Genomic DNA, 141,580 nt, shown 5'->3' on the forward strand with positions numbered 1-141,580 from the left:
TATATATAAAGAGAACACAAAAGGTGAATAGTGATTTTGGTATCATCACCCTTCAACAAAAATATTTGGACAAAAATACCCCCAAAACAAAAAATTTCAAAGACATCCCAAAATAAGGCTAGCAATAATGTGATTGAACTTCTCTATTTTTAAACACGTTCAAATCATCTTAAGAGACGTGTAATGTTAGTTATAAAAAAAGTCTTTCGCATACTAATAATAATGAGATTAAATTAGTCATCAAATTATTATTATTATTTTTTAACAAACGACATTATCTACACTAAAGGGGGTGAGTTTAGTCTCACAATGGGTTAGGAATAATATGATTTAAATCAATTGTTCATTAAATATTATTTTCTCTATTCTTACTGTAAATTCTACCAAGACCAATTTTATTATGGAATTCAGCTGCTTTAATTGGTTTATGAGGGGCTTTTTCTAGCATGATCTAAGATTATTCATTTACTTCAAATATTTGACTTTCCTTTTGTCAATTTACTCATATAAATACATTTACATGTGTAAGTCATGCGTAGCATTCCGTGATTCAAAAAATATCTTCTACGCATGCACGAAGGCTAGTATTTAAAGAAGGGTTGTGATTTTCACACACCCTTAACTACCTTTCCCACACCCCTCCCTATTTTTTAATAATTAATTGGTATCCTACTATTTAATATTTCATATATACCCTTCCTACTTTTTTTATGGTAATTAATGAAAGATTAAATAGGAAGGGGTATTTATGGAAGATTAAATAGTAGGATACCAATTAAGTACTAAAAAATAGAGAAAAGTGTGAAAAAAGTAGTTAATAGTGTGTGAAAATCACAACCCTTTAAAGAATTGAGAGTACAACAGCAATTATGAACTGAGATGCATTATCGAAGCACATACATTATATATTCCAAATGTAGTATATAAAAAAGGATATGTACAATTATACAAATCATTGTAACGAATATATAATTTGGGAAAGTTATCATCTATGTATATATCAAGCACATATGTCATCCTTTTTTTTTCTTCTCTGTTTTTTAATACATTGATATTTTTACATTAAGAAGAGGGAGAGTTCAGCTAAGCCACATAGTGGGTAACCTAATTTGTTATCGAATTCATCATCTACGATATTCGAACCTAAGACTTTTCACTTCTGAGTGAAGAAGAATATCACTAGACCGTAGTACTAAGTAGCATGTAATCCTCTTATTTGAAAAGACAAAAGCATACTTTAAGAACCTATGAAATTGCCAAAACGTTGCTGAGGTTTCATCTCTTTCCATTAAAAAACTAGCTAGCTTATGGTTGTGGGAATCCGATTCTATTTCTCATGGTGCACATCAACTTGCAAACATTCAGTATCTGCACAAAATTTTAAGGATATAAAGCTCAACTTTAACCGTCAAAAGAATGATCTTGTATTCTTCACCAAATTTTTATAATCCCTTGTGCTCTGATGAAGCATTTGTCAAGATTGGAGAGTCATCAGGACGATCGTCCATTATTAATCATATTTATGTTGTCCTAACTTGATCACCTGCACTGTTTACTTTTATCACCAAAAAAAATAATAATAATAATAATCTTATACAATTAAGAGTAGAACCATACAATATAAGTTATAATTTATTATGTCAAGTATCCGATGTAGGATTGTTTAAGCTTATAGGTTAATCTACTAGAAAACTTCATTTTAATCCTTGGCAAAGATGACTTTTTGATTAAAACCATGAGTAAGATCAAAATCTAATTTTAGTCCCTTGATGCATTAATAAACTCATTTATTAATAATATTTTGATTTTTTTAATTATTATCTTTTTCTTTCTAATTTTTAATGTATTAATTTTATTTCATTATAATTTTTATTTTTATTTCATTCATCGTAATATATTTTGTTGTGAACATTTAGATAAACTAATTTTTGTTATACAATATATTTCGATGTACTTTATCTTCTTCATTTAGGTATATTAAATTCATTATAATACATTTCAGTACATACATTTAGTTACACACATTTCGGTCATACATTTTGATACAAACATTTAGGTACATTAATTCAATATAATACATTTTCAGTACTAACATTTCGGTGCATACATTTTGGTACACATATTTAGGTACATTAATTTAATATTAATACATTTCGGTGCATATATTTAGGTACATACATTTCAGTACTAACATTTAGGTACATTAATTGAATCTTTCAAGTTTGAAGAATGTTAAATAAAATTAATAAATTAAAAAACTCTTTTTTGGTCAAAAAATAAATTAAAATTTGTGTATTAATAAATTTAAATATTTAATGGGAGACATTAAATGAAATGCACATTAATTATTTTGAATTAAGGACACATTAGGGACTAAAATCAATATTTAATCTAACACCAGGTTTTTTTTTAATTTTAATCTTCTTGAATGATTAAAGTTCAAAAACGCCACTGTTAGATTAATATGATGATTGTTATTAGAGAAGACCTCACATGTCCTCAAAATGAGGACGACCTTTGGTGAACAGCACTGCATGTCAAGTATCCAATTTCTCTTGGTGCATACATCAAATTTCATTTGGATGTAAATTAATACTTGTGAGCTAACGGAAAACAAATTGATCACTAACACATTTTTACTAGAGTCTATTTGCTAACATTTTTGTTTTTAGTTTTAATTCGTAATTTTAGTGAAAATGGAGAATATTTAAAGAAGAGTGGGAAGGGACGATAAATTTTCACTTTCTCCTTCATTTCTCCCTTATTTTTTCTTCTCCTCCTTTCATCCCTCATGCCTTCATATTGTTGGAGAATGAGAAAATAGAGAAGCATTTGAGATTGTGTTTTATTTCCTACCTTTAGGAGGAAGTAATATACATTTAGGTTTACTTGTCTAATTAATTAGGATTTTTTGCTATAATATGTTTTTGAGTTAACCTTTGTATCTTGAACTCTTATAAATAACTCCTTATCGAGAAGAATAAAGGTTTGTGAGTGTGTAGGAGATTTACTGAGAAAATTCTCACATACTTTGAACTCTGCTGTGCTTGCTTCCCGGTGGGTGTACAAAGGAATATAGTTGCATGAAACCTGTAGATCATGAAAATGCTTCCCGCCTACTTGTACCTTTGTTTCGTCTTTACACTAAATAATTTTTAGGGTTTTGCTTTGCACTTGCCTTTGCGGCATTCCTTTGCTTTGCCTTTGCCTTTGTCTAGTCCTAAAATTTTAATTTTTCAAGATTTGTTGTACTTTTGCCCTTGCCATAGAATTTGTTGGGGCTTTGTGTGTTTGCCTTGCCATGCTTGCTTTGCCGTGTTGTTGTCTTGATGTAACCGTGTCTAGCCGTGACCATCCTGTCCTGATCGTGCCTCGATCTTGTGTTCTTATCATGATCTTGTCGTTCTATTGCCCTGCTGTCGTTTGTTGATCATAAACTCTACTTCCTATATGATTTCTCTCCAAACTACGCTACTTGTCTTGTGGTTGTGACCATGTTCGTTGTATCTTTGAGACCTCTTCCCCTTCTTCTCTTCAGGGGGAGAAGGAGAACGAAGGCATGAATCTCTTTGGAAGAAAAATTGAAGTTTCTTGACCATCGATCGTTTGAGTGCTTCAACTGAGGACCAGTTGAGTTGCATGGACTTGTCATGTTTGAATCAAGTTTGTGTTGATAAACTTCGGTTTTCTTCTCGGCATCGTGAGTGTGAGGGGTAAGCAAATTAAGAAAGAATTGATAAAACAAATCAAAGTTTAATATTATAAAAGAGTTACCATACTAAAAGAACTTAAAGATGAAAATATACGAAGAGATTGATTGACCAAATGTACAATGATAGTTTTCGGCTACCAGACAAATTAATATGTTTATTTTGTATGAAAGAACAAATACTTAATGTGTCATCGATGATGTATAAATGTAGCCATATTCATAAGTTTTATGCAACGTGTATATCACAAGTCCTAATTTTATGACAAACAACGACATTAAGGGGCATATTTGAGCTATTGCATAATGAACAAATGTCATACCCGAATGATTACTGTATATAAAGACTTTATTTTTATCCTTAGTGAGTTAGCTTTGCTACTTGTTTTGTTTTGCCATTTCTCTATTTAGGAATTGATCCACTTCCCATTTTGTGTAAACCATCCATCAATGGTCTGTATTAGGAGCTTACATCAACATTATTTTAATAGCTCGGAGACTGGAAAAATAGACGATAAATGAACGATGGATATTGTCCAATTTTGCAGACATGAAATATTCATGCTTAGGCCGGAAACTGTCCAAGTCCCACCTAGCATGAAATACTGTCCCGTCTAAAAATTGCCCGCAGGAGTTTGAAATTTAGAAGTTCGATGGATTGCTTATTCTTAAAACTTAAAATTGTCGCTACAAAATTTACTTGAGGCACTTTAAAGATGAGCGCATTTTTTCTCACCACCATTTAATATGGTGTATGCTCACCGTCTTATTTATCACCGTTAAATGAGTTTGAATTTTGAGATTTGTTCCTATTCACTACACGAATCTCTAAATTCAAACTTATATAACAATGATAAATAGAATGATGAGCATACGCTACACTAAATGGTGGTGAGCAAAAATACTCTCCTCTAAGGATATGTCGGACTTCTAAATAATATCATTGCTTATTCCCAACTGTATGTATCATTCAGTTATACTAATTTTAGAATTTAACCATTGCACAAATTCATTAATCTCTGTATCAATATCTGACTGTTAATTTTTTGAACTATTCAGCAATATGTATTATGGAAAGACACTTTCCACATGCTTCTCCCCACTCCCAAGATCACTTGTAAAGTGATTGTATGAAAATTGGTATGAGAAGCAGAGGCATGAACTGTTTGGTCGCCGTGTCATTTTATGGACGAAAGTCTGAAATGATTATTCATATTTAAGAATTGGATCATGCTAGATAGGTCACCTTTTAAGGCATATTTTGTAGATTATACGGAGCAATGGTTGGATTTCTTCTTTAAAATATTGAAAAAAAATAATTTAAGCATCAACTGTTATATTACGTAATTTACAAAAAAATGGTTTTCCAAGCATTTTTTTTAGGATGATGTTATTTACATATTCATTTTTATCCAACACGCATCTCTTAATTTTTTGCCGTCTTGATAGAATGAATTGAAAAAATCAATAGACAAAAATTAACAATGGTGTGAATAGCACTTCTCTTTTCTTAAGAATTTAAAAAGATTTCCCCCACTATTCGCCACGCCATGCTCAAGTGTTCTCTTCATTTTTGAAGAGAGAGAGAGAAAGGGAGAGAGTGGTAATCCAACGTAAGAAAGCAGAGAGCCACCACAACAAACAGACACTGCAACTTTACAACAAAACAGACTCTGCACAAACAAACTCTGCTCAACTTCTCATATATTCTGCTCTCATCTCACCTCCTGCTTATAATCTCTCTCTCTCTCTCTCTCTCTCACCATGTTTTTATGAGAAGTCTTTTAATTACTCTGCCCCCAATCCTGGAATTTTATGAAATTTCTGAAATCAAAGGTAATTCTAACAGAGCTTCAATTTCTTTAGTTACCCTCTTTTTTCCTTCTTCAATTTTATGTTTATTTCTTGAGAATTCAAGGACTAATCTAATTCGAATGCATGGATACTCTGTCTTTTTTTGTTCTTTCTGTAGTTTCCAAATATATTCCAATTAAAAGAGTTTAATATAAAAATAGAGATGGTTAATCAAATGAGTTCTTTCTATTTACTCATTCAAAAACAAAATGAGTTCTTTCTATTTATGTATATTTTTTGTTGTTTAATTTTAATTTGCAGGTTTTGGCTCAAAATCTGAGGGCCGTTTCTGCTGAAGTTGGAAGGGTGAATACAAATGTATATTTCCGGTACGATTTCTTTTTTTTAATTGCAGTTTTAACTTTAGAGTTTAGATTGACAAGTTACACTCTCACAGCCTGACAGCTTGTTGAAAGGAATAAGCCCCTTTGTTATTGTTTTTTTTTTTAATAAAAGCTGTTCCACTTTAAAATTAAGCATCACAAAATTGTTTGATAAAAATAAAATATCTGTTTATTTTAAAAGCACTAGTAGGTTCTTTTAAAAAGTTGTTTTTGTAAAAAAAAATTGAACCTTTAATGAATATTTTCAATTCCAATAATATCTTCATTAGTTTTTAAAAAAGATATTATTTATTTTTTAGTCACATGTTATCATTTGGAGAACAAAGTGATTATCATAACCTACCGCTTCAACTAACGACTTTACACCACTACCGCCATTGGCACTACCATTGGTGCTGCCACCACCACAATCGTTAGTGCCGCCGCCATGACAACCACCATCATTGCAGCCACTGCCACCACCACCACTATAACCATAACCGTCACTACAATCACAACCACAATCGCCACACTATCGATGTCGTTGCTCTTACCACCATTGGTACCCTTGCAGGCTTGCACCCTAAACACAACCCACTATTGACACAACAACCAAACCCCACCGCCACCACTGCCCCTGCCACGATTGTCGTCATTATAATGTCTATTTTTGTCCTTATATATAATTATACAATTTTTATATTAAAATTTATCAAACGCTTTTACACTGCTTTTTATGTTGACAGCACTTTCAAAAATACAGTGTATCAAACCTTCAACTGCTTAATTTTACCGTTGATTACTCTTAAAAACACAGCAGAAACAATTCTTTTAAAAAACACAAAAATCCCAAACTGACCTAAGAGCTAGTGCAATTTGTCATTTTGTTACTCTATGCCTCTCTCTTGTCCTTGGTTCTAAATTTTCCTAGAATAATTAATGACTTTTTTATTATTAAAAATATGGAATGGACGGTCTTGATCCATTGACATGTTCATGGGTGGATTGATAGTCTTGGACGGTGGGGATTCGTATGACGGTGCATAAACTTTGGAATCAAGTCTTTATGTCACCTCAATGTGTTTTGGGTAGAACCAATATTTTGAGGGCTCTCTCTTTTCCTTTTTTATTTTAGAGAGAATGTTTCATTTTATGTTCTACCCCATTAATACTACTATCAGGTTGCATATTTTTTAGTTGTAAGTGAGAAAAAAGTTTTAGGTTCGCTTTTAGTAGATGGTGAAGTTGATATCACATTATTATGATAGGATCATTGTGTGACAAATTATCACTATTGAGGTGGCTTTCAAAGTGAGCTAAAAGTTCCATTTCTCTCCCATTCCATCACAAGATTTAGAATTGTAATAGTTAACACTTTTTGTTTGTTTAAACGTCTAATTCTCCATTAAACTACACGTAAGCTAGAATACGATTTTTAGGCTCACTATGTCATCAATTTAATGAAGAATCAAACATTCAGTTAGATTGATGGTACAATATCAATATGTTATGGTAATATGGTGCAACATGAGAAATTGAAATTCTGCGTGCCCATTTTAAAAATTACCCAAAACCTATAAAGAGAAATGTAGTTAACCTTAATTTTTACTTGAAATTATGTTCAATTGAGTTTTGGTTGTTCAAGAAAAAATTTCTGGTTGTTGCGACAATCATATGGCAATACTGATACATGTACCATTAAACTTAGGGTGAAATATTAATATACAAATGTTACACATAAAAAATTACATCTAAAGAAAGTTGAATTTCCATCATAAAATCAATTGGCAATATGGGGAATTGTCCAACTTCTTATAACCCCTTGCAATGTTTCTCCTTTCACCTATATGGTATGGTACTTTGTTACCTTTACATTCTCACACGCCTCTTCACATGTTCACGTTCTCACGTGTCCCTTCACGTGTGATCAATTTTGAAGCCAAACACTTGGAAAATACAAATTAGGTGATGTGGAGCATATGCGACTGTTTGGCTTCAGATGTGGGCTAACCTAACTCTGACACCATGAAGAGAATTGATGTTCCCCTATAATATCAATTTGCAATATGAGGAATAACCAAGCTTTTATAAGCCTTTACAAGGTTTTTCCTTTCACCATGTGAGACTCTTTTACTCTCGCATCCTCACAACATCATGTAGCAATATGACAATCTCGTACAATAGTATCTCACAATTCAGATGTATTTGAACATTAATGCAATGCATTTCTTGTTTTGTTATGTGGTACGTTGACAAAGATTTTTCCAAGTGGAAAACTAAATGAATGATGTGAAAGGCTTATTAATGTGACTTTTCATGGGTTTGTTAGGTAAGTGTGTAGTGTCGCAATTCTACATTTTCTGGCCAGGTGGTAGTTCTCAGGCTGCAGAATTGATTCTGTCATTTTGTATGCAGAATTTGGTACCACCATGTGAAAGTAGTTATCAACAATTTGGAATCACCTGCACTTCTTGGGGTGATTTGATTGTTTCCGACCAACATCCCTAGATCTCTTCTGCACATTAAGGTACTCGCTTTCTCTCCCTGTAATATATCAAGTGCTCTTTGGTAATTTAGGTCTTTTGTTTGGGTAAATAATTGGTCAAATATGGGCCTACAACAAGTACAACGAACAAAACAACACAACCTAATAAGAGCCCACAGCAAAAAATCAGGCCTAACCCTAAAATACGAGATATTTTATATACTGATTGTGCTGCTATGTGGTGTACCATTCCACATGTTACTAGTGATTGTAAAACAAATGCATTTGTTTTATTAATGTATTTGGACGACAAGACTGATATATATCCCCACTCCTAGCCATACTAATGAAAAACAAATGCATGTATTACAGCTTGAGTGAAATCATAAAATTCCGTGACGGTGTTTCAGATACACAAAAAAATTACTCCTAAAACAAATACTACATTGGGGTGTTGTTGCCACTTCCACAGTTCCACCACTATGATAGGACTAAGGGCTGGTTTGGTATTGCTGTGCTTTGAAAAAAAGCTGATGTGAGAATAAGCGGCTGTGCTGTGAGAATAAGCGGCTGTGAAATAAATCAGCAGAGTGTTTGGTAAAATTTTTTGTAAAAGTGCTTTTGGAAAAAAAAGCAGTCTGATAGTGGATCTTTTCATTAAAGGAGCACTGTAGTTCTATGTGCTTTAAAAAAAGCCAGTTTTCCAAAGCTACAAATTGCAGCTTCAGCTTTTTCCTTTGATTTCAGCTTATTCTCACAGCAGCTTCCAAAATAAGCCATTTTTTTTAAGTTTACCAAACACCAAAAACACTCCCAGCTTTTTTTCATATGAGCTTTTTTTAAAATCACCTCAACCCCAAACTGGGGCTAAGCATCAACAGCATATTCGACCATACAACAATGGAGACTCCCTAAAAGGGAAACCCCATACAGGCATACACCGTGGAAAGCTTTTCACCTAAGGAATCTTTTTATTAGATCATCTTTAAAAGAGATGTCAAATTTCAAAAATAAAATTTAAAATTAGGAATTTATGTGGCGCTTTGATCTGTTTTAAAGTCTTGTGCCCATATGTCAAATTAATCTATTATTTATTACATTATTTCCTTTTCATATTTGTAATAAATATTTCTAGAACAAAAAGCAACAATAAAAATGATAAAAAAATTATTAATCAATTAAAAATAGATTTGAAGTTGCTCTCAAATTTAACAGCAACCACCTTTGCTGCCAATCCACAGCATGCCGCTTAAATATTGGCATTTCGGTTGGAAAACACTAATGTTGTCTATTTCAATATTATTGCTAGTGTAAACTTTTTAACATCTCTTTTGAAGATGCTCTAAGTAATAAATGAATTAGTGTGACAGTCAAGTTGCCGAAATGAAAAAAGATCTTGATAAATTTATATCGGCTTGAAAGTATCTAACATACTTACATAAAAAAATATCTAATATAATCTCCCCTGTCATGAAAAATTGGAAAACTTTAAAAAATACAAGTAATTAGAAGAGGATTAACCATAGAAAAATAATAAAGCTCACCATTAATGACGAATTAACGATCGAATTAATTGCTTTCTAATAAAAACAAAGAAAACTAGGCTTGCTTCACTAATCTCCCAACAGAGAAACTCTTATTCAACAAAGCAAGCATTATTAGTATAAAGTTAATATGAAGGGGCATCATTTCAGGGATAGCACTCGTCCACCAACTCAGGCCTTCCTTCAACTAGTCTGCTGCATGCACCATTCGGTGTTATGAGCCACTCACAATACTTGACGCACTTAGGTTTGTCTCTCAGTTGTACGTATATGTCAAACCAGTAAGATCCGCCTTTCCCATCAGGGTTATCACATGAACATGAACATCAACGCTATCGTCCTTGGACTTACAATGAACTGTAAGGTTACGACCATTACGCAAATAGTTAATCATTGTGCCATGGGTTACGGGATTGACAATTTCCCGTAACATGTAGTTCTTAGCATCAGAATAAATGTGAGAACCACTGCGCTTCTCATATGCACAGCTATGCTTGCTTGGTTGATCTACTGATCTTATAGAGGATGAATGAAAGGGGAAATGTTGTTAGTGGGTGAATAATGGGTATATCGGGTTTCTTATATACTAAAATAAATTCATGTATGTTTAATTGTGTACTTTATGGAAAGAGGCTCCTTTTCTTTTCTTCTCTTCTCCCTATTTTCTCTTTAAGAAAGGAAAAGGATATGAGAAATTTATGGAGGATCTGCTGTGAGGCCGAATACAAATTGATGATTAAATCTTTTATAATATTAATTCACGCATGTCCAATTACCTTTTTTTAGTGCGAACGATGATCTGCAGTAATCCTTACTAAAAGCCCAAAGGTGAAAGAATAGGTTTGAACTCGGGACGTAGTGGGTTGAAGAAGATGGTTCTAAATATCGGGACAATCTATCAGTTGCCACAAGTCCAATCACTAAAGTTTAAACTCTAAATAAGGGTTTTTATCGCCACTTAGTATTACGGTCTGATAGTATTCTTCTTCACTTATAAGTGAGAGGTCTTAAGTTCGGTTCTTGCTACAGGCGAACTTGAACCACATTATTGCTAACTCATTATGAGGCTTAACCCATTTCCCACCTCCTTAGTGTAGATAATATTGTATGCTAAAAAAAAAAAGGGGTTTCTATCACAAATAGTCCTTGAAAATAACCCAACCCATTAGGATGATCCCTGAAATTGAAAATCGATCAATGTTGTCCCTGGAAATGGGTGTCGTAGAGCAATGTGTTCTTTGTATCACATTTTCGTCATAAAAAAAAGTGACGAAAGAACCACATTGTTCTGTGACACCCATTTTAAAAAACTACATTAATTGATTTTCAATTTCATAGACTTTTTTGATAAGATGGGTCAATTTCAAGACCATCTGCCATAAAAATGGTGACTTGTTGAATCACCAATTCGGCAGATGCTTGCCAAAAATATAAATTTTGGCAGATCTTTAATAAAAATTCACGTTGCTTGGTTTAAAGCTACTAATTTTTAAAATCATTTCAGCCAATCCCTACTATACATCGGGAGGAGTCCTCCTTTCCTAAAGTCATCATTATGAGGATTTGAAAGGATCAAATGAATATTAGTCACAAGATATGAGCTCGTTTGGATGTGTTTTTAAAATGATTAAAAGCGATTTTGATAAAAATATTTTTGAAAACAATCCTTAGTAAAAATGCAAGTAAATCTTGAAAAAACACTTACAGTTCTTCCTGGAAGAAGCGCATAACTGGTGTTTCTTGTACAAAACACTTCAAGTGCTTTTGGAATCCAAAAATATTTTCTCCAAAAGCGCTTTCAACCATTTTAAAAACACATCCAAACGAGTCCTATATTAGTCTAGATCTAAATGCGTAAAATATTTGACAACTTAATAAACCAAAACCAACTTAAAATCCATGAACCAATGAAAATTCAATTTTTTTGTTTTGGTTTATTAAATTGTCAAATATTTTAAGTTTTTGAATCTAAACTAATATAATTTTGTGGTTAACATGCATTTAGTAATCATGGATCCCAAAATGAGAACCTTAGGAGAGCAGGCCTGATGTCGGAAGAGCGTGGGGTATGCGGATGGTTTGGGCAAGTAAAAGGGGTGTAATTTTTTTTTCGTAACAGTACATGTGGATGTTTAACAATTAAGAATTGGTTTTCAGTGCTACCAAATTTCAGCTTATTTACGAAATTCTGGAGCCTTTTTTTCAACTTCCACTTATTTATGATTGCCAGCAAATTTCAACTTATGTTACCACACCCAAACTTCAACTTATTCATAAAAATGTCACCACACCCAAACTTCAATTTATTTGCGAAAATGTCACCGCCTCTTTTTTTTTTTTTTTATCTTTAATATTAATAAAAGTCCATTAAGTGCTTTTCATTAAATTTTTGGCATTTTAAGCCATTTTCATTAAAAATCCAATAAACTATGGGTGTTGACACTCCAATTCCAAAAAGGTCTTCTGCACTCATTCAAGTGCTTATTCTCTCATATTTTTACATGTTTTGAGTGGATGACGACTTTGTATTAGAGTGTTAATTACAACTCTTTGAATTAGGTGTTGTCTATCATAAGGGCTTCCTTTACCTCGGGATAAGGCTTGGTTGTTATTGTTAACTGTTTCCCAGTTTTGGAAAAAATAGATTCATTGTAGACTTTTAAGTAGATGAGAGAGTTGAATCATAATCCCATACCGTGTTGTGCTAAGCTCGTGTCTCTTATTAACCTTTGTTACTCCGTGGATATTGTTAAAAGTTTTGTTTCGTGATTAAGATAAAGTAGTTACTATTGTGCCAACCCTTTTCGTTTTCTTGGTGTATGCATTAGTGTCGGCATTGAGTTCAAAACAAGTGTTTGTAACCAATTTATAATTCGTTAAACACAGCAGTCTGAGCTGTTCTATGTCACAGGACACAACTTGAGGTTGATTGAAGAAGTGGTGACTTAAATGGCTAGAGTTTGTTCGCCATACTTTGATCCTGAGTATGAGAACCTGAGCACAAGAATCAATCCCCCAAGGTATTCTCCCTCTGTGCGTATGAACTATTTAATCAAAATTCTATTTGGGTTTCACCGTTTCATTCAGCGGGACTGTCATTGTATTTGTATTATCTTCTAGTTGTTTTACATCGTTGTACGTTTTGTTTGCAGGGTCTCCGTAGACAACTCTAGCTGCAGTGACTGTACTCTAGTCAAGGTGATTTTTCCTTTTAACCGTTATAATTACGCTCCGTTGACACCAGATTCTTGCAATCATGTATGAAAATTGTTTTCTCCTTTGAATTAATAGGTGATTATAGAATGAAATTCATAGGTTAATTTACCTCTAAACGGAAGACATGTCTTTCCAACTCCTGCTGGAAAACCACCCAAAGACGGGATTTAATTTGCTTCGTTCTTATCTTACACTCAGTGAACATGTATTCCAGCCATCATGTTGAAATTGGTGTGGGGGGTATGAAATTATGTGTAGGTTGACAGTGTCAACAAACCGGGAATTCTGCTTGAAGTTGTGCAAATCTTGACAGACCTTGACCTCATAATCACCAAAGCCTATATCTCCTCCGATGGTGGATGGTTCATGGATGGTATGTATATTCTTCGGCTGATCTTTCCCTAATGCTTTGTCTGTTTAGTTGATTTCTTACACTATTGGATAGGCCTAGTCCTGTTGGCTCCGAATCCTCTTTTGAATTGATAAATTTTTGCTTTCTGTTAGTTAATACCCTCCATGGAAAAAATGCCATGTTGAATTCACAGTTCTTGATTTGAACTCTTTACACATAAGAATTTGATTGTCCACCCGTATCAAAGTCTTTGACCCTAGCTTGGCTGCACCTAAAATGAGATTAACAAATATATAGGTAATAAACTTTCGGAAAACCTTATTTCGAAGAATAATGCATTGTGAGCATCACATTCCCTGCAATTGAGTACAAACATCATATTATAACTTATTGAGGGAGATAAGTTTGTCATACTAAGAGGGCAGAACAAGAGTACGCAGCAACTCGTTGTGTCTGTGTGCCTGCGCGCATGTGTATACAATTTCTTGACATTTTGTGTTCTTTAATGGACAGTATTTCACGTCACCGATCAGCAAGGAAAAAAAGTTACAGACAGTAAGACCATTGACTACATAGAGAAGGTAATCCCCTTGGTTCTTTTTTACTGCCACATGCTTTCCTGTGTTTTTGCAACCATCATCTGGGTCAAGATTCTCTTCATTCTAAATTGGACTTAATAATTTGCTTTACTAGAAACTGCAGGCACATGAACTATCATCTTGCATAAAGGGTTTCCTCTTTTTATCATTTCGTTGTTACAAAGGATTTCTTTTATGTGATCGATGACATTAAGAGTGATCTTGTCTGTGATTTGTGTCATGCATAGGCTTTAGGACCAAAGGGCCATATCACAGACCTGCTGAATGCTTGGCCAGGAAAAGGGGTTGGAGTGCACTCTATCGGGGATCATACGGCCATTGAGCTAATTGGCAGAGACCGACCAGGTCTCTTATCTGAGATCTCTGCTGTCCTTGCCAACCTTCACTTTAATGTAATTGCTGCCGACGTATGGACACACAATGGACGAATAGCTTGCGTTGTGTATGTCAATGATGATACTACATGCCAACCTGTGGAGGATCAAGCCAGGTTATCTACTATGGAGGAGCAGCTCAAGAACATCCTGCGTGGGTGTGAGGACGATGAGAAAGTTGGTCGCACTAGCTTCTCTATGGGGTTCACCCATGTTGATAGGCGGCTCCACCAGATGTTGTTTGCTGATAGGGATTATGAGGGTGGTGGACTGGCGCATGAAGTTGATCACTTTCCTCCCTGCTTCCAACCAAAGATCACCATTGAGCGTTGTGAAGAAAAGGGGTACTCGGTGGTTAGTGTGCGGTGCAAGGACCGTGCAAAGCTTATGTTTGACATCGTATGCACACTCACAGATATGCAGTATGTTGTTTTCCATGCCACCATCTCATCTGATGGCCCATACGCATCACAGGTACATACTTCTCATGCTCATCTATTGGCCAATTTTCAAGTTTTTAAAACTATTCCTCTAACGGATGAATTTTTTAGGTGGTTGCTTTTCTGTTTCTTGATTAAAATTCCGTAAACTGATGCTTATAGTTAACTGCAGGAGTATTTTATTCGTCACATGGATGGTTGCACCCTCGATACTGAAGGAGAAAAGGAAAGAGCCATCAAATGTATTGATGCTGCAATTCGAAGAAGAGTAAGCGAGGTTAGTGAAAAATCTATCCAACTTTTAACGCTCGTTTTAAAAGCTTGTTTTGCTTCGAGTTAGTGCACATTTGAACTCAAGAATATATTATAAACTAATCCTGGTCCATGGACTTGCAGCTACACAGCATAAAAGGTTGTTGAGCATTTTCAACATAATATATATGCATTTAACTTGTAGTATGTATTCCAGCAATAGTATACAGGAGATCAAGTACATAATTTCCTCTTAACTAAATTGTTTCCTCCGATTAATATATAAAACATCCGAATGGAATTCCTTTTTAATTGAATCCCTGACGAAAATCTTTAAGAAGAAATATAGTGCATGGAAAAGTTGTTACATAATTTATAAATTCATCTGTTAAACCGTGCAAGTGATTGCAATAGAAGTGACCATTTTCTGATTTAAAGTTGAAAGCAATAGCATATCTTTCATAAGCCACTACATCTAATTCACATGAACTTGTATTTGTAAACTGTACTTTATGTTGGAAACAATGAGGACGTGAGTTCTTGGTCCGTGTAGACGATTAAATTGCCATGAAATTCAGGGTCTAAGGCTGGAGCTGTGTGCAAAGGATAGAGTAGGCTTGCTTTCTGAAGTAACAAGGATCCTGAGAGAGAATGGATTGTCAGTTACAAGAGCAGGCGTCACAACAATTGGGGATCAAGGAATTAATATCTTTTATGTTAGAGATTCTTCAGGGAATTCTGTGGACATAAAGACAATCGAAGCACTTCGTAAAGAAATCGGACACACAATGATGTTCAATGTGAAGAAAGTCCCAACAAGTTCTGCTGAGGTGCCTGAGACTAAAGGATGGGCCAAGACAAGCTTCTTCTTTGGGAACTTGCTAGAGAGGTTCTTGGCTTGACAAGAGGTCCATATGAATATTGTAAGGTACATTGAAAATGTACAGAAGAATAAATCTGTTCAGGAAGTTATCTGGACAGACTTTCTGCTTTTGTACTCTTTGTATAATATGTATGCATGTAAGTTTGTAACTTTTGGACTTTGCACAACACTCTCTTTTTACTTCTTTTTGACATTTGATCCTTATCTTGATTAGTCTTATGATTACGCTTCCCAAATGCCTCTTTGATATGTCAATCCAACTCTACTTTCATTATACATTGTGCAACTTTGTATTTTTTATTTTTTCACAAGCGATATTCTACACTAATTTACATCAAGGAGCGGACGAATGACGTAGTGGTTTCAAGAGGAAAGTCGTAGCCGCCAGAGCAATCTACCGCTTACAAAATTTGACTTTGCTTAATTTATTGTGTTAGCCAAGTACTATTATCGGCCAAAAAAATATGTGTAGTTTAAGTTGCTATCACCATCGTTATCACCCTTCTCCTTATATGAGTAGTTCCCGAGATTCTATTGTAGGCTTCGAAAAGACCATGTCGTTTTAGTTCTAGCATTTTATTACATATATAAAAGAGATGATTGAATACATGTGTGGGTCAATCAAGTAAAGTCGATTGAATGCCAGTGCGGATTCAATCGAGATTTTGAGTGACTTTTAATCACATATGTCATATTATTGTCACTCATACAAGATTTGTAGCTTACTTGGATTTTTGTTTTGATTTTGTGGTCAGTTTCAAAGTGTAGGGTTGTTTTTTAAGAGTAGCAAAGATAACAGTTAGAGATGAGGATTTCAAGTGGTGTAGCTGATGTGGGTAGGGCACTCGAGAGTAATTGTATTCTGCTGAATATATGATAATATTTAGATGTGAGTTTCAAAGGATTTTATATATTTGTTTTAGAGCTTCATTCTTTTACCATGTGTCAATTTTGAACGTATTTCAAAATCATTTCAAGACATGATAATCATAGACCGGGCCAAAAACATAGTGGTGGCCACATCATGCACCTTACAGGAAGGGTTTGAATGCAAGACCTCTTATAATTAGAGGCCTAAAAAAGTTTTAAAATGTTAATGGATGAACCAAAAATGCCTGTTAAGCTAAAATTGTGGACAAATATGACTAAAGTTTTAAAATGTTAATGGATGAACCAAAAATGCCTGTTAAGCTAAAATTGTGGACAAATATGACTAAATTTGACCAAAGAATATGATTAGCTTGTAGTTAGGGTATGCTGAAAATAATCCATTCAGGGCAAGGAAGATTTTAGTTGCTTGCAACGGAAATTATTCTTTATTTTTTATCATTTATGTGTCAATATCCGCACATATGTGAATATTATATTGAATTCAGCCCATGCACTCAACTCTGGACGATCTAGTTTGCGGAAAGGATTTCGGATCCCTTCCACCTAATTTTTCTTATCAAACAATTTAGGCCCTTGAAATTTGATTCAATGACTAAAACACGGGCCCAATTTAAAGGTTATAATAATTTTAACCAAATTTCAAGGATCCAAATTGTTTAATGAGGAGGATTATGTATAAGCTAGTTTGCAATGCAAGCAAGCAGCCATGCACGGCTCTCTAGCTGGCCTCGAGTTGGCAGCAGACATGCGCCCTCAAGAAACCAACAGGATCCTTTTGGTGAGGATCTTAGGGATTCAAGAATCGTGTTCGTTTATCGTACATCGTGTGATCAATTTTTATCAAGTACTGTTTGTGTTTAATTTTAAATAAAAATATTTAAAATAATTTTTAACCGCACAATATATGATGAATGGACACGATTCACAAATCTTCTGAATCCTCACAAAAAGGATCCGACGAGGATCCGGAGAAAAATGCACATTAACACATAAGAAAGTAACATTAAAATAAGCAAAATGCTACCAAAATACACAAAGTAGTGCACTTGACTAAATAAGAGTAATGTTACTTATACCAACTTTTTTATTAAATTTGCAAAACTTGTGATGTGTTATCGATACAAAATAAGCATGTTAATAAACATTTTAACAGTAATTTAATCTTCAACAACAACCATGCTATATAATTTGCAAAATATAATTTACATATATGGTTTTTTTAGCATTACCATATTAAATTATCATTTGTTAATTCTTAGTTGTTCTTTGAATTCTTAGTTGTTAATTCTTAGTTTTTTTAGCGTTATAACCGGAACATGATGATTAATTTATTCCTGTCAAAGGGGACTGCAAAGAGTACAGTAACACTAATCAAACTCTCACAAGCAAACGATTCTTATAAATTATTGTTTATTTTTAGAGTTTAGGGCTCAGGGTCTAACATAAAAAAAATATAATTTTTATATGTCAATCATGCAAACTTTTTCATATGTAAAGAAAGACGAGAAGGTGTGCAGAATTCATGATCAAGATTATAAAGAAAATGAGTTCCCCTATATGAAGAAGAAACAAACAAAAGATATGATGGAAAAATGTATCTCTTTAAAATTATTATCAAGGAGAGGAGAAGGGTTCTAAATTTTTACAATAATTATGAAAAAAAATTTATATTTAAATTAAAAAAGATACGTATGTGATATGCACCCACAAAAGATAAAACCAAAATTTGATTTCTGACGTCCACTAGCAAGCAAACATGAAATTACACCACTCATGCATTTCTGAAAGGTGAAGTGAAAGGAGATAAGAATGCTGATTCAATCACTTTCCTTTTGTCCAGGGAAAGGTATTATGGGATTTAATTGGTTACAGTGTGAGACCTAATGATGAAGCATAATATTCGACGTCGTTTTCTCGCGTCTACATGCACCCATTTGCATGTAAAGCCTCACTCTGGAATTTGGCAGAGATTTGTCCATCAAATACTACAGTTTCACGCCCTACAGTTTATAACCGAAACACGTTAAGATCATCTTCAGTAACGAAGAGCTAAATGTAACATTTGGCAATATTTTAGTCCTTTAAAACTTAAATCTCTTGTACCTGAGATTTGTTAATAAGTAGAATGATAACGCTTTCTTCATTTTCAGTAAATAACATATTCTTTATTTCACGCTAACATAACATTATTTGACCGTATAAACGTCATAATCATATCATTTTATATACTATGCAATCTATTGCAATCTGATCCTTATCACTCTTAATCTTATGCAATTCTAGGTAACCAAACGTGCTCTCAAGGATAAAAACGACTTGGCCCCAACTTCTAACTATATTTTGAAATCTATATCAAAAAAAACTTAAATGAGTTGTTCAAATTAATTATTCCTTTAAACTATGTATTTCTTTTATAGGCTAATTGTTATATGATCCACCTAAATTATTTAAGGTGCCTAGCTAAATTGCTATTAAGGATTAAGGTCTCTTTTATCTGCCAAAATATTAACATCAGTATGTATCTAATAGTTGCCTTCTTAACTGAAATTAGACGGTATGGCTGATTCATACTTTGGTTTTGACAGAAGGTATATATCGCTTGCTTTGCTTTGCTTCCCAATTTTGCACGTTACATAGTGTCATCTAAAACCCAAAAGTTAAGCTATTATGTTACAAGGATCCGACCTCCCAAGTTGGCCATTTGCTTTTGGTTTCTGCCAACTGCATAATGGAAGGAAGACTTGGCCATTTTCCCCTCAACTTTCACTCAACTACTGATTTTTCTGCTATTGTCAATTTCCTCTATGAACTATATTAATCGTCATTTTCCGCTATTGTTATGCTTACCATTATTTCATCTAATTTTCCTTCCAAAAAAATGTCGCTCTTGTAATTAAATGTGACCCTCATATTTCTACTTTTTCATTTCTTGAAATTTGACATTTTTGATGAAGTTAAGTAGATGAAATGTTGGAAAACATGATTGTACGTCGGAAATCAGGAGAAATTTTTCAGTATGACAGGTACACGGAGTAGTACATCACATATCACTATACAAATGATGGGATATTTGTTTTAAAAAATTAATAACTTAAAGAATAAAATTTCCCACCATTTATATAAAAACACGTGGTGTACTCTCGGTGTTCTGATCACAACGAAAAATTTCTCCGAAATCAGCCATTAATAATAGTTTGGGAGATTTGAGAAATCAGCAGTGAAGTACAAGATAAAATAAGCAGTATACTCATATGTAAATTAAAATTAACGATACGTTAAAAAATTATAAAGATTTTGTCAGACGGAATTGAAATTGAAATTAAAGAAATGTTGGACCACATGAATTAGTTTGAAGATATAAGGTTTTCCTATTATTATAGGTTGTTCAAATGTTTTCTCTTTCTTTTACTTCTCAAAGTTTTTTTTTTATCAACAAAGAAATATATTAAACATGAAAGCCTCTGGTACAACTAAAGTTTTTTTTCTTCTCAAAGTTGAAAACGTGATTTCATTAATTGTATTAGAAAAAAAATGGTGGGATACCTTTCACTTACGAACTCACTACAAGATTTAAACATAAAACCTCTAATTTAACATCAAAGCAAAAACAGGTCTCATTTGTGCAACATAAACAGTTTTAAAGGATTTAATAAACAATTTTGACAACAAGAATAACGTGAGACAGAAATTCAATTTAGAGGTTATGTGACAAAATATTAGTTCAAGAAGTATTAGGGTTTGGGAAGAGTCTAGATGTAATCAAAGTTGTTTTCAATGATAACAGGCTGGATAAGGATAATGGCAACAAGAAGGTCAATTGCCCTCATCGGCCTTTACTCTTTTTAAATTGTTTTTCTTTTTCCGTGTGCCTTTGGGTAATGGTTTCTATCAACAAAAATGCTGTACTCGATAAACAAAATGCCCTTTGGGTAATTACAAACTATTTTTCTTTCTTTGCTTTGTATAATCTTATTTTGTTATTTTATTTATTTTAGTGCGACGATTAAAAATAAAGAGAAGTATATAAGGGAGAAACATGGCACAGCAAAGGGCATTTTGTTGAACATGAAGAATTCAGGGGTGAGATTGCTTTTAGGTGGGGAGCATTTTGCTCACCCTCATAAATTATGGTTATGATCCATATACACATAATTATGTGTCACGTGTTCTTTCACTTAATCTTAGTTTTTTTTTTTAAATTTAAAAAGTAACGTTAAATGTGAAAGTTAATTAAAATTAGATAAAATGACACATAGCAGATAATTAAGTGTAATGAATATGCATTATAATTGTGTGGCGAGCAAAAATGTTTTAACTTTTAGGTGCGCTTACGGTTCTAAACAATTGGAATTTGGAATCTTCAAGTTCCACTCCACCTCTTTCCCATTTGCCCTCTGGAAAACTCCATCCTTTTCATTTTTCTCATATTCTTTCCTTCTTTTCGCACAATTCTTTTTCCCTTTTAAAAGGCTTGTTGACCGAAAAATAAATAAATAAAATTGTTAAAGGCTTAGTTATAGGAAAAAAGAAAAAGAAATTATTTTCATTAGAAACACTTTTGCCGTTTCAAATTGAGTAATGTTAATTGAAAATTAAATTATTACTTAAATTGATTAACATGTTTATTTCTTATTAATAATATTTTATTTATTTTTCAGACTTAACTTACTTAATTCTCAACTGTCACCATCACCATCTCTTCTTCTCGAATATGTTCTTTTTGTTATACTCATTTACAATGACATTTTTATGACACATAAATAAAAGTGCTTATTTATTTTTTGATTAATATAGTTTGAAAATGTGACACATAAATTATGTACAATTTAGTACTACAATTTATTGTTATTCTTCTTTATTTTTAAGTAAGAGATCTTAGGTTCGATTCTCGCTAAAACAAATTTGAACTACATTATCATAGCTAACTCAATATGAGATTTGGTCCACTCTCTCATCTTCTTAATATAAATACTATTGTTTGTTAAAAAAACAAGAAAAAAAATAAAATTCGTATGTATGTAATAGTTTCTCCCTGCTCCAAACTTCCAAAGGATTCTGACAAATCAAGACCACACGTTTTGGGTCCCACCATTATATCAAATCAGTTCATCTTTTGGTCAAACATTAATATTCATTTGCAATGCCACGGGTCACATACACATACACGTCGCTGGTTCTCATCCCAGACGCTTCTCCCTCTCCCTCCCTGACTCCCTCCTCTCTCTCTCTGATTAATCTGTCTTTTTCTTACCATCTAAAATTTATAAAAGTTAATTAAAAGCTCTATCTCTCACGCTATTTGTGGATTTCATTTCACTGCCCCTCGAATACCGTCGCAGAGAGACTAAGAAAACGAAAACAAAGCCGCATGCAGATCATCAGCAACAATCTTGTACGGTTCTGGTACTTTCTCAAAACATCAGTCTTCTCCTTTTTTCCTCATATAACTGTTGTAAGCTGCCCTGTTTTCTTAGAAATGTTTGTTCTTCCTGGTATTGGTCAGTTTAATCTTTCTAAATATTGCTGCAAATTGGTGTCATTTTTCAGAGCTTAAGTTTTTTATTTCTCTCAAAGTTGGCACCTTTCATGTTTTGAGTCCAAAATTAAATCTTCAACAGTGTCAAAATTGTTCCTTTCTTAATTTTAATTTGAGCTTTCATTGTTTCTAAATTGGGTTTGTTACAAAATTTTGGAAACAAAATTGAAAGGGGTCTTTTTGATTGGTGAACTTGCAGAGGCTGATCACAAGGTGAAAAAGAATAATATAATTTTATTTGGAATTTTTTCTTTTAAAAAAATTGATGGGTGGGATTTACTGTACTATATATATATTTGATTCTGCTATGTCTCTGCAAGTTTCTTAAGGTGTTGACACATGGCATGGGTTTGTGTTGGTACTCAAGTTTCTTGTCGTTTTACCCCTTCTGGTTTTTTTTTTTTTTTTTTGGTTTGTTTATTTGTTTTTTTTTATGTAAATATTGAGGTGTGTTGGTATTTGTAAATGCTTATCCTTGTTTCTCTCTCTTGATTGAGGTGGTGGCAGAAACGAGGAACTTTTTCCGTTGGTTCGTGAAGACGGTGGTGGTGGTGGGATTTTTGGGGTGAGAGCTTTTTGAAATGGTGGGGCAAGGAAACATCAAGACTGAGGACTTGAACTTGTGCTTTGAGAAGCTGATGATGTTTGCAAGTGCTTCTGGTGGAAGCGCTTCTGTTGGTGGGAAAATGAAGATGGAAGGAAGGGTGATGATCACCGATTGGAAGGATATTCCGATTGAGCTGCTTCTGCAAATCCTGGCGCTTGTCGATGATCAGACGGTGATCACGGCGTCTGGAGTCTGCAGTGGCTGGAGAGATGCTGTTTGCTTAGGCCTTACTCGTCTCTCCCTCTCATGGTACATATATTTTTTGCCTTCTCTATGTTATGTTTTTTATTGTTCAAAGAAAGGAACCAATATATTAACATCACCTGGTGGCATATGACCTTCGAAAATTCGATTTTTCGTTCGTGTGTGTGTGTGTTACTGTTGGGATTAAGTCCCTGGTTCTAGTAACTTCCAAAAGTATCCGCTGTGTGTATAAATATTGCTTTGCCAGGCCGTTCTCTGTTTTCGTGTTATCCCTATAGTGGTGGTGTTGCTCTTTGGGACACAATATGATTCCTTCGGTTGTTTTTATGAATTTAAGTTCATCTGAACGACAGTTTTTAGTTTTAAGATTATAAGAAATTGATGCCAATCTGCAAGAGTATGCAGGGTTATGTGACAATGATTCTGTCATTAGGTGATTAGACTGATTGTATTGCTTACCCCTGCTGCGTACTTGTAAAGATTACAAAAGATTAACTTCTCGGAGTTGGTGATTGGCCTGTCTAAGGCTCTTTTCGAATTTCACGTTAATCTAGTGTGGGAGTAGATTTAGTTTGTAATTTGTAGAATGCTTATGCTTATTCGTTCGGTTTTATATCAAGCTGGATTTTCTTTTGTGAACTCACAGGTATTTTGAATCCAAGGTAGTGGCAATTTTTGAGGCTTACCCTATATTAATTTGTGTTGGGTGGTTGTAAATTAATGTTGCTAGGGTCTAGATACGTTTGCTTATGTTAAGAGCTCGATTCCTTAGATGGAAGGAATCAAAGGGAAACCCTCGTGTAGGATGCTGAATCAAACACGGTTCAAAAAGGAACTAAAAATCTTATTAAATTTTAGGACTATCAAAAGCGTAGGAACTTAAAATGTTTGTAGAAAGTAGATAAGTGATGTGAATGTTTGTAGAAACTTTATGAATTGATTTAAGTCGTTCTTTTTAAAATGTTTTAAATGCCAACTTGATTTGTCAACTATGTTATCAGGTGCACCAAGAACATGAACAGCTTGGTCCTATCTCTAGCTCCTAAGTTTACGAGATTGCAGACTCTAATACTGCGGCAAGATCATAAACCCCAACTTCAGGATAATGCTGTTGAGAGCATTGCAAACTTCTGTCATGACCTGCAGGTCCTGGACCTCAGCAAAAGCTTCAAGCTCAGTGACCGATCTCTATATGCCTTGGCTCACGGGTGCCCAAATCTTACAAAACTAAACATTAGTGGGTGCTCGGCATTCAGTGACATTGCTCTTGAATATCTTGCTGGATTTTGCCGAAAATTGGAAGTCTTGAATCTTTGTGGTTGCGTCAGGAGTGCATCAGACAGGGCATTGCAGGTAAAGCAAAGAGTAGATATTGATTTATTTATTTTGTGTATTAACTGAGTTGGCTCTATTAATACTATTAAGATCGCGTGCAGGCTATTGGGCATTACTGTAGTCAGTTGCAGTCTCTGAATCTTGGTTGGTGTGAGGATGTAAGTGATGTTGGAGTTATGTGTTTGGCACATGGATGCCCTGATCTCAGAACTGTTGATTTGTGCGGCTGTGTCCTAATATCAGGTATTTGTTTTACAGTACTCGCTGCCTGTTACAGTTGGTTTTGGTAGTCATATTTCGTTAATGTTTTCCACATGCATGTGTTGATGAGCGCATTGCAAAGGTGTACATGTTGCTATTATGAAAAGTTGCATAGCCTTGACCGTGCTGCTTCAGAGTCGGTTATCACAGTCCATTGTTAACCTTATGGTAGCCATTTCATGATGTCTCAGTCAAATCCCTAATGTTTTGCTGGAAATTTTAGGATATGCTCAGTTGACCCGAAAATATTATTGAACCGAAAGGGGAGACCCTAGAATTGAAGGTCTGATGCCTTTATTCTTTGATTGCAGATGATAGTGTGATTGCTTTGGCAAACAGGTGTCCTCATTTGCAATCGCTTGACCTTTACTACTGTAAGAACATTACAGACAGAGCAATGTATTCCTTGGCCCAGAGTGTAGTGAAGAACAAGCCTGCGGCAATGTGGGAATCCCGGAAAGCCAGGAATGACGAGGAAGGGCTTAGGACCCTCAACATCAGCCAATGCACAGCACTCACCCCTTCTGCTGTTCAGGCGGTGTGCGACTCGTTCCCTGCACTTCACACCTGCTCTGGAAGGCATTCCCTCATCATTAGCGGCTGTTTGAACTTGACGTCAGTGCATTGTGCCTGCGCTGTCCAAGCTCACCGCACTGCCAACGCCTTTCCTCATTCAGCTCATGGAACCAATGAACGGGGATTAGGGTAACGATCTGGTAAAGTGTTGAAAGGACCGAGAACCCTTAACCACTGTACATATGTTTGTATTGAGAGGTAAGATATTGGTCGCAAATGGGCAGCAGCCATTTGTTGGAACCTACGGACTTTATCTTGACTTATGTTATCGGCTTTCGAATATTGAATTGTGCAGCATTTTTGGATGCTCGAAAACAAATTTAGTTACTCAAAGCCGCTATGGTGGCCGTTCGCTTCTTAGAGCGCTTACCCGTCGACTCGTAAGTCATGGCTGTTGATGCGCCTCCCGTATACAAAACATCTAGCGTACGCAAAACCAAAAATCACTCAAATCTGAAGCCGTTGGATTAAGAGTTTACGGTTTCATAGAACCGTATCACAAGTACAACATGAGTGATTAAACTTGAACTTCCTTATTGGAAGATTGACCACATGTTTCTATACCAGTTATACGCCAGGCATAGGGAACCGGGTGGTAAGAGCTTCAACTCTTGTCTGCAGATCGGACACTCGATCCTTTAGAGAGAACTCCGGGGAAGCTACAAACTTCATAAAGTCTTGGAGCTTTGGTCCTAGAACCGTGCGTTTGGCATCTATTGTTATCTGCACGCCCTCATGAATGTAGTCGGCAACTGCTACGAATTCTCTCTCTGTGAACCCTCTCGTCGTCATGGCAGGCGATCCAATGCGAATGCCGCCCGGCACTACAGCACTCTTATCACCTGTTTCATCAAATAACAAGAACACCAATCAAATTCACTAATTTAGCCTAATCCTCAAATCCGCTGTCCTTCGTAATCATTTGATCCAAATGGGGACTTAAGACTCACCGGGTACTGAATTCTTGTTAAGGGTGATAGAAGCCATGTCAAGAATTTTCTCTACTCGAGCTCCATCAATACCCTGTTGATAAAGGAAGCGTCAAGCAACATTGGTAAATTAGATAGGTTATGAACCAATGCAAAAATCCAATCGTAACTTCAATGCTTAATCAAATTCGATAACTTGCAATTAGAGAATAATTATCCTCCATTATGCTGTAATCTTATATTTCATCTACACATGAAGAAAACAAAAACAAAAAGGCCTAAGCTCCGGCAGTGAAGGAATAGTCAAGTCATTAATTCGTCTAACTCGTAACCTCTGAATACTAACCTTTCAAGAAAAAGATTTAAAATAACAAACAATAGCTAAACGTCCACATTTCAGAACAAGCTCTTACATGAGAAGCAATAAGAATTCCATATTGAAGTTAAAACAAATAAATTACTTTAACAATCTAGGAACTTACTAAAGGCCGCAGATCCACAAGAACCAGATGGTTATCGCTTCCACCAGAAACTAGTTTGTATCCAAGTTCAGTCAATCGACTTGCAAGAGCCCTACAATTAGAGACCACCTACAAGGTAGAGTAGCCCCACAAACTTAGGACATGCCTCGGACACTATTTGCATGACGAAAGTATGATTGCAGTACCTGGTTCTGGTAAGCCTTAAATTCTGGGGACTGTGCATACTTCAGGCAAACTGCAAGGCCCCCGATAGTGTGGTTATGAGGACCACCCTACAAAAAGAACTCAAGCCTTTTATCGTTTTATCCTTTTATTTCTAAATTCAGAATATAAATGATGAACTCTTACAGAAACACACAACTGATTATATATAGTTCCAGTTTTTTATCATGCAACAAATACAACTAACCTGTAAACCTGGAAAAACAGCATTGTTGATGGCAGATTCTAAATCGACCCCAAGAACCGGATCTTTCTTGAAGAAGATCATTCCACCTCTTGGGCCTCTTAAAGACTGAAGAGAAATGTCTTAAATTTGTCAGATCATCCAATTGTGGATCACAACAAAGAGATCACATGCAAAGATGAAGCATACAAAAGCGGCACTTTGACATGTTTACAAGTCCATAACTTTTTTGAATTTGAAAAAATTTGGTGAAGTATAAATACATGAGTGAAGAATACCTTGTGTGTTGTTGTGGTCACAATATCGCAGTAGTCAAAAGGATTTGCAAGCACAGAAGCAGCAACAAGCCCACTTATGTGAGCCATGTCCATCATAAGAAAAGCACCAACAGCATCCGCGATCTTCCCATAAAAATAGATGTAATTCATCAGTTGCCAAAGAAACTGGAGTGCTTATAAACGATAATAAATTTCGTATTATTATGCACATGAAAATTATATATGGAATCAGACATAAAATACTAACCTTCCTCATGTGAGGATAGTCAAAATCTCGAGGATAAGCACTAGCCCCAGCAATAATGAGTTTTGGTTTAAATCGGTCAGCCATTTCCTCAAGCTTGTCATAATCAACCAGACCTGGGTTTCGATTTTGTTTTATTTTGGGAGAAAAAAACCAACATCATTTCAAAAGAAAATAAATTCATATTTAGTACATCTGAAAGACAACATCTTTCTTATTAAAAAAATGAAAAGAATTACCTGTGGATTCATTGAGTCGATAAGACATGGACTCAAAATATATGGATGTGCCTGATACCCGCCGTTTAGGAGTCATGAAACCATGAGACAAATGTCCCCCATGAGACAAGTCCAAACCCTAAGTTACATCCACATATTAGTAGCCACCAATAGGAAAGAGTAAAACAAAGCCAAGAGGACAACTCACCATGAGACGGTCATGAGGTTTAAGAATTGCTGTATAAACTTCGAAATTAGCAGGAGAACCAGATAATGGTTGAACATTAACACCCCACTTCTTTCCGTCTAAGTGAAATGCATCCAAAGCCCTTTTTTGGCATAGTGTTTCAAGCTCATCAATGTGCTCATTGCCACCGTAGTACCTGAATGTACAACCAAACGATGAGATACTAATAATTTTAATAAAAGGTGCTTGTTGGACTCGCACTACACTGAGTCTGAGAATATGTACCTTTTACCTGGTAATCCTTCTGAATACTTGTTTGTGAGACATGAGCCGACTGCCTCCATCACTGCCCGGTAAGTAAAATTTTCAGAGGCAATAAGCTCAAGGCTCTTGAGCTGACGCTCCTTCTCCTTTGTAATAATTGCACGTACCTCAGGGTCAGCCTCACTTAACCCATTGTCCACAAAACTGCTTCCACTACCTGTAAATCAAATAATAGAATTCATGAACAAGTCATACATAATTCATGCCGCCAACCAATGATTTGATACTTCATCAGATGCTGGGAAATTCAAGGCTGAACATATTGTTCTTTTGAAGATTTCTTTCTTTTAACAAAGATTGGTTCTTCTTTCAAAGAATTAACTAATGAAATTCTGCAGTTCTACTGAAAGTAGTGATTACGAAACCTCTAAATATTGTGACATATGAGGAAAAAGATTTTTTGTTGTTTTTACAGTGCAAATTGACATTAAAAGTTCTATTACAACAGCACCATAACACTAGCAATACCAAAACCTAAGAAATTCCGAATGAAAACCTTAAAAAATACATATCAATACAATCCACTAACGAAACCACAAATAAACAAACAGAAGTAATTGACATCGGTTCAACGGTTGGAGTATAACTACCTCCGATTTCAGTCAAGGGCACGGAGACAGAAGAAGATGGCCTTCCAGCAGTCAAGCTTCCTTCAATGTAAGAAGAATATCTAGCAGTACCGGCAGTGGCGGATTCAGGATTTTAAACTCGGGGGGTCCCAATAATAAATTTCAAAAAAATTATAGACAAAAATAACATTAAAAAGTTAAATATAATACATTTCATTCAAAATCATACGCAAAACAACATTACAAGCTATAAAATCACAAAACAACAAATCGTCGTTTTTTCTTTGCATGCAAAGTGTATGGGAACTCATGCTTTGTAGGCCTACAAGGTCCCATTTGCAAATATGTTCTTTGAACCTCATCTTGAATATTAGAAGAATAGTCCTTCATTCGAATTCTTTTTCTTGGGTCTCTCTCAAGATTATTAAAATCAACGTCACACTCATTTTGTCTTGAGCTCGAACTACCAGAACAAATAAATGGTGCTATTGGCTTTGGAAGGAAAAATCTTTCCATATTTCTTATTTGTAAACTACATATTTAAGCAAAAACACAAAACATATACCGATTAACCAATAAACAAAAATTCCATCTAAATTCCAATGATAAAATGAGTATACAAACATAAAACATATCAACAATCATATCAATAATAGACTAAAAATCTCCATCAATATCTAATATAATTTAATTGAGATTAGATTAGAATTCTAAAAAACTTAATTGAATTTTGAACCAAATAGTGGTGGAGTGGAGAATTAAAACAAGTGGATGTATGATATTGGACTTACGTAATTATAATATGGGATTGGGTCATGGGTGAGATTAGAAATTTAGGGTTTTGAAATGGGGGGAAAGAGGGAACCAAATAATAGGGAATTGGGGGAAAAGCAGCAGGGAAAGAGAGAACTTTGGGGAAGGGCTCAGGGGGGCTGGGCTTTAAAATTAAAGCAATATTGAGTCATCATGCATGGCAAACGACAACGTTTGTCTACCTTTTTGTTTTTTTATACTTAAAACAATGGGCCAAAACACAGCCGTTTTGGACCAATTGGTAAAAAGCCCTATTTTCTTTCTTCTTCCCGCAGCGTCTTCTTCTTCACTGCTACCTGCAACTGCAACCTGCAACCTGCACAGCAGCTCAAACCTTGTGTTCGAGGGGTCCCCCGGAAATTTTCTAACAGGGATTTAGGGTCGCCGAAGGGTCCTAGGACCTCCCAGGTCCCTCTGTAGATCCGCCACTGAGTACCGGTACCGGGCTTCACACGATTGAGCTTCAGCTGATGTGAATATCCGGTAAAGCTAAGCCCTTTGTTGGGAAAAGCTATTCCCTTTGTCCAAGTGGGTTGTTGAAGAGAACCCATCACTGCAGCTCCACCACAAGCCTGCATCTTGGCTTCCAAATACAATAATACCTCACAAGCGTCCTGCAAACTCCACAGAAAACCCTGATACCAATATATATACACACATATATGTATATGTATTCAGAAACAGAAATTATATACAAGAATTCACTCCTTAAACTTGTTTTACATATGATGGGGGTCTATCTGCAATTTAAAAGGGAAATATTTTGCCAAGCTAATGAATGAATGAAATTACACAGATAATTTGTAGATCATTTATGCTTTTGGACTGGAAGAAAGTATAATATAAAGGGGGATTAATAGTAAATTACCCAATAATCAGGTATGGCGGCGAGAGAGCTTCCTTTGCAATCGGGCGTAAGGGAATGAAACACAAAAGGGAAAACGGTGGCAGTGGAGAGGAGAGGGTTTAGTGCCTCAGGGTTTTTGTTCTCAAAACACCCGGTTGGCCAACTTTTATATTTTAATTAAACAATTCAAATGTGAAGAAAAATTGTGGGGACGGAGTTAACTGGTACGGAATCGACTTTACCCTCCCACTTGTTAACTTTTGTGGAGATAACGGACGGAATCCGTTGATCATTAGCGGTATGGAATGCAAGTTTGAGATGTAAAAATTATATTCACGTTATAAATTTAAATATATACTAACACGTATTAATAGAATTATTAACTGGACAATCTCATCTTGACCATCAGATAACAATGGTATTAAATGCACAGAAGTATTGTTGTCAATTCCCTAAATTACACTCCTTTTTTTAAGACAAAAATCTGATATTTCCTTTAAAAAAAACTGTAAATTTATAATGGACGGAATATGTTAGAGTTAATAGAGTATGTTTATTTACAAAACAACCAAATGAATGAATAAAAATACCAGGGACCTTTAGGTTTTTGGATAGCTAAAAAATAGGAAGTTTTAACGAAACATTCTTCGGTATTATTCACTTTTAACGAAAATAACACTTCTACTCTAAAAAGTCACTCCTGGTACTATTCACTTATAATATTTTTTTGTCCTTTTCATTAGTTTTTTTTTTTAATAAAGCTTATTTCTTACAAATCTTCATGTAGAACTAAGGTCAAGAGACTCACGCTTTTGATATTACATTGTTACATACTCACTTCATAATGTATTTAAAAAACTCAACCGTCTATTTAAGACTACTCTTATAGATGATATTAATAAAAATTCATCTAAATTGAAAATCATATTGACCGGTCAGACTAAATATAGTATTTATGTACTCGTTTATTTTCTTCACTACTAGCGTATATATTGACGATTATGAATGAATTTTTGCAAAAATAATTACAAACTAAAAATGGTATTTCTGTACTAGTTCATTCTCTTCACTACTATACTGACAGTTTTAGTTTTAATATTTTCAAAAATAATTTATAAATAGTATTAATATTTAATATACATATATATTAATTTATCTAATGACACAGTTACGAACAAATTTTTCCAAATAATTTATAAATAATGCATTAATATTTAATATAATAATTTATATAAAATTTTAAACGATTACAAGGAGTAAAAATAAAAGTTCGCCCGCATACGTTTAACCTTTTGCGTTAGCTAACGTAGATAAAGCTTTTTTACTTGAATTGTTAGGGGCACCCACAGAGGTGCGCCCCTCCAAAAATAGGCGTATGCCACTTATAGCGACGAGCACACGGTATTCTTTAGTAAAAGGCGAAAGAATAGTTCGCTTTGTGCTCAACGCATGGCTCCGTGAGTTTACAGGTTCACAGGCTGCTTTATTTTATATTACCCACTCCGCCTCTTTCTCGCTTCTCCTCGTCGATGTGGGACTAAAACCCATACAACTTCTTGTTTTAGTTCAACCGTTCAACTTGATTAAACCAAACAGCGATTAATTTTGTCTTGCTGCATTGGGGTTGTAGCAGTAGCTAGTAAGATTACGATTCTATTTTCTCCAATTTTCCGAGAGGTATCAGCAAATCACAGAGAAAATTTCACATATAATGTTGGTGATTAACAATATATCACTGTACTTTGAAAATATTTTTGAAAAATGGAGTTGTTCCTCAGAAGTATAAAGGCATTGGGTAAATACATTTACACACAACACTGGCTTGCACCATTCAACATCGTATATTTTCATTTGCTTTTGTACACAATCTCTTCGTCGTCGTCGACGTCATATGCTGGATTACAAAGGCATCTGAACAGTCTGCCAATACCCTGCTAGGGAAGAAAGAAAAATGAACCATCAGCCACCGCTTCTCTCTAGCTGTTATTTCTTTGTTCGTCGATATATTTATATTTGTTTTTAAACACATGTGTAGATTAGTGTATACATGCTTTCGGTATATTGCGTTAGGTGTATAGGATCTTATAACATACCTGAGTGAGAAAGGGAGTTCTATATGAAAGCGGTCGGGGTGAATCCTCTTCAGAACTGCTATCTGAACTGCTTCCATCATCATCCTTGTCAACAGAACTTTTCCTTCTTGACGTTCCACCATTTCGCGTCTGCTTTTCCTCCTTAGGCCAGAAAACAAAGGAAAATTGTAGTGTCAGCAGATCATCGGTGACTAGACGTTACATAATATCTAAGTTCGATCATTGATTAACATTACTCACATGTTAGCATCCTTTTCTAATTACTTGATAATGGGCATGTATCTACAAACATACAAGGGAATTATAGGCATGAACAACCATTGCACTCAGGTTTATTTCTTAGGTAGATGATCGATCAAGATGACGATATCAAATGCATCATACATAAAGAATGTTCCTGTATAAGGATTTTGCAGAAAATTGTAATCAACTGAACCTGAAATATCCTTCCCAGATGTTTTAACGCCAGAGCACGAGCTTTAAGTTCCTCCTTCCTAACATTATTTTCCCGTAAAACCTGAAGTCAAATTTCGAATCATGAGAAGGATCTGCACCAATCTTTTGAATATAATTCTTGCCAACACACAATAAGGAACTCAGCCCCAAAGACACTGTGATTTCTTGGCTTCCAGTCACAAAAATTGTAAAACCGTTGCTTTGTGAGTTCAGCAGGGAGACGTTATAAACTGACAGGGGCAAGAAACAATGTGGGAGATGGAAAAGAGAATCGAGTTCCATGAAAACTTATACTTGATGAAAGAAACAAGTGCCCCCATTGACTGAAATAAACCACTAACCATTTGGCAAACATGCAAGAGCGTTACTTCGATGTCCACCACATTGAGTTTCCACAATGAGTTCAATAGTGTGTCTTTGTTTAAGCGTATATGCGATTCAGCATCATTTTCAGGGCCACTACCATCCATTTTAAATTGCCGACGGATTTCTTCCTGAAGCTGTAGCAACTGAAAAGCACCTGAACTCAATTTTATTCAACTAAATTAGTTGAAAAAATTAATTAAAGTTCCTAGTAGAATGTATGAAAAGCAGTGATTGAGGGGCAAACCCTTTGCAGCAGTCATCTGTGACTTCCAGAAATGTCCCTTATTACGGACCCACTCAGCCACGAATGGTACCCCTAGGAATATGGTTTTCTTTCCAAGCTCTTGTGCTGCTTGTCTCGAATATATGTAGCCAATAGTGTGCAGCATATCAACTCCAAAGGCTGCAAGTGTGACAAAGCATTAGTAATCTTCTCTATGCAACTTACAACTTCCACACTATGATATAATCACTATTCTATAAACTCATGACGCGAAAAGACAGATGGGGTGTCAAATGAGCAAAATACAAGAATCAAAGTCAGTTGCTTTGACAAAGCATACAAAAGTTTTCGTAGAGTCAGCTTCAGAAACTTATCCCACAATCATTCTCCTGAAACACTTGCAGGTTCAATAATGTGGATAATACGGGCTCAGAAATTAGTAGCTACATCGAGCCAGAGTAATAGGAAGAAAGACAGAGAAAGCAGGTATATAAAATCAAAGCAAATAAAGATGCAACAGCAAATTTCAAGAAATGCATGACTACTTTCATTTGAAGCAGTATAATCCGAGTTATGCATAAAAATGGTCACTGGATTTGAAGTGATATATAAAGTTCTTGTGCAGAACTTAAAACACCAAATAAAATTTGTTCTAATTGTAACATTATGCCATATCTTCATTAATCAAATAAGAAATAAAATGAAACTTAGTTGACCTGCATCAGAAAGTCGTTTAGCTTCGGATTCAGCATGCTCTAAGAATCCCTTTTTGTCACCTAGAACATATTGGTTAAGAAAACCTTTCAGCGAGTTAGCGAGCTTTTCTTCTCTTTCTTTCTGAACAGCCTGCGTTTTGTAGAGGAACAGTGGCATAAAAGGATTGAGAGTTAAGGAATTTAATGATAATTTCAAAGTGAAAGTTACGCCTAGCTATAAGATAGCCTGAAGATACTGAAACTATTGCAAACAGATATGAAATCGTCAAAGAGTGGTAATTAATGGATTCAGGAGGAACACCTTATGGGAATCGAAGTTTTCAACCTACCACGGCGCCACCCCATAAAATTTTACATATAGCCAGACATCAATTATGCATTTCAGTCACTTGCATGAGAAGAATGAACAGATTCCTTTCTAAGGAGAAAAATACTAGTATTTAGTTAATTCTCGAATTTACTTGCCTTCAATTTATCGTGCACCTTCTCGGTGCTGTCACCTTCACCAGCTAATTGAGAGGAAGCCATTGATGCTACTGCTACATGTCCTATGTAGTCCTCAAATAATTCACTTCCGAAAAGAAAAGCAAAAACAGCTGTGGGATCAAGCATGGTTTCCCTTGAGAGAGACATCGAAGTATTAATTATCAGGAAAAGATCAATGCACAGGAGATTAAGAATTAATAACGTTCTACCATAATACTCTCAAATTGTGTCAAGAATGTCTTAGATGAATAACCGCAAGAACAAGTAACAAAGGCTGTAAACGATCAATTAGCATGTGTGCGCGCGCGCACATGAGTGTCTACGAGCATAAGCAAATGTAAGTATTCTACCTAGATATGCAATGCTTTCCATTTCGATCATAAGCATCTCTTTGCACCGGATCACTCAAAACTTGATAAGCTTCGCCTAGTACCTGGTAACAATAAGATTTATTAGATAAATGAAGAGAACAATCACTCAAAATGTGCGAAATTCAACATATATGTTGTCACTGAAATTTACTTGCAGCAGAGAAAAGTAATGACAGAGCAAGGCTGCCGTAAAAATTAGAGTTGATTGTCTTGAGGGTGGAAACCAATAATTCTTTAGACACCATTTGATTCATAAGGGTGTAGAATTTGGTTAAAAGAAGGATTAAAAAGCAGTGGACTTGCCTGAAATCTTTCGGCAGCCTGAGGATCATTCAGATTTTTATCCGGGTGAACTTGCTTTGCCTGCACAAATATTAGCTTCTCCCTATTAAATACTTGAACTTCTGATAAAAGTTTACTTGAATATGAAGATATAAGCTGCATTATTTCGCCAAGATTTGAACAAAATAAAGCATAATCCTCAAACAAACATCACTGTAAGGCGATTTATGAATGAATCAGCTAGATATAACCGAAAAATAATAAAATCAAAGCAAACAACACTGATCAACATTGAAAATAAATTATGTAAATAAAATGCAAAATTATATATCATTAAATATACTAACATGCTTATCGAATTAAGGCCTCGTTTGGTGTCCAAGATCGGATTGGATTAGATTTGATAACTCAGTAGATTCAATGTACGTTGAAAAGCTAGCAAGAGATGCATGTCGCTGAATCTAGTGAGTTATCGAATTCAATCCAATCCAACTCCATACACCAAACGAGGGCTAAGCTGATAAAAGGAGGAGAAGAACCTTAAGATAATAAGCTTTGCGAATTTCCTCCTCAGAAGCGGAGGGAGTGACGCTGAGGACATCGTAGTACTCAGTTTCTTTCACCATTTCCTGCTTCAGCTGATCAGCTGATCAATCTGGAAACAACCACTAAGCTCAGACAAGGAAAGCTAGAGAGAGAAAAAAAGTATAGAGAGAGCGTTGGCATTGCAGTGAGTGACTTTTGCAGGCTTGGCTTTCCAGTTCCACAGAAAAGAAAAAAAAAGAATAAAATAAACAAACTGCTTTTTCGCGGGAGCGGAAGGCAACAGTTGTTTTTAACTGTCTGTGTCCCCATGGAGTCATGGACAATGGTGGCCCTTATGATTACCATGGATTGACAGCAGCAACTGCCATCTTACTTTCCACGATTTCTAGCGTGTTCCAGTGTATAATATACCGAATGTTTTAGTTCTTAGATCCATAAGGTTTAACGACCAAAACTTGTATTGTATAATATACCGAACTACGCGCTGTTATTCATGTTGTATCTTTAATTAGCTTCGGATAAAGGTTGGCATTCCTTATGAATTGAATGTGACTCCTCACTGATTGTTCATCTTCTTTCTTCATCCTCACCTTCCTTGACATTTATCCCTTGGAGGCTTTTGGTCAGTGGGCATAATTGTCGAGTTTTACTATCCTCCATGCAGGTTCAGATTTCTCATATTTTTAAAGAGGGTAATCAAGAAGTTGATTGTTTGGTCAATTATGATGTTGATCACTCCGGTGTCCATTGGCGGGATTCATGCCCTCCTTGTGCTGCAACTGCTTATTCTCACAACCTTTTTAAGCTTCCTTGTTATAGGTTTTACTGAAAGAGGTTTTGAATTGTTGTTATGAATTCTTTAATGGTCTGGGTTTGGCCTCATGTCCCCCTTGACATATTGTATATTTCTTGTTTATCAATAAATTCTCCTTAAAGTCTCTTCCAATGATAACAATGCTGGAGTGAGACGGACTTTGCGGTCAAATTTATTAAAAAAAATAAATATATATATATATATATACACACACACACCGGAAACATATTAGAAGTTTTGTTTACTTTACAGTTTTACTTTTATCATTTTTTTAGTATGTTTTGATGCATAATATTCTTTTTTTAACTCTTAGATATTCTTGATCAGAAATTTAATGATTGAGATTTAACGACGTTGTATATAATACACAGGACATGTACCAGAATTTTTGTTTACTTTATGTTTATTTTATCTTCTTTTTTATCGACTTTCCAAGGTTTTCATAGCAGTCATTGAGTCACTGAGTTGGGTTCTTCGCTGTTGTGGGACTCTTGCCTTTTTTTCCATGTGCAGGTCCATGTAATGTGGCTTTTGCATGGGCATTTTTCAAATAGACGACCCAGGTGGGGATTTCATTCGGAGGCTGGAACTCCACTTCTTTCTTTTCAAATGGATATTTGAGATCATATCCCCATCAAAGTGGAGATTTTATTATCTAACAATTTTTTCTTTCCAATAATGATATTTTATTTCACATTAAGGGGGGAGGGTTAAGATTAAGTTATATGTTGGACTCGCCATAATAATGAAGTATCTAATTTGTTAATTATGAGAGTCGAATATAAAACTTTTCGAATACCAATAAAGAAAAATGATATTGGATTGTAATTATAGTGACCATGATTCTAAAAGACACTAGACGTTAGTTGAGCACAGGTAAACAGGCTTGAGAAGGCGTTCGAGCTTGAGAATGCGATATTTGGGAAGGCATTCGAACTTGAGAAGATGAAACCGATGAATGAGAAGTCATTGAACCCTATAAACTAGAAGCTTGAGATTGCCTTGGAGCTGCTTGTTGTGGTTGTGAATTAAGAGTGAGAGAGGCAATGCTTGAATTCAAATTGGTCAACTCTACTCAATACAAAAAGATAAACAATATAAATTACATTAGTTGTTATAAACTTTAAAAAGCCTAAAAATATTTTTTTATAATTTGTTGTTCGTTTACCATAAAAGCCAAACCGTGCGGTGCAGTTCGATTTCATCGGTGTTTTAGTTATGATTTTGGATTTCAAATGCCCAACCCTAGAGAATTATGAGATGAGATGACATAAAAAAAATTAAAAAAAATCTAATTCAGATCATATTTATTCAACCTGAATTTAGATTTAACCCGGCCTAATAATAAAGAGTCGATCCATTCCAGCCAACATAGTTTGGGCCTCCATTTGTGTGCAGCTTCCTAGTTTGTGGTTTGCGTCGCTTGCTCAGCTCAACTCCGTCTCCCAGTCCGCTGCATCTCTTACTCACACACATTTCTTCTCTTTCTCTCTCTCTCTCTCTCTCTCTCTCTCTACCCACCGGCCACTGGCTTGCGAAAAGAGAAGGCAGGAGTTTGAAGCACATACAGGGTTTCCGCGCTCTTCCAGGTAATGACATCTTCCACTTTCAGACTTTAGGGCTGTGAGATTAGAGTAGAAAATTTCATCAGGGTTTAGTGCGGGTTTTTCAATTTCATCTTGAAATTCTTGATATCCGCCATTGAAATGGAAACTAATACCTTTGAATTGTGCGTCCCAAACTATACACTGGGTTTCTTTCAATATATGGGTATTTGAGTGATAGCGATGAAAAAATCAATCTTTCTGTGCTGTTTTGATGGAAATGCTTTTGCTCACACCACCGCATTGATTGCCGTCAATTGAGTTTAAATTTCGAGATTTGTGCTGTAGATAGATTGAATCACACTCGTCTAACGGCAATCAATGTGGCATTGAGCAAAATACAGTATGGTTTGATTTGCGGTCCACATTTTGTTGTTTTATATTCGATTTTGTTTGAGCTCATTGCAAGTTATGGGTAATTTGATTTCAGACTGGGACTGTTTAAGGACATTCATCAACACTTGAAATAAAAAATCCATCTTTCTGTGATTGAAAAGATGGGATTCGGAGCCCTAAGGTCCATTGTGCGACCTCTATCGCGAACCATAATATCCCGAACCTCAACTTCCTCCATGACGTCCTTAGCTGCCAGCTGTGTGTGCCCCAAACCTGAACTCCCCTTCATTTCTGGTCGCCAAGCCCCATGGTTTTTTCCTGTCTCCAACTATTTTCACAGCTTGACAGATACTCGTTTTCCCAAACGTCGACCAGTCGACAAGCCACGTCGAAAAAGGGCCAGCGTAAGACCTCCAGGTTTGTTCGTCATCCTCAACCTAATACTCCTAATTTTAGTCGAACTCTTACTGAAGAATTACCTCTTGGATATTATATGATTGAACTGTTGGAAATTTTGTGTTTGGTTTCTGAGGAAAGAAAGACACTTTCTTACCCTAGTGTTGGCAATGCTTGGCTTGTTGATTTACATTTAGGGTTTGGGAAGTGCTTTAGTTGGGTTTTTGAATTAATTGTAAGTCGATTATATTATTATTTACTTGCAGAACCATTTGCTGCGGTTCAGTATGTTCCTGGTGAGCCAATAGTTCCTAATAGACCCAATGAAGGAAGTGTGAAGAGGAGGAATGAGAAGAAGCGCATGAGGCAACGCCGTGCATTCATATTGGTGTGTGTTTCATGAATCTTATTATGTCTTAGGCTTTTGTTGTCTATTATTGTATAGAAATACAAGTGCGTTCAAAGAAACTAGAAAAGGAATCACATTATTACAGTGTGTTTCGGAACTTCTTACTTGATGGTTTTCTGAACTGTAATCACTTATTCACAAACCTCCCCAAGCAATCTATTTAGTGTGAAACTTTTTAACAAAAGACTTTGATACAATAAAAAGTAAAACCATTTAATATAAGTTGTAGTTTATTTTATAAGAAGTTGTAACGTATTTATATAAGATGGCTGATTGTTCAACATAACGCTTATGTATGCCAAATTTTCTAACGTTAATGTACAAAGAAAGGTTATGCTTGATCACTCTCAATAAGCTAATTGGTGAAATCTCTAATCTGAAATTGTTTCAAGTAGAAAACTGCGAAGGATTGGCCTTGTCCTTTTTGTTTTTTGTTTCAGATTACAGAGTTTGCGATTGTCATACTCAGAAATGCTTAGTTTTCCAGTGAAAGCTGAAAGAAAGGACATCATTTGTTTCACAGTAATAATATAGACAACTCTTCTAGTTTCTTGTGGATAGTGGAATACTAATTTCATAGATGGGTTAGGAGATCGGATGCAGTACAATGAACTATGCGATTTAATGCCATATAGCTCAGTAACGCATATCTAGAGCCATTTTCGTGAAGCAGCATTCGTATACTTGAAATGGTTTTGCTTTCATAAATAAATAGAAGCTGTTCAATCTCCAAATCCTGCTGTTGTCTTGACGGGGCAGCATAAAATTTTTTTCTGGCTAACTGATTACTTTGTTTTGGTAGCGCCTACACTGGTTAGGAAGTTAGTGAATATAGAATGTTATACCGAGGTATATGAAACAATCTTGGGTAGTTTGGCATTTCTGTTGGGAACATGAGAAACCATCATCACAATGGAGTCACTTTGGCCTGGGATAATCCTTTAGGTTGGGATGGGATTTCAGTTTCTTCCGACTTTCATAACATACAAGATCATGACTTGACCTTCAGTGTTTGTTGACCCCTTTCGCAGAAATGTCTCGCCTTTTAATATGCACTGCGTTTGAATTTGTGCAGACAGAAAAAAAGAAAAGGAAAGCTCTGGTGCAGGAAGCTAAAAGGAAGAAAGTTATAAAGCGAGTTGAGAGAAAAATGGCTGCTGTTGCAAGGGAAAGAGCGTGGACTCAAAGACTCGCCGAGCTGCAGAAACTGGAAGAAGAGAAGAAAAATTCCATGGCTTAGCGTCACTACAGAACCCCGTTGCAGATTGCAGTTTGCTGAAAGTTTTCTCTATTACCAACGAGCACTTGACTTAGTCTCACCATGTCATTACTTCCATAGTATCTGTCAATTAGCAAACCTCTATCCGATTTTGTGTTTTCCCGGCTGTTTGGCGGGCAGTCTCTGTATTTTGGAGATATGCAAACATTGGTGTTCTGTAGGCCATCTTGCTTGTTACAGTTTGAGTATTCGTTTCGTTTAAATAAGATACAGATGGAGAGTTCCTTGACCCTCTCGTTCAACGCGATGCGGAGCATGTAAAACTCACACGAAACATAAACCCCAAAACGTTAAACATTTCGATTCATCAGTCATACAGTTCACTTCTGTCGGATGGCGTTTTGTGAGGAAGAAAACAAAGGGAAACTATGCGAACAAATATTCAATCTTGATCTTGAACTCCAGTTACCATCAGCAGCAGCCACTTGATGCATCAGATTCTGGAGGTTTTTGCTTGAAGATGTTCTTTTTCACACCTGCTGAGCCCTCAGCTACGAGACTTGGTGTTTCCAATATCTGCCGCATAGCATGGTACTATCACATCAGTACAAGAGCACACATCCAACTAAACCCATAATCTTTACCATCGGCCAGACAATCATATTGCTACGAACAATCGTTTATGTTCATGCTAATATATAAATTGCAAACTATAGAATGAAAAAACAGCTTGTAAACCAAAAACCAACCAGATTTGACACTATCAGGGCACTATGAGAAAACGATGCATGATGCCATTATGAAACAGAAGCGATTTCTACACACCTTTTTCGCCCCCTACACACCCCTATTTATTTGACCATTGGATCCAAAGGAGAATCAAGGAACATAACTGAATAGGGGTGTGCAGAAGGAGAAAGTAGGTGTGTGAAAATCATTCCGCTGAAATTACAGTACCAACAACCATTTCCAATGTATCAATGTCGTAAGGGCTAAGCATGCAGCTACGAGGCAATCCAATAATCTTAAGTAGTACGTAGAGTAAAGGCGGAAGCCATAATCTTGCATACCTTTAAGACAAGCTCCTCAAAGCACTGCTCTACATTTACTCGTGTTTTGGCACTGCACTCAAGAAAAAGGCATCCATATTCTCTCGCAAATTCCATCCCCTCTTTTTTACTTACAGTCCTTTCACTTTCCTGGAAAATAAGATAACCTCAACATGGATTCTTGTGGATGGAATGCAAGAATAAAATTCGTATTTCGCATAGGCATAACGACAAGCGATGTAATTTGGGGTTTGATTGTAGTATTGGCGTATTGATTATGAATTCAAAATCTAAATTTCTCCATTCCCTTCTATTTAATCTAACTTTCCTTCTTTTGAAACTCTCTTATTTTGTCCCATCAACAGTTTTACAAGTCTAGTAAGCGGAAGAGATTTTACGAGTCTAGTAAGCGGAAGAGACATGGACATCAGTGTTTACACACTCAACCAACACCAACTTGGCCCGAGACCCTAAGTGAAGTACTAAAAGAAACAACTAAAAATACAATGTCCAAGATGACATACCTTATCGACTTTGTTTCCGACAAGCATCTTGATGCAATCTTGACTTGTGGAGTACAGATCGATTTCTTTAGCCCATATATCAGACAAATTCGTAAACGTTTCTCTTCGTGTTACATCATACACTGCACCACACAAATACGTAAATAACTACAAAATCCCATTGATTCCAAAACAAACAGTACCTACAATAATAAACCCGAAAGAAAGAAACATACATACCCATTATTATCCCTTGAGCTCCTCTGTAATATGAACTAGTAAGAGTTCTAAATCTTTCCTGTCCAGCTGCATTATGCACAACAATTCATCTTTATTTCAGTGGATTTATAGCTTGCAAACAAAGTCAAATCAAATCGAGAAACTTCATACAAAACCAAATTAGTACAATTTCATTATCTACATATACAATGGTTTAGGAAAGAGACTATAAGACTACTAGGAACTAATTGAAGACTTGGCGCAAAACTCAGCGCACTGGTGTTCTAGGATTTATCGAGCCAACCCCACTTAGACCATCTCCAATGGTTGGGCTAAAAGCCAAATATTTTAGCCTGGAAAATTTAGCTTTTAGCCCAGAAACAGTTTTTCTGCTCCAACCGTTCTAGCCTAAAATTTTAGCCCGGGATTATTAAAGAATGAACTTAGGCTATATTTTTTGTTAAATTAAATTTTTTTTTTTAAATGTGGACTATCGTAAATTAATTTTAAGAACACTTTAATCTAAAAAAAATTAAATTCCGATAAATATTGAAAAATTTAAATTCTGATTTCCGGGCTAAATTTTGGGGGGAATCTGACCTTGTTTTAGCATTTAGCATTTAGCCCAAAATTTTCCCTTGGGTTGGATTGGGTTTGGGGGGAAATTTTGGGGGATAATTTGGCTTTTAGCCCACCATTGGAGTTGGTCTTAGTGGATAAGGCTTGGCTGTTGTTTACATGGACAATGATATATATAATCAAGCAATTCAAAATCTTAACTGAAGAACACCACAATGTTGCACAACAAATATTTGAATTAAACTCCATAAATTAATACAAAATATAATATAACAATTAACAAGTAATTACCTGTGTCCCAAATTGCAAGCTTTAATTTTTTACCCCCAAGAGTGACATGCTTTATCTTAAAATCCACACCTACAAAAATTATTAAAATTACTAATTAGAAAAATGGAAACTTTGTGCTTTCTTTTTTCCACAAGTAATTAGTAAAAATAATTTTAAAAATTAGGGGAATGATAAGGTTACCGATAGTAGGAGATAGATCCTCAAAGGTATCGGAAGTAAAACTCAAGAGCAGCGTGCTCTTCCCGACCCCCGAGTCCCCAATCAGCAACAGCTTGAACAAGTAATCGAACTCCGACTCCCCAGACGACGTCGTTGCGGACTCCATCGTAATCAAATTGCACAAAGAGCCCTAAAAGCCGCCGATCGTTAACGGAAAGTAAGGGAGGAGTTTTGGTGATGTTTGCACTTTGCAGAGAATCGAAGGAGCTGGAGAGGCACCTTCTAGAGACTTCTTTATTGCGGTGATCGCGTGCTACATGGAGATAAGTTTTATGATGCTACCGACACTGGCAGCTGTTGGATTGACGCCATGTGGTAGGTTTCTGCTTGGGTAACGTGTGGGATTGATTAAAATAAAGAGAGTTTTAACAAAACACTTCTTGTACTGTTTACTGTTCACTTTTAATGAAAAACCAAATTTATATCTTTCCATTATTCATTATACCTTTTAAAAAAGGCTTTTCATTAAACGGGAAGTTTTTTTTTATTTTTCGTTAGTTTTTCTTAAATTTAAATGAACGAGAATCCTTTCTTGAATCTCGGAAATTTTCACATCGTACGGCCTGAAATTATTTTAAATATTTTTATTTAAAATTAAATACAAATAGTACATAATAAAAATTAACCGTATGATATATGATGAACTAATACGATATAAGAATCCTCAAAATTCTGACAAAAAAGAATTTGAAGAGGATCCTCATTCAAAATAAATGGTTACAAACCCTTCTGTTACTCTGTTAGGCCATGAAAGAATGGAGGGAAGCTCTCTTGGTCCTTTTGCTTCATGGATTTTTTTCCCTATAGAACTGCACGTGGAGAGGGGATTTTTTTTCTATAAATGATAGGATGATCTACATTTAAATTACGGTAAAAAATATTTTTTTCTGTAATACCATCGACTCATTTTATATTTGTCATTAATTAATTCTCTCAAAGGTCCGACTGGTCATGTAACCCCCTATAAATTTTATACCGAAAATAATTTCGTGATAGGCCAAAATTAAACTCTTGTTTAACTAAGTACCATTAATCACAATTCATTATTTAGTTTTCTTAACCACTCACAAAATTTATAACCAAAAATTTACTTACCAAAAACATAAGATTAAATTCCCAAATTACTCACCAAATTTCTTTTCCTAAATCAAATTCCCAACCAAAGATTAATCTCAATTATTTAAGGCTGCAACACTGCCTAAGTACCCTTGAGCGAGATCAAGCTTTTCGTAGTTTGCCATTCATTCTTTTATCCCTTTTCGAAATTATTATAGTAACGGAAATATCCAACATCAGTTTTCACAATCGAACCACATCAAATGGGTACAAATTACGGATTTAAAATATCAAAATTTGCATGAAAAGACAGCGTTGCCCCACTGGCCATGCGCCGCCGTGGGTGGCGGTTTCAGACAAACGAAACCCCGATTTTTCTGACTAACTCTAAAAATTACCAAACTTCACATAATTGTAGATCTCAATGAGTAGAGCAAGTTTCATACCTGTGACCAAAGCCAATTTGACCAGAAAAAGCTCCAATTTCCATCGAACCTGCCAGAAACCCTAGAAACGGGTGGCTTCGATCCGTCACCTCCGGTGCTCTGCCGCCCCTACAGTTGTTTGGGCTTTGTTTCAGGCCTCAAGAGGAGTCTAATAGTGGTGGTCATTGGAAGAGAACGTTTCAGGATTGGTGGATCTTGGCAAGGTAACACGGCACCCACTGGTGTGGGTTTCACCAATTCAAGGTCAATTTTCATCAAATTTGGGGTGGAATAGGTAGAGGAAGGTTGTGGAATGTTTCCCAGGTGGTTGTTTGATATGATTCACCGAAAAAATTGCTTGAAAGGCGTCAGAAAGTATGAAACTTGTTGGGTCGAGTTGCGGGTCAGAAAAGGGTTTGGTTTTTCCCCCTCTTTCTCTTTTCCCTCATTTCCCTCATTTCTTCCCTCTCCTATTGGTTCACTCCTTCCCCCTTAATGATTTATCTGCCCCATCCTTTTCTCTCTTTTTCTTTTCATCTTAGCCACACACGTGGCATCATAGATAATTGCTCCAGCAACTTGGAGCTTTCTAGATTAACAATTAAATGACCATTTTGTCCCTATCTTTGTTCATTTATATCTCTTTCGTTATAACTCCGTTTCGCAAACGGTTTTCGCCTACGCACTCATAGGGTCATCCTCTATTCAAATATGTCAAGAAATACGTTAATATATATGAGGATAAAATATGTCATTGTATAATTACGTTAAACCAACAACTATGATATTTTCGTCTTTTCCGCTTATCAATATTTTTTACGATGTAGATTATAATAATTTCCGGAACAAAATGTTAAAATTTGTCATTTAAATTTTCATAACCATAAATTGATTTATTTTCGATTTTCTCCACATATTCATAATTATGAATATCTAATTCATATATTTAAATTTTCAGAGTATTACATGTCATGTGACAACCCGTCCCTAGCTCTACGATTTTATAAATTTTAAAAGAATGAATTTACGAAAATGCCCTAGAGGTGAAGGTTTTGACTTTCATTGACCAACGTATAGAGAAACGTATGACTTATTCACTTAGTGCATTGGTGTAGTACTCGTTGATACGAACGCATAGACGCCAAAGGAAGTGAATTTAGAGCTACGGGTGAGGTTTTACGGAGTCACAAATCTGAAAAGTGTGTTTCTAAGTGATTTCCATTTATTATTATTATTATTATTATTATAAGTTATTTGGGAGTAATGAAGGAATGAAAAGAAACCGGGGGGTGGAAATGGGAGAAAGAAGAAAGGGTATTGGTTACCCAATTAAATAAGAGAGAGATGGACCAATTGGGAGGAGAGAGTGATGGGAGTGACCAATCAGAAACAAAAGAAAGGTGGGGAAATGAGAGAAGAAGGAAGGGGGGACACGGGTTTGGCTTGTGCAAGCCTTCGGACCCAACCCGTTCCACCCACTTCTCGACGGTTCACCGTCATTTTTCCGACGATTCAAACCTTCCCACTACCTGCAACCTACTCCAACCTTCCCTCTTCCATTCCCTCTTCCATTTCCACCACAATTAGGATGAATTTGGTGGTAAATTGTTCAGAAACTGATAGTGGGTGCACTGAGACTTTTGCTCGAAATCCACCAATTGTGAAACGTTTTCCTTCAAGTACCACCACCATTAGACTTTCCTAGAACCTAGGAATAAATCCCAAGCAATGTTGGAGGCGTAGGAGCAAGTTTAGAGGTCGAATCGAATCACACCAGATTCTAAGGTTCCAGCGGGTTTGAGGTAAATTGGAGCCTTTCCAGGCCAAATTAGACTTGGCCACAGATATAAAGTTTACTCTACTTATTGAGACCTACAATTTTGTAAATTTTGGTAATTTTTGGAAATAGTTGAATTTTCCGACAAATCGGGACGGCCGACCGCCACCCACGGCGGCGCATGGCCAGGGGGCCATCTATTTATTCATTGGCTCATTAGATGTTTTGAGTTCAGTTTTGGTAATTGTATGACATAAGTTGATGGTTGAAACCTAAATTCTCTACAATACGTTAATTGGTAAAATGTGAATTGACGATTTGACCGTTGGATCGTCACCAAAATTTATTATGTTATAGTCCATAATATTTTAGTATCATAGGAACTTACGGATCGGGAATCCGACGTACAGATCTTCCCAAATTGGATTTGTAAGTTCATAAAATAAAATGTTAACCGTCACTTGGTTTTGGCAATTGGCGGAGATTCGACCGTTGGATCGTAATAAAATTTTAGGCGGTTGTTCTAGAAGCATAATGTAGATCTTTGGAAGTAACGGAATGGAAATCCGTGATACGGATCTTCCAGATCGAATCGTAGGGATATGTTTTATGTAAATTATGTATTTCATTGATAAAAACTTTGAGGCGTGATTTGATAATTGTTCTAGGCGACAATGGTTCGTGATGTCGCAATATTCGTGCTACGGAGTCGTAGCGCGGACCTCAGGTAAGTGGGTCTTTTCCTTTCTATCATGTATATATATATATGATTGATAATTCCACAAACGGTTATAAATTGATTATTTCATATAATTACTGTGAATGCTTTGAAGTTCTAATGCGAACTACGAATGGCTTGATCCTTGTTTAGGGTACATAGGCAGTCTAACGAGACGTTATATGCAGCCATACCATAAATGAGACTAAATAATTGAGACAATAGCCTTGTTTGGGAAATTGTGCCATGTGAGGGACATTGGTGGAAAATGTGAGATTTAACCTTATGACTTAGTGATTGATATTTGGAAGCACTACGATATGGTTAAGTTTTGGATTTGCATCAAGGCATGTCCATAAGCATATTATTGCGCATAATTATTGTGAATGCTTTAAAGTAAGAAGGTGAACGCAAAATGCACAGATAAGTTCAGATGAGTATATGTTGTGAAATGTGGGATGCATGGTTATGATTATATTTTATTTGGAATGATTGAGTGATGGCATGACTATATTATATTTTAAGCAACTCCGACACTGTCGTACAGATTGCAATAGAGGCAACTCCGACATTGTCATATAGGTTGTCTATAAGTCATACTTGCCATATTAGATGCATTTAGAGCTCATAACCCTGCACCCCCCGGTGTTAGTTCTCTAGCTTGAGGATAGGGCCTAGCCTTCATATGATTGTTCACCTCCCGCACCACAAGCTCATTGGATTCAAGGTAGGTGACAGCCTGTAATATAGACCACATTAGGTGATTCCAACTCGTAGGTGACTTGCTATACTTCGCACAACCTTCACGTGATTGTAGCACTTGAGCGTAATTATTTACACCCAACCTGTCGTACAAATCACTAGAGGTGGTTCCGACTCGTGTGTAGAGATATGTGATGAGCTATGAGTTCAGTCGTACAGGCCACAAGAGGTGGATCCGGTTGACATATTACTGAGATATTGATTGATGAGATATGGATAAGTCGTACAGGTCACTATAGGTGACTCCGACTTATGAGCTAGCATTGATTGATGAGATATGGGTAAGTTGTACATGTCACTATATGTGACTCCGACTTATGTGCTAGCATTGATTGATGAGATATGGGCGCAGTTGTACATGTCACATTAGGTAACTCCGACTTGCGTGCTGGTATGGATTATTGAGCACCTGATTATTTATATTGCTAATGAGATGCTGGGTAGTGGTATACTTCTGGATTTACCATTAGTATTCATTTAAGTTCATGTTTCTACATAGTATAATGTTATGGAGACTATACAGGTTTTACGGTGATGGGTTACTATCTTTGATAATTGAAGTGATTTTGAAAATCTTTGTTTGCCCAGCCACACTTTCTAGTTTGCACCCCTCTAGGTTCTAGTAGCAAAGTTCTGTATTGATGAGGACTTGTGGTGCTCCCACTTCAGGTGGCTCCTTGTGATGGTATAATTATTATCTTACATTTACTGTACTTTACTTATGCTCTGACATCACGTGTGAAATTGATTCATTTTCGCTCACAGCGCACTATTGAATTTATGCACTTTTAAATTTAAATTTATTCATTTTTTCCACATTATTACACTTTATGGCTCCGTCACCTTCCAGGTGTCAATTAGCAAGGCTCAATTCAGAGTCCTAGTTGACATTCCGGGTCGGAATGTGTCAAGTCATCCCATCAATTTATTAGATTTGATTCCTCCACATATATTTTGTGCTGTGTATTTTTTTGAATTTAAAAAGCCTAAAGAAATTATGCCCTCCCAAAATAGATATAAGAAAATTAAAAAACAAATAAATAAAAAAAAGACGCATAAAATGACTGCCTTCTTCTTTTAATTAAATGGAATGGAATCATTAAGCAAATTTCACTGCTAATAATATTCACTTAGTTATAATTGCAACAATATACATATTTGAGAGATTTAAGTTCAATTCTTGCCAAATACAAATTTGAAAACCACATAGTCTACCCCACCCATTAATATAAATAATATCGTCTATTATTTTTGGGTCAAACGATATATTTTGTTAGATTAGCTACTGACGGGGTTCGAACCACACCTATTAATATAAATAATATCGTATGTTTTTTTTTTTTTTGTTAAACGATAGATTTTGTTAAATTAATTACCGACGAAGTTCAAAATCCACGCCGTCATGTAATGATTCAAAGGAAAACTAATGAAAAAGGCTTGAAAACTTTGAGTTTTAATGATAAGGACAAAATAAAGGGTAAAGTGAATAGTACCAGGATTGACTTTTTAGTGTAAAAATGTGGTTTTTCGTTAAAGTGAACAGTACCAGGAACTTTTCGTTAAAGTTCCTATGATTCAATACCCTTCTACCATTGTGATAAATGACTATTTACAAATAATATCGTTTGTTAAAAGTATCTGATGCTTTCGAAGCTTCTCCTTAATTGAATTCTTTTTTTTCCTAAAAAATAAAAAATCATGTGACAGCGTGGTGTCACGTAACAAGGATATGCCGCGTCGTACCAAGAATCTCCCCAACATAAGACACCGGTACTGAAACTCAAGTGGCATAACTACAACTTTTAACTTATAATCTTAACCTGAATATTCTCAGCCACCAGCCACCAGCCACCAGCCACCCTCTCTCTCTCTCTCTCTCTCAACCTTGAATATTCTAAGCCATCAGCCACCCCCCTCTCTCTCCCTCCCCGTACCGCCGCCGTCTTCGACTCCTCACATTTCCATATCCAATAAAAAAGAGCAACATGTTGGCATCAAACCTGCCAAAGAGCCCCTTCTTCCCCACCCGCTATGTCCCGGTCTCCCCCTCCTTCCACATCACCTGCAGCGTCTCGCAGCTGCAATCGGCGGCGGAAGCAGTGAACGGCAGAGTTGCCGAACGGAACGAGATTCGCCTCGGCTTGCCCAGCAAAGGCCGTATGGCTGCCGACACTCTTGATCTCCTCAAGGACTGCCAGCTGTCCGTCAAGCACGTCAATCCTCGTCAATACGTCGCCCAAATCCCTCAGGTTCCTGAATTTCATCAAATATCCTTCAAATTTACTTTTTTTTTTGTTTATGGTAAAAATTAATTTGATTTTCCATGAATTTTACTGCGTGCAGCTTTCGGACTTGGAGGTGTGGTTTCAACGGCCGAAGGACATTGTGCGGAAATTGTTGTCCGGAGACTTGGACCTTGGCATTGCGGGTTTTGATACTGTCAGTGAATACGGAGAGGTAGATATCTCAATCTGTTAATCCAATTTTATTAATTTTAGGGTTTTTTCAATTGTTTACGTCATTGGGTTTTCCTTTGTTTTCATTTTTGTTGAATTTCGTTACAAGTTTTGCAACTTGCTATGAATATGGACTGATAACATGTCACGAAATTGGAGTGATTTGTGTATGTTCTGAAATTAACTGCAGTCATTGCATGCAACAACAACAACAAAGCCTTTTCCCACTAAGTGGGGTCGGCTACATGAATCATAGAACGCCATTGCTCTTGGCTATATAAAGCCTTTTCCCACTAACTGCAGTCATTGCATCTCTTGAAGAAATCTGCTTGCTATCTAAAATGATTCTGAAGAAGTACACTGTTGTTTAAAAAGCTTATCCTTTGGGTTGAAATCGAATCATTTAAAATACAGTAGGGTTTCCCGTTTTAATTCGTTCCGGGAAGACCCAGGACTGTGGTTGACAAACCAGGAAATAAGTTAGAACCAGAAACAGCTGAACATATACATGCACTAGTGCGGACTAACAGCTCATAAAGCATTATGGTATCTGTGTTTTCATCACTTCTAATACATATGGATGCTCTAGTATAGTTCGGTGGCAGTAAACGGTTACGTTAATTTTGAAGAGCTCCATTATATTTTACAATTGAGTGTTCTCTGAATTTGAAACTAGGGCCATCTCCTAGTATCTCTGGACGATTAGTTTTTGAATTGTGAGTTGTGACCTGATCAACTGGAAATGGAGGTCTTTTTCTTGTGTGTAACTCTTTCATTTCATACATTGTGTCAAAAAAATTGCTTGCAGTAATGTTGGCCTTCTACTTAAGAATGTTTCAGTATTTATTATTTTTGTTATCCAAAATGAATATGAACTACTGCATTGATATTTAACGTTTATCACTGATATTACTCGTTCAAAGAGAACGGAAAGCTGAACATCCAAAGTTGTCTTTTAGGGGAATGAAGATCTTATCATTGTTCATGATGCTCTTGATTATGGGGACTGCCGTTTATCCCTTGCAGTGAGTTGCTTTTTCATTTCCCAAACTGAAGACTCCAATTATTCCACTTGTATCTTGAATACCTTCAAAATTTCAAATATCCTTTGTTTTTTCAGATTCCGAAATACGGGATTTTTGAAAATATAAATTCACTGACGGAGCTAGCACAAATGCCTCAATGGACTAAAGAGAAACCTCTCCGAGTTGCTACTGGCTTCACCTATGTATGCATTGTATTTATGATTTTGCTTCTTGTATTATTCTTCACTTTCTATGCTGGGAACAAGTTTCTTTTGCTGTCTCTTTGGAAATAAGGGTTTTGTTTGCATTTTTCATTTTCGTCTTCTATTGCAGCTCGGTCCTAAATTTATGAAAGATAATGGATTGAACCATGTGAGTTTTTCAACTGCTGATGGAGCACTCGAGGCAGCTCCTGCGGTAAGAATGTACTTTGTCAGAGTAACTGTAACATTTGGTGGAATGTTTTTAATTTATGTGGAGCATTGTCCTCTAATGTGGTTGCATTGCTCCAAGTGTAGTTTAATGCATGGCACATATTTGCCAGCATACATATATATATATATTCAATTTGTGTTTCATGATTCCATTCGATGAAAAACATAGGTTATTGATTTATTATCTACTTACCAATATCTAAACATAAGCTGTCTCATTGAACGTTATCCTAGTCCAGACTTCTATTGGATTCTAGTTGCTGCAGTTAAGAATCTTAAGATGACGATATTGCTTGAATAGACTGAATCCATGCTTAAGTTTAAGATGACAATACGTTCAGTAACTTTGTGGTTAGGTAGTTGACTCAAACGAGATGGTCAACATTTTGTACTGATATGGACAGTGGAAAACGCTTGCGAAGAATAATGAAAATAGGGATTTAGGGTTTATGGAGGAGCTCTTGACCAACTTTACTTTTTTTGTGTGTAATTTCCCTTCCCTTTATTCCATTACGTTTACACCTTTATATGGTGCCATATTAGTCCAATCAAATGCCATTTAACTACAAAATAGGATAATACTAACCCACTACAACTCTACTAATTAGGCCATTTTAACAACTAGAAAATAATGTTCGTTTACAAAAACACGTAACATGTAAATGTAACTTGATGTGGTGTTGTTGGCCTTGAAATCTGAAGCTGGGGAGAGGATAATTAAATACTGCTTGTCTCTCTTTTAAATTTAGATGGGGATAGCTGATGCAATTTTGGACCTCGTGAGTAGTGGGACGACACTGAAGGAAAACAACCTAAAAGAGATTGATGGGGGAGTTGTGTTACAAAGCCAGGTAGGCTTTTGGTTTATGGCTTATCTTACCGAGCATGTGATCTCGTAGGTTTAAGCATGCATCCAGAAGGAGCTGGTTCAAAACCCTGCTCCTTCTATATCTTCTTGTATGGTTGTAATTAGAATTTCTTTAGGCAGTTCTTGTTGCAAGCAAGAAGTCATTGATCCAAAGGAAAAGCGCCCTTGACACGACACATGAGATTCTTGAAAGATTAGAGGCGCATCTAAGGGCTCAGGGTCAGTTCATGGTGCGTATTGCATGTCTTTAAAAAATAAAAATCCAGTTTTGCCCCTTCAGTTCTTGTTTTCTTACACATTTATGGCAGGTAACTGCAAATATGAGAGGAAATAGTGCAGCGGAAGTGGCTGAGCGAGTCTTGAGCCAGCCATCATTATCTGGTTTGCAGGTGAGGTTTGAAATGAAGCATCACTCCATCTAACCATGAACCATAAGTTGCAGTATACCATAATAAGTGGTCTTTTATCATTATAATATATAAACCGATCCTGTTTTTTTATTTTTCTGATGAGTTTGTAAATAATATACATGGTTACACATGCAGGGACCCACCATAAGTCCGGTATTTTGCAAAAGTGGTGGGCAAATTGCAGCCGATTACTATGCCATAGTCATATGTGTACCAAAAAAGGCACTATACAAGTCCGTTCAACAACTGAGAGCGGTGAGCCATGATATTTATTATAAAACTGTTGGTCAATGCTGTGTAAAATGAATCATCCTTATCAAATGCCATGAGAGTGCTTGCTCTGTTGAGCAGCACCCTCAACATACATGCAACTACTGAATTCTTCTGGCTTCTATATCTGCGTGTGCAAGACTAAAAACACAAATAAATAAGTCAGAGGATGGTTTGACTATTCAGTCGAAGGTTTAGTTTCATCATTATATTTTAAAAATTAGGGACCATGAACTTATGTTGAATTGGCTAGAAACTTTTCAGGTCTGTTTATTTCCTACACAACTGAATATGCTCCTCTATGGTTTTTTTCACAAGCTAAACTTCTTCAGCTTTTTAAATTTATAAGCAGCCAACTATTTTCTTTAATTGTCCAAATCTTCCCTCTGATATGGTTTTACAAACAAACGATAGTTGAAATTTGGTTAATACTTAGAGCTAACAGAAGACTTGGTGCAAAACCTAGCACGAAGGCGTTCTGGATTCATATAGCCGACCCCACTTAGTGGGATAAGGCTTTGTTGTTGTTGAAATTTGGTTCGAAACTGTTTTTACTTTTCAGTTAGTCATTTGCTAATATGCTGGAATAATGGTTCTAAATTAGAACTGGTTGTGAATATTGGGTTTGAAGTTTCTCTGCCTACCTATTAGCTGCATAAATCATTGTGCCTGCCTCTTGTGCGCAAGACATATTTTCTTGTTCTGAAATTTTGAATCTGATTCCATGTTTGACTGAAGGATTTTCATTCACTTGGATACCGGGGTTTAATCTCCTTGCTCTAATTTGTTCAGATTGGAGGCAGCGGAGTTCTAATTTCCCCATTGACCTACATTTTTGATGAAGAAACACCAAGATGGCGTGAACTTCTCACAAAGCTTGGCCTCTAGTTCTCTCTAGCCGATGATGTGCATGGTTTGTTGTAATTTTCTGTAGCTATGGCAGTTTTTAAGAGTTTGATGAGCAAACACATATTGATACCTATCTTTGGATTGACAACTTGGCTTGTAATCGGAGTAGTGACTTAAAGATATTTCCGTTTTGTATGCGATTTTTTTCTTATCCTCTATATCCCTATTTTGGTTAGTCCGACGACAACTCTCAATTTTTTTACCATTTTTCAGTACCATTATGTGTAATATTCGTGGATTTTGAACATCTGTATGCATTTGTCTTTCAGAATTATCCAACCATGATTAAAGTTTTGAAGCCGATTTTACGTGCATTGTAATTTTGTTATTGAGCGCCTACTATGATGGAAGCCATTGTTTCTAGCAACTCTATGAAACATTAGGGCTGTGTTTTGTGCACCTCCTTGGAAGGGCTAAGGAATTATTGTCTTAAGTAACGCTCGTAACCCGTGTTTGCTATCAAGTGGTTCGAAATTGCTTCGCTATGCAACGACGTGCTCTGCCACCTCGCTAACAAGAAACTCGCACCGGTGGTTTTCAAATTGAATGATTTTTTTTTTCAAAGATGAACTTCATATGACGATAAAGAGGTCTGCCACCTCGCTAACAAGAAACTCGCACCAGTGGTTTTCAAATTGAATGATTTTTTTTTTCAAAGATGAACTTCATATGACGATAAAGAGGGCGACCAATTTCAACTTTAAAGGAACTTATTGAGAAAGTTACCGCACAAAGCTTCTTAGGCAACTCGAACCACTATTATTCTTAAAAACCAACTCAAACGAGCACCCGAGGGGAGCGAGTCCAACCAAATGGAAGAATTTTGACCTATCTAGGAGAGAGTAATTGCCACAAATTGCTTCATGGAAGACATGCCGAAAAACAATATCTTGAACTTGACAAGCCAATTTTTGGATATTAACCATCAAGGTTTTCAGTTTTCTAGGGAGCCAAAATGCTTCCATTAACAGCACCAATAAGCAACTTGGCACCCCTCCCACAATCAAACGTGAAAACACCTTTAGGTAATGCAACTTAGGCCATCTCTAACCGAAGGGTCCAGAGGGCCAGAGGGCCGAAAATAGCCCTACGGGATCAGAGAGGGCTGGAGGGCTGGCTGCTTTTGGCCAGCCAGCCAGCCCCGGCCTGGCTATTTTTTTTTAATGTTTTCCTATTGCTGTCGGTTATAACCGACAATAATAGTTATTCAAAAGCAAAATTTTTTCTTTTTAATTACTATTAGTGTCGGTTATAACCGACACTAATAGTTTGATTTTTTTTTAATATAACGGCTAGTAGCCGTTGTATTAACTTTTTTTTTTTTATGAATTTAAACTTCTTTTTTTCCCTTTTTTTTTCCTTTTCATATGAATCAAATTTTGTTTCAATTCTATTTTACAAAATTTGTTTCAATTTTTTTTAAATTCTATTTTTTTCCTATAACTTCTATTTTACAAAATTTGATTCATATTTTTTTTCATATAACTTCTATTTTACAAAATTTGTTTCATATTTTTTTAAATTCCATTTTTTTTCCTATAACTTCTATTTCACAAAATTTGTTTCATATTTTTTTTCAATTCTATTTTTTTCCTATAACTTCCTATGCCATTTATACAACATTAAATTAAATTAAGTAACATGAAACAACATTAAACAATATGAAACAACATTAAATAACATTAACCAACATACAAATTATACAACATAAAAAAACATTTAACAACATAAAACTTAAACAACATGCCCGGAAACCCACGGTCTTCAGCTTTGTGAAGGAGCCGATTCAAATCCAACGGCTAGCTGACGTCAGCATGATGTCAGCTACCAACGGCTAGCTGACATCATGTTGACATCACTTAGCCGTTAGATTTGAATTTAAATTGTAGTTTTTAAATAATAAATTATGTTTGGCCCTATGGCCCTTTGGGCCTCGGTTGGAGACGGTTTTTTGTGACAGAGCTAAAACGAGCCCTCTGGCCCTCGGTTGGAGACGGATGCCAATATGGCCCTGTACTGTTCATTAAAATATTAATATCTTGGGGAATCTTGGAGGGCCAGAGGGCTAAAACGAGCCCTCTGGCCAGCCCTCGGTTAGAGATGGCCTTACAGTCTATCCTCAAGAGCCTGGCCTTCAACAATAATATAAAACAACATATTTTTTGGCTCCTCACATCATAAATTAGAGCTTTCTTGCAATGCCACCGATTCACTATATGTCAAATTCTATTAAACGAGGAATACAGTATTGATCACTTGACAAGTATTTATCAAACGAACGACGACACTGAAATTATGTTTAAAAAACAAGAGAATACCTCTTCCGCAAGTGAGACAAGCAGAAAACATTTACCCGTAGTTGACAAAAACTCACATTTTCGACTCGGAATTATTACCCAACCCTAATTATTCGGGTCATGTGCCCATATTAGCCCATGAGAACCATGGGACCCATCCATATTAACAAGTAAGCCATAATGTAAACCCATTTTCCCCCACTTCACTGTTCGCCACCACTAGTCTTCTGCTTCTCCCGCCCTCCGCCAAGTTGAACTACGGCGCCACCGCCATCTTAAGGACCCGGTGCACCTCGTCGGGTTTCTAGGCCGCCTGAGTTGCCCACTCATTTTTACTGATTTGAAGATTTTTCCCGAAATAGGGTTTTAGGTTTTAGGGTTTTGGGGGTTATTAGTACGAGAAGATGGGAAGCAGGTCGACATTGGCAGGCATGGAGGTCCCAATCATCGGCAGCGATTCATTGAAATGGATTGGAATCTCTGCTCCTCCTTCTGACGCCTCCACTGATGCTGATATTCCTGCTGCTAGTACTTGTGTCCCTCCTCTTACAGACGATATCGCCTCTTCCGTCGCCATTGGAGACCCTCCTGTACATCTCATATGGTACTCTCTCTCTCCCCCCCCCTCTCTCTCTCTACCTATTTCGAGTTTGTGCGTTTTCCTTTATACATTGTTCATTTGTTATGCCTCTTGTAACAGGAGAATTCACAAGGACCATCCTCACGAACTCGAGTTATTCGAGCTCAGTGCTACCAAAGACTTCCCCAAAGTCGGACTTCGAATCACTTTTCCAGAAGCGCTATCTCCCTTGGTTCGTGTTTGTAAAAGTGAGGTAAGAATTTATTTCTTACAGTCTACTCTACTGTATTGTTTCTCTCTGAAAATGAGTCATACATTGTTATGTACGTTGCAGGTTGATATGGGTTTTACTAGCCACCCCTACTTGGTTTATGCATTGACTGTCTCGGGGATGGCTTACCTTTTCAAACTTGGACCCATCTCTACTTATGTGTCCAGCTATGTTTTCCGGGAGGATGAGGTTGCCAAGTTTAATATGAACGCCTATGTACCAGTAACAAGTGCTGCAGGAACACCATCTGGGTGCCTTGTAGTTGGGAGGGATGATGGATCCATAGCTTGTTTCCAACTGGGCAGACTTGATCCCACTGCTCCTGGTATTATCAAATTCCTCATGCTGTCTGGTTCTTGTGTTGTGTGCCCTTGTAACCATTCAATTGCTTTAAGCATGCTTTCCTTCAGCTTCATCAATCTAGTGGTTTGGACTTGGTGTTAAGCATGCTGCTCTTTTGCACCCTATAATTCTAAATTTTTTCTCCCCTTCCCATAGGTTTTGCGCTGGAGCTGCGGGATGAATTGGGAATTGGTCGTTTGTGGGGTTTCATGTCAAGGTACGCTTGTTAACTATACTACCAGAAAAACTTACAAGTAAAAACATTTAGTTTGCGGACATATTTGTCTTATTGTTACTTGTGATTATTTAATAAGTTGTTTTAAGTAATTAGTGAAGTTATGTGGATGATCATTCTGGTCTATGCGAATTGAATCTTAACTTGTTGCCAAAGATGATTAAATTGAATTTCAAATGTTTTGGCTTGGTTGGTGTTGGTACACGGGAGGGTCAACACTTGCGATTACTCCAAAAACATAGGTTGAGATCATATTTATGTCCACCGGTGTGCTTTATGCAATAAGATTAATGTTTGAGATCATATTTATGTCCACCCTGGTGTCCTTTTAATTGGAGGCTGTGGTGATCTTTGATTTAATGTGATTAATGTTTGTTGGGTGGCGCCAGAGGAGTACTTTGCTTTGTTGAGCGAGAAATTTTTTTTTTTTGAGAAGTCGTTGAGTAAGAAGTTTAGAGTACCAGGTGGACTAAATTATTATGGGGCTGTCTGGTGCTGGGTACTGTTTGGGCTATGGTCAGAAAGAAATCAGCTAATTTTTGAAGATGTTAGGGGTTGGAAGTGGAAGAGGTATTAGAAAAGGTCAAGCATTAGGCAACACATTGGGCTTCTGTATCTTCTACTTTCAGGAATATATCTTTATCGACCATTATACTAGACTGGAAGGCTGCAGTGTCCGAATTATTCTAGGTTTTTCTCACAGCCGAGCTTTCTGTATTAGTGTTATTTTTCTTCCTGCTCCTGGTGGATTTCTTGTTCACTTTACTGTGCAGCTTTCCTTTTGAAATTAATTTTCTGTTTTTCAAAAAATTGAGTTTTAAGTGTTACTGAATGGTTCTAAGTGTAGCATAGCCTATTTATTTGCCTATTTATTTGACATTTATAATGCTTTGTTTAATTAAAACAATATACAAGTATTCATGGCTCTGAACTCTTTTGCTTCATATGCTGTAAACAAGTTTATACTTCATTCTGTGACTGATGTTGGAGGCATAATTTAGAGATCAAGGTTTTAATATTGTCGGGTGAGAAGAGCTAGGAATCAATTAATATGTCATCTATTATTTGGTCAGATTAAACAATAAAATGTGAAATGAAATGAAATTGCTTACATATTCCCTTGGGGATAAAATTAAATGGGAGCTTTGTCAAATCAGACAATCCACATGGCCAGAATCAAAGCTTCCACTTATATATACATAATATTACGATATATTAGCCCCTGGATCTTTTTCACGGTCTTTTGTAACTTAAGTATCCTTCTATTTGTATCATGCCACTAAGCTTTTCTTTGACTTCAAAGCTGGATGGCAAAGGCTGCAGATTATGCAGGTTATTTTCTTTATTTATTTTCATTTCTAATTCTTATACCGACAATTCCCAATCCCAAGTAGCATTTGAGTATTCGTTGTGTGGTTATCCTGTGAATTAACCATTCTTGAATGCCAAAATGTGATCATTTTTCTTTTTATTGGTATATTACTGTTTTTACGTTTGGAATCCTGTAGGTTAAATGAAATAGAAAAGATAATACTATGAGTTAACTTGGTCCGCTCCTCTTTGAATTGGAAGTAGGATCTTTTGTTACAATGTGTGAAATGCTAGTTGTGTTGTTTATTGTAGCATATTCTGATAAATGACTACAATATTTACTCAAAAACACGAGTAACACTATAGTTTTCTTCCTTGAACTATAGAGTTTTATGTTGCAATATATATATAAAATTACTCTTCTATCCCCTGGAAATGTGATTGAAATTGAATACATATAGCTGAACATATAATGCAGGGGAAGGATGATAGCAGCTGTGCAAGACTTGGCAATGTGTTTCGTTCATGAAAAGCCACTTGTATTTGTGCTTCATTCTGATGGGATGTTACGGGTATGGGATCTTTCATGTCATAGCAGGATCTTTAGTAATAACATGAACAGTTCGACACTGGCAGGCAAGTATTGATTTTCCCCCTTCATTTTGTGATTGTTAATGCCTACTTGTTTATGTTGTCCATCTACTTTCCATTTGTATATAGGTGCTCTTTTTTTGGGGATAACAATACAAAATTTATTAACAGGGAATATTTCTGCTAAACCTAGCATTGCTTGGCATAGATGGAACATTTATTTGATGAGAATGTTGTTGTTTTATGTATGCGCATTATTTACTAGAAGATATACAATAATGTCTCTTTTTTCAAAAGAATTGGTATATATATGGAAACATAGTTTCTTGTATAACTTTTTGTTCTCTAATTTAGTAGAACATATAATTGTTTCTCCTTAACAAAGAATCTACTTCCAGGAGCTACATTGGAAAGGTTATGGATTGGTCATGTTGATAGTGGTTCAAACATTATTCCTTTGGCAATCTTCTACAGGCAGACTTCGGTACGTAATGTGAAATAAGTGCTATGAATCTGAATTTCTATTGATGGTGAAATTCCATTGTAATGTCCTCCATACTGTTCTATATCTTCTTTTTGTACTTACAAATATTTCTATTTATTTTTGCTACTCAAAACTGTTTTTTACGTCAGTCCTAGTTAAGGGTAAACTTGTGAAATAAATTATGAACAGGGTAATCTGTTATGTGATTTGAACTTGGAAGTAAAATGTTGGGTTTGAGGAAATGTTTCCCTTTCTCCTCCTTTCTATGCTTATAGGGGGGTTTTTTCCCCAAAAAATATAGGAAAGATATAGGGAAATTGACACTTTTTGCAGTTTTAGAAATCTCTATAGCGATACTCTAGATAGGAATAACCCCCATCTAGTCATAAAAAAGTTCCAATCCCAAGACTTGGGCCAGTTATATATAGTATAAGTTCCATGTTATAACAAGTTACAATTTTTCAAAGTCCCGTGTAAAGGAATTTGCCTCCACATAGTATTAATTGCCAATAAGTCCAAAAATTTGGAATGTGACAATAGAAATTTCAAATGAAGTAAAATATTTCTCTAATGTTGTATGGGACAGTGATTTATTCTTTAGGGTTGATGCCTCGGCTTCGAGCTTTGCAGGCATCAACTGAATTGGTTGAAGATGTAAACATGCTTGGGAAGCTAGAGACATTTTGGCTTCAGCACCAAGTCATTGCATCGGTTGTACTGTATGTGTTTAACTATCTATAAAACTTACTTAGGTATGTGTTTAACTGTCTATAAAACTTACTTAGAAAGAGAAGCATTATAGAGAATACTAGAACATGTATGCACCAGGTATTTGGGACTCTTTTCCCAATGTCTTCATCTTGGAAATTGACACGCTCCACTACTAATGTTGTACTTTGTATCCATATTCCATACAACTTTCATTAAGGATAACTAAGTGAAAAATTAAATTATGTAACTACTAGGGCTGGAAAAAATTCCCGAAAATCCCAAACCAAAATTCCCAAAGTTTTTGGGATGACATACCGAACAGATGCTGAAATTTTGGTACGAGAATCGGTATTGTCTCCTTGATGTTTCGGTAATCCCATACCAATCTGAAAATAAATATTATATATATTATTATACATTTATATATTATTATACAATTTATATATAATATTATACATTTGAATTGTTGCTAACTACTTGTAGCAATATAATTGGTGTGGTCTACTGGTAGTAACCATAGCCCTTTATTGCCAACCTCCCACAATATGTGTCTATTTCTTCAACAAAAAATCAAAAAATTGTATTGTTAGTTTCTGAACATATGAGGTTTGTAACTTATTTTTTTATTTTTGGGTTTGTTACATGTTAATTTGACGTGGTATGAATGATTGGTTTTCAATTTGTATGAAATTTGGGAATACTGAACCACCCCGAAATACCGAAAATATTTTGGGAATCCCGAAAATTGGGACTACCGAAGTTTTGGTTTGGGATTGGTCTTCAAATTTCCGTCCCAAAAATTTTCGGTTTGGGATTTGGGATCCTATTTTTGGTTTGGGATCCCATACCGAACCACCCCTAGAGGTGTAGTTAGTAACTACACCTCTATTAAGTAACAACCTCATTGTAATATTATTGGTTTGGTCCCAACATTTTGACCATATAGAGGTTTTACTGTGTAAGTTAGTAATATTTTCTGTAGCATGACTTGAGGAATCTTCTATATGCAATTAGTGACACAATCCAGAGATTATGTTTATATTGTTTGCTGATATTCTGATTGATTCTTTGGGCCAATCATGAAGGAAATCAGCTCGGAGATGATCTGTGCATATAGCTTTCGTTGTCATTTTGAGGAAAGATTCGTTATAATGCTGGAACCTTCAGCACAAAATATCCAATTGGATGAGGTAAATAATTCTTTTCTTTTCTTTGTTTTGGTCAATCCCACTTCCTTACTTTCTTTTGGCTGAAGTTATATTCGTTGCACCATATGTGCAATTAATTTGATTTTTTCATAGGCTGGATGGGTTGATGTCAAACTTACATCTGACAAGATATGCATACTGACAAATAATGGATTACTGCTTCACAAGTTGTTGACGAATGTCAATACGTAAGTGAATTTGTCCCTGTTAATCTTTAGTGACTCTGTATCAGTCCTTTTCTTACCTAGGGTGGCATTGTATTTCTTTTCCTTTTCATCGGTCTCTCTTGAATGCTTCCCTGTGTGCTGGGGGCCTAGGGCACACCTTTGTATTGTTTGTACATAAATTGTTAGTAGGGAGGAAAAAGATGAACTAGGAATATATTATCTGGCGAATGAGAGTACTCTATTATGAGAGCTGCAATAAACTTAAGTACATTAACTAGTCTGAATTCTTCAACTTAGGGCATCATGATGGTGGCACTTCATGCAAGTGTGAATTGTATGTATGTACCTTCTAATATTATATAACCAGTTCTGACTTCTGTTTATGAAACTGGCTTGGTCAGCTGATGCCTTTCTTCATGCACACACTGTGTTTTTCTTTTCAAGACATGATTGTTTGAGCTTTCGCTTTTATTTATGTTTAATGTAAACTTTTGTAGGTGTAACCATGTAGGAATCTGCTGTCCAAACCCATATCTTATTTTTTTGGTCAACAGTAAATGCTTGTCTTTTCAATGTGTGATTGACATAACCTTAAATCTCCAGGGAAGATGCATGTTCTTACGCTTTGCAGGAGGACTTTGTTGCAGATCAGTTGTTTCAAAGTTCTGACCATTCTTCAGATGACCTTCTTTTGTTGGCGCATTCAATATTGTCATCTTCAAAGGTATGATGTTTGTATCAGTTAAATTTTATTGTTAATAGACAAGGCTTCCCCCCTTCATATCTCTTCCCAGGATTGTCAGGGTTACTGTCTTACAGCTTTATATTACTAAGAGCTGGAAAATCTTCTCCTGGTGTATAAAATGTAATCAGAAACGTCGTCAAAATTTTATTGTGATGAACTCACATGCCACCAGCATATGCATTTTCTATATATGGATGCCTTTACTTGAAAGAGTTGTCTCTGTCGTGGACGAAGCTGTGGAGTTGGTGCAGACCGGCAGTAGTAACCACACAGGATTAGAAGAACTGCTCGGATTGAATATCCCTCTTTTTTCTTCTTTTAATCCCAACCAGTCTTTTCATTCGCTTGAGTCTTGATGCGCTAAATTTCTCTGTTAGATTTTACGTGTCAAGATTTGTGAGTTACCTTAGAGAGAGATTGAACCTTGAATAAGCTAGCAGATAAAAATGAACTCTGCTGAACGTTTCTATCAAGCTAACAGATGGTGGGTTAAGTGGGTCAGGAATGGAAAACATTGGCTGAGATTTGAATTCAATTCCATCGGTTCTAATCATGAGTTAGTAAAGCATTTCCACAACCTAACATTCTGCAAAGAAAAAAAAAAGCTGCTATTTACAAACTCTTGAGTAAATATGTACGAGAGCTTCTAATGTAGACATCTGCTTTCGAAGATAGAAGTAAAGAACCAATTGCAGGGCCCGCCAGACAATGTGGTTCATTGCCCTGAATGGTCTGAATCAAGCAGAGTCAAATTGTCTCAAACATTTGATATCTTCATCATTTTAATATTTATGGTAAAAACTGTCGTCTATTTATCACTGTTAGAAGACTAAATGGCATAAAATAAAATTGGGTTAAAAAATAAATGGACATTCTCTTTTGAAGATATGGTTGAGTGGGTGCTAGCTTTAGTCTTGGAGCCTTCAGTTTTGTTTTATTTACTTTATGTGTGTGTGTAGAAAAGATCCTTGGATGGGACCTACACATTACATGTTTTGGATCATTGAACTACAATATGAGATTAGCTATATTTCTTAAGAGGATGTTTACTCTCCTTGGGTTTGTACTGGCAGATCTTAATTAGCCCAAAGAGTTTTTGAAGATGTAGATAAGATATAATAGTTGGGATGAAGGGGTTAACCCAGTGTATGATTTGACTTCAAACATTTATACAAAATATTTTTAAACAATTTAAATTTTTTTTTTTTTTTGTAAGATGCCAATTGTTGCCATGCTGGAAGCTATTATATGTTAAATATGCTGCTTATGTGTTTTTCTTGATGCAAATTCTGCAGGAGCATATTGTACCAGTTGTATCTTCAATTTACTTACGCAGGCTGCTTCTTCCTGGGGTTCATCATAACATTGCTTTGCGCTTAACCTTACTGGATTATAATAGGCACTGGAGTGATTCAGATTTCCAGTCTCTAACAGCCGATATGTTGAAGAAGGAAATTCTTTCCCTGATTGAAAATGAGGTATGCCCTGTAGTTTTAATTATTTTTCTTTCACAGACATACACATGTGACACCCCGGAGGGGATTGGAATGATCCGGAGATGCTATTAAACTGATGAACATTGTATGTTGTATGTTGTCTAGGGAGTGAATGACAATTCAACATCAATATTTTGCTGCTGGAAAAATTTCTGTTCTCGCTATTTCCAAAACTGGTGCAAGAGCAATGCACCATATGGTTTGCTTCTTGATTCCTACACAGGAACTTTTGGTTTGATCAGAAAGAACTCAGTATCTCTTTTTCGTTGTTCGGAGGATATTGAGCGGCTTATTGATGGTATGTCAGCTATTCTAGCTTTATTTGAATAGAGACAGGTCCTAAGTTTTAATTTCTGCTCTCAGACATAATATTTTTTGTTTTACTTGTATAGGTACTTCTGATGATCTTGGCGATCTTGCTGGATTTGAGTTGGATTCATTTGATGATGCTCTTGACTATGAGGTGCTCGTTGAAATGCTCAGATGTGTTGTTAATGTCAGCCAACAATTGGGAAAGACAGCTTCTGCTATATTTTATGAATCATTTGTTAGCGCACCACGAGTTATCTCAGCTGAGGAAATTACTCCTCGCCTGTTGAAGATTTTAGAATCTGGATATAGTTCAACGGTAGCAATGCTTCATATATCAGATCTTGGACCCGATTTTGCTTGGGAGAAAACCTTGGCAGATCATAAAAACTTGAGGAAATTTTCTATTGACATGCTGTTATCTCTTCACGCCTTGCACGAGAAATCTGGCACATGGAGTCGTATTTTAAATGTGATTGAGAAGTATCTAAAATTCCTCATACCTCGGAAAATGATGCCGAAATTTGATGCTGAAATGTCGTTGGATATCAATGCTTCCATCTTGGTCCAGGCTACTTCTCAAGTTGCGAAGGTTATGTTTGAGTCCGCCCTCGACATTCTTCTGTTTCTAAGCTATCTAGTGAGCATTAGTGGGCAGGTCAGTTTCTTTTCATTTTTATTTATTTTACTTTGTTTTTGTTTTTCAATTCTGTTTAGCAAGACCTACTACATGTAAAGATATTTTTTTTATATTTTTTTTATAATTCTTTTATTAAGAAACAAGTATTTTCGTTATTTATTTGTATGTTTATGTTGGTGTTCCCTGTTTGCATGTCGCATGGTTGTATGCATTATTGTGATTGTTTTTAAAGTCAGATTTTATTGCATTACAAAAGTAATATCACATAGCAGTAGCAGTAGCAAAGAAGTCTAGTTTTAAAGATTCATCAAGAAAGCTAAGACAACCAGACCATGCAAAAACAAACAGAGGGTCGAGCAAACCAAACCTTTACTTATTAGAAGTAAGCAGATATGTTGCTAGACTGCGAATCTGGACCATTTACTAGGTTGATTCTCACTGGCCAACACGCTTGAAAGAGAGAATTACCCCAACTTTACATATTTAATCCTTTAAAATGTTAGTATGAGTCCTCAACTTATTTCTTTGCAAAAGAACCCCAAAACTAATTTGTCATCAAAATAAATGTTTAATTCTTGCCATTAGCTCATATTTTATACAAAATCAAGTCCAAAATATATGAGGGAGTTGCTTGTTTCCTAATTCAAGACACACCAAGCTGGCTCTATACAGTTGAGTGGATTCCACTGCTATGTAATCTTAAATGCATGTAATCATATTTTTATTTCTTCGGCAGGAAAATAAAGGTGAGTATTTGATTTCTTTCTTGAAGCATAAAAAAAGTACAGGACTTTATATTAATATGATACAACTACAATACGCAACTCAACTAAATTACCCATTGTCTTCATTAAAGAAACAATGACTAAATATAAAAATTGGAATTGGATTCATTTTTCTCTCTCTTAGAAACCCTTAACGAGATCTTTCTGCGATCGAGCTATACTAAAAAATTGTGCATGCATACTTTACATTGCATCTTTAATTTATTCACAACCTTCATCATTAAGTCTACTGCAGTGCTCACTTTGTCAAGTTAAACAGTATATTGACTTTAATAGCATTTCGTTTTTAGTCTCTCATTTTTATACAACTCCTTATTCCATGGTAAGGGTATTATTTTCCGGTAAAATTTGATCAATTGACGTGTTAAAATTTCTTTGGGTTTTGCATGCAGATTCATATGCTTCATGATGATGTATCCAAAATTCAATTTGACTTGATTCCAATGATTCAAGAAATCATTTCTGAGTGGCTTCTTATCCATTTCTTTGCCACCACACCGTCTGAATCAGCTGCAATTGAGGATTTCAGCTCTCAGCTTTCATTGTTACAAATTGGTAGGGTCATGCTTCTTAATGGGTCCTTAATTTCTAATTTTGCTGATTTAGTATTGTTCTGATGATCATCCCTGTCCATGGTTCAGATAGCAACATGAGAAGAAGAACATGGAATGAGAAGCTTGGGAAGTGTGAGTTCACTCTGGCTTTTGTATTCTTACCAAGTATTCAAACTTCCTCCAGAGACCAGAGTCGTGATTCCTCAAGAGACATACCAGATGTGAATGACATTATCATTTCAATGCATGACTTTGCTAGCTGGATCATCTGGGGCCACACAGGGGAATCCTTTACCTTCCTCAGCCGTGCAACAGATCTTGCTTTGATCCTGCTAAGGCATGGGCAATATGATGCCGTCGAGGTTATTGCTCTACTTACAGTTTCCCACTAGCCATTGAACTTTTCTTCTTTGAGAATACTTTTGTTTAACTACGTACTTGACATCATTTTTTTTACTTTTCTGTAATCTTTAAAGCGCCTACTCACAATTGTGGAGGCACATTTACAAAAGGAGAAGACATCTCATAGTATCCAGGATACAGAGGGAGGATGGTGCATACTTCATCATCTTTTAGGGTGCTGCTTCCTTGCTCAGGCACACCGTGGGTTGCATGGATTGCTGAAAGAGAGGAAAGTCACTGAAGCTGTTCGTTGTTTCTTCAGGTATTCTATGTTTTATAAATTTTTGACTGTCACCTTCCCCGTACAGGTAACTCTAGAATGGTATTCTATGTGCATTCTTTTGCATAATGTTTTCATTTGCACTTAAGAATAGCTCATTGATTTTCTTAATAAAGACTTATAGTTTAATTTTTCTATTCAGAGCTTCATCTGGAAAAGGGTCATCCGAGGCTTTACAGGGTTTGCCTCAGGAAGTGGGGTTGCCAAACCTTGGTTTCGGTGAGTTTACTAAACTTTTATATATTAAACAGTTAAATATTCTTTTGTTTTCCCCTTTTTATTAACTCTTTCATTTACCTTTCTCTTTAGCAGGTAGCTTATCAGCTTCGGCATGGAGACTTCATTACTATCAGTGGGCTATGCAGATATTTGAGCAATATAATATTAGCGAAGGTGCTTGTCAGTTTGCTCTCGCTGCACTTGAGCAAGTTGAGGAAGCTTTTAGTGTAGAAGATGAGCTGCATGGACGAGACCTAGTCAATGAATCAGTAGATACTATCAAAGGACGACTTTGGGCAAATGTCTTCAAGTTTACTTTAGATCTTAATCTCTATTATGATGCATATTGTTCAATAATTTCAAACCCAGATGAGGAGAGCAAGTACATCTGCTTGAGGCGTCTGATAATTGTTCTTTATGACCGTGGTGCCATAAAGGTTTTTATTCGAACTTGTAACTAACTTTTGTTTACTTGTGACTTTCTTTTCCAGTTTTTGTTTTTGCTAATTTGCAATATATTACCCATACAAAAATTCTCTGTGCAGGACGTTCGTTCTTGAATATAGAACGGGCGCATCATCGATATTATCGATAATGTTTCAATACTATGTCAATCTGTTCTGATGGCTACAATGATTTCTACTCACTATGTGCTTTGTCATATTTTTTTTTTCGGCAAAATATTTGAATATTGTGTTTTCTGTAATGTGTGGTATGGAACTTATTTTTCAAATTTTCAGTGCAAGCTTGTACCAGTTAGGCTTATTCTCTGATGAGGTCTTTCTTATTACTAAAATTTCCTGCGTTGTCATTTGTTGCAGATTCTTTGTGGTGGTCAGCTACCATTTATTGGTCTTACAGAAAAGGTAGAACACGAGCTTGCCAGGAAGGTATGGTCTAATCTAGAGCCAATTGGGTACTGTATTTCGAATTATTAATGTAGGTTCTTGCATTTTTTATGTCCTGGTGACTTTTTTTCTTTCTTAAATATGCAGGCAGATTGTTCAGATATTTTAGCAAAGCCAAACTTATACAAGTTGCTTTATGCATTTGAAATGCATCGACATAACTGGAGAAAAGCAGCAAGCTACATGTACCTATATTCTGCTCGTTTGAGAACGGAAACAGCTCTGAAAGATTACCAGCACACATCATTGGCACTAAAGGAAATTCTGAATGGGCTCTCTTCTGCTATCAATGCACTTCATCTTGTTCATCCTGCCTATGCTTGGATTGATCCACTACTTGAGATAAATTCTCTTCACAACGAGCACTATCCGAGTAAAAAGGCCAAAATTGCAATAGATGAACAGAGTAAATGATGCAACGACCAGTTTTCATTGTCTTTATATCTTTAATTGTTCTTTTGAGTCTTTACTACCATATGTATCTGATAAATAAGTACCTGATTTTAGCTGCTACATACCTATGAGCAAAAAATTCTTGCGAACCAACAATTTGATCATAATTCAATGGCTGATTTGATATCCTATTAAGTACTTTCCTGGATGGATTTTTTGTTCACCAGTCAGATCATGAATGTATACATACAAAGACATAGATATGTACCTCATATACAGCAATCTAATCTATCTTGGTTCGCATTTGCATTGTGTACCGTTCTGTTTTGAAGCAGTTAACAGGTTTACTTTTTATTGTAGGTGCCAGCAACAATGCTTATCCTCAAACATGGAAATCCTATGTCGGTATAGAGAAGATGGAGGACGAGTATGTGCTTACTTCTGCAGAATATTTGCTTTCATTGGCACATCTCAAACCTACATCTAGTGGTAAAGTTCCGTTTTAGCTTAATTTCTTATATACAAGATTCCCCATAAATAAACCTTGGTTACCAATCCTTAACATTATTCCACCTTTTTGTGTGATACTCCCATGGATTATACTAATTAACCATTTAAGCTGTTGGAATATGTGCAAATAAGGGAAAAAGTTAACCATCTCAGTCAGCAATGTACTAATTATTTACCTCAAGGTTTTGTATTTTCAAACTTGCACAATTCACATCTAACTTATGGTAAAGGAAATCTAGCCAGAATTGTCAGTTGTATTGATATTTTAATCTTTTAAATCAAAACTGAATTCTAATGTGCATGGAAATATTATTTTGTATAATTATGTGTATACATTTAATAGGTTATGTCTCTTAAATGAAAAATCTGGAATGAAGTGCTAGCATACACCAACCTTTGAACTTTCTGTTACAATGGTCAAGTTGTTGCAGCCACCAGACAAGAATTTATTATTCTTAAATCTCTTTATATTGTCAGCAGTGATCACAGTTCTCATGACACTTTTAGAAGCAATCATGAATATTCTTTTCTTTGCCATTTATTAGTATCCAAATTCCAAAATTTCATTCTTGTTTCCAAAAGTTCCCTGCAACATTTTTTTTCTTGAATGTTGTAACTTATCACCTTTAAACACTTCTCACAAACCCTACATGTATGTTAAGCATTTTTTTGTTGAGAGAGCCAATTTATCCCACTATATCCATGCTGCTCCATGTTACATCTCGTAGCTGGTTTGGAAGAAATTGTTAGCTTTTGTTTCTGCTCTTCGCTTTTTCCCTTTTCTTTTTCTTGTTTATTAATTGTTGACATTTCCATGATTTCCTTCAGGAACCCAGAAAACACCACTAGAGGTTGTTGATCTTCTGATCCAGGCGAATTTATATGATATGGCATTTACAGTCCTTTTAAGATTCTTCAAAGGTTCAGAGTTAAAGAGGTATAGGTCTATATTATAATATTATCACCTTATTTTTCCTTTGTAATGCATAAAACCTGGAGTTTTCTTTTCTTCAGGGGATTGGAAAGAGTTTTCTCTGCCATGTCAGTGAAATGCTGTTCACATAGAGTTGATTCTTCATGGGTTGGGTAAGATAAATATTTTCCTCATATTCGTTTGGCTTAAATACTTTAAAAAGTGTACAATCCTGATGTTGTACTAATTTATTTTTAATTGAATCTAAATGATGTGATGCATAACTTTCAGGGATGATCACAGAGCGCATGGTCTTCTGTTGACTTCATCAAAGGATGAAGTGGTTGCTCATGGTTCACCTGATGTGGGTTCTACAAAACAACAATCCAAGGGAATCAATCAATGGGGAACTCTTGAGCTTTATCTTGTATGTATCTTTGGCGTCTTCAATCTTTTTAAGCTTCTTCTTAACCCTCAACGTTCTTTTATCAAATATTAGAAGGAAACTTTTATGAATGATAAGAAGGATTAGGATATAATTTCACATTATTGAAAAAGAAAACAATAAGTACCGTCTATATTTGCTCTTAGACAGCGCAGGTTATTTCTCTTAGAATGCCATGATCAACCACATATAAAGATTTTAATGGTGTATCTCCAATTAGAAGGAACAAAAAAGAAAATGATTGAATGTGCACTCATTAAGTTTTATGTGGCTGAGGTATCGTGCACCTGCATTATTTACATATTAGTTCTATTTTCTCTCAGAAGGTATCATTGACATCTATATGATATTTTTTAATATTGATTTTACATTTTTGAGTTCACAAGTACTTTGACTTGAATTACTTGTCTTTTTATTTTGAAGATGAATCACAAATTATTTTTAGAAGAAATAGCTACACAAATGGTGGGGATGGACCACACCACACTACCTGAAATATCTGCTAAACTATAAAATAAAAAAAATACAAATAAAGGCTCTTAAATATCCAGAAAGACTTTCAATCTGTATAAATATCGAAAAAAGGATCTTAAATTACTTGTCATGTGATTTGAAGTTAGAAACCGGATTTGATAGGCGTAGGGGTGGTGTTTTCCCTCTGTTTGAAGTTAAAATTTGGACTTGATAGGCGGGTTGACTCTGGTATAGGTGGCTATTAATATCTTTTGGTTTACAATCTTTTGTTAAATGGGAGCTTTACCTGAAGATTTAAATACTATGAACTTATTTTCAAAGGTTCTATTTATTATGAATGTCTCAAAGCATCAAGTGTCTATTTATGTTCATAATCCTATACTCAAATTCTACGTGGCTGTATATTGTAACTGAGCCCTTCGGGTTAGCCCCATGTGGTGAGTGCGGGTGGAAAAATGAGTTAGGATTCGGCCAGGTCAATAGAAGAATGTTTAAGCATTTTCATCTTATCTTTCCCTTTCTGATTCCTAGTGTGTTTAGTGATCCAGCTTCCTAAATTAAAAGTTTTCACTTCCTATATTCTAATAGTTCTGTCATATAATTCTGTTTAATGTCTTTTAGGTTTACCAAATTTTCATTAATGCTTTTTACATGGCCGGTCCCAAGCCCGGATAAAGGAGGAGGGGGAGGGCGTCAGGTAGTCGACAGCCGGCACTCCATGATCACGTCGAATCCTTATGAAAATGAATTCAGAACAAAATCGTGCTAAAGCTAGGGCGTCACCCGTAAGTGGCGCGCTGTGTGGCCCGAGCACAGTGATAAGTGAGCAAGGGTCGCTGTATCTCCATCGGCACCCGGATGCAGTGTTAAATGAGCAAGGGGGCCATAGAAACTTCTTTTCGAACGACTCCACTCAAAGTTGTTTGGGAGCATATGCTCCTATCAACTTTACCCGGGACACACAAAAGAAGTACTTTGATCCTATTAGATGGGGGAGGGTGAAGAAGCTAGGACAGAAGGGTAGAGTTCAAGAGAGCAAAATGCGTTTAGGAACGTGGAATATAGGAACCTTAACGGGAAAATCTATGGAAGTAGTGGAAGTTATGGTGAGGAGAAGGATAAATATTATGTGCCTACAAGAAACTAAGTGGGTTGGTAGTAAGGCAAAGGATCTAGAAAACTCAGGGTTTAAACTTTGGTATTCGGGCACAAATAGAACGAGAAACGGTGTTGGCATCATCGTGGACAAGACCTTGGTACAAGATGTTGTAGATGTCAAGAGGGTAGGAGATAGAATCATGGCAATCAAGATTGTAATAGGACAAGAACTTATCAATGTGATTAGTGCGTACGCAGCTCAAGTAGGGTTGGATAAGAGTTCGAAGGAGAAATTTTGGGAAGATCTTGGAGACTTGGTGCAAGGAATTGCTCAGACGGAGAAGTTATTTATAGGAGGAGATTTAAATGGACACGTGGGCAGAGAGACAGGCAACTATGGAGGTTTTCATGGTGGCCATGGTTTTGGGGAGAGAAACGAGGATGGGGAAGCTATCTTGGATTTTGCAATGGCATATGATCTCTTCTTAGCCAACACCTTCTTTAAGAAGAGAGAAGAACATGTGATCACCTACAAGAGTGGGTCGTCAAAAACACAAATAGATTTTCTTCTAATGAGGAAAGGGGATCGTATAACTTGTAAGGATTGCAAAGTTATACCAGGAGAGAGCGTGGCTAATCAACATCGCTTGTTGGTGATGGATGTACATATCAAAAGAGTGAGACAAAAGAACAAGACTTGGAAGTGCCCAAGGACTAGATGGTGGAATCTAAAAGAAGAAAAACAAGCCATTTTCAAAGAGAAAGTAATCACCCAGTGTGTGTGGGATAGAGAGGGGGAAGCTAGCCAAATGTGGGATTCCATGGCTAGTTGTATCCGAAAAGTAGCAAAAGAGGTATTAGGAGAGTCCAAGGGCTTTGCCCCACACCAAAAGGAATCTTGGTGGTGGAATGAGGAGGTACAAACAAAGGTGAAGGCTAAGAAGGAATGTTGTAAAGCCTTATACAAGGATAGGACCGATGAAAATGGTGAAAGGTATAGAAAAGCGAAGCAAGAGGCGAAGAAAGCTGTGAGAGAAGCTAAGTTAGCAGCTTACGACGATATGTATAAACGACTAGATACCAAAGAAGGACAGTTGGATATCTATAAACTAGCTAGAGCAAGGGAAAAGAAGACAAGGGACCTAAACCAAGTGAGGTGCATCAAGGATGAGGATGGAAATGTTCTTGCTACAGAGAACGCAGTTAAAGACAGATGGAAAGGTTATTTTCATAATCTTTTCAATGAAGGACATGAAAGGAGTGCTTCTTTAGGGGAGTTGAGTAACTCAGAAGAGTGTAGAAACTACTCTTTTTATCGTCGAATCCGGAAGGAAGAAGTGGTTGTAGCTTTGAAGAAGATGAAGCATAGAAAAGCAATAGGCCCAGACGATATACCAATCGAAGTGTGGAAAGTTTTGGGAGAGACAGGTATAACATGGCTCACTGACCTTTTCAATAGGATTTTGAAAACGAAGAAGATGCCAAATGAGTGGCGAACGAGTACTTTGGTGCCTATCTACAAGAATAAGGGCGACATACAAAATTGCATGAACTATAGGGGTATTAAGCTAATGAGTCATACAATGAAGCTCTGGGAGAGAGTCATTGAGCATAGATTGAGGCAAGAGACACGGGTTTCGGACAACCAATTCGGGTTCATGCCAGGACGCTCAACCATGGAGGCAATCTATCTCTTACGAAGATTGATGGAAAGATATAGAGATGGGAAAAAGGATTTACACATGGTCTTTATAGATTTGGAAAAAGCGTATGATAGGGTCCCAAGAGACATTCTTTGGAGGATTTTAGAGAAGAAAGGAGTTCGAGTAGCATATATCCAAGCTATAAAGGATATGTATGAAGGAGCAAAGACTGCCGTAAGAACTCATGAAGGACAAACCGAAAGCTTTCCCATAACTGTAGGATTACATCAAGGCTCATCCTTAAGTCCTTACCTTTTTGCGTTAGTAATGGATGAGTTAACAGGACATATTCAAGATGATATTCCTTGGTGTATGCTTTTCGCAGACGATATAGTGTTGATAGATGAAACTCAGGAAGGGGTAAATGCAAAGCTTAACCTTTGGAGAGAAGTGTTGGAATCTAAAGGTCTTCGTCTAAGCCGATCAAAGACAGAATATATGGAGTGCAAGTTCAGTGCAAATGGAGGCCAAAACGAGTTAGGGGTGAGGATCGGAGATCAAGAAATACCAAAGAGCGACCGTTTTCGTTACCTAGGATCTATCTTGCAAAAGAACGGAGAATTAGATGGAGATCTCAACCATAGAATACAAGCTGGATGGATGAAGTGGAAGAGTGCATCCGGAGTGTTGTGTGACCGCCGTATGCCACTGAAGCTCAAGGGAAAATTTTATAGGACGGCAATAAGGCCGGCGATGCTGTATGGCACAGAATGTTGGGCGGTGAAGCATCAACACGTACACAAAATGGGTGTAGCGGAGATGAGGATGCTTCGTTGGATGTGTGGGCACACGAGAAAGGATAAGATTAGGAATGAGGATATCCGGGGTAAAGTAGGAGTAGCCGAAATTGAAGGAAAGATGAGAGAAAATCGATTACGGTGGTTTGGACATGTGCAAAGAAGGCCTACTGACGCTCCGATTAGAAGATGCGACTATGGGACAGAGGTTCAGGGCCGAAGGGGTAGAGGAAGACCTAGGAAAACTTTGGAAGAGACTCTAAGAAAAGACTTAGAGTACTTGAATCTAACGAAGGACATGACACAGGACCGAGCACAATGGCGTTCTAAGATTCATATAGCCGATCCCACTCAGTGACATGGATTTTCCAAGTCTCCAACCGAGAAGTTTTCCTCACTCGGGAAATTAAGGGAACACTACCTCAACCTACATGCTCCACTCACAAAGCTTCCATACAAGCTTCAACAAAAGAAAATTCAAAGAACTTAGCGAAGAATGATCTGGTGTATTTAACACAAACGTTGAAATGAAGGAAAGCTTATTTATTGATATTCCCGATAAGCTACAAATATGTACATATACATAAGTCAAAATAAACAAACAAGAGGGAGCCTTCACAAAGGTTGCTTAGGAGAAGTCTCAGCAGTCGGTAGAGCCCCAGAAAGAGAAGGCACTGGAGGGGGATCATTCGGAGCCTCAGTACTGGACAGAACCCTAGAAGGAGGAGGCATCAGAGGTTGATCATTTGGAGCTTCATTACGCGGTACAGCCCCAGAAGATGAAGGCAATAAATGCCTTTGGAACAAACCCACAAATCTCTGATGATCAAGTAAAACCTGACCATCAGACTCCTTCATCTGGTCAAGCTTCCTCTTCATGTTTGTAGCATAGTCATGAGCGAGCCGGTGCAACTGTTTATTCTCATGCTTGAGCCCTCTAATCTCCTGTTTGAGACTCATCACTTCAGCCGCCAATGATTCAACTTGGCGGGTTCGAGCAAATAGGCGTTGGGCCATATTAGACACAGAACCTGCACACTGAACACTGAGAGCCAACGAATCCTTAACAGCTAACTCATCAGACCCTTTGGAAAGTAGTCTGTTATCTTTGGGAGTGAGAAGGTTCCTGGCCACCACCGCAGCGGTCATATCATTCTTCATTACGGAATCCCCAACGGTAAGAGGACCAGTAGGGGAGACGAAGGATGGGCGCCATATGTTGTCTGGAGAAAGCGGGGCTGCCTCTTCAACAAGGTTCAAGTCAAAACGACGGTCGGAGGGGCCAGACATTTTCAAAGGTGTTGAAGAGAGAAGAGGTCGGATAAATCAAGATCTTAGAAGTGCAAGAATGGAGCTTCTACTGGTGGATTTCAAGTGTTCTTTAGAACTTAATGCCAGCCCCTATAAAAATCTGCACTCGACGGAGCTTCAGAAATCGAAGAGGCGTTTGCTTTCTCAAAAGCTGGGCTGCTCAGAGACCACGAGGGTTGATCTCAGAAATCGAAGAGGCGTTTGCTTTCTCAAAAGCTGGGCTGCTCGAAGACCACGAAGGCCAATCTCAGAAATCGAAGAGGCGCTCGCTTTCTCAAAAGTTGGGCTACTCAGAGACCACGAGGGCCGATCTCAGAAATCGAAGAGGCACCTACTTTTCCAGCCTTGTCAGCACCTATCACACGCACACTCAGCTTTGCGGAAATTATGGGCATTCTGTCAAAGACTTCTGGTGAAGTAGAAAGCACATGAATCTTACTGCTCAATCACCCACTTCCCACACGCAACAATAGCTCATGGGTACCACAGATAACTTTGCCAAAGTTCTCTGCCAAAGTTGAGCACGTGAAGCTTGCAGCTCCTACTACATCGCTCTAACCAAGAAGGGTAAAAGAATAGCAAAGAAACAGTACTAACAAAGTTTAGACACATAAATTTTGAAGGTCTAGCTACCATATTATTACCCACAAGGGTAAAGGAACAGTACCACTGCTGGATAATTGGAAAGTCCCTGTGTGTCAACCTCTGTGCTTCGTAGCAAGGTAGACTAGCAAACATGCCCAACCTTTACTCACATTCGAGAAAACTCCTAACAAGATTGCTTGCTCCAAAATCGAAGAGGCATCATCCTCTGAATCTCGAGAGCCAGACTCCCAACATGACTACTTTCTCAAAAATCGAAGAGAGGGTAAAGGAACAGTACCATTGCTGGATAATTGGAAAGTCCCTGTGTGTCAACCTCTGTGCTTCGTGGCAAGGTAGACTAGCAAACATGCCCAACCTTTACTCACATTCGAGAAAACACTCCCAACAAGATTGCTTGCTCCAAAATCGAAGAGGCACCGCCCTCCGAATCTCGAGAGCCAGACTCCCAACATGATTACTTTCTCAAAATTCGAAGAGACACCGCTCTCCGAATCTCGAGAGCTAGACCCCCAGCATGATTGCTTTCTCAAAAATCGAAGAGGCATCATTCTCCGAATCTCGAGAGCCAGATCCTCGATAGGATTGCTTGTTCGAAAACCGAAGAGGCACCACTTTCCCAACTTCAAGAGCCGGATCTCCTTGGATAAAGCTTGTCTGTAATCCTCACACGCAACATCAGCTTTCCAGATACCACAGACCACTTTTTCAAAGTGCTCTGACAGAGTTAAAACATGTGAAGCTGGCAGCTCCCACTACCGTGCTATGACCAAGCAGGGTAAAGGAATAGCATTACTACTTGCTGTTAGGGAGACTCCTATATATGTCGACCTCCATCCCCAACGGACAGACAGACCTGCAAAAATGCTCAACCCTTCCTCATATCTGAGAGGGCACTCCCAACGAAGCCTTTCGAAATACTCAGCTTTCTTCCCCCATGATAATACCTCTGCAAACAAGCTATACTAGAGCAAGAATATCCCATATCATCAGGGTTAAAAGCAAGAGTATCCCATATCATGCTTTTTCCCTGTCTTTTCCTTTGGCCTTGTTCTTACCTGCAAGACAAGGAGAAAGAGAGCAATCAGTCAGCACTTGGAATCAAGCTTCTAGCCAGGAACTGACTGCCTGGAACCCCTTACCTGATTACTTACCTGGTATTGCTCTCGAGTACTCATCTTCAACATCTTATGCTCCCAGGGAAGATACCGCATCTGCCTGAGGAACAAATAGGGCAAGTGAGAATGATACAAGGAAGCATGTGGAGACAAACGTAACAGCACACGTGCCGATACATCCATTACTCTGTCAAAAGCAAAAGTATCCCATATCAGCAGGGTCGAACATACTCTAGATTTGATGGACTTGTTTTGACCCTCAAATTCTTCAGTCGGCCTTATACTCTGGAGGAAACCAGAAAACCCTCCAGCTCAGTTCAAGAATAAGCCTGTGGAAAGTTACTTCTTCAAAAGCAAAAGTATCCCATATCATCTCTTCTCATTTTTCTTCTCTTTATCCTTCATGCTGCCTGCAAGATAAGGAGAATGTGAACAATCAGCCGGAGCTCTGATTGCTTACCTTGTCTGTCACATCTTTCAGCAGATCCCCTAGCTCGGCGACTTGGGGACTCCTACTACATGGTTTGTATCGCGCTTGACCAAGCCTGAAACTACAAGTAAGCTTCAAGTGAAATTGATACATTACCTTGTGCATCTCCACCAGTTAAAGATACCACCCCTGGATGGAGGAAGAGTACTTCCAGAGAAGATGTCACATCTACCTATGAGACAGATAAGGCAAGTCAAGACGATACCACACTCCGATACTTAGAAGTTTCGTGATTACGAGATCATTCTCCCACAATATTTCCTAATGTCATTTGTACTAGATCATTCACTTGTACTCACTAAAGGAGAGCTTGAACCTATGTACTTGTGTAAACCCTTCACAATTAATGAGAACTCCTCTATTCCGTGAACGTAGCCAATCTGGGTGAATCACGTACATCTTGTGTTTGCTTTTCTATCTCTATCCATTTATATACTTATCCACACTAATGACCGGAGCAATCTAGCGAAGATCACAAAAAGCGACCGTTTTCGCTACCTAGGATCTATCTTGCAAGAGAGCGGAGAATTAGATGGAGATCTCAACCATAGAATACAAGCTGGATGGATGAAGTGTAAGAGTGCATCCGGAGTGTTGTGTGACCGTCGTATGCCACTGAAGCTCAAGGGAAAATTTTATAGGACGGCAATAAGGCCAACGATGTTGTATGGCACAGAATGTTAGGCGGTGAAGCATCAACACGTACACAAAATGGGTGTAGCGGGGATGAGGATGCTTCGTGGGATGTGTGGGCACACGAGAAAGGATAAGATTGGGAATGAGGATATCCGAGGTAAAGTAGGAGTAGCCGAAATTGAAGGAAAGATGAGAGAAAATCGGTTCCGGTGATTTGGACATGTGCAAAGAAGGCCTACTGACGCTCCGATTCGAAGATGTGACTACGGGACAGAGGTTCAGGGCCGAAGGGGTAGAGGAAGACCTAGGAAAACTTTGGAAGAGACTCTAAGAAAAGACTTAGAGTACTTGGATCTAACGGAGGACATGACACAAAACCGAGCGCAATGGCGTTCTAGGATTCATATAGCCGACCCCACTTAGTGGGAAAAGGCTTTGTTGTTGTTGTTGTTGTTGTTGCTTTTTATTCTCTTCCTATTTTTGTCAACATAATTGTAGCTGAGGCACCTTTACTGGTGCTTCTACCCTTTTTTTGAAGTCAAATATGTCCATAAAATATGTTTAATAAGTCAGGAAAATTGTATACTCGTATCCTTTACAATGAGTTTAGTTCATTCTCCACCTTTCCCCATCATTTTGTCTGTTTGCTTTGTTTAAGCATTTTTCATCTTATCTTTCCCTTTTGATGTATTTAAAATATGCAGGACAAATATAAAGTGTTCCATGCCCGTTTACCAGTAATTGTTGCTGAAACTCTTCTCCGTACGGATCCTCAAATCGAATTGCCTCTTTGGCTGGTAAAGATGTTCAAGGTAACTCTCTAGGTGGTTTTGTAAATAAAAGAGGATGCCACATTGTACAAAAATTTATATTCCTCTCTCTCTCTCTCTCTCTCAAACATGATACCCTTGTGACCGACTTGCGTTTTGATAGGATGGAAGAAAGGAAAAGACGTGGGGGATGACAGGCCAAGAATCAAATGCAGCATTATTATTCCAACTATATGTTGATTATGGTCGATACAGAGAAGCTACAAATCTTTTGCTCGAGTATATAGGACCCCTTGCATCAATGGTAAAGTGCAGCTTGTTCTTTTCTATCTTGAGCTTCTGCATTCCTGCTTGCTAAAAGTTGCCCATGATATTAACCTCGCATTTTAAAAATTCATGCCATTATTTGATTTCTATGCTGAAGCTTGGTTTATTTGTAGTTTGAGGTTCTTTGTATGAGCTTACGATGGTGGGTTTGATTGATGGTGGTGGTGTGGGTGAAGAGGGAGGAGGGGATGGGATTGGAGTGATGGCAGCCATTGAATTAGGGGAATTCGTGAGGCTTCATAGTGGGGTAGAAATGTAATAGATAGTCATTGATGAGGTAGTGGGGGGTCTTGTTTTTTTCTCCAAAAATCGGTTATTGCTAGTTTTTTCTTGGGATATACAAGTCTCTGGGGAAGGCAAAATTTATGGTGGTACCAAGTCCCATTTATACTCTCCTGACTAGCATTCCTCTTTTTGGTAATACCCCTATCATATTATTCTGTATAACAGTCCTCCATCAAAATATAAGTGGTTCTTGTGCGTAATACCTGAGTTTTTGCAACTTTAGAATGATATATGTATAGAGAAGTTAAAGAAAAGAAGAGATTAAATTGTTTGGATGTTGTGCTGATTGTAAAGTACCTTAGATTCTCGATAGGACAAAAACTAACGCGAAAGTAGTGTGTGTTGGTTGCATGTCATTAGTATGGTAGGTACAGCATCTGATTTCATGTTGATTTCTGCTGGTTGTTTAACTTAAGATGTTCTTATTCTACAGAGACCGGCTGACATAGTCAAGCGTAAAAGACCATTTGCAGTCTGGTTTCCATACACAGCAGTTCAGCGTCTGTGGTGCCAACTTGAGGAATTGATCAGTTCAGGCCACATGGTAGATCAATGTAACAAGCTCAAGAATTTGTTACGTGGAGCTTTGCTGAGCCATCTCGAACTGGTAAGCCATATTTTCAATCTACAGCTACTAATGGGGATGGACTCTTAACCTTCACTACAAGTGCCCAATATGGTTCCTCTGTCGTTTTCAGGTAAAAGTAGACTCAGAAGATGTGCTTTCTGCTTTTAGTTGAGAGATTCGTTTAGCTAACAAGATGGGCACTCTTTGAATTCAACCTTGAAGTTGAGCATCAGCTGCAATGTAGATATGCATGAGCTCTTACGAGGCAATGCTATCAAGTTACAATGGCAAATTGGCATCGACGGGAGCGTCTGTATACTATAGCTAGCATCTGTACTTTCAGTCAGTCGAAAAGTTCGATCGCCTGTGTAGTTCTCAAGACAACTGGAAAATAGTTGGTGTCATTTTCTGCTCCCCTTTCTTGTATTGTATGGATACAAAACATGATCAAACTTTCAAAGCGGATATTAATTTCATCTGGGGAAATGTATTACCCTTCAAAAACCCGATCTTCTTAGGACGAAATTACACACAAATAAAAAACCTAAATCATGGATGTGCATCATACACTTAACTTTTTCAGATACACAAACATATTACTACAGAAATGGAGCTTTATTGTTACAACCCGACCACTATTTAAAAAGGGTAATCTCAAGCCAACAAAGCTTCTCGTTTTGCAAGGATCAGAAAAACGTCTATCATAAGCACATTATTTTCACGATTCGAGTTTGTTACCTTTGCATTACAAAGAAGCAACCATTCAGTTGTGCCAAAGGTTGTCAACCCTAACACTACTTGAAAGAAAAAAAAAAAAAAAAAAAAAAAGAAGAAAAACAGCTATCTTTCGACCCCAACACTATTTACTACTTGTGAAGGGATTGCAGAGCCAAAGCAAACGAAAAAAAGAAAAGAAGAAAAAAAAGTCTTTCTCAAAGAAAACAACGAACCTGAAGAGGGTAGAAAGCGGGTAAGACTTGTTTTTACTCTGTTCTCCGGAAGGAACTCTCACTGAGGGAAAAGGATCCTCGCCGGATCCTTTTTTTTTGCATTCGATGGTGGGGAAGGGGGAATCTGATCCGGGAGTCAAGACTTAAGGAAAACAAGACAAATTGAAAACTTCTCATTGGCATTAGAAATCCAAGTAATAAGGGCATTTTAATTTATTTTTAATGACATAGGAACTTGTAAGTAATTTTTAGAGTATGGTGAGAGTCCCTTGGGAAGTAGTGGTTTATTTATATTTCCATTATCTTTAGTTCTTAAAATATATTTGCTTTGTGGAATTCACAATTAGCAACATTAAGCAAGCTTCGTTGCTCGTGGTTGAGTGATTTTTAGGTTATTTTCTACATCAAAATCGGACTAAAGACCTCGAATGCAAGGATAAATGTTCTTAATCGCTTGAGTTACAAAGTCCTTACAATGATAATCGACGTACTTCAAAGAAGAAAATGGGGTGCTCATCTGTCAAAGAATAAGGTACTTGGGCTAACCATTGAACTCGCAATTTATATTACGATAAGGGTAAGCTAAGGAGACTAACTGAAGCGTAAATTAAATGATTTGAAGGTTGATGATTGAATTATAACTTAAGTGTTGATAAAAGTACTAATTTCTATTAGTGACACATCATTTAGTTTGCAAATATTGTCTATAAATTGTCTCTCTAGCATTGATAATTATTAAACCGTAGTACTAGCAGATCATAGTGCCCGCGACGGAAGCTACATTAGTGTTAATTAATTTTTTGAATAAAAGGAATCACACTTCAGAAAGGTCATACTAAACTCCTTTTGATGAAAAACTAAGTAAACGGTGTCCGAAACTACTTAAAGGTTTTGATAAAACACAAAAGTTACTACCACATATACTGAAAAGGATCTGCCACTTCAATGTTCAGTTTGTGTTTTCACAAAAATTTGAACAAACTAGTTCTAAGGTCAACCCAAGAGGATTTGAATTGCTCCATCAACTTCTCGGATGCCCGCTTCTTTGACACGATTTCAGCTGCCTGAGGATGCATGGAGGCCAATTTCTGCTTGGCAGTTTCAGTCTTCTCAACAAAGGCTGCGAGAACCTCATCCATCTTCGTTTGCTTCTCAAGGGCAGCATCTAATATTGCTCGAAGATGTGCTATCTTCTCAGAAGCCACGTGTAAGCGTTCTTGCAGGGCAGGAAGTTTAACAGCTTGCGAGACCAAGAATTCCTGTAAAGAAGAAAACTCTGTAGCTGTATCAACATCTGCATGTGCTTGTAGAAAGGCAGTAGCATTGTGCGGGAGCTCATTCCTAAAGGCTGTCAACCTAGTCTTCAAATCATCAGATGGGAAGACACCGGATGACAATAGAACCTCTGAAGAAGCAAGAAAAGCTTCTTGCGTTTCAGAGTTTGCTAAAGCATCAAAACCTTGACATAGGATTCCTCGGATAGTCTCCTTCGCAGACTCCACAGCCGCTGGCATAGCTGTGGGACGAACATCAGAAGGATGGATAACAGATGCCTGAAGAAGGTCATTAACATCATCCTGTAAAGAATTCAACTCATCCAACAACTAGTTGGATACAGCAAAGTCAGTTGATGAATAAAGGCAACCAAAAACAAAAGATAAGAAACACTAAAGTTAACCTTGGGTGGCCACTTAGTACTACGGTCTAGTGGTATTCCTTTTAACTTGTAAGTGAGAGGTCTTAGGTTCGATTCTCGCCAAAGGCGAATTTGAACCACATTATTGCTAGCCTATAATATCGTTTGTTCTTTCAAAAAAAAAAAAAAAAAAAAAGAAGTCAACCTTGGGTGATCCGGCTGGAGGAAATAAGCCTGCATCATTAAGGTTAGTCAGCAAGCTTGAAATTGCATTTGAGGGATGAATGGTTGCAGGATCCTGAAAATTAAGGCATCAGACTAAGGGAGAGTAACACACAAAAACAATTAAGCAATGCTGGAATTTGAAGAAAAGCTTTTATTTCCTTCAATAGAAGATAGGTGGAAGGATAAGTTGTTGAAACAACTAGGCAAGTGGAAGGATAGGTGGCATCACGATTTGGATTAATAAGTAGGTCGTCAACAATACTTCAGAAAAAATTAACATTTCATATGATGACAAGAAAATATGATATCAATCCTACAGGAAAAGAAACAGGGAATGCAATTACCTCCTGATCAGATGTCACTGAGAATACCCCGATTGACGGAGGCGGAGTCGCATCCATAGGAGCGGCATCAGTAAGTCCAAAATATAAGTCTGTGTGCAGAGGATTCCCTAATTCCAAGGAGTTAGTGGACCCATAAGCATCTACAAGGGGGCCTGAGGTCTTCGGTGTCTGGAACAATGAAATGAATGTTAGTAGTTGATATGGTGACAAAGTATGTAGCTTGAAAGAAATTCTTACCTTAACCTTGAGTCTGTTGCCAACATGGTCAACGCTCTTCCTCTTAGCAGACAGTGGATTAGGGTCATCAGGGGCCGGAGAAGATGAAGTAGTAAGCACTGCATGCAAGTTTGGGTTAGTATGTTAGAGTGCTTAGGATTCAAGTTTGCTTATTGTTTGGGTCTGAGTATTGACAGTAAATGGATGTCATCTCGAGCATATTTTTTTCTACTTAAAAATGTTCTATCAATCACGAATGCAATCATGAAAAGACAACAAAAACATATAAAATAAAAGAAAACCTCAGCCCTTGAAAGTATAACAGATTTTAAAACTACAGAGACGATTTGGCTTTATTTTTCAAACAAATATAAGATTGAGATTGCACCATCTTAAGAATCTTATGCAATTAGCTTTATTAAATGATGGTGTCAATAGCATCCTTAGCAACATTTTTTCAAGTGGTGAAGATAACAGAGGATCAATCAACTGTAATTCATAGCTAAACGCATAACTGACACACAATTAAGCACACAACAAGTTATACAACAAAAAAACTATTACGTAGACAAGGGCACACAAATGTGTACAAGATATTGGGATATTCATGTCATGTGTACAAGAAAACGGATTTGATATTATAAGAATTTGATGACGATGTGTGCAATTTTTCCACAAAAACAAAAAGAAACAAAAAACTGTAATTGAATCACAATTAGCACTCAATCAGTAGATAATCACCTTCAATAGGAGGGGAGTCGGAATCCTCTTCAACAGATTCTGTTATGATGCAGCTGGCCCTATTTTCCCACTCCTCCTTGTAACATCCATAATTTTTATACGTTCCCCAATTTATTCCTTTGCGACCCCTCTTAGGACATAATTCCAACTCAACTAGGGGGCGCAACATGCTGGTATTCACTTTCTGAATGCCAAATTGCTTTGGACTGAAATCGGGCCGATGATACACAGCCTTCTCATAGCAAAGGAGGATTGTTCTAGACATGCCCATTTTCTCCTGCCCGGCACAATACTCAGGAAGAAAATTACAGGGAAGCCTTTTGTATGGCTGCCAAACAATCTACAAGAAAACAAAAAGATAATAGAAGGTAAAAAGAAAGGACCAACTTACAAAAGCCAAATGCAAAAACACTTACATCATCCTCTATTAGCTCATCCAGCATTTGAAGATATTCCTGTCTAGTGGTTTCTTCATGAGTACTGGAGGGGTCGCATAGTAGTTTGGTCCATCCTGCTAACAAAGGAAAACTTGTTGGAAGATAATCATCCACCCGATTGACTCCATTGGACAAAAATCTCTGCACCAGCTTAGGAATACGCTCCATTGCAAAAACCTGCAAAAGAAAATCAGGAAATCATAAACTTGTTAATAAGATCCAGAACATGAAAAATTCAACAATGGATTAACACTTACAAACAAATTATTTCTTACCACTAGGGAAAAGGTGTGTCCCATTAATATGTTTTTTCGCCGAGGCGAATAAAGTAGCTTAAAGTTCTCCAGTGAAAAATGAAGATGAGCTAGCAAAGCAGCACCCCATGCATAGTCCTTTATGGTTTGAAGATTTTCCATAAGAGAAAGATAAATAACATGGACATACTTCCGAGAGTAATCAGGAAAAACCACAGAGCCTATAAGATATAGTAGAAAAGCTCGAACATAAGGTTCAATGTCGGGACTATCTTTATCAATAGTCCCAGGAACTACCTCAAAACTCTCCCTCAGCCATTCTAAACTAGTGATACCAGCACTCCTTGGGTCAATACCATTGCAACCCAAGTATTTCATACAAAGCTCGTCACCTCTTGAATCAATACCGGTGACAGGATTACCATCTACAGGCAGCCCTGTGATATACAATACATCTTCCAAACCAAAAAAAAGTTTATGGCTATTAAAAATGAAACATCTCTCTCTAACATCATAAGATTCTACAAGTACAGATAATAGGGGTAAATCATGGTTCATTGGAAAAGTAGTGAGCTTAAGTAACCCATCAAAACCAGTGTCTTTAATCCTCTCCTTAACTCTTCCATCAAGCTTCCATTCCCCCAATTTATTCAAGTGGTCCAGTGCTTCGTGAACATCCATCCGTTGCGTTAGAGAATTACCGGGCTGATTAGGCTAATCTGGAAAAAAAAAAACATGTAGTGGAAAAGGCACCTAAGGAGCCTAATTTACAACAGAAGAAGTGCAAAATTGCTCGAGTAGGTACTTTTCATAGAGAAAAATCCAAATTAGTACCACATATACAAACCCAAATCATTTGACAACGAAATTCATATTTTTTACAAACCCTAAACAAAATCTTATCAGTGGGACAATGAGAACCCAGATCATACATTTGCAATTTATCAAACCCAAATCAGTTCAACACTGAGATGCATACATTTGCATGGGAGAGAGAAGCAATGCAGAACAACAAAAGGAAGGCACACAATCACTTAAATAATGAGAACCCAGATCAGGAGATGCATGCAGCCATATTTTTGCAAACCCAAAGTCATACTCATATCCAAGAAATTACAAAAATCAAGCATGCTTGAATAGACTTTTACAAACGACCCAGATTTTGTGAAAGGATTTGAGAGCCAAAACCTGCTATTTTTCTCACAAGTGAACCGCAGCCAAAAAGCTTCAGTCTTTTCTCTTTGCCTAAAAGAGTGGATGGGTATGGGACGGAAGGAAAATGAGATGTCACTGTGTTTAGTATTGTGATCATGTCATGAGAAGGCAGAAAAATAAGTGCTTCATTCTCCTTGGCAAGGCGCGCTCAATTGCAAAGAAGGAAGAGACTCTTCTAGCACAATCAGGGTATCCCACCATTTTAAAAAGAGAAATGTTAAAAGACTCTTTAGAGAGTGAGACTCTTTATGGCTCTTTGTCATTTTATATTGTTTTTGGCGTAATATTTGAGTTAATATTATGAAATTTTGTGTCAAAAATTAAGATGAAGAAGAGTCCATAGAAAGTTTAACTTTGAAATATTGATTGCACTCTCAGGGGCGTTTGTTTGATCGGATTAGAGAGGACTGGACTAGACTAAACTGTAGTCCTGTGTTTGTTTCACGCCGGGACTACGTTTAATGGGACTCGCCTAAACTAAGTTGGACTAAAAGCTTCGTTGAAGGGTCTTCGCGAGGCCCCCCGAAATTGGCCGGACTGCTAAGCCAAATCTGCTCGCTTCACCCCTCCTTGTTTCGTTCCTCCCATCTGCTTCTATCTCGTGTCCCACAACCCTTTTCAAATCCAGATCTCACAAAATTAAAAAAAAAAATACAAAAAATTTGCAGCAGGATGATCATGGTTGTTTCAATCACACATGCACCCAGAAAAATTCGAACCCAGATAACCCAGAAAATCCCAAAATTCAAACTTAGAAAACTTAGAAACCCAGGAAATCCAAAAAAAAAAAAATGCAGTGGGATGATCATGGTTGTTTCAATCACACATACACCCGAAAAACCAAACCAGATCCAACCCTTATCCTCCACCTTTGAGCCAATCACACATGTAGCCCACCTCCTTCAATCTCTTTCTTGCTCTATGTTTTGATTTTAAGATTTGCAAGTGATTTTGTAAGAGGAAGTGAAGAGGCAGGAGGAAGAGGTGAAGTGCAGAGGAGGCGAAGAAGATGAAGTGAAGAGGTAGAGGATTTGCAATAAAAAAAGCAGGAACAAAAATGGGAGAAAAGGGGAATGGGGAGGGAGAGGCGGAGAGAAAAAATGATGAAGAGAGATGGTTCTAGAAAATAGGGAAGAAGATATAGTAATGAAAAAATATAATTGATATATTAAATTAAAAATAAAATATTAATAAATATAGATTAAATAATATAATATTATAATCCTGCTTCTTAGTCCGACACTGCACCAAACGCTTCACTAAGTCAGTCCAGCTTAATCCTTGAAGCTAGTCCAGTCCGAGACAGTCCGGTGCAACAAACGCACCCTCAAGGTTCAGTCAGTTTTAATTATATAAAAATAAAATTGTTTTCTATTATTTAAATATTTTAATTGACATGATAATATTTAATTAGATTTGTAGGATCTAGTTACGTGTCACATCAGCACATAACAGAATTTTTGACATAATTATGACGGAATGATCATATTAATTTGTGACATTTATTTTCAGAGATTACGGGTTCGTTTGGATGTGCTTTTAAAATGACTGAAAACGTTTTTAGAGAAAATGTTTCTGGTTCCAAAACACTTGAGGTGTTTTCTGTAAGAATTACCAGTCATGTGCTTCTTCCATGAAGCACTTTAAGTACTTTTTTCAGGATTTACTTGCATCTTTACCAAAGATTGGTTCTAAAAATATTTTCACCAAAAGCGTTTCAAGCCATTTTAAAAGCACATCAGCTCTACATTGATCGATTTTCAATTTCATGGACTATCTAAATTGGATAGGTCAATTTCAGTGATCATTTATGATAAAGTCATTTTCAAAAATTGTTGACGAATCTTCTTGGTCCCAATATTCTCACTTGGACCGCTAAAAAGTAATCTATTGTCTCTCGTTCTAGTTTTGAAGCTGAATATCGTGCCCTTGCGACTAGCGCCACTGATATTCAATGGCTTTGCTATCTCTTTCCAGAATTTAGGACTCCACTCCGCATCCCACCCTGCATTTTTGTGGATAATGTCTCCGTCTTAAAGATGACTGCTAATCCCGTTTTTCATACTCGCACCCGTCGCATTGAAATTGACTATCACTTTGTTTGAGAACTTCTCGCTCAAGGTGCTTTACTCACGTGCTATGCTTCCTCACAAAATTAAATTGCAGATGTTTTCACTAAGGGTCTCTCGCGTGATCGCTTTTCCTTGCTCAAGTCCAAACTCAATCTTCATTTTGTTCCATTTCGTTTGATGGGGATGACAAGAATATCACAAATCAAGCCACCAATGTTGCTCAATCAAATTCCATCCCGTAAATCCTTCTCTGTATGTCAGTTTATAAAAATTAGTCTTACCACATTTTCCTAAATGGAATCTACATGTGTTGATGACACTATTTTTATTGGAGAGAATAGTATAAAATGTGTTTGTTCAAAAAATAAAAAATTGTATAAAATGTGGTATAAAAATGCGGTAAGTGTATCATTACTCTAAATATTTGTTGACCCCTCAACTACCGTAACGAAGGAGTGAATCTATTAAGTGGGAAAGAGCCCTCGTAAGGTCTCATTCATCTCTTACCCGGCAAAGGTTTATACTGAATCGATATTTTCTTGGTCTTTAAAAGTCAACCTATAAGCCACTTAGTACTATGGTTTAATGATATTCCTCTTTATTTGGAAGTAAGAGGTTTTATGTTTGATTCTAGCCAAATGCGAGTTTGAACCACATTATTGCTAGCATATTGGGAGACTAGCCCACCCTCTCTCCCTTAGTGATAATATCGTTTGTTCAAAAAAAAAAAAAAATCAACCTATAAATCTGTCCATATAGCAAAACGCTATTGTATTAAGCCTTCTTTAATTCTCTATATGGTAAAACAAACTGATTTGGCTTTTCACAAGACAACTGGAATGAGAGCCTAATCGGAAACAATTTTGATTTGGCCAATTTTATATTTTTATTTAAGTGAGACGTCAAACATTTCATTAACGTCTGGTTTTTCATTCAAGTTGCTCTCTGTCTCTTTCTTTACTATTTCTGAAGGGAAAATCAAATTAGAGGGAAGACTTGTTTGCTCTTTTCTCAGGATTGAGTTAAACTTGGCTCTTCACAACCCAAAACCAAAAGCTTTGATCTTCTTTTGTACAAAATTAAAAAACAAAATAAAAGAAAGCTTTACTTTAAAGGGATATTAGGAGAAGGTGATAGTTTTACTATGTTTCGGTTTTTACTTTTGGGAAACACAATTGTTCGTCACAAAGAAGGAAAGAACTGTATGCCCTCTTCTCTTAAGGCAATGAACTCTGTACTATCACATCCCAATTTTTCACAAAATTTCTGTAAATATTCACCTTTTTGTCGGAAAGCTTTTCTACTCTAGACCTATAATAGGAAGTTTTCATTTTTTTTGGAATTTTAACGAAAAACTTCTAGTACTGTTCACTTTAATGAAAAACCACATTTTTATACTAAAAGGTCAATTCTGGTACTATTTACTTTACCCTTTACTTTATCCTTATCGTTAAAACTCAAAGTTTTCAAACCATTTTCATTAGTTTTCCTTTTTTTCTTTTGCTCGAACTATAATGGGAAATAATAATCTAGCATTTGCGATATCGAGTAACTTATAAGCGAAAATTGACATAGAAGATTTGGTGAGTTTTGATCCGACCGGATATAAAGTATAACAGTATAAATACTTAAGCGTGTAACATGTTGTACGCAGAATCAAATTCAGAAAAAGAAAAAGAAAACGAAAAAACTTTCACCCAGTTGAAAAAAACACTTAACCAGTCATTTTATGGAGGAAGTACAAGTGATCATCGTAGGTGCCGGTCCGGCCGGCTTAGCAACCTCAGCATGTCTTAATCACCTTAAGATTTCAAATGTAGTACTCGAAAGAGAAGATTGCTATGCTTCTCTTTGGAAGAAAAGGTCATATGATCGTTTGAAGCTACACTTGGCCAAAGAATTCTGCGAACTTCCCTATATGACTTTCCCTTCAAATGCACCCACATACATCCCCAAGGATATGTTTGTTCAATACTTGGAAACTAATGTATCCCAACTCGGAATAAACCCTAAGTGCAACCAAAACGTGAAGTCTGCTCTTTATGAAGTAGACATAAACAAATGGCGTGTCACGGCCGAGAACACGCTTTTGGGTGCACAAGAAGAGTACCTTGGGAAGTTTCTTGTGGTTGCAAGTGGTGAAAATAGCATAGGTTATGTTCCTGAAGTGCATGGCTTGGATGAGTTCAAAGGGGAGGCCATTCATTCAAGCAACTACGAAAACGGCAAGAAATATGGTGGAAAAAATGTTTTAGTCGTTGGTTCTGGGAATTCTGGCATGGAAATTGCATATGATTTATCAAATTCGGGTGCTAATACGTCCATTGTTATCCGTAGCCCGGTAAAACTTCTCTCTTCCTTTTTCTCCCACACAAGGACAACTTAAATTTTCTCTTTTTTGCTTTTCTTTCTTTTTTCTTTTTAATAAAACTTTTGAGAATAATTATATAGTTTGTATTTGATTTTCTTACCTTTAAGTACATTAATATTTATGACTTGTTTAAAAATCGTAGGTACATGTTCTCAACAAGGAAATCGTACATTTCGGAATGGTTTCGTTAAAATTCCTCCCACTTAACATAGTTGACAAGGCTGTTGTGCTCTTAGGAAAACTAAAATATGGAGATTTAACGAAGTATGGGATTCGAAAGCCAAAAGAGGGACCTTTTTTTCTCAAGGCAGCTAAGGGTCGTGCCCCCACTATCGATGTTGGGTCCATTAACAAGATTAAAACTGGAGAGATAAAGGTATACAATTTTGAACGATTCTTTTTTTTCTTCATTTTTTATTTTGCAATATTTATTTTCCATGTAATACAAGAGATTAACCTTGTCTTATGTTGTTGACGTAACTATTATTGAAATCGTCATCAGGTCTTGCCATCCATAACAAGCATAGACGGAGACCTGATCAGATTTCAGAACGGCAACGTTGATTCGTACAATGCTATTATATTTGCTACAGGCTACAAAAGCAGCGTTCTAAACTGGCTCCAGGTATGTTATATCTAATGTTCTTCGTATATGTACCCGAGAAAAGGATAGATGGATTTGTATCCTTGCTATAGATTGTTCATTCATTAAAAAAAAAGTGTGAGATTGAGATTTGATGTTTACTCCTTGTTTATTGGGTCCACTATTTTTTATTATGTACCTAGCTAGAGTTTTGTACTATCATGATTTGTGGATTACGGAATAAGTTAGTTTTGTGTGTATGAATAACATTATACTCTTTATGATAAATAGAGTCCCATTTTGATATATGTTTATTGTTTTCTCGTGAAGGATGACAACCATTACTTCAACGAGAATGGAATGCCACAAAAAAGTTTCCCGAATCACTGGAAATCGGAAAAAAGGGGTCTTTACAGTGCTGGGTTCTCAAGACGTGGGTTATTTGGCATTGCATATGACGCACGAAGTATAGCAGAAGACATCAGTTCGTGTTTGACCTCCTGAGTTGCGTTCAAGACGAAGCCCTTTTGTGGGGGTTACGTCTTGATATCAGTTTTGTTTTTGCTATGACTTTCCATGTAATGTTTAATGTTAGAGGTTGTTAGTTTTCTTGGGTATGAGAGTCTCTTTTTTCTTGCTTGGGGTTTTCACCCATGCGGTTTTCCCGGAATAAGGTTTTGGTCCGAGACCCTGTTTTCTTTCCATGCTAATTAAAATGTCATTCTTCTCAAATAAATAAAAAAGTTGCACTGCTAGAAAACAGTTTGACAGTGATGATACTATTCACCCAATATATGCTTTATGGCTCCTAATTAATTAAGCTGCAAAGAAGTGTAATTAGCGTTTTCTGAGATTTTGGAACCTTCATGGGACAAGGAAAAAGAGCCCATCTTTTGCTAGGGTTTTGCCTGTTTGTGTGATTGAACCCTACATTTTGAAACTTCTGAAAATTAAAATAGAAAAAAAGAACTAGTCAATAAATATTTGGTAGATTGCAGGGAAATAGGGAAATATAGAAATTAAAAAGTAATTAATGTTTGAATTAGCTGATTAAGTAGTTCATTCTTGTCAAATATTGCCTAGAACATATTGCCTCCATCAAGTGACAAGTCACCTCTGCACTTCCAAATATTGGCCAATCTCACTCCCCTTTGCATCGGCCAACCCCTAGCCACACCGGAACCATTTTCTCTTGGCCTCCCAAATCTTTAGGTTTTTCTAGTCCTGGCCATACCGGTTTTTTGCCTCCCAGATCTTTCGATTTCTCAATTCCAGGCCATACTGTGGTCAGTTTCCTTTGGCTTCCCAATTCTTTAATTTTTCCCTAGTGACACCGACGTCATCTTCTTGTCGCCTCCAAAATCTTTCGTTTTCTCTAGCCCTGGCCACACAGATGATCTTTTCTTGTAGCCGCCAAAATCTTTTGGGTTCTCAAGCCCTGGCCATACCGGTGCCATTTTCTTTTTGCCTATAAAACCTTCCGGTTTCTCAAAAAGCGAATCAAGTTTCACCAGTGTCGATGATTCAATCCACAATGGTACGATGAGAAGATGATCGAGGACTTACAGAATAGTTAACTTCACAATGAGTATAGTGTATACCTTGTTTTATGCGTGTACGTGTATGCGTGTACGTGTATACGTACGTATGAAAGTCCTTATATAGAGAAATCCCAAGAAATCCTAAATCATGTAAAAGACTGTAAAATTAATCCATCTCATAGTCCTAGTAGAAATCCAACTTAAACAAGTTCGTCCAGGCTAGGTCATGGATATTCTTACCGACATGGCGTATTATTATAGAAAATTCAACGACCATGGCTTGTTCTTACAAAGACATGGATTATTATTAATTACTATTATTATAAAATACTTTGGAATACGTGATTACAAAATACATAATGTCACGTCCCGATCCCGACAGACGACCAGAATTGACACATGACGTCACCAAATATATGTATCTCTAGCATAACCCGCCTCTGGGAAATGGCAAAACACAACTTAAGATCCAATTGCGCAATAATTCTTCGTAGACTTTATGGCTGCATCTAACATCCTCGTTAGACTGCCTACGTACCCTAAATAGGGATCAAGCCATTTGTAGTTCATCATTTCACTATACTTGAACATTTATCACATAGATCGCTATGTCTCAACAATATATCACAATGCATACCATGCAATATGTTCAAGAACCAAGGACGAAACACAATATTCTTCTCAAGCCACACTGATCAACTAGAATAATCATAATAATAACATTCATATCCAAAGTCATTCCGCAATCTCGTAAATTAATCAATTCATGAATAAAAAATGCATGCTCTTAGCATTTATTTACGTTAATCAATCAATACGATAACTTATCATTTCACAAATTTAACTAAGGAACTCTGTATAATTCCCTACTTGGATTATGAGGGTTAATTCTAGTTTATATTCGCAGGGTCTATTAGGGTTAATTCCCATCCACTCGAATCTAGGGTTCTAGACTAATCTATGGATATGAGAAAGAGCAAGGATTCCGGACCACTCAACGGAATCCAACAATCTCGGGTTCCGGACCACTCAACGGAACTAAAATACCAAGCTGCTTCTTGTAATCTACCAAGACTTGTCATATGTACAATCATGCCTACGTCAAGGAGATAGCACACTAGGCAAATCAGACACTCAGATAAGCTGCGAAGCTTAGGTGAGTGACAATAATACAAGTATATGATATCCAGTAAAAACAGGCCATCGATCACAATCTATAAACATCAAATATAGAATCATGCTTTATGAAATCATAATCATGTCGCTGAAAACTCTGAAGGAGTCACCCAAACATCCAACGATTTTTCTAATTCAAACCACAAGATTCCAAGAAAAAAAAAAACCGTCGTTCATATGTACATTAAAAACTAAGGCTAGAGGGACGCAGTTTGGCCGAAGGCTACATAAGTAACCAAACATGAAGTGGCCCCCCAAAGCGGATTAACCAAGCAGAGCCACCCCTGATAAAGTAACCAAGCAGGCAGTGACTCCCCAATGGGGATTAACCAAGCAGAGTCACTCTTATAGCTGTTAGAAAGTGATCACCCAATGCGAAATAACCAAGCATGATCACTCCTAAGCATACATGGCTATAAGGATCGCCCAACGTGGATTAACCAAGCGCGATCCACATATAGTATGGTCCTCCAATGCGGATTAACCAAGCAAGACCACTAGTGACCCCCTAATGCGGATTAACCAAGCAGGGTTAAGATAATCAGGTAGGTAGTGACCCCCTAAAGTGGATTAACCAAGCAGAGTTACACTTACAGAACTGTTAGGCAATGATCACCCAACGCGGATTAACCAAGCATGATCACCCCTAAGTATAAATGGCCATAATGATTGCCCAACGAGGATTAACCAAGCACGATCCACATATAGTATAGTCCCCCAATGCGTATTAACCAAGCATGACCATCCATGTACCATTGCCGCATGGTGCAGGAAATTCAACACACAACCTACCCATAACTCAACCACTATGGGTTACAACGTAGTCACTACATCATCAACTTCTCATGGCCACCAATTAATACATCACACAATCATATAAATTCTACAGAATACTTCTAATAGGATTCTAAGATCACATAGTCATAGCATTTATCATACTTATCATTCACATTGCTAAAAAGAGATAATTAAACACACATATATTACAATCATCAATACACAAGCCAAATCATGTTTAATAAACATAGGTCTATGGCTAAATATATAAAAAAAAATCACATTTCAAAAGAAATTACATTTATAAAACCAAGTCATATTCACAAATGATATTAATATAAGAAATTAAGGTAATAACCGTATCACATATATTCAAATCACTCTCTAACCAATGTGGGTCCACTAGACTTCACTTAGTCTCCCGTAGTACCAATTTTAGTATCCAGAACATTTCAGGACATGTTTATCAAAAGTCAACTCTCGGTCAACGGTAGGGTTCGCAACTCCACGTAATTCGATCCAAAAGATCCGCCTATCGGATTTTGGATCTGTAACTTTTTAGGGTCCTCATTATTCTCATAGAACAATAGACTAAAATCTCATTGCAATCCAACGGTCAGATCTCCGCCAATTGCTAGAATTAGGTGGCGTTTAACAATTAATTTTACTAACTTAGAAATCTAATTTGGAAAGATCCGTATATTGGATTCCTGATCCGCCAGTTCCAACTATCCTCAAATATTACATCCTATAACGCATTAAAGTTTGGTGGCGATCCAACGGTCGGATCGTCAATTCAAATATTCATCAAGTGGCGTATTATAATGAAAATAGGTTCAAACAATCAAACCATGTCATACGGATATCAATTATCAAATTAGGGCATCTGATTGAACTTAGAAATACATCATCGGCTCACTGGCCACGTGCTGCCTCATGTGCCGCCGCGGATGGCGGTCGGCCGCCCCGACTTGCCGGAAAATTCAACTATTTTTAAAAATTACCAAAAATTACAGAAATGAAGATGTCAAAGAGTAGAACAAACTTTATACCTGTGGCCAAGTCCAATTTAGTCAGGAAAAACCTCAATTCTATCCAAACCCACCGAAACCCTAGAAATTGGGTGACTTCGATTCGGCTTCTCCGGTGCTCCGCCGCCCCTATAGTTGTTTGGGCTTTGTTCCACGCCTCAATAGGATGCTATAGGTAGTGGTAATTGAAGGAATTTGTTTCAAATTTGGGGGATTGACCTCTATGAACCTGCACACTCACCAGTGCGATTTCCCCAATTTCAAGGCTATTTTGTATGGAATTTGGGGTAAAATAGGTAGAGGGGATGATGAGAAATCATTTCCAAGTCATAAGGGGCTTCAACTTGCCGGAAATTGGCCGGGAGACCACTGGATTTCCATGGCACCGCCGGTTGGGTTGCACGGGTCAAGAGACCCGTTCCCCCCCCCCCCTTTTTCTCTCATTTCCTTCCTTTCTTTATTTCTTCATTGGGCAGCCCTGTCTCCTTTCCTTCCCATCCTGTCCATCCATCCCTACCTTTCTCTTATTTTCTTTATATCTCAGCCACACACGTGGCATAATCTTAGTGCTCCAGAAAATCTGGAGCCTTCTTGATTAAGGTAAAATTACCGAATTAACCTTAATTTTAAGCATTAATAACTCCTTCGTTATTGCTCCGTTTCATGAACGGTTTGCACCTATGTGCTCGTGAGATCGAGTTCTATTTGAAAATATAAATTGTGACATCGAACGATCTACAGATTTTAAATAATTAGTTTCCAAACTTCACTCTTCGTACTAGTTTAATTAAAATCTAAATCCAAATAAATTAATATAAATTCCCGAAAAATAAAAATCTCCATAATACAAATATGTAGATTATAACAATGAAATCCAGGAATGGGATTTCACACATAATTTTGGTTAGTAATCATATAAATAGTGGTTTGTTTCATAATGTGTTATCCAATTAAGTTCAGAACACTTCGAAAAAATGCAGAATTTCTAAATGCATTCTTGTTGGTTCCAACTTTTCAGAAGTATTTAGGTTTGGAAAATTTTGGGTTCAAATTCGAAAATTTTAATGGAAACGAACATTTTGTTTGAGGAGCAATCTTATGGGTCCAAGTATGTCATTCAAAGATGAAGCAATAGAAGAACAAAATGTCTGATGACTCTTCATTAGTGTATTTTTTTTAATACAAAGTTCATAGTGCACCATAACTTTTTTAAAAGTATCGATAACGACATCTTGTTAACTTTGAGGTTTGATTTCAGTTTTGGAATTTTATTGAATCTTCTGTTGTATTATTTTGTTTTTTCTATACATGCATTCGGTGTTAAAACCTGCCGAGTAGTACTGATCAATTTAGATGCTCGGTAGTTTTATATTCTATGTTTTTTGTAATATAAAATATTATGTGTGTGTGTGTGTGTGTGAGATATACATTTCTAATGTGTCCAAAACAGGTTTAGATCCCTAGTACGTATTTCTCTGCTAATTAAAGGGAAACGGAATGCATTGGACAGCGTGATCACTACGTACATATACAACTGCACCGAAAGACATACTGTCTAACAACACTCCCAGAAACGCATGGTTCCACATCAAGTGCCCCAAAACACAACACAGGATTTAGTTATACGCACAGCTGCAAACTCAGGAATTAGTTATACGCACTGCTGCCACTGATACAATAAATTTGTTGGAAATTAATAACAATATTCGTTAATTTGGCCTGCCTGTAATCAATTATTTTAAGGTCGCTCTGTGTTGGACTATTGGGTTTAAATACCTTAGCGTGTAATATGTTATTCGCAAAATCAAATTCGGCAAAAGAAAAACTAAAGTCTTTCAGCCACTAGCGAAAACCACTTAACCAAAATTCAACATAGAAATGGAGGAAGTGCAGGTAGTCATCGTAGGTGCCGGTCCGGCAGGCTTAGCAACCTCAGCATGTCTTAATCACCTTAAGATTCCAAATGTAGTACTCGAAAGAGAAGATTGCTATGCTTCTCTTTGGAAGAAAAAGTCATATGATCGTTTGAAGCTACACTTGGCCAAAGAATTCTGCGAACTTCCCTATATGCCCTTCCCTTCAAATGCACCCACATACATCCCTAAGGATATGTTTGTTCAATACTTGGATAATTACGTATCCCAATTCAAGATAAACCCTAAGTGCAACCGGAGTGTGAAGTCTGCTTTTTTCGATGCAAATGTAGAGAAATGGCGTGTCACGGTCGAGAACATACTTTCGGGTGAACAAGAAATATATCTTGGGAAGTTTCTTGTGGTTGCAAGTGGTGAAAATAGCGTCGGTTACATTCCTCACGTCCAAGGCTTGGACGGGTTTAAAGGGGAGGCAGTACATTCGAGCAAGTACGAAAACGGCAGGAAATATAGTGGAAAAAATGTTTTGGTAGTTGGTTCTGGGAATTCAGGCATGGAAATTGCTTATGATTTATCAAATTCGGGTGCTAATACTTCCATTGTTGTCCGTAGCCCGGTAAAACTTCTCTCTTCCTTTTTCTGTCACACAAGGACAATTAAAACTGCCACTTTTTTCTTTTTGGTTAAAATTGCTCCATGAATGTGTATTCAAGCCAAAATGGCTTCATTATGGTTTGCAATTGGACAAAAAATGAAATTAAGGTTTAAATGGACTTTTATGTACATTAATTAATACTTGTTTAAAATCGCAGGTACATGTTCTCAACAAGGAAATCGTACATTTTGGAATGGTTTTGTTGAAATTCATACCACTTAAAATGGTCGACAAGGTTGTTGTGCGCTTAGGAAAATTAAAGTATGGAAATTTATCCAAGTTCGGGATTCGAAGGCCAAAAGAGGGACCTTTTTATCTCAAGGCAACTAAGGGTCGATCTGCCACTATCGATGTTGGGTGCATTAAAAAGATCAAAACAGCAGAAATAAAGGTACGTAGAATTTTGAATGCATAACTCATAGTTTGATGTTTTATCTTGCAAGTAATATTAATTTTCTATCACAATTGACCTTGTGTTGTGTTGTTAACATAACGTTCAACGGATTCCTCATCAGGTCTTGCCTTCCATAACAAGCATTGACGGAAACCTAATCAAATTTGCGAATGGAAACTATAACTGGTACGACGCTATTATCTTTGCTACCGGCTACAGTAGCAGTGTTCTAAACTGGTTTAAGGTATGCGTATGTCTGATATTCTTTTATGTTTCAAGATAGCATTACTTTTTATGATAAACAGAGTCCAATTAATCGATCTGTTTATTATTTTCTCTTAAAGGATGACAACGATTACTTTGATGACAATGGAATGCCACGAAAAAGTTTCCCGAATCACTGGAAATCAGAAAAGGGTCTTTACAGTGCTGGATTCTCAAGGCGTGGATTATTTGGCATTGCGGATGATGCACAATGTATAGCAAATGACATCAGTTCGTGTTTGAACTAGCACTACAACAAAACAGATTGTCAAGCCTGATACAATAACGTCACATTCATTTTGTATCCAAAATATGATAATTACAACAAAACAAAAAAATATATTTCTTTGAACCTGCTGACAAGAAAATTACATTGAAGGATGTGTACGGTTCATGCTTTATACATCCATTGAATTGGATAATGAGCATAATTCAATAAGCTAATTGGGTCTTTGAACTTTTATTTTAATTTATATTTGTTTGTATACCTGGAGGACTCGGCGTCATGAAGAGTATTTACTTCCGCACTCAACCGGACTTGACTTTGAAGTTGTTCCGCTCCCCTTTGTCCTCTTAGGTTTGTGCCAAAAATAAGGAAATATATATTGTGGTATATTGCAATAAAGCTGCTCCTGCAGTATGTAATACTTGATTTCCTGTAATGCATATGATCCGTTTCTTATTAATGTATTATTTGAATTACAAATGTTCTTAATCCACGTACAACAAGAGGCAATTAGAGGGCCAGTTAGCCTGAGTCCAACTATTGAAGACTTAACATTTTTTTTTTAAAATTTACGATAAGGGGTAAGGGGAAAAACTTGGTCTAAGCTTGTTTTTTCATAAAATTTGAACACAAGGTCCCTTACTTGCAACACCGTATTAATAAGTGCAATAAATATTTTTCTCTAGAAACTACATTTTTTATCAGTTAAACAAACTGTTAGAGAGAAAATAAATCAATTAAGAATAATAGCGGTCATGCAACTAAAAGTTAAAGCACAAAAGGCCCTCCTTTCAAGCCATTGCTGATAAGATCTATGGTAAGTTGTCGGCTTGAAAAGGTTCAATGTTTTCACAAGCAGGGAGGCTCTAACTTAGTAATTCAGTAATTCACGGACTCTTGGTTATAGTTTTCAAATTTATGGTTGGCCTTCTAATTCACTACGTGAGGTTCAAAGATGGATTAGGAATTTTTTAGTCTGGTGATCCTTTAAAAAGGGTGTGCCTCTACTAGCTTGGAGTTCTTGTTGTAAGTTAAAGAGAAAGGTGATTTTGGTATCCGAAATCTTTTTAAATCCAACCGTTCTTTCCTCCTTGAAACATGTTGGGATGTAGTATCCTCTTCCTCACCGACTTCGGTTTGGTTAACACATTTCTTAATGATAATTTTCAAATGCTAAAATCTTATAAGAGGTCTTCGATTTGTTTAGGGCTCTAACTGATGTGGCTTTTCTTTCTATAGTTCTCTTTAATGGAGTGTTGGTGATGGTTATAAGATTTATTTTTTGTATGATAACTAGCTTGGATTCTCCTTGCTCTCTAATGTTCGTGAGGTCGACATAATTCCTTTGAATTCCAAAGTTAATGTTTTATTTAGGATTCAAAGTGGTCTCTCCCCAGTGCCTTTACTTTCTCGTTTCCTCATCTTCAAGAAAAGATTCAAAAGATTCTATTGTCGATTATGCATATGGAGGATGCTTTAGTTTGGACAAGTTCATCATCGGTTAGTGTTTCAATCTATTCAACCAAGCAAGAGTTTAGTAGCTTGGAAACCGTGTCATGACAATTGTTCACTGCTGATTTACTTAACGCTAGGAGTGGTTTTAGTTTTATATTGTGCTTTTTGTCGCATTTTGTTGGAAAAATAGGATCTAATTGCTATATTATATCACATAGAAAATTAAGAAATAATTGATGCAATTATATATCAAAGTAATGCATGCACATGAGTAATAATGGATTAGAAAAACTTGAAAATTCAAGGCAAGTGTTAGACACTCTGTCCTTATAAGACAAGTTTACGCCTTACTACGGTGCTCATGGTTGATCGGCGCTTCTCCTAAGATATAACGATCACGTCCTTGTAATAGTAGCATTTCAAATCACAAGGCCCTATGAATCACGATTGTGTTGAAAACTCTCTCATATGGACTCAATGAGACTCTCTAATATTTAATGCACTCTATGTATGATTATGTAAACAATGAAAAGTTAGTTAGTGATTATATGGGGCTTCCCTATTTATAGAATTTGAAATATCTCTTTGGAAAGGATGTAACTATTCGTGAACAGTCAAAATATGCAATTCTTCATTTCAAAAACTACATCTTTCTACCAATAAGCTCAACTTATCATTTCCAATCAATTAATGAATTTAATATATAATAATATTATTATTAAATTTCCAACACATTGTTGGGGAATCTTGTGACCAGCTTCTTCTACATTAATTGTTCTCAAACTGTTGCTTTGTGAAAATGAATTTTCATTCTTTTTGGTAAGCATTAGGCTTTCCTGGCAGTCCACTGAAAATGTTTTTTTTTTTTTTATGGTTTTTTGGTCTCATCATTTCCCAAGTTTGTTCGAAAACTTTAGTTCTTGGTTACTTGCAATTTATTTTGATGGCTTTGGCACGAAAGCAACAATATTAGGTACTGATAAAAAGTTTTAGCAGTGTCTCATCCCAACATCATATTTTTAAGGCATTGGAGGGAATCACCTTCTATTACCTTTTCTTATTTGACCGCTTGTGCGTCGATTCGTATATTCTCTATGTTACGGATTTCATCCATTTCTTTGGATGCTCTTAGTTTTGTGTCTGTTTTTCATTATGGTTTAGCCTAGTTGGTTAGAAAAATTCTCTTGAAAAACCATAAAAAAGTAATCTTTTTTTGTTATAGTTAGTAGCTTGTCGCTCAATTACAGTTCACTGTGGATTTAAGTTTAGTTTTAGAGTGTTTTTGCTCCTATCTCCCCCCTCCCCCTCTCCTCCACCCCTCTGTTCTTTTATTCTTTTTCATCAAGTTTGAAGGGGGAGTTTATGTTCCCTTCTAATTTTTTGTATTATGAGGAATAAGGTTTTTGTCTCCCTGACTAGTTGTAACGTTTCTTTTCTATATCAAAAAAATTTCCTTGTGCCTCTGATGTTTCATTAAAAAAACTACGCTAGCTTTCATTACAACATCAAACTCAAGAAAAACTAGAGTCTTGCAAGAGGACATCGTGGAGAAAATCAAGAAAGAAAATATCAATGGATAAACTAAATTTGGCTACATGGTGAGCCCCACCATTACACGCAGTATAGGAGAGACATGATATCCTGCACTTTAGACCCCAACTCTTTCACATGAGTAATGTTGAGTAAACGTAGAAATGTAGAGAATAATTCGAATGATGACTTTGAGGTACAACATCAATCGTTTCCTTAAAGTGTTATTTGTCTCAACTCGAATGAGTTTCTAAAGTGTTCTTGGCAAATCACTTTCAGGATACAATAAAGTATGAAATATTCGATTAGCAAAACCGAATTATATTCCCTTAGAAATAACTAGAAAGAAATTGTATGAATGTGATAGAGAGAAGAGAGCAAGGAATGTAGAAACAAATTTATGAAATTGTGTGTGAACATTATGCCACAATAGGTATTTATAGATATTAAAGCACCCATTCATTGAGTCCTTTCATTTTAGTTGAAGATATACAACCCTTCTTAATAGTGTTAATCCAAAAGACATGTCTTCTATTTACGATTTTTAGAATATAAAAATTAACTAATTACACTTATAATTCTACTCATACAATTTGAATAAGTATTATATCTTTTAACCAAAACTTGCAACCATTCAACAAAATATACAACCGTAAAAGGTTGAATGACACCCAATCTTTTGTAGAGGTTGCTGCCCGTACACTTGCTGTGCACCGCAACACCTTTTATCTATTACACATAAATATTAAATAAATAATATAATATAAATATATATTAGGATAAATTACACAAAACTACATCAACTATTGGTCGAATTACAATCTCATACCTTATGTTTTAAACATTGCAATGTCATACCTTAACTTATAAATTCGTTACAATGTCAAACCTCCGTTAAATTTTCTATCAATTTGATTGTTAAATGATGATGTGGCAAGAACGGGACCCACTCATCAGCCAACTAGAATAAAAAATTAATTATTTTTTTATTTACAATTGAAATCAATTAAAAAACAAATCTTAGCAGGCACATCCCACTCACTTGCATCCCCAATCCTCTATTATCCCCTCCCTTCAACCCTCAGCAGTAGTCTCCTCATCCTCAATGAAAATTTAGGGTTTTTACCTTGCATTAAGCTCAATGAGTGATGACTGGACTACATGGCAGTTAGGGTTTTGAATTCAAATCCCTAAAAACCTTATAATAAGCAGCGTAATCACCTTCGTCGTTGCTGTTGTGGTTGCCGCTGCTGGTGGAATCAAGGGCGGTAGGGATATTGGAGTAGTGGAAGGCGTCGTTTTGGGGAAGGAGGAGGAACTCGATGGAGTCAGGGGATGAAATCTTTCCGGTGAGGTAGTCTGCGCGTCTTCTCTCCTTCATCTGCGCCCCAGAACATCATGGGTTTAAATTAAAAATTAAATCTTGATTTTGTCGAGCAGAGAAATAGTCTAGTGTTTTGGTCCAATGTCGATGAAAGTTTTGTGGGATTTGAATCCCACTTTGGGAAAAGTTATATGGTTCGGTTTGTTTGGTTGCTCCGAAAATGGGGGAGAAAGGAAATTAATTTTTTTTTATATTGTGAATGTTTGATTTTTTTCATTGCCCAGGATAGAAACAAAATAAATTTTCATTGAGGATGGGGAGGCTGCACTAAGACCATCTCCAACCAAACGAGGGCTAGAGAACCCTCTGACCCTCCAAGATATTAATATTTTAATGAATAGTACATGGTCATATTTGTCTTCATCTCCGACCAAGGGCCAAAGGGCCATATGGCTCGTTTTAGCCATGTCACAAAAAATCGTCTCCAACTGAGGGCCAAACATAATTTATTATTTAAATTTAAAAATTACAACAACTTAAATTAAAAAAAACAACAACTTATATTTAAAAACTACAAATTAAATTTAACACCCAATCTTTACAAATTTCCCAACAACCGTGAAACTGAAAGGATTTTGAGCTGCCCTCCATATACAATTCCTCCGCTTGGCGTACCCAGAAAATATAATTACAAAACTTAAAGGAAATTAATTTATGAAATTAAATGCAATATTATTAAATGTATTTACAAAAATTAAAGGAAAGTAATTCATGATATAATTAAATATATTTACAAAAATTAAAGGAAAGTAATTCATGAAATTAAATGTAATATTAAATATTTAAAATAAATTGTGAAAACACTTACTTCGTCGTAGTAGTTAGCGCCTCTTTTATGTCTACTTGCGGCTGCTAACAGTGCTTGATGCCATTTGTTCAAACTTGGGTGAATATGTTTCTTCCATCTTGAAGAACAACTCTCGTGGTTTCAGATATTCAATGAAGTGGTGCCTTCGTAGAAATCTAAGTATTTTTTGGACACAAGAGTCCAAACACCTTCACTTGTTTGAGAACTCTCCCTCACACTATCTTCCGACACCCATCTATAAGCCCTGCAAAGAGCTTCATCTTCTTTTCGGGTCCAAGCCCTGCCTTTCATTGCAGACGAGGCCATTTGAAAATTCTTGAAAGAATTGAAGGAAATATTTTTGAAAGAGGTAAGAAAATATGAGAATTGAAATGGTGAAACATTTGTGAGGAATGGTCAATGAATGGTTTAGGTATTTATATGAAAAAAATGAGAATTTTTAAGAAGTAAAAAAAAAAAAAAAAATTTGGCCCAAAAAAAAAAAATCCAACGATAACTAACGGCTAGCTGATGTCAGATAGCCCTAACGGTTAGCTGATGTCAGATAGCTGTTGCATTTGAAATTTGGCTTAGAATTCCTGTCGGTTATATCCAACAGGATTGGTGAGATTTCTGGCCAGCCTGGGGCTGGCTGGATTAGACTAGCCCTTTGGCCCTTTCAGATTCCGTGGGGCCCATGAGCCCTCTGGCCTAGCCTTCGGTTGGAGACGATTTTTGGGCGTTTTTCGGCCCTTTGGACCCTTCGGTTGGAGATGGTCTAAGGGTGAAGGAAAGAGATAACAGGTGATTGGGGATGAAAAAGGGGGGGGGGGAGTGGGTTTCGGCTCAGAGGTGTTTTTTTTTGGCGATAAGAGTTGTTTTTTGAATTGATTTTAATTGTAAATAAAAAATTATTAATTTAGTTAGTTTTTTTTATTCTAGTTGGTTGATGAATGGGTCTCGTTCTTGCCACATCATCATTTAACAGCCAAATTGACAGAAAATTTAACGGAGGTCTGACATTGCAACGAATTCATAAGTTAAGGTATGATATTGCAATATTTAAAACATGAGGTATAAGATTGTGGTTTGAACCACAGTTAAGGTAGTTTTGTGTAATTTATCCTATATATTACATATTATTGAAATCTCTAAAAATCCTTCCCAATTTCAATAATATGGTAAATAATATTATAACAATTTTCTTTTTATAATTAACCACAAGCAGACCAATGTAATCATGCATACAATAAAGGTTTCTTTCGAATTAAACCTTTAATTAGTGTAAATAATTCAAGGTTATAACAAATGGAATGGTGACTTAAATTTAAATAAACTATTCTTATGTTAAAACCGGAATTATTACACACAAGACTATGTCTTATTTCCTAAAAGAAATTTCTAAACTAATTAAGCACTACTATAGCCTTGTGCTTCATCCTGGTTTCATGATCATTTACAAGAGAAAACCTAACTCTTGGTAAAAGCGGCACCATTTCTTATGTTCATATTGGTGAGGTTCCTTCCCATGTCGTTGCTACTATAGACATAACAAAAATAACCTCATTAAGATATAAAATTCATCCTCCTAAACGTAACAGTATTGCACTGATCATCCTAGAATGAGCCATATACATTAACTTTCAGTGCTTTCACAACCATTTATCAATAACTTGTTATTACCCATTAAACTTTTGAACTAGTGATGTTCTAGACAAAGTCGGGTTACCATTATTGGTGGCTAATTTTCAGTAAAGGGTTTTAACTCCATTCCACTAGACATACTAACTACCAAAGCTCTTGAAATTGCTTTCGTTAGTGGATCTGCCTAGTTATTACTTGATTTAACATAAATAATATTAATAACTCAATCAGTTATTAATTGCTTGACATATTCATGTTTCAAGCTAATATGTCTAGAATTTCCATCGTATACCTTATTGTATGCTCTAGACAAAGTAGCCTTGCCATCACAGTATAAAGAAATTGATGGCATTGGTTGTGGCCACAACTCTATTTCCAATAACAAATTTCTAATCCATTCGACTCCTTTACCTGCTGCTGCTAATACTATAAATTTAGATTCCATAGTTGAATGTGCTATACATGTTTGCTTCTTCGAAGCCCAAGAAATTGCTCCTCTGGCAATTGTAAAAATCCACCTTGATGTAGACTTATTATCATTAGCACTTTATCCAACTTGCATCTGAATATCCTTTTAGTACTGCTGGAGACTCATAATAAGTTAGACTCAGGTTAATAGTTTTTTTAAGATAACAAAAAATTCTATTTATTGCTTTCCAATGAGCAGTACTTGGATGACTAGTGTATCTAGAAAGCTTGCTTACTGCAAATGCGATATCTGGCCTAATACAATGCATGACATACATTAAACTTTTGATTACACTAGCATACATTAAACTTCTGATTACACTAGCATACTTATGAAAGAAATATTTGTGAAAATTAGTTCATTTGAACAACATCTATGCATGCAATTAACAATTAAAAGGTGGAATCATACTTGTATGCACTCAAAAACAAAACTTTACCCATGAAATTCAAGGCCTAGTAATTGTGGTGAACCAAAACTCAACTCAAATTTTAAAGAAAAGGGTTGAGAAACTTTTATACCTTTGAAGCACCTCTTTGCTTAGCAAAGGATATTCACCCATGTGAGAGCCTTTTTCCCTTAGTATCCTTGCTCTTTGACTCCATGGATGTGGATGGAGGAACTTTGCTTCTTGGCTCCATGACTTCTTGGATGGATGAAGGAATGGATTCTCCAAGTTCCCAAAATAGAGAACTTATAGGTCTCCACACCAAGGAGAGCATTAAGGAATAGATGAGTGACTTAGAGGAAGAAAGATTGCTAGCTATTTTTCCTCTAGGGTGGCCGGCCTCCTAAGAGAAGAGAGAGCTTTGTGTTATCATCTTTTCTCTCTAGAAACCCCTAATGAACTTTTGGCTATAAAGTCCTTTATATAGTCACTTCACTTAAGTGACAAAAAGAACCAAAACCCATTCAGTTACAATATGGCCGGCCTTCTAAAGGCTTTGGGCTATTTAGGCCTTTTTGATTCTTTAATAATTAAGTTGTCATACAACTTAAGTTAATGGGCTTGACGGTTCTAAGCCTAATGGGCCTTGAGGTCGAATAATTACTGAAAAGCTAAAACGAACTGATTCGTTTGATTAATTAACATATTAATTAATCCTAGCCATAAATAATTAAACCATTTAATTATCCTTACTCATCTACGTTGTTTCTTCAATCTCTATCTTACACGGTGTACGATCTATTAGGTTCCTTTTAACGAGGCAGTGAGCGATTAGAACTCTTCAAATCAATTGTGAATTGAAACATACTTTCAATTCTCTCTTTAGTGATTGTACATCTTTAGGGCTTCCACAAACCATGAGTGGCACCTAGCAGTATATCATGGCTACCCAAGCTAATCAGAAGAGGTGGAGAACCTATTCAGTTTAGGATTACAATGCAATACGGTTATTCTCCAATACAATACTCTTGACCACATTGTTTGGTTTGATAGTTTATTCATGTCTACTATCCAATGTGATTGTTTTACTTATATGATTACCTTGAATGTGATTTGGAATGACTTCCTAATTCTCATTCATACTCTGGCCAGAGATTCTTAATCATATCATAAAATATTTTCCCTCAAACGGTTTGAAGGTTAGAGATCCCTTGTTGTGCATTCACTTGCCTTCATGGCTAAGTGGCTTAATCCCAACTATGCCGTGGACACCCTTTGACTGAGTGACTTTGACATAGTCAAAGATTAAGGACCTAACCATAAGACAACTATGATGCCTCAGGTCAAATGATTACTTTGCATTATCCCAACCATGAGTTCTCATGTAACATGAGTATGAGAACTCCTTGTTGATCACGTTCAGTGGACTCATTCTCTATTGAGCACCTACATGCTTGTCTTGGTGTCAGTCACACCAATGACTCGAGACCAGTCACTCTCCCTAAGAGAAGACGTAGCACGTACTAATCTTAACGAACTGTCAATGCCCAATTGACAATTCTATGATCAGGAACGTTTAGGATATGTATACGAAAGAGAATGTCTCATGAATCTAACTTCTTTCGATTACATTCTCCCAATTACATATTCCTTGGACTTATCGTTTAAGCATATAACATTTATATGAGACGGCTTTAAACAATAATCTTTACCCTTTATATTAAACTAGATTAGTTTAACATGTGAAATGTTCATAAAGTATCATCATATGATTGGCTTTAGGGCACATTTCCAACAATTTAAGCTATGCAACGGACCTACCAGAATTATTAAGCAAAGTCTCACTAGGGTCATAAGCAGTATTTGTTTCTTTTATTTGTGCTTAAACTTAAGAAGCAATTTTGTTATATAATGTGACTAACACAAAGCGTAACCCCTACTATGCTTCTTTACTTTAATTCTCAAGATAGTATCTACTTCATTCAAGTCCTTCATCTTGAATTTTGAATTTAGATACTTTTTAATTTTAGATAGACCCTTTATGTTTGTACAAAAAATTAGCAAGTCATTGACATATAAACATATAACAACACCATAATCACTTGTGAATTTAGAGTATATGAATTTATCAGAATTGCTATGTCTAAAACCATATGATAAAATGACAGAATCAAAATTTTCATGCCATTGTTTTGGTGATTGCTTCAATCCATATAACGACTTTACTAATTTACAAACTTTCTTTTCATTTCCAGGGAGAACAAACCTTTCTGATTGTTCCATGTAGACTTCTTCATCCAAATCACCATTTAAAAATGCTGTTTTCACATCCATTTGATGCACATACAAATTATATAAAGATGACAATACAAACAATATTCTAATTGATGTGAAACTAGCTACTGGTGCATATGTATCGAAATAGTCTATTCCTTTTTTCTACTTAAAACCCTTGGCAACCAGCCTAACTTTAAATGTCTGAGTAGACCTGTCTGTATTGTATTTTCTTCTAAACACCCACTTACAACATATTGCTTTTGATCCTTGGGGAAAGTCTACTAAAACCCATGTCTGATTAGATATTAATGATTCAAATTCATCATCTATAGCCTATTTCCAAAAAGCTGCATCGCTTAAAGTCATTGCTTCGCTTAGACTTTTAGGATTATCCTCAATATTCAACAAAATGGATATTTTTTAAGAACCTTTTTCTATTTCCTTTGACTAAAAATACAATAGCTTGAGACGAAATAAAATCAGGGCTTAGAGTCATTTATTTTCTTACTCTTTGGCTTTTCCTTAGTTCATTAACAGTTTCAAACTTTTTTCTTTTCTCACATTGAGAAGGACTAGTAGCCGGATTAGAGAAAGGTGTTTGATCATTCTTTTTTTTAGGCATCGAGTAGTCATTATAGAATTTATTTTCTATAACTTTGACATCTCTAGACTTAACTATTGTATTTGAGTATAAATTAAGCAACCTATATGCCTTTTAATTTTTTGCATATCCTATAAATATTCTTTTAATTCCTTTTGGACCCAACTTGGATCTCTTATGATCGAGTGCCTTATAAAAAGATACATAACCCCATACTCTCAAATATGACAAATTTGGTTTTCTTCCTTTCCAAATTTCATATGGTGACACATGTGTCTTCATAGATGTAATTCTATTGTGTATATGACATGCAGTAAACAATGCTTCACCCCATAAATATTTAGGAGTATTAACATTAATCATCTTAATAAGTATCCTTTTTTTTTTTCTTCTGCCAAACCATTTTGTTGTGGTGTAAAGGGTGTAGTTCTTTGATGTATAACACAACACCATGCTCTTCACAAAAAATTTCAAATTCATGTGAAAAATATTCACCACCTCTATCACTACGAAGGCACTTAATTTTCATTCCTTTTTGGTTTTCAACTTCAGCCTTATAGTGCTTAAAACATTCAAAAGCTTCATCTATATTAGACAATAAATAAACATTAGTGAACTTAGAACAATCATCTATAAGTGTGATAAATTATCTTTTTCCTCCTCTTGTTCAAACACCATTAAATTCACATATGTCAGAATGTATTAAGTCTAATAAATTTGTCTTTCTTTCAGCAGTTGAAAAAGGTTTCTTAGTCATTTTGGCTTGAATACATGTTTCACATTTATCATTATAATGATCATTGCAAGCAATCAAACCAAGTGTACACAAGCAAGCAATCAAAACATTGCAACGATGTTATCAATTCCAAAATTTTCCTCCATGTTTGCATTATTGGTCTTATTGGCATATTCCTCACTGGCTTTCCTATGTCTATAATCACGAATGTAATGGTCTTTCTTTCCACAATGGTAGCAGACACCATGTGCATTCTTTTGATTGTTTGTTGGAATTGATCTTCTTAAACTTCCCTTTGTCAATTTTAACTTTGAAGTTCTTTTTGTAATTGTTTCCATGATCTTTAGAGGAATCTTGATTTGCAAAATTCTTATCACGATTTCAAGTTTCCTCTTCAATTTGAATACCCTTTTGCAAATCCTCCAAAGTAATATCTTCCACCATGCGTAGAGGTTTCTTTCTATAGTTATTCCATGTTTGGGGTAATTTTGCCATAATAGCTCCAACTATCATAGGATCCGGAATAACTATTTTAAGTCCACGAAGCTTTGAGACCAAGACCAATAATTTATGAACTTGGTCTAGGATGGGTTTGTTATCAATCATAGTGAACTCATAATATTTAAACATTAAAAATTTATCGGTACATCTTTTCTCCGTTGTGTACTTGTGTTTAAGTGCTTCCCAAATTTCCTTTGGAGATTGAATGTGTGCGTATAGGTCATATAAGCGATCAAATAATGTGCCCAAGATGTGTCCTTTACGTACCAATTCATCTTCTTCATGCTTCTTTCGATCGGCAACTATTTTGTTCGTATCTTTGTTACTTGGTTCACGAATAGGCTACAATTTTGGGTCCAGCACATATATGAAGTTTAGAATAGTAAGCATGAAACACATATTGTCCTTCCATCGAGTGAAGTTTGATCCATCAAATTTGTCTAGCTTATGGACATCTTGATTGATAATCTTCAAAGCCATGTTATCAGACTTGTTCTCCATGATGAAAATAACACTTTAAGATTGTTAGAGTAAATGTAGAAATATAGAGAATAATCCGAAGGATGACTTTGATGTACTACTTGAATCGTTTCCTTAAAGTGTTATTTGCCCCCACTCGAATGAGTTTGCTAAAAGGTTCTTGGCAAATCACTTTTAGAATACAACAAAGTATGAAATATTCGATTAGCAAAACCGAAGTATATTCCCTTAGAAATAACTAGAAAGAAATTTTATGAATGTGATGGAGAGAGAAGAGAGCAAGGAATGTAGAAACAAATTTCTGAAATTGTGTGTGAAACATTATGCCACAATAGGTATTTATAGACATTAAAGCACCCGTTCATTGAGTCTTTTCATTTTAGTTGAAGATATACAACCATTCTTAATAGTGTTGACCCAAAAGACATGTCTTCTATTTAGAATTTTCAGAAAATAAATATTGACTAATTACGTCTTTTAATTCTACTCACTACTAAATTAAACAGTTTGCGCGACTAGGGACATTTTGTCACGCAAAGAATTATTTGGTCGCACATAAACTATGGTGACCAGAAAATCGTCGTGCATATTTTGTCGCGCAAAGCTCGTGAAAAAAGACATTGCGCGACGAACATCTTCAAATTTGTTGCGCGTCTTAACAATTGCGCGATGCTTTACTAGTCCTCGCGCGAAAGTTATACGGCCAAAGGTTTTCGTCGTACGATATAAACGAGTACAAGTGCATTTGTGGGTAATTTGTCTCAAAACTTTTTGTGCGACGAAATCTATAGTAGGCGCGTGGTAATGCGCGACGAAGAGTAAGACGCGCTTAATTTTGCGCGACGACATTTCGTCATCGCGCACGTGTAATTTTTAATAAAAAAAATAGAATAAAAGGAAAAAAAAACATATTTCATACTAATGAGAAAGAAAAAAAAAAGCAAATTAATGAATAATTTTTATTTGTTTATAATATAAATAAAAATGTACGTACAAATATAAAGTTTAAAAAAAAAAGGAACAAAACTACGAAAATAAAGAGGCAAAATCTATAGGCATGTCATTCGGAGGTGCTTGGTAATCTTGCTGCTGGTTGGGGATGGGGTCGGAGGTCGACGGGCCTGATTGCTGTGCTTGCTCGGTGTGGAAGGGCTGTGAGGGCGATGGTGTAGAAAAACTGGGGAGATGTATTCCAGAGGAACTGAAGGCTTGTACAAGCATTGACATTTGAGACTTGTATGATGTTAGCTCACTCCTCAGCCCAACGACTTCCTGCGTCAAAGCCGTAACCTTGGTCTTTAACTGCGAGGATGACGAGGCTCCAGTTTCCCGACGCCTGGCATTTCCCATCCCCCGACAATATGTCCCTGGCCTCCGATCGAAAGTCTGGTCCAACGTCTTTGTGACGATGTGAAACCCTGCATCTTCAGGGGGATCCACAGACTCGATCGGCGTGTCTGAGGGAAGGTGGGAGGTGGACTCTTGAAGCACCACCTGTCGCTTCTCCACCATAGTTTCCTGTGAAAAAAACATGGATTATTAATAGAAAACAATTTGAAAGAATTAGTATAAATGTTTAATGCATAAGAAATTACTTACATGAAGGGACTAGGTCAACTCATTCCCAGGCCGAACATAAACGTTAGCAAAGACGTCAATCTTCAAAAATTGTGAACCTTCCTAAAATCGAAAAAGATAAGAAAAATGTTAGTACAAAAAAAAATTATTAGCGACATTTTAAAATTAGAAATGAAAGTTGTAATATATACCTTCCGTCGCGCCTCCATCCTATAGGAGAAAGGCCTCGAACCCGAATGGTGGAGAAGAGTCTTCTTTTCTCGATTGATCTTGTTCGCCTTCGCCTTCTTCTATTATACAAAAAATAAACTTATTAGTTGTAATAGTTAAAGAAAATTAAAAAAATTAATAATAAACATTATTAAAAAAATAAAAAAGTAAAATGAAAGAAGTCGTCATTAAAAACGCACCACATATGTCGGGTCCTTAAAATGACCGCAAAGCCAAACCTAACTATCTTGTCGGTCCTCCAACTCCTTCGGACATCCCTCCTTAAGAGCGACCTGCGGATCATCAAACTTTTGGAACCATTGGTGCAGGTCACTGTTCCACTGCTTGTAGCGTTTGGAGAAGAGCCGATTGACATACGCAAACTTGTCCTCGTCCATGTGCTCCAAATTGTAGTTTGTCTGCAATATAACAAATATTTTGAAAGCATTAGTAATAAAAGACAGTAATACATATAAATATATAAATTTTACATGAAAAGCATTAAAAAGGTGATGCTACTTACGGACAATTGATTGCACACCGTAATTTTCGTCTCCTCCGGCATCGCCTTCCAAGACTTCCACAGCATAGGGCAAAAGGTCCGCACGACATGCCCATTGTCGTGGGCCAATGCACTATGCTGCTCCGCCGTTGGTGCTGCCCGATGTCGCTCATCATCTCCGATTGGGATACGACTGTTGGTCGCCTGGGTGACCTTCCTCGTCTTTAATTGCCGACAAGGTCCTCGGGTGTTTTTTTTCGTTGCAAAGAGATGAAAAAAAAATCATTAACCCATAACTAATAACAAATCCTACTAAAATTTCGGCATAACCTCCCCTATAATTAAAACATTTCCCAAAATCCTGAAAATAACATAAACAATATACATATCCAACACAATGATCACAATAGTTTAATAGAAGGTTCGGAACGATGAAAACTTTTTAATCCTTACATGACATAACAAATTGAACCTAAAATAAAAAAACTTAGTAAACAAGGGAATGAGGGAGTGAATTAGGATAGTATACCTGGTCGTGTATCAGAGGCATCGGTTGTGGATCCCAATGGCGACATCTGGTCCACAGTGCGGGGGCGTCGGTGAGTTCGTCTGGCGCTAATAGGTAACGCCACCGAAGAAGTCGACGATGCCTACGCCTGTGGGACTGGATGACCATCTGAGTGAATTGGATTGATCGGCCTATGGTCCATCTCTACCAGAGCAGTGGCGGCAGTAGTAGGTATAGTCGTCGAACTAGGTGTAGAAGTCATCGGTCTCCGGGTTCTAATGAGGTGAGACATCTACAAAATTGGCAATCAATTTGTTTAGTACCCAAAGATTTTGATTCTGTTTTCACATGCTAACAACTTCAATGGCTACAAAAGGATTGCTAATTGTTGATTTGATTTCAAATTAACTTGTTAACTCAAATAAACATATGGGAATTCCAGTCCATTGGCTGGTCAAAAGCATTTTCTGAATGCATATGGGAAGATTCAATGATTTGGAGATGTAGAAATATGAAAATAATTGAAACATTCCCATCATAACAAAGTTCATGTGCTCTGCGATTTGCAGCAAAAGAAGTTTGCTAATACCTCTCATGAAAATCTACTATATATATATATATATAATCTAAACTATAATGGAGGAATTCAAATTACTGTGCAAAAAAGAAAGATTAATATCAAAACGTAAATGTAACTTCAAAATTGGGAGGCCGAATTCAACAAGCAACACAATCGAGTCTATCATATTAATAAGGCAACAACAAAGGGTAATACCCCATTATATATCAACAAATCGTGGCAGTCAACAATGCAAATCCTTAATTTAAGAACGCTGTACTTAAATTAGAAAACCCCTAGTTTGAACCCCTGTACTTGAAATTAAAAAACCCCTAATTTAAGAACCCTAATCTAACCCCCAATGAAGCACCCTAAATCTAACCCCCAATTTAAGAAAACCTAATCTAACCTCACTGCCCAAAATTGTTCCCCTAAGTTAAGACCTAAATCTAAGCCCGATTAAGAACCCTAAAAACTCTAATTTAAGAACCTAAATGCAACCTCCAATTTACGAACCCTAAATCTAACCCCATCGCCCCCAATTTGAAAAAAATAAAAACCCTAATTCTAACCCCCAGTCAATAAACAAAATTGAAACTAAAAACTGAAAAAGAAATTACCTGTTGGAGAAAAAGAGGCGATGGACTAAGAGAGGGATGGAGAGACGAAGTGAGTGAAGGAGAGACAGACGAAGATAGAGAGGAAGGAAAGAGAGGGTATCGCGTGGGGAAAAAAGGAAAAAGAGGGAAGTAAAGGAGGAACGAGACGCATGAGTTAATAATATAGAATATTACGCGACGGAGTGTTCGTCTCGCAAGGCTAAACAATTGTTGCGCAAGTTTTTTAAAATTTCCGCAAAAAAAAAAACGCTTTATTTGAATTTTTAGACAGTTGTGCGACGAATCAATATATTTCGTCGCGCAAATTTTTTAAAATTTCAACGAAAAAAAAGCGCTTTATTTGAATTTTTAGACAGTTGCACGACAAATCAATATATTTCGTTGCGCAACGCAAATATACTTTGCGAGACGAAATATATTGATTCGTTGCGCAAGTTTTTTAAAATTTCCGCGAAAAAAGCACTTTAATTGAATTTTCAGACACGTGGGTGATGAATGCATATATTTCGTCGCGCAAAGTATATTTGCGCAACCAAACAAATTTTATGCGTTGCGCAATTGTGTTTTAAATTGGTTTTTTTTTTTTTTTTTTGGTTTCATTTTGTTTGCAATTTATTATAAAATACAAACAAAACAACTTTATTTACAAAGTAATTCACATATAAAATGGGAATCATTCATACCATTTTTTCCATCACTCTATATAATGCATTAAACATTTCATGTGTTTTACAAAAAAATTACAAATAAATTGCCTTAATCATAATCCGAACTATAATAACTTTCACTTTCGTCGCTATCATCATTTTCAGTGTCCCATTCCTTATCATCGATAGGTACGTCACCATCGTCGTTTGTGCACACTGGACCATCGTATCGTGGAATATTACCGAGGTCAATCGTGATGGACTGAATCAGTATTTCGATTAAAGATACTCCATCTATCTGAAATGGTTCTTGGATAAGATTAGTATCTCGGAGTGTTTCCGCACCACTTTCCATGAAAGATTCAAGACATTGGTCAGCAACATTGTTGATGTCGTCGTTAGTACGGTCTTATTCTGGTATAGCATACATACACGTTCCTATGATCCATCTTCTGAACAACTTTCCAACCCTTCCCAGATTTAGGGTCATCTAGATACACAATTTGTTTTGCCATGGTTGCTAATATGTAAGGGTCGTCATCGTACCAAGTTTTGGTAGTGTTTACTGATAGTAATCCATGACATGTTTTCACACTTCCATGCCTATTTGGGTGTGTATCAAACCATCGACACTTAAATAGGATCACTTGGCACGTGTCTTTATAAAGCAATTGCACGACACTTGTTAGTTTGCCATAGAATTCAATGTTTGTACTTTCACCTCCTTCGGGGACATGAACACCGCTGTTTCGTGTACACAACTTGTCATCTCATGCACCCGCAAAGAACTTGACGCCGTTGACATGGCAACCTAACTACAATTCAACGCGAATTGGTCTAAACGCTAAGTTATATAACTCTTCACTGTACGCGGGGGAATTCGATGCTTTCAATTGATTCACCTAATATTAGACAAACATTTAAATTTGTTAGTTCGAGCAACTTAATTGGTACAATATATATGTCCAATACAAAACACTTCAAACTTACATATTCGAGAAACCACTGCGGAAACAATTCACGGTGTTTCTTAGCATATAAATGTGAAGGATGTGTCTGCTTCATCATATTTTCATGCTCGTCTAGGTGTGACAGTGTCTCGTCACAATTGTTGAGTACGAACCAATGTACTACATCCATGTCCTTCTTGGAAAACGACTCGCCACAAATCGGATCTCCGAATGGTCGAGCGACCTGGGCAAAAACTGAAAGTTTCTCCTTTCTTACACCCCCGTCATTATTGCGAGGAGGACGATTGAAAGTTGTCTCAACATCTTTTAAATACATTCCATAAAATGTAAGTGCCTCATATGACACCCAAGCTTGTATAATGGATCATTTAGGCTTTGCTTTGTTTCGTACTCTTTTCTTCAAGTCTCCGAGAAGCCTGCCAAAAGAAAATGATACGAGAAACATATTACTAATCGTAATATATTTAATATCGATTAATAAAAAAACGAGGAATATATACCTTTCTATTGGATACATCCATCGAAAGTTGACTGGTCCAGCAAGCAATGCCTCATCTGGTAAGTGAACCATCACGTGTATCATACTTATGAAGAAGGCTGGAGGAAATATCATCTCAAACTTGCATAGAACTTGCACAATGTCATGGTGCAACTGATTAACGTCCGTTCTTCGTAATGTTCTTAACGTCAATTGCGAAAAAAACTGGACAACAACATGATTGGTTTCACTACATCGGGTGGCAAGAGATGTTGAATACCCATAGGAGGTAGGCGTTGCAGAACCACATGGCAGTTATGACTCGTTAAGTCAACTAATTTACCCCCGTCAACGTTCACGCAACGCGCGATATTTGAAGCATACCCATCGGGAAACTTTACAGATGATAAAAACTTTAAAAAATCATTCTTATCATTCGGTTTCATTGAAAAAAATGCAAGATCCCTTCTGGCTTTATCATTGTCCCTACTCATCCATAAACCCCGTCGTATTCCCATTCGTTCCAAATCAAGATGAGCTTTAATTGTGTCCTTTGTCTTGCCTTCAATATCTAGAATTGTGCCGACCAATGTGTCAAATACATTTTTCTCAACATGCATAACATCGAGGTTGTGTCTCAATTTTAGTTTAAACCAATACGGGAGTTCAAAAAACATAGACTTGTGCGTCTAGTTCATATGTGTAGCAGGTCTTGTCTTAGTGACATTGGTCCTGAAAGAAGCAAAATCCAAACGGTTAAGTTGTTCCAAAATCTGAGCACCGGACCATTCTCTGGGTCTAAGGCGATGCTCTTTCTCCCCGTCAAACTCTTTATTCTTCTCTCACCACTCGTGGTCCCAAGGCAACCATCTTCGATGACCAAGGTAACAAACTTTTCCAGCGTGCCAACTAGACGTTACATCTTCCTTGAATACAGGGCATGCCATATAACCCCTAGTGCTCCACTCGGAAACCATTGAATATACGGGGAAATCGTTCACAGTCCACATCACTGCAGCCCGCAAAGTGAACATCTTGCCAGTACATTTATCGTATGTGCGCACACTGTGTATCCATAAATCTTTTAGCTCATCCATTAACGACCGTAAGTATACATCGATTGACCTACCAGGATCCTCAGTTATCAATAGAGTCATCATCATGTATTCTTTTTTCATACATTTCCATGGTGGCAAATTATACGGAAATATGAAAATTGGCCAAGTACTATGGTGTTGGTTTAAAACCCCAAATGGATTAAATCTGTCAGTGGCAAGTCCCAATCTAATGTTACGAGAATCAGCAGCAAACTTGGGGAACGTTCGATCGAACTCTTTCCATGCCTCCCCATCTGCAGAATGTCGCATCACATCGTCATCTACCCGTTTTTCCTTATGCCATCTCATGTCTGTAGCAGTATGCGACGACATATACAATTACTGCAACTTAGGTTTCAGGGGCAGATAACGCATGACTTTTTGTGGGATCTTAGTGGTTCTATTATGAGATGTCATTTTGAACCTAGACTCAGTGCATATAGGGCATTTATCCAATGTTTTATACTTTTCGTAGAATAAAATGCAATTTTTTTTGCAAGCATGAATGTTTTCATAACCCAATCTAAGACCTTTCAACACCTTTTGTGCGTCTCTATGGTTTTTCAACAAACAATTGTCTTTCGGAAGCATTCTCTTGAAAACCCCCAAAAAGTAATCGAAACACTGGTTTGACATACGATGCTTTATTTTTCCATGCATTAGTTCCACAATGGCCGTGAGAATGGAAAAGCTTTTGCACCCCGAGTATAACTCTTGGTTGGCATTTTTTAATAGTTTTTCATATTGTTCGAACTCTGCACTATCCATTGGTGTAGGCATGTCATCTTCCCCTTCGTGATTGGTGTTTGTCGATGCAAATGGAGAAGCATCATTTATAATATCCATGACTTGTTCATTAGGATCGACAATAGGTTCAACATTATCCACTCTTGTGGCATTTGAAGACGAAGCATTGTCAAATTGTTCCCCATGATGGTTCCAAGTATTATATGTCTCAATCATTCCATTCCTTACTAAATGAAATCGAGCATTTTCTATTGTCTCCCTTAACGTGTTGTTACACCTCCTACAAGGACACCGGATTCTAGTTGCACCCGGGTTGTGTGTACTTGCAAAGTCAATAAAATCCTCGATTCCATCCAAGTATTCGTCCGCGCATCTATTCGGGTTTTGTATCCACATACTGTCCATAATTCCTGAAACCACAATAACAATACAACAATCACAACAACTTCATACAAACCGATAATGTCACCTTATGCCTCCGGTAGAGGCCCTATCTCATTCGGGAATGTATAGTTATGTCACGTAATTTACGGCTACATCAGATTAGATTTCGACATGGATGAATTTTGGCAGCATCTCGATACAGTTCTTCAGGTGTACGACCCGAAGAACGTACATAGATGATACCGAAATCTCCACAATCGAAACCTCATCCTTCAACCATAAACTACGCGTCATAACTGTGCATTCCTAAACTGTCCAAATAATGGGACAATTCAAGAATTAATTAGACCGCAGTCATGCTTTCACATCCATTCGCGAAATCCAACTAATCCTTAAACGGGAAGCTAAATTTTACTAAAAATAAAAAACAAGTACGAAGTTAATTTCAATTAACTCCGTACATCACAACACATATTTGTACGTCAAGTACAAATTTAAAAACATAATATAAATATAGTTTCATAGCACAATATAAACATAACAAACTAAGTTCAACATAATTTAATTAATGGTGTATGTTTAAAAAATAAAACGAAGAAATTACCTTCTCAATCGTTATCCACCAATCGCTAATCACACACAATATCCTTATAGAGAACGAAATTAATGACGTTAGTATGAATTTACATTAATACTTTTACCGTAACGACAAAAAACGCTTACCAGACACACCGAGATAGCTCGATCAACCTAGAGAAGATGAAGGAAGTAGTTTAGATGATGAAATTGAGAGAAAATGAAAATGACGGATACCAGATTCAGCAAAATCGCAGGAATGAGTGTAGAGGCACAATCTGCAAATTTTTTGCAGTTTGCCTCTGCACAAGGCTGATTTCAGATAAAAAAGGACGAATGATTTTACGCGACGAATAATATGTTAGTCGCGCAAAGAACCTTTGAGCGATGAAGAAAACTTTTTCGTCGCGCAAATATTTCTTGCGCGATGAACGTCTGTATTAGTCGCTCAAATGTTATTTGCGCGACGAAAGAAGACGTTCGTCGCGCTAGAAATATATATTTTTTATTTATTTATGTTTTCCTTCTTTATTTGTATGTACTGTAAATTTTTATTTTATTATAAATAAAAAACTCAAACCTAATTAAACATTAAATTAATTAACAAAACTAATTTACGATCCCAAATAAAAATTATAATTACTGCAAATATTAATACTCATCCACATCACATATATTTATTCATTCAACATAAAGTCCACAAAATCTTATTTAAAAAAAAAAAAAAACCCTCATCAACTTCAATCCTCCCTCGCTTGCAAAACATCAAACTTCCACTTCCAGAATCTCTGCTTGAAAAGCCCATCCACATAAATTCGTTGCTTCTCATCAGTTTCATCAATATCCCAATGAACCTACATTAATGCCAATAACAATAAATTAGTAATTTAAAACATATTATGTTTTATCAAAAATATTTTTTCATTATTTACCATAAACTTACCAATAACTCTCGCAACATGGACTTCTTCAGCTCCTCAGGGACCTTTTTCCAAGACTCAAACTCGGCAGAACAATCCCTCCGCACCAAATTCCCAATGTCATAAATGAATTCGGCGTACACCTCAGCCAAATTTTTGCCTTCAAAGTACGGCACTTGCTTCCGTCGGTACCTCTCTACTCGCACTACAACTTTCTTTTTCCCAGAATCGGCCATTCTTTTTTAAACAATTTTTTTTTGAAAACTTCGACTCTGAAACTGTGTTTATATAGCACTAGGACAACTTTGCGCGACGAAATAGTCGTCGCACAAAACTATAAGCCGTCGCGCAAAATGCATCATTAATGAGCAATAAATGGGAAGGTTTGAACGCATTCAGACAGTGCACTACGTGACAAACACATGTATTAGTCGCGCAAGGTGTATTTGCGCGACGAATTATCATCGCGCAATATATTGAGCGACGAATAGAATAAAGTAATTGTAATTACAAAGTTTACGTAAACATAGATATCTATGTTTACGTAAACTTTGTAATTACAAACAAATATTCACAAACGATTTAATACCTTAAATATTTATTCTTAAATTAATTAATACTTTAAATATTTATTCTATAAATAATTACTACCTAATATATTATTCTAAAAATAGTTAATACCTTAAATATTTATTCTACAAATAATTTATGTCTTCATCCATACAATTATTTTCAGCATAAGTACAATATTCATTAAAGATTAAAAACACATATAAACCATAGCCAGGGTGCTTACATTAGGTCTAAAAAAAAAACCGAACAAGAATTCAAACCTAATTAAGTCCAAATACATAAATTAGAAAAAAAAAACTTTAAATTTAAAATTGTCGTACAAAACATAAACTTTAAACTACTATTTGGATGATCCTGCTCCGTTCCGCAAGACTTCATAACGCCACATATTGTAACCTTCCTCCAACGCATCCTCCAGCACTTCATCAATTGTTCTTTCGGTTCATCATCAAAAACATACGTACGCTGTTACACATATATACATATAATTAATTCCAACATATAACTAAAAATTTCGCAAACTAAACTATTGATCCATCAACAATATACTTACTAATAGTTCATCCATCACAAGCTTTTTCACATTTCCTGGCACATCTTTCCAAGAACGTCACTCATCAGTGGGGCAATTATTCCTTATAGTTGCAGCAATTGCACGAGCAAACGCAAAATGTTCTCTCATATCATGCGCGTCGGCCTTGCGCACACTCTCATTGTTGTTTTTATCCGCCATCTTAGCACGAACAGAATTGTGAAGAAAATGACAGTAGAAGCACCTATTTATAGCAAAGTTAGGATCTTTGCGCAACGAACTCTTTGTTGCGCAAACATCTGCATTAAATAGCCTCAGATTTACTTGATTCAGATGTATTGGAAGGTGAAATGTTGGTGGAACTTGCGCAACGAGTATTTGTTGCGCAAAAGTAACATTTCGTCGCTCAAGTTTTTCCTGCCAAATTAAATTACTCACGTTTTCTTGCTGACTTTAAGCGACGACAAAAAATATTCGTCACGCAAGAATAGTTAGCATGACGAAATTTTCGTCGTGCAAGTTTAATTTATTTATTTTCTCTATTTTTCTATTTTGCGCGACAAAGTTTTTTTTTGTCGTGCAAGTTCGTCTTGTGCGACGAATTTTTGTTCGTCGCGCAACCTATTTTTTTTACTAGTGACTTATACAATTTGAGTAAGCGTCATATCTTTTAACAAAAAATTGCAACCATTCAACAAAATATACAATCGTAAAAGGTTGAATGAAACCCAACCTTTTGTAAACCATTGATTTTACAAAAGAAAAAGAAAAGAAAATCTATTACCAAAACAAAATGTGGAAATTTCATTAAAGATGAATCTAACTTTTTCCCCCCTTTCTGAGCAGATACGTACAAGGGTAGCTTTGATTCCTCCTTTCTTCAATGGATGAATAAACTTGATAAATTAAGAAGGATCTTATCTTCCTCCTTTATTGGAGATTATTAATTTTTGGATCCCCGTACCATTTGACATATATGATTTGTCTGGAAACGAGGGAAATGTAATCTAGCAGTACTACAGCTGGATATGCATTTGGCATGGTGGACATTGCAGGTTATAATTACGGAATCTTACTCACAGGGTTTCAGATATTTTTCTTAAATTATCATAATCCAAAGTGATCAAATGTTATACAGTGTACGTTGTATTATATTTTATATGGAAGTCCGAATCCTGCGGATAATGATACCAACTATACCACTGCATGATAAAATTTGTCAGCCAAATGTTGTGGTATATAATAAGGCTATGTAACAAAAATTATGGACCATCTCAAAGTCTCTTCTTCCTTCGCAAACCCTGTCAAAACACTTTAACCTAGCTAAGACCAGACATTTTCATTGCCTAAAATGGAAGAGGTGGATGTGGTCATTGTAGGTGCCGGTCCAGCTGGCATAGCAACGTCTGCATGTCTTAATCACCTCAACATCTCAAATGTTGTAATCGAAAGAGAAGACTCATATGCTTCTCTTTGGAGGAAAAGGTCATATGATCGTTTGAAGCTTCACTTGGCAAAGCAATTTTGTGAACTACCCTATATGCCATTTCCTCCAAATTATCCCAGATATCTCTCCAAGAATGAGTTTGTTCAATACTTGGAAGCTTATGTATCCCATTTCAAGATTATGCCTCGGTATGACCGAGTTGTGGAAACAGCTTCTTATGTTGGTGAAAAAAAATGGTGTGTTAGAGTCCATAACACACTTTCGGACGTACAAGAAACGTACCTTGCTAAATTTCTTGTGGTTGCAAGTGGTGAAAATAGTGAAGGTTACATTCCTCAAGTCGAAGGCTTGAATAGCTTTAAAGGAGAGTTCGTGCACTCCAGCGAGTACGAAAATGGCAAGAAATATGATGGAAAAAATGTTTTGGTCGTCGGTTCTGGGAATTCAGGCATGGAAATTGCTTACGATTTAACAAATTGGGGTGCCAACACTTCGATTGTTGTTCGTAGCCCGGTAATATAAATATCTTTCTCTCTCTCATATTCACATTCTCCAATAATATAGGTGGTTCCATGTATATTCAATAATAGGCATCACGACCTATTAGAGACAGTGTAAGCATTTGTATTAGTTTTATGTGGCCAAATTATTGTATCACAAATACTATTTGTTACAATTTCCTTTTCAGTTCTTTTCTTTTGTACATTATTTAATTATTACCAATTTGTAACATTTTCAGGTACATATTCTGACCAAGGAAATTGTATTCCTGGGAATGGTTCTCGCAAAATACCTTCCCCTTAAAGTCCTTGACAACATCGTGGTTATCTTAGGGAAGTTGAAGTTTGGAGATTTATCCAAGTATGGACTTACAAGGCCAAAACTTGGACCATTCTTTCTTAAGGAAAACGAGGGTCAAGCCCCCATCATTGATGTTGGGAGCATTAACAAGATCATAGCTGGAGAAATAAAGGTTTGCATGCATGAATAAATTAACCTCATACTAAATAGTAATATAAGTTATAACACATATGTAACTTCTCTTTCTAATAGTGTTTCGTTATGGGATCATTTAATCCTGCACCATGTAACTAGGTAAGAATTTATATAATTTTTAAGATTCACAGTCTGACAACAATAATTGCATTCTGCCGTTTATCATTCACATGATTGCTTATCCAATGATGATAATGACGAAAATCTTCCCCAGGTGGTTCCATCAATAACAAAAATACTAAGAAACCAGATCAAATTTGAGAATGGCTACAGCAACCATTATGATGCTATTGTTTTTGCTACTGGCTATAAAAGCACTGTGCTAAATTGGCTTAAGGTATGAATTAATTATGAACTCTTGCCGTGCGTCCATTAGGAAATCACCCGTTCTATCACTGGAGCCATAAGCCTCTATAAGGAGAAATTTTTAGTTATGACGGGAACACAAGTAGTATACCACGTGTTTTAATAGGAATGATGGGAAATTGTATTTTTTAAGTTATTAACTTTTCAGCACACATATCTCACCATTTGTTTAGTGACACATGGTGTACCACCCCGTGTATCTGTCATATTGAAAAATTTCTCCTCTATAAAGAGGTTCCACAATTATTTTATTATTTTTTGGTTTACAACAATTTCTTGAAGCTGTTATCTGCACTCCAATCTAGCACGTGTATTTCTATTCTAAATTTATTTAATTTTTATGTACATGTGTTGTAGGATGGTGACCAACTCTTTAATGACAATGGTATGCCGAAGCATAGTTTCCCGAATCACTGGAAGGCGGAGAAGGGACTTTACAGTGCAGGATTCTCAAGGCGCGGATTATTTGGCATTTCAATTGATGCGCGAAATATAGCAGATGACATAAGTTTTGCTTTGAATCAGAACAAGAAAAGTAATTGATTGATGATGAGATAAACTCGGGGACTGTTGTTTGCTGGTTTGGATCGATGGTGGTTTGCTTTGTTCCCAGGGCGTAATTGTGAACTCAAGAAAATTCTATTCCTGTCCTTAAAAAATATTACTTCTAGAATAAAATCGTGTATAAGATTAAGAGTTGTTTGGTAAAAAATCTGAAACATTAAATGTGTTTGGTAATAAAAAAACGTTCTAAAAAAAAAGCTAATGTCAATAAAAGTAAAAAAAACATAAAAAAGCAGAAGCAGAGTCTACCATACTTCTAAAAAAAATGTTTTTTTTTTCTTTCAAAGCATAGTAATCAATGCTCATTTAATGAAATTTTCAAATGACAAGTATACTCCCACATGTTTTACAAAATTACAATCTCCCCTACATTATTGTCTTTTATAATTAGTATATCACATTAAATGCTATATCATTTTTAGTCATTTAACATATTCAAAGTAATTTATATAAAAGTTTACCAAACACTCAGACACAGTTTTTTTTTTATTAAAAGTACGTTTACAAAAAAAAAAAATTACCAAACACTTAACAACTTTATTTTACAACTATTTATTCACACAGCACAACAGAAGCATTTTTGACACACCCCGACCGGAGTCAAGACGTGCTATATTCCCATCCCTACCTAGCACGAGGTCTTTTGGGAGCTCACTGGCTTTGGGTTTCGTAGGAACTCCGAAGTTAAGCGAGAAAGAGGCCAGAGGACTCCCATGATGAGTGACCCACTGGGAAGTTGCTCGTGAGTTCCCAAAAACAAAACCATGAGGGAATGGTAAGCCCAAAACGGACAATATCGTGCTACTGTGGTAGAACGGGCCTGGGATGTGACAATTTGGTATCAGAGCCAATCCCTGGCCAGTAGTGTGCCGATGAGGACGTCGGGTCCCTAAGGGGGGTGGATTGTAACATCCCACATCGCCCAGGGGAGTGATCCTTAAACGTATATTCTCATCCCTACCTAGCATGAGGCCTTTTGGGAGCTCACTTGTTTCGAGTTCCGTAGGAACTCCGAAGTTAAGCGAGAAGGAGGCCAGAGCACTCCCATGATGGGTGACTCACTGGGAAGTTGTTCGTGAGTTCCCAAAAACAAAACCGTGAGGGAATGGTAAGCCCAAAGTGGACAATATCGTGCTACGGTAGTAGAGCGGGCCCGGGATGTGGTGGACCCGGACCGGGATGTGACAAATTTTTTTTAAACACAATAATACCAAATTAGCCCTAAAAACTTTGGCATTTAATTGTAATCTTCGAATATTAATTAGGTTCAAATAATTAAATGAGCTTTTTGTGTCTAGGTTGTAGATTGATTTCCATATACAGTAAAAATGTTATTCATCACTCATAATTATAATTAAATTTTCATAATAAGGAACGCTTTATATTATAATCTAGGCCAAATCGGATAAATGATCTTTGTGGTCATAAGGTATTCGAAAGATAGCCCATGTGCTAAAAAAGTTTGGATTTAAATCCCTGTGGTGTACTATGTTAACAAATTTAGTTCAAAAGTGATTTTTCCGTTAACTATCTGTTAATACATGGGTAAAATTCTACTTTGACATGATTGATACCAGAGTTGGAAAGCCTGCTGCGGCTCAAAATTGCGACGAGGCTGACGCCATTAATGGGGAAGCGGAGGCAAACTTGAAGCGGGTCAGGGACGAGGAGGGGAGTGACGGAAACGATGCTAAGAAGACGAAGGTGGAGAAGTCGCCGGAGGAAGAACGGTTGGAGGAGAAGTTAGGGAAAGGTGAGAACTCGGGTCGGGTCAGGTTGGGTCCAAAGAGTTTTGGGTCGTCGGTGGAGATGTTCGATTACTTCTAAAATTCCCACCATTATTGGCCTACTGATCTCAATGTCAATAAGGTACCCAAAACAAAGCTATTTGATTATTCTTGATATTTTCAGCCCTACTTTTCTTTTGCTGAAAGTTAAAGATTGGAACTTTTTGTTAGTGTATAGCAATATAATGTATTATTTATTCAATTTGGTGTTTTGTAATCGAGATTAATTAGGATTTGGGAAATTTAGTTTTGGGTTGTTTGCTTTCCTTCGTTTGCATCATCAACTACTGCGGATTTGGGTATTACATAGTTTTATGATTGTGACGAGGAAGAAGAAGGTGCACACATTAAAGTACAATTTTATCCATGTATTAACAGATAATTAATGGAAAAATCATTTTTGAACTAAATTTGCTAACGGAGTACATCATAGGGGTTTAAATCCGAGTTTTTTTTAGCACATGAGTTATCTTCCGAATACCTTATGACCACATGGATCATTTATCCGAATTGGCCTATAATCTATTCTTCTTTGTGCGTGAATTTTTCCATATATGTATACGGATAATATGTACCTATGTATGTACTATAGTTATGTTACCGAGACATTTATATCAAAACTTATATACTGAAACTTATGTATCGATATAATTCGTACAAAAACTTATGTACCAATACATTTATAAAGAAACTTACAAACCGAACCACACAACATGAATTAAAACTTTTAAACTTGGTATCTAGTCTCTCTGTCAAAACATATACCAAACTGGACAACACTAAACGGTTAATTTTGTTGACTTTTGTATTTTAGGTAGGATCCCTAATTGATATGTAATCCCATGTAATCACTTGTAATTAGTTTTCTTTCCTTTTATGTTAGGGTTGTACACCTATAAGTTCCTCTTATAGAGAAGAATATCATAATTCAAAGCATTCTCTTCGTTGCTACCCTATGTGAATTTGAAACGAACAGTGAGCGACGTCGTTGTTGCTGACCCGAATTCATCGAATCGTTTCACTTTCTGATTTGATATGAAGTCGTGAAGGATTGCACAGATTGCAACCCAACGGACTTGTGTTGCTGCGCTGTACCCGACTCAAGGTCTGACTGACCCAGGATTGCATGCCCGCTGCTCATCACATTCTTATTGCACTGCTGCACAGACTACCACCGCACAACCGCTGTTTCTGACCCGTAGACCCGCTACACCATAAACCAGACCTCGATCAAACCCGCTTGCATCCGCATCTGCACCCAGATTTGTAGCCGTTGTTGCCCTACGTTGCTGTAGTCCAACCCGTTTGCATCTGGACCTTGTTCTTACACTCGCACAGTTGCACCTTTTTTCTGCACTCGTGTTTTGCAGGTTCTTTCTGGAGCAGCCCACGTAGAAAGGAGGGAGAGAATAAAGGAAAAAAGAACAAATAGAAAAGGAAAAAAGGAAAAGGGGAATCAGAATTGGTGGTGTTGAAAAAAAGAAAAATTGGGCTATTTGATTAAGGCCCACACGGCAAAGAAAAATTGTGGTTTTTTTTTAGATTATTATTATTTGTAATTGTTGTTGGGCTATCCTTCTTGTTGGCCCGTGCAAATTGACACTTCTTGGGCTTAGGTTGCTTGGAAATTTGGGCTTATCAATCACCGAGTGACGTATTGATTGAAGTTGCTTGGGAATGGCAATCTGGCCTTGTGATTCTGCTAATACAGGTAACAATGGTACGGCTTTAAAGGTTTCTACCTCTGTTACGAATAATACATGGATACTTGATTCTGGTGCTACTGAACATATGACTTGTGATTCTAGACAGGTAGAAGCCCTAAAACCATCCACCACAACTGTCGTCAGTGTCGCCAATGGTAATCCTGCCCCTGTTATTGGGGAAGGAACCGTCTCATTTTCAGATACCCTTAGTCTTGATACCGTACTTGTTGTGCCTTCTCTTGACTATAATTTATTATCTGTTGCTCAAATAACTGTCGTCCTGCATTGTCTTGTGATTTTTTGTGTTTTTAAGGACATTCGAACTCGCAAGACGATTGGTTATGGTATTAGGAAAGGGAAGCTCTACTACTTGGAGCTGACATCAAATAGTTCTCGAATGTTGACTCAAGCTCTTGCAGTGGACGAAAATCCGATGGATAGGAATAAAGCTTCGGAGGTTTGGTTGTGGCATCGTCGACTTGGACATGCTTCTTTCGGCTATCTACGGAGGTTGTTTCCTAGCCTATTTGTTAAGCATGATGCTTCTAGCTTTAAATGTGGTGATTATGAACTAGCTAAAAGTCATCGTGCTTCGTTTCCATCCAGTTTGAATAAAAGTTATGTTCCATTTATGATAATTCATTCTGATGTTTAGGGTCCATCTAAAACTGCTACATTTGGTGGTGCTCATTGGTTCGTTACTTTTATTGATGACTGCACACGTATGACTTGGGTTTGTTTAATGAAATCCAAAGGTGAAGTTACTTCTTTGTTTCAACAGTTTTACAAATTGGTACAAGTACAATATAAGTCACAAATACAGGTTCTCAGGAGTGATAATGGTGGCGAATATGTTAACTCTGAACTTCGTACCTTTCTTGATTATTATGGGATTGTTCATCAAACTACATGTCCATATACTCCACAACAAAATGGGGTTGCCGAACGTAAGAACTGTTAGCTTATGGAGGTTATTCGTGCCTCTTTACTCGAGGCTCGTCTCCCGTTATCCTATTAGGGAGAAGCTCTCACCTCAGCTGCGTATTTCAGTAATCGTGTTCCATCCCGATCGGTTGATTTTCAGACACCCCTTCAGGCACTTTCTTCACATGTTGATGCTCCTGCAGTCCCTAATCTTCCACCTCATGTGTTTGGTTGTGTGGCCTTCGTTCATCTTCATAAACAACAGCGAAGTAAGCTTGAACCTCGAGCCTTACGATGTGTGTTTGTGGGGTATGCATCAAGGCAGAAAGGATACTGTTGTTATCACCCACCGACGAATAAGTTGTTTGTCACTATGGATGTTGCGTTTCATGAGAATGATATGTACTTTGCCAATCCCGAGTCTTCACTTCAGGGGGAGAATCAGAAAGAAGTTCAAACTCTTGATTATACTATTCCAGATATAGATAGAGTGAATGATTTGGATTTAAGTGGTGATGTCTTGGAAATAAGTGGTGATCATTCACACAAAAATAATGATGTGAATGAATTGGAATTAAGTGGTAATGTCTTGGAGACAAGTGGTGATCATTCACATGGAAACAATGTTGAAAACCTTGAAAGGGACGAGTCGACATCGCCAGATAACTCATTGCTTGATAATTCACTGCCAGTTTCCTCACCACCGGACATCCCTGTGTTGCCAGCTACCTCACAGTCGATCTTGAGTCCCAATAACCATAATCAACCGCCTTCGATCCCGGATGCACCACCACCACGTCGTCTCCCTGATCGCGTCAACCGAGGTATTCCTAAACTTACTTATGAAGCAGACCGTAAATGCAAAACTAGGTATCCGGTGAGTAAGCCCAACCCTGAGTCTAATGTGTTATACCCGTTAAGTAATTATGTGTCTACCAGTCACCTATCATAATCAAATAAGTCGTTTGTGCATCAATTATCTACTGTATCTATTCCTAACAGTGTGCAGGATGCTTTAACTAATCCACGTTGGCAACTAGCAATGAATGAAGAGTTGAAGTCTTTGAAGAAGAATGCTACCTGGGAGATCACAGATTTGCCAGCTGGCAAGAAACCTGTGGGATGCAAATAGGTCTATACTATGAAATACAAAGCAGATGAGACGGTGGATCGTTTCAAGGCAAGACTGGTAGCAAAAGGATACACTAAAAAATATGGAATCGACTACACATATACATTTGCACCTGTAGCCAAGATCAACACAGTTCATGTTTTGTTGTCCTTGGCTGCAAATCTTAATTGGCCCTTACAATAGTTCGATGTGAAGAACGCCTTCTTGCATGGAGACTTGACAGAAGAGATTTATATGGATCTTCCACCAGGATGTAATGCTCTAGATAAATACAAAAGAAAAGTGTGCAGGTTGAAGAAATCCTTGTATGGCTTGAAGTAGTCCCCTCGAGCATGGTTCAGAAGATTCACAAAATCTATGAGAGCATTTGGTTACAGACAAAGTAACTCTGATCATACTTTGTTCCTGAAAAGACATAATGGGAAGCTTACTGCACTTATTGTGTATGTAGACGATATGGTAGTAACAGGTAATGATCCGGAAGAACGTGCAGCCTTGCAAAGATACATGTCTACAGAATTTGAAATGATGGACCTTGGATCCCTGAAATATTTTTTAGGGATTGAGGTGTCAAGAAGCAGTTCTAGAATTTTCTTGTCTCAGAGGAAGTATATTATTGATTTGTTGCACGAAACTGGCATGTCAGCTTGTTAGCTAGTAGCTACACCATTAGAAGAAGGATTGAAGCTTAGTGTTGATCCTAATCAAGTACCAGTTGACAAAGGAAGATACCAAAGGTTAGTAGGCCGTTTGATGTATTTGGCACACACAAGACCAGACCTTGCTTATGCCTTGAGTGTAGTGAGTCAATACATGCATGATCCTGGAGAACAACATATGAATGCCGTGATGAGAATATTGCGATATTTGAAGGGAAGTTCGGGCAAAGGAATTTTGTTTAAGAGGAATAATCACCTTAGTGTTGAAGGTTATACTGATGCAGACTGGGCAGATTCCATTAATGATAGACGCTCAACATCAGGTTACTTTACGTTTGTTGGGGGTAACTTGGTTACATGGAGAAGTAAGAAACAGAATGTGGTTGCCCGTTCCAGTGCAGAAGCAGAATACAGGGGTATGGCTTTGGGGATTTGTGAAATTTTGTGGCTTAAGCTTCTATTAAGCGATTTGGGTATACAACATGATCAGCCCATGAAATTATTTTGTGATAATAAAGTTGTTCGTGACATTGCACATAATCCGGTACAACATGATAGAACAAAGCATGTTGAAGTTGATCGGTTCTTCATCAAAGAAAAATTGGAAGGGAAAATAATTGAAGTACCGGCGATAAGAACAGAAGATCAGTTGGCAGATATCCTCACAAAAGTTGTTTCGAGTCACAAGTTTTCAAGTTTCTTACACAAGTTGGGCATGAACAACATATATGCACCAACTTGAGGGGGAGTGTTGACTTTTGTATTTTAGGTAGGATCCCTAATTGATATGTAATCCCATGTAATCACTTGTAATTAGTTTTCTTTCCTTTTATGTTAGGGTTGTACACCTATAAGTTCCTCTTATAGAGAAGAATATCATAATTCAAAGCATTCTCTTCTAATTTTTTGTGATTTTAAATAGTTTCAGTTTGAAACTGAATTGCAAGATGAAACCGTTGGATTTTGGTTTTGAACATCTAAAACCAAACCACACCACATAAATTAAAAAAAAAAAAAAGATCCCTTTAGAAAAGCAAGTTGTTCTTATCATCTTGTACGAGTAGTGAAGAAGAGGGATGTGGTTGGTTGATGACCAACGGAAAGCATGAGAAAGAGGAAATATTTTAGCCCCAGCTTAGGCGTTTTCGTTGTTATAAGGCAATGCATGCGTACACGTTGAGAAGTCTTAGACCAAAAAAAAAAAATTCTAATTTGTGTTGTCACCAAAATCATTTTGGTGTGTATAGGAGTGATAATTGTATACATGTGGTGATGTAGTTCGTTTGGGGTGTGCTCCACTCCAGTTCACAAAAAGTAAATATATATGGTTACAGAACTGGACCATGCCATGGATGTTTTGAGTAATTTATTGAACTTGGCACATAATTGGGCCATATAAAATTAATTAAATATTTGTCACATGAATTAAAAATATTTAAATAATAAATTAATTTTTATTTTTGTATAATTAAAAACTTAAATAAAGAAAAAAGAGCACCGTCATCGTCTCGCTGGGTGGCAGACCCAGGAGATGAACAGATCCTTGATCTACCAAGGAAACCATTTTACCTTTCTAAAACCCCAGGACTCCTAGGAGGCTGACCCAAGAAATGAACAGATCATTTAATTTTTTATTTTTTTTATTGATAGCGGATCCATACCCACCCCTAGATACCCTAGAACACCGATCGGTGTTCCATTTCATGAACCTCACTGGTCGTAAGAAAACTGAACTAGTGTTCATCAAACTTCGGGGTACTGGAATCTCCGGTTCTATACCAAAGCACTGGTTCTTGAAATTATCTTCCAAAGTCGAATATTTGGATTTATCTTACACCCAAATCACTGGAAACCTTCCATTGGAATTGAAATTTCGAAATATTCTAATTTTGAATTTGAGTAACATACTGGTTCATCTTCTTCATTTTTACCATGCCATCTCATCCTGGTTCATCCATAACTTCTAATAGTTGCTCATTTCCTCGAGCATGGAGTCTGTTGCATGAGATCTTGATTAGAGATGTTGCACTTGCACATATCAATTTGTTGTACTCGGGAAGACGCAACTTCTTCTTCTTTTTTTTTTGAAGTTTTTAATTATACAAAATAAAAATTAGTTTTTAATATTTAAATATTTTAATATACATGGTAATATTTATTAGACTTATGAGACCTAATTATATGTCACATTAGCACATAACGTAATTTTTAACAAAATTATGATGCAATGACTGCATGGATTTGTGACACTCATTTTCAGGAATTACATTAATCGATTTTCAATTTCAATGACCATCTTAACGAGAAACCCCAACTAAAAAGAAACACCAAATTCAAACACTTTTGAGTAATTTTAACTTATATAGCCTGTATGATGCAATATCAATAAGATATGGGGACCCAACCTCAAGCATCCACTTCCAAATTTCCAATGTCATTGCCAACATTCAAAAGAAAAAAAGAAGAAGATGCCTTTGCATGACGGTAGGGATTCGAATCTCGTCGGTGACTAATATAATAAAACCTATCGTTTGAAAAAAAAATCGCCTCAAAATCAAGAATTATGTGATAGCACTACCCACAAAATTTAGACGCAGAAAAAGGAAAGGTCAAGAACTTCAACATCATGTACGAATTACAGAAATTGGATCAAACATAATTAAACTTGCTCAAGCTGAACACTCTTAGAGCTGAGAGGCACATAATCCCCCGGCAGATAAACCTCAAGGTGATCTGATAACGCCGATTTGTCGATTTTTTCGTGGTGGTACGACTTGCAAACGAAATAGAGCACAGTTTGGATCACAAGACCAAACAAAACCAGCTTGAAAAGCAACAAGGAGCATATAACTCCATATGCTACTCGTTCAGCCACAACAAATGACCTTCCGCTCACAACTAATTGTTGGAACCCAAATTGTAGAAGGGCGGCCAAAACATTGAGCTTACAGTATATGATTGTAGCAACCCACATATTTCCTTTTAGTAGTGCCTTGCTCTTCACCATGGCTTTGATCCCTCTAGCTTCTTCAAGAACTGAGACCACGCTAGCCAGTTGCCAGATTAGGGTTAGGTAAACAAACCCTATGAAGTAAACAATGAGTACAAAAACCCCAATTATTTTTTCAATGGCATCGCTTTTGGCCATCGAAAGTGCGGCAAGTACCCAGATAAGTACCCAAATAATTAGGATTAGGAAAGCCACTATGTTGTAGCAAAAGATAGCCATGAAAATGCACAAGAACGTGACCATAACTCGCTTCCACACTTTCGGGACTACGCTCATCACCTTCTTGAAAGTGATTTCTCGCTTCGTGTATATACACGCGATCGTGTATACAACGGCAGAGGTGGAGAGGAGGCTGAAGATGAGCAGGAAGGTGAAGTATGCAGCTTTGAATAGCCAATAAGTTGCCCACTCGGAGGATATGGCATCGGATACTTTTTCATACTTTGGATTATTCGCGCTTGTTCCATCAAGGACTATTTCGTTGTGGATGATCTTTGAGAGAAGGATGTTTGAGAGTTCTATGTGCGACAAGAATAAGAAGCTCAAAGGGAGGATCAAGGCTAATGTAATTTGGCTGAAGATTTTTCTCCGTGAAAATACTATTTTGTAGGCTTCTTTGTAGATGCCAAAAATCCCAAGAAATTGCAATTCATCTTGTTCTCTATCCATGAGAGCTTTTTCTTTTAATGGTAGTATGATTCAGAGAGGGAAATGTTTGGCGAAAGAAAATATATGAAATATGTGAAGGGGGGGGGGGGGGGGGGAAGGAGTATATAGGAAAGTAGGTTGGACATTATGATACAAGATTACCCTTGGGTTTCCAAGAAACTAGCTAAGTCAATGTCAATATGTGGTGGTTACTAACTTATTAAAGAAGAAATACATATATGAGATCTAATATCAGTGAATTTTAACCACATTATTTTTAACCCATTGTGAGGCTTAGCTCACTCTCCCACCAATTTAGTGTAGATAATATCGTTTGTTTGAAAGAAAAAAAATGCCCTAAGGCTAAAATAAAGTCAATAACCTTTTTTTTCCCTTCTAAAAGTAAAGGTTTGTTCGGGTTAAAGAATTTTGGAAAAGATGCTATGTACTTCAATATAAATTTATTTTGCAGATGATACTTTACTATAGTGGTGGAAATTAATGTGGAATAAAAAAAGTTAACAATTTAATTTAAATATATTTTGCAGACAATACTTTTCGATTCCCATTGATTCTCCTCTCTCCTAACAGTTAACAATTTAACCTACTAATTTTATCGTTGTAAAAAAAAAAAGTTATTTTAATTAAGGGCAGAACATTTTTAGAAATTGGAATAAAAAAAAGTCCTTAAACTGACCTAATCATCATATGATCTCACGATAATGGATCAAGAATCACATTAAAAGTGAATACCCGACCATAATGTTCAAACACTGCATGATTTAGGTTACAGTGCCTATTTAGTACTGATTTGGTACTGAGGTGCTTTTATAAAAAATGAATATAAAAAAAAAGCTGAGCTCAAAAATGTGTTTGGTAAACACTTAAAAACATCTTATTTTCACAGTTTTTGGTGAAAAAAAACTGAAAACGTGAAGCAGCAAAAATAAGTTTATTCTCACATCACAGCAGAATCAGTTTTTTTTTTTTTTTTTTTTTTTTTTCAAAACACAGCAATACCAAACTAGCCCTTAAGCTCATGACCCATCGTTTCGAAGTTAACAAACTTAAAATTTGAACGAAGTCATCATTTGTTATGTGTTTTCATTTAACTCTAGTTAACTTTCGCAATGTTACTTTTTCAATTTTGAAAAAAAAATTAACTAAGATTAAGTGAAAGGACACGTGACAGATGATTAAGTACATGGTGAACATACACCACAGTTAAGGGTGGTGAGAAAAAAAATACTCCCTTATCCAATAACAAACTTTGAAGCATTCTCTTATTTTCTTATGGATTCTTGTTACCTATAATTTCAAGTTATCGTTTTATTTTTATGGGAACTTTAACGAAAAGCTCATAGTATTGTTCACTTTAATAAAAAAATCACATTTTTACACTAAAAAATCAATCATGGTACTATTCACTTTACCCTTTATTTTGTCCTTATCGTTAAAACTTAAAGTTTTCAAATCATTTTCGTTAGTTTTCCTCATTTTTATCTCTTTGTCAAGATGTCATCTCACTTAACATAGCCTTTTTTTTTAAAAAAAAATTGTAAAGGGAAAAAGCAAAAAACCGTAGCTATCTTAAAAACTACAAATCCTTACCACCCCCGCCTCCAAAAAAAAAAAGACAAAAGGTTTGTAATTAACTCGTCATTTTATTGAATTCGTCATTCACAAGATTTAAATTTAAAATCTCTCATTTAAAAATGAAGACGAATACCATAATACTAAGTCAACACATTGATTCTTTTAAAATATTTTTATTTAGTGGAAAAAATGTAACGTCCATTTTTATTTTTGAAACATATGCTTTATTCCAAACTAAAGAAAACGCCATATAATGATACAAAAGATGACCATGTTGAATAACGTGAAAAATCTAATATCGAATTTAACAAAATACATTAGAACTTATATTAATTGGTACTATTTCTTATTGCTCAAAAACTTTTTATGATAAAACGCTACACAATTGGTTGGCACATGTGTTTAAGTGCGCAGACATTCCTTTCAAACAAAAAAAAGTATGTAGACATTCAGACCCAAAGGGAATATAAACCCTTCATTTCTCTTAGTATTTTGTGGAATCAACAAGATCACGGATTAAGACAAAGTCTGTTTTTATCATTCTCAATTTGAAAATAAAAAAGGATAAAATTTCTACTATTGATTTATGTTCATATTCTTTTTTGGTGTGTAATACCATAAAGAATTCTTATCCAAGCATGTACAACGTTGAAGTCGTTGGCTTGGCTCTTACTGTGGAGTATGGTTTACATGGTATCGCGGCATTTCATTCTAATACGATAATGATATGTATAATTTTTTTAGCATATGTAATTATTTTAATTAGAACGTCACATGTTGGTGACCTATTCTATGTAATTTGCTCTCTCCACCCTACTCCCACAGTATCCCCCACAGCCCCCACCTCGCAATTTCTTCATTAAAGCTGCAGAAAAAAACAAGGAAATGGTACGGTTGAGTTTTAAGAGAATATACAAGGGCATTTTCGGAACTACGGGATTAGAGGGCCCCCATAGAGCAGTTCGTCAGGTCGTTCACGTCGAGTCGAGGGGAAGAAAGTTTGTTTTCATCAGTCCGTCAATTTCGAAGTCTCTCTAGTTTTTCTTAATTTTGGTCAATCCAAAGTTTCTCTAGTTTTTTCAGTCAACACACTCATTGCCGGCTAGGAAACCTCCTCCTAACTTTTTTTGCTATTTGATCCCTGTATTTTGTATTAATCACACAGTTGAGAATTTGCTATTTGACCCCTGTATTTTGTAGTTTTCCTCATGTTAGATCCTTGAGAATCTGTTAATCGGGTGATCATTTTTATTTTGATTTGGCTTCCACTTCACATTTTTGTTCTTTGGGCTTCCGCTTCTATTCTTTCATTCTTCATTTCATTTTCATTCTTGAATTTGTTGGTACTAGTATTTGAGTTAATATTTGAACTTTGGGTCGAAAAGAAGGAGAGCCCAAAAAGACTAAGGAAAGAGATTTCCTACCCGAACAACTAGTTATCTTTTTTTAGTGTTTATGAATTCTTGGTTTCTTGGTTGTCTTCGTCGTTATCGAGCTGGGGTAGATTTCTCAAAGTTGTTGTCAATTGGTAGGGCAAACAATGGTTGTTCATGCTTGGTTTAAGATGGTTGTCACCCACGTAACTCACAGTGGTGCTTGGTTTGGACAAGCATTGGCCGCTTAAGCTTGGTCTCTAAAATAAGCAAAAGACAATTTACACACCTGAAGTTTTGGGGTGCTTATCAAAATGGGCCACTTCCTTTCAATTTTATCAATTTACACCCCAAAGGCTCGTTTGGTTCAAAAGATCGGATTGGATTGATAACTCATACGACATGTTCGGCATATCTGAACCGGGCAAATGCATTTCGCTTTGACGCTTTTGCAGAATGCCACAGATTCCATCTTCCTTTGACGGCATTGCAGAATTTAACCAACAAATAACAAAAAAATAACACAAAGATATAAGTCCAATTCTTTCTACAAAACCAGCTCTTATGGTATATACATAAGACAGGAACCACATCATATGCATTAACAATTTAACATCAATTGCAAAGACAACAACAAAATCAAAAGCCTGAGAAAGCAGAAGCTAAATTGTTGAGAGAGCAAATAACTCAATAACTTAACTATGGGGCTTTCTTGAAGCACGTTAAACTTTTCGGAGAGAAGAAGCGGAAAGCAGAATCAAGATTATAAAGATAAAACAAATGCTAGACCTGGCATTCATGTCGTATTTTTTGTATTCGTGTCATTTTTGTGTAATACCCGATGTCTTAACGGGTCGTATCGTGTAACATGTGTTAAAATAAACGGGTAAAATGACCCGACCCGATAATATTAACAGGTAATATGACTCGACCCGTTACTCGTTAAGGAAAATATATTTTATACCAATAAATAATTAAATGAAAAACATAATACTAAATAAGTATATACATATCATATTGTCACATCCAAAACATAAAAACATATTTTTCTTTTAAGTATATTTTTGCTTACCTAAACTGATCAAATGGTAAAATTGGAAAATATTGGAATAGAGGAGGCGTTTTTTCGTCCAAAAAAGTTCTAATAATCTAAGTGAAATAGAATCCAACGGTACATAATTACTCTCATTTATCTTACGGCTGTTATTTAAGTTAAATCTTTAATAGTTTTTTAATTAATGTAGAAGTGTAAAAATATAGAAAAAAATATATATAAACGCTAGTAATGACAAGTT

The 141,580-nt window shown here is 36.5% G+C and overlaps 13 protein-coding genes, 1 long non-coding RNA gene, 1 other non-coding gene and 1 pseudogene across 26 annotated transcripts; 9 read left to right on the plus strand and 7 right to left on the minus strand.

The window, feature by feature from the left end:
• The first annotated feature begins 5,267 nt into the window (after positions 1–5,267).
• Positions 5,268–16,267, plus strand: LOC126586260 (ACT domain-containing protein ACR3-like). Of its 5 annotated transcripts, none has more exons than XM_050251062.1 (10): positions 5,268–5,545; positions 5,825–5,892; positions 8,302–8,413; positions 12,802–12,935; positions 13,068–13,113; positions 13,390–13,504; positions 13,997–14,064; positions 14,310–14,930; positions 15,069–15,173; positions 15,727–16,267. In XM_050251062.1, the coding sequence occupies exons 4-10, from the start codon at positions 12,865–12,867 to the stop codon at positions 16,048–16,050; spliced, it is 1,350 nt and encodes a 449-aa protein (XP_050107019.1). In that variant the 5' UTR covers positions 5,268–5,545; positions 5,825–5,892; positions 8,302–8,413; positions 12,802–12,864; the 3' UTR covers positions 16,051–16,267. The 5 variants fall into 5 exon arrangements, with proteins under 5 accessions (XP_050107019.1, XP_050107022.1, XP_050107018.1 ...); XM_050251065.1 differs by having other exon boundaries at positions 12,827–12,935; positions 13,330–13,504; XM_050251061.1 differs by having other exon boundaries at positions 12,827–12,935.
• Positions 16,268–22,093: 5,826 nt separating this feature from the next.
• LOC126586261 (F-box protein SKP2A-like) lies at positions 22,094–25,760 on the plus strand. Of its 3 annotated transcripts, none has more exons than XM_050251067.1 (5): positions 22,094–22,325; positions 22,956–23,314; positions 24,271–24,622; positions 24,706–24,847; positions 25,177–25,760. In XM_050251067.1, the coding sequence occupies exons 2-5, from the start codon at positions 23,040–23,042 to the stop codon at positions 25,572–25,574; spliced, it is 1,167 nt and encodes a 388-aa protein (XP_050107024.1). In that variant the 5' UTR covers positions 22,094–22,325; positions 22,956–23,039; the 3' UTR covers positions 25,575–25,760. The 3 variants fall into 3 exon arrangements, with proteins under 3 accessions (XP_050107024.1, XP_050107023.1, XP_050107025.1); XM_050251066.1 differs by having other exon boundaries at positions 22,966–23,314; XM_050251068.1 differs by having other exon boundaries at positions 22,094–22,314; positions 22,966–23,314.
• Positions 25,761–25,884: 124 nt separating this feature from the next.
• Positions 25,885–30,926, minus strand: LOC126586256 (serine hydroxymethyltransferase 3, chloroplastic-like). Of its 2 annotated transcripts, none has more exons than XM_050251057.1 (13): positions 30,760–30,926; positions 30,323–30,526; positions 29,100–29,184; positions 28,471–28,666; positions 28,207–28,381; positions 28,020–28,137; positions 27,784–27,896; positions 27,537–27,659; positions 27,262–27,366; positions 27,038–27,124; positions 26,853–26,960; positions 26,392–26,464; positions 25,885–26,283 (listed from the first exon to the last, which is right to left on the minus strand). In XM_050251057.1, the coding sequence occupies exons 2-13, from the start codon at positions 30,467–30,469 to the stop codon at positions 26,009–26,011; spliced, it is 1,605 nt and encodes a 534-aa protein (XP_050107014.1). In that variant the 5' UTR covers positions 30,470–30,526; positions 30,760–30,926; the 3' UTR covers positions 25,885–26,008. The 2 variants fall into 2 exon arrangements, with proteins under 2 accessions (XP_050107014.1, XP_050107015.1); XM_050251058.1 differs by having other exon boundaries at positions 30,323–30,505; positions 30,760–30,925.
• A 1,150-nt stretch (positions 30,927–32,076) lies between these two features.
• Positions 32,077–32,193, minus strand: LOC126588079 (U5 spliceosomal RNA). Its single transcript, XR_007611313.1, has one exon. It is a non-coding gene; the product is annotated as a U5 spliceosomal RNA (small nuclear RNA).
• A 223-nt stretch (positions 32,194–32,416) lies between these two features.
• LOC126586263 (chaperone protein dnaJ 10-like) lies at positions 32,417–36,503 on the minus strand. 2 transcript variants are annotated; one of them, XM_050251069.1, is made up of 10 exons: positions 36,271–36,503; positions 35,753–35,812; positions 35,429–35,511; positions 35,058–35,211; positions 34,593–34,722; positions 33,898–34,056; positions 33,629–33,807; positions 33,268–33,348; positions 32,832–32,972; positions 32,417–32,672 (listed from the first exon to the last, which is right to left on the minus strand). In XM_050251069.1, the coding sequence occupies exons 1-10, from the start codon at positions 36,355–36,357 to the stop codon at positions 32,586–32,588; spliced, it is 1,161 nt and encodes a 386-aa protein (XP_050107026.1). In that variant the 5' UTR covers positions 36,358–36,503; the 3' UTR covers positions 32,417–32,585. The 2 variants fall into 2 exon arrangements, with proteins under 2 accessions (XP_050107026.1, XP_050107027.1); XM_050251070.1 differs by having other exon boundaries at positions 32,417–32,669; positions 36,271–36,502.
• Positions 36,504–38,461: 1,958 nt separating this feature from the next.
• On the plus strand, positions 38,462–41,344 carry LOC126586767 (uncharacterized). Its single transcript, XM_050251709.1, has 4 exons — positions 38,462–38,680; positions 39,126–39,448; positions 39,694–39,815; positions 40,912–41,344. Exons 2-4 carry the CDS (start codon positions 39,193–39,195, stop codon positions 41,074–41,076), a joined length of 543 nt encoding a protein of 180 aa, XP_050107666.1. The 5' UTR covers positions 38,462–38,680; positions 39,126–39,192; the 3' UTR covers positions 41,077–41,344.
• A 47-nt stretch (positions 41,345–41,391) lies between these two features.
• On the minus strand, positions 41,392–44,184 carry LOC126586766 (ras-related protein RABC1). The gene is made up of 6 exons (XM_050251708.1): positions 43,877–44,184; positions 43,697–43,765; positions 42,848–42,913; positions 42,629–42,750; positions 42,126–42,254; positions 41,392–41,631 (listed from the first exon to the last, which is right to left on the minus strand). Exons 1-6 carry the CDS (start codon positions 44,019–44,021, stop codon positions 41,527–41,529), a joined length of 636 nt encoding a protein of 211 aa, XP_050107665.1. The 5' UTR covers positions 44,022–44,184; the 3' UTR covers positions 41,392–41,526.
• A 6,252-nt stretch (positions 44,185–50,436) lies between these two features.
• LOC126587135 (ATP phosphoribosyltransferase 1, chloroplastic-like) lies at positions 50,437–55,183 on the plus strand. The gene is made up of 10 exons (XM_050252112.1): positions 50,437–50,902; positions 50,997–51,110; positions 52,069–52,134; positions 52,230–52,337; positions 52,468–52,551; positions 53,318–53,419; positions 53,553–53,666; positions 53,745–53,825; positions 53,982–54,101; positions 54,909–55,183. Exons 1-10 carry the CDS (start codon positions 50,639–50,641, stop codon positions 55,002–55,004), a joined length of 1,149 nt encoding a protein of 382 aa, XP_050108069.1. The 5' UTR covers positions 50,437–50,638; the 3' UTR covers positions 55,005–55,183.
• LOC126587136 (uncharacterized) lies at positions 51,118–52,068 on the plus strand. Its single transcript, XR_007610994.1, has 2 exons — positions 51,118–51,702; positions 51,764–52,068. It is a non-coding gene; the product is annotated as an uncharacterized LOC126587136 (long non-coding RNA).
• A 2,196-nt stretch (positions 55,184–57,379) lies between the features above and the next one.
• On the plus strand, positions 57,380–82,445 carry LOC126585697 (nuclear pore complex protein NUP160). 2 transcript variants are annotated; one of them, XM_050250177.1, is made up of 27 exons: positions 57,380–57,926; positions 58,023–58,155; positions 58,237–58,498; positions 58,672–58,732; positions 60,540–60,697; positions 61,051–61,136; positions 62,933–63,037; positions 63,149–63,243; positions 63,826–63,946; positions 65,263–65,445; positions 65,569–65,761; positions 65,856–66,430; positions 67,590–67,752; positions 67,839–68,113; positions 68,228–68,415; positions 68,576–68,652; positions 68,746–69,089; positions 69,474–69,542; positions 69,648–69,966; positions 70,314–70,442; positions 71,292–71,400; positions 71,478–71,549; positions 71,668–71,803; positions 80,696–80,803; positions 80,925–81,065; positions 81,807–81,980; positions 82,072–82,445. In XM_050250177.1, the coding sequence occupies exons 1-27, from the start codon at positions 57,727–57,729 to the stop codon at positions 82,111–82,113; spliced, it is 4,518 nt and encodes a 1,505-aa protein (XP_050106134.1). In that variant the 5' UTR covers positions 57,380–57,726; the 3' UTR covers positions 82,114–82,445. The 2 variants fall into 2 exon arrangements, with proteins under 2 accessions (XP_050106134.1, XP_050106133.1); XM_050250176.1 differs by having other exon boundaries at positions 57,381–57,926; positions 68,743–69,089.
• A 1,274-nt stretch (positions 82,446–83,719) lies between these two features.
• Positions 83,720–88,187, minus strand: LOC126587747 (protein MAIN-LIKE 2-like). 3 transcript variants are annotated; one of them, XM_050252822.1, is made up of 8 exons: positions 87,933–88,187; positions 86,766–87,548; positions 86,470–86,667; positions 86,054–86,393; positions 85,334–85,431; positions 85,097–85,264; positions 84,733–84,825; positions 83,720–84,495 (listed from the first exon to the last, which is right to left on the minus strand). In XM_050252822.1, the coding sequence occupies exons 2-8, from the start codon at positions 87,423–87,425 to the stop codon at positions 83,854–83,856; spliced, it is 2,199 nt and encodes a 732-aa protein (XP_050108779.1). In that variant the 5' UTR covers positions 87,426–87,548; positions 87,933–88,187; the 3' UTR covers positions 83,720–83,853. The 3 variants fall into 3 exon arrangements, with proteins under 3 accessions (XP_050108779.1, XP_050108778.1, XP_050108780.1); XM_050252821.1 differs by having other exon boundaries at positions 86,766–87,463; positions 87,933–88,186; XM_050252823.1 differs by lacking the exon at positions 84,733–84,825 and having other exon boundaries at positions 86,766–87,463.
• Positions 88,188–91,760: 3,573 nt separating this feature from the next.
• LOC126584894 (probable indole-3-pyruvate monooxygenase YUCCA10) lies at positions 91,761–93,594 on the plus strand. Its single transcript, XM_050249270.1, has 4 exons — positions 91,761–92,372; positions 92,545–92,778; positions 92,905–93,027; positions 93,316–93,594. The coding sequence occupies exons 1-4, from the start codon at positions 91,761–91,763 to the stop codon at positions 93,487–93,489; spliced, it is 1,143 nt and encodes a 380-aa protein (XP_050105227.1). The 3' UTR covers positions 93,490–93,594.
• A 5,794-nt stretch (positions 93,595–99,388) lies between these two features.
• LOC126586665 (probable indole-3-pyruvate monooxygenase YUCCA10) lies at positions 99,389–100,945 on the plus strand. The gene is made up of 4 exons (XM_050251589.1): positions 99,389–100,000; positions 100,197–100,430; positions 100,555–100,677; positions 100,778–100,945. The coding sequence occupies exons 1-4, from the start codon at positions 99,389–99,391 to the stop codon at positions 100,943–100,945; spliced, it is 1,137 nt and encodes a 378-aa protein (XP_050107546.1).
• Positions 100,946–114,054: 13,109 nt separating this feature from the next.
• Positions 114,055–116,675, minus strand: LOC126585113 (uncharacterized; annotated as a pseudogene).
• Positions 116,676–125,428: 8,753 nt separating this feature from the next.
• LOC126586677 (probable indole-3-pyruvate monooxygenase YUCCA10) lies at positions 125,429–127,429 on the plus strand. The gene is made up of 4 exons (XM_050251601.1): positions 125,429–126,037; positions 126,264–126,497; positions 126,735–126,857; positions 127,244–127,429. Exons 1-4 carry the CDS (start codon positions 125,429–125,431, stop codon positions 127,427–127,429), a joined length of 1,152 nt encoding a protein of 383 aa, XP_050107558.1.
• An 8,888-nt stretch (positions 127,430–136,317) lies between these two features.
• Positions 136,318–137,337, minus strand: LOC126586689 (uncharacterized). The gene has a single exon (XM_050251617.1). It carries the CDS (start codon positions 137,335–137,337, stop codon positions 136,318–136,320), a length of 1,020 nt encoding a protein of 339 aa, XP_050107574.1.
• Between the last annotated feature and the right edge of the window lie 4,243 nt (positions 137,338–141,580).

This window comes from Malus sylvestris, chromosome 10, assembly GCF_916048215.2.
Source record: "Malus sylvestris chromosome 10, drMalSylv7.2, whole genome shotgun sequence".
In the NCBI taxonomy this organism is placed as follows: domain Eukaryota; kingdom Viridiplantae; phylum Streptophyta; class Magnoliopsida; order Rosales; family Rosaceae; genus Malus; species Malus sylvestris.

Coding starts and splice junctions, on each gene's coding strand:
- LOC126586260 (XM_050251062.1), top strand. CDS start 12,865: ATGGCTAGAGTTTGTTCGCCATACTTTGATCCTGAGTATGAGAACCTG. Junction 14,065..14,309: donor CCATTGACTACATAGAGAAG/GTAATCCCCTTG, acceptor TGTCATGCATAG/GCTTTAGGACCAAAGGGCCA. Junction 15,174..15,726: donor TTCGAAGAAGAGTAAGCGAG/GTTAGTGAAAAA, acceptor CATGAAATTCAG/GGTCTAAGGCTGGAGCTGTG.
- LOC126586261 (XM_050251067.1), top strand. CDS start 23,040: ATGGTGGGGCAAGGAAACATCAAGACTGAGGACTTGAACTTGTGCTTT. Junction 23,315..24,270: donor ACTCGTCTCTCCCTCTCATG/GTACATATATTT, acceptor CTATGTTATCAG/GTGCACCAAGAACATGAACA. Junction 24,623..24,705: donor CATCAGACAGGGCATTGCAG/GTAAAGCAAAGA, acceptor GATCGCGTGCAG/GCTATTGGGCATTACTGTAG.
- LOC126586256 (XM_050251057.1), bottom strand. CDS start 30,469: ATGCAGGCTTGTGGTGGAGCTGCAGTGATGGGTTCTCTTCAACAACCC. Junction 28,138..28,206: donor AACCTCATGACCGTCTCATG/GTGAGTTGTCCT, acceptor GATGTAACTTAG/GGTTTGGACTTGTCTCATGG. Junction 27,660..27,783: donor ACTATCCTCACATGAGGAAG/GTTAGTATTTTA, acceptor TTTTATGGGAAG/ATCGCGGATGCTGTTGGTGC.
- LOC126586263 (XM_050251069.1), bottom strand. CDS start 36,357: ATGGTGAAAGAAACTGAGTACTACGATGTCCTCAGCGTCACTCCCTCC. Junction 34,057..34,592: donor TAAACGACTTTCTGATGCAG/GTCAACTAAGTT, acceptor TCACACTTGCAG/CCTTTGGAGTTGATATGCTG. Junction 33,808..33,897: donor ACAGATGACTGCTGCAAAGG/GTTTGCCCCTCA, acceptor AATTGAGTTCAG/GTGCTTTTCAGTTGCTACAG.
- LOC126586767 (XM_050251709.1), top strand. CDS start 39,193: ATGGGATTCGGAGCCCTAAGGTCCATTGTGCGACCTCTATCGCGAACC. Junction 39,449..39,693: donor GGCCAGCGTAAGACCTCCAG/GTTTGTTCGTCA, acceptor ATTTACTTGCAG/AACCATTTGCTGCGGTTCAG. Junction 39,816..40,911: donor AACGCCGTGCATTCATATTG/GTGTGTGTTTCA, acceptor GAATTTGTGCAG/ACAGAAAAAAAGAAAAGGAA.
- LOC126586766 (XM_050251708.1), bottom strand. CDS start 44,021: ATGGAGTCCGCAACGACGTCGTCTGGGGAGTCGGAGTTCGATTACTTG. Junction 42,751..42,847: donor AGCTCAAGGGATAATAATGG/GTATGTATGTTT, acceptor TGTGTGGTGCAG/TGTATGATGTAACACGAAGA. Junction 42,255..42,628: donor TCGGAAACAAAGTCGATAAG/GTATGTCATCTT, acceptor CTTATTTTCCAG/GAAAGTGAAAGGACTGTAAG.
- LOC126587135 (XM_050252112.1), top strand. CDS start 50,639: ATGTTGGCATCAAACCTGCCAAAGAGCCCCTTCTTCCCCACCCGCTAT. Junction 51,111..52,068: donor CTGTCAGTGAATACGGAGAG/GTAGATATCTCA, acceptor GTTGTCTTTTAG/GGGAATGAAGATCTTATCAT. Junction 54,102..54,908: donor CCGTTCAACAACTGAGAGCG/GTGAGCCATGAT, acceptor TAATTTGTTCAG/ATTGGAGGCAGCGGAGTTCT.
- LOC126585697 (XM_050250176.1), top strand. CDS start 57,727: ATGGGAAGCAGGTCGACATTGGCAGGCATGGAGGTCCCAATCATCGGC. Junction 65,446..65,568: donor TTTCCCTGATTGAAAATGAG/GTATGCCCTGTA, acceptor TATGTTGTCTAG/GGAGTGAATGACAATTCAAC. Junction 67,753..67,838: donor GCTTTCATTGTTACAAATTG/GTAGGGTCATGC, acceptor TCCATGGTTCAG/ATAGCAACATGAGAAGAAGA.
- LOC126587747 (XM_050252822.1), bottom strand. CDS start 87,425: ATGGATGTTCACGAAGCACTGGACCACTTGAATAAATTGGGGGAATGG. Junction 85,265..85,333: donor GCAACAGACTCAAGGTTAAG/GTAAGAATTTCT, acceptor TCATTGTTCCAG/ACACCGAAGACCTCAGGCCC. Junction 84,826..85,096: donor CAGTGACATCTGATCAGGAG/GTAATTGCATTC, acceptor CTTAATTTTCAG/GATCCTGCAACCATTCATCC.
- LOC126584894 (XM_050249270.1), top strand. CDS start 91,761: ATGGAGGAAGTACAAGTGATCATCGTAGGTGCCGGTCCGGCCGGCTTA. Junction 92,779..92,904: donor TTAAAACTGGAGAGATAAAG/GTATACAATTTT, acceptor AATCGTCATCAG/GTCTTGCCATCCATAACAAG. Junction 93,028..93,315: donor GCGTTCTAAACTGGCTCCAG/GTATGTTATATC, acceptor TTTCTCGTGAAG/GATGACAACCATTACTTCAA.
- LOC126586665 (XM_050251589.1), top strand. CDS start 99,389: ATGGAGGAAGTGCAGGTAGTCATCGTAGGTGCCGGTCCGGCAGGCTTA. Junction 100,001..100,196: donor CCATTGTTGTCCGTAGCCCG/GTAAAACTTCTC, acceptor TTAAAATCGCAG/GTACATGTTCTCAACAAGGA. Junction 100,678..100,777: donor GTGTTCTAAACTGGTTTAAG/GTATGCGTATGT, acceptor TTTCTCTTAAAG/GATGACAACGATTACTTTGA.
- LOC126586677 (XM_050251601.1), top strand. CDS start 125,429: ATGGAAGAGGTGGATGTGGTCATTGTAGGTGCCGGTCCAGCTGGCATA. Junction 126,038..126,263: donor CGATTGTTGTTCGTAGCCCG/GTAATATAAATA, acceptor TAACATTTTCAG/GTACATATTCTGACCAAGGA. Junction 126,498..126,734: donor TCATAGCTGGAGAAATAAAG/GTTTGCATGCAT, acceptor AATCTTCCCCAG/GTGGTTCCATCAATAACAAA.
- LOC126586689 (XM_050251617.1), bottom strand. CDS start 137,337: ATGGATAGAGAACAAGATGAATTGCAATTTCTTGGGATTTTTGGCATC.